This window comes from Molothrus aeneus, chromosome 19 (genome assembly GCF_037042795.1).
Source record: "Molothrus aeneus isolate 106 chromosome 19, BPBGC_Maene_1.0, whole genome shotgun sequence".
Classification (NCBI taxonomy): Eukaryota; Metazoa; Chordata; class Aves; order Passeriformes; family Icteridae; genus Molothrus; species Molothrus aeneus.
Genome location: NC_089664.1, coordinates 9483955 through 9591379, shown reverse-complemented (window position 1 = coordinate 9591379; position 107425 = coordinate 9483955). Strand labels below are relative to the sequence as shown.

General features: G+C 47.2%; 6 protein-coding genes and 1 long non-coding RNA gene across 8 annotated transcripts; 4 read left to right on the top strand and 3 right to left on the bottom strand.

Moving 5' to 3' along the window:
• Positions 1-1766: 1766 nt before the first annotated feature.
• On the top strand, positions 1767-16134 carry RAB14 (RAB14, member RAS oncogene family). The gene is made up of 8 exons (XM_066562725.1): positions 1767-1932; positions 8703-8761; positions 9618-9671; positions 11105-11282; positions 12310-12376; positions 13153-13240; positions 13536-13566; positions 14183-16134. The coding sequence occupies exons 2-8, from the start codon at positions 8710-8712 to the stop codon at positions 14358-14360; spliced, it is 648 nt and encodes a 215-aa protein (XP_066418822.1). The 5' UTR covers positions 1767-1932; positions 8703-8709; the 3' UTR covers positions 14361-16134.
• A 633-nt stretch (positions 16135-16767) lies between these two features.
• On the bottom strand, positions 16768-43911 carry CNTRL (centriolin). Its single transcript, XM_066562960.1, has 43 exons — positions 43750-43911; positions 42400-42661; positions 41949-42082; positions 41343-41473; positions 39895-40036; positions 39190-39376; positions 38900-39093; positions 37743-37790; positions 37095-37214; positions 36355-36580; positions 35800-35909; positions 35114-35308; positions 32627-32780; positions 31985-32205; positions 31190-31366; positions 30784-30918; positions 30544-30689; positions 29961-30141; positions 29311-29490; positions 28890-29069; positions 28269-28385; positions 27831-27975; positions 27224-27363; positions 26553-26736; positions 26021-26319; positions 25627-25835; positions 25301-25493; positions 24843-24973; positions 24565-24705; positions 24323-24449; positions 23989-24153; positions 23103-23262; positions 22882-22997; positions 22183-22400; positions 21655-21812; positions 21322-21395; positions 20834-21022; positions 20259-20484; positions 19876-20081; positions 18825-19094; positions 18685-18747; positions 17827-18021; positions 16768-17622 (listed from the first exon to the last, which is right to left on the bottom strand). The coding sequence occupies exons 2-43, from the start codon at positions 42611-42613 to the stop codon at positions 17551-17553; spliced, it is 6873 nt and encodes a 2290-aa protein (XP_066419057.1). The 5' UTR covers positions 42614-42661; positions 43750-43911; the 3' UTR covers positions 16768-17550.
• Positions 43912-45575: 1664 nt separating this feature from the next.
• Positions 45576-65604, top strand: C5 (complement C5). Its single transcript, XM_066562956.1, has 41 exons — positions 45576-45640; positions 45894-46086; positions 46697-46859; positions 47174-47244; positions 47840-47931; positions 48557-48639; positions 48787-48877; positions 49193-49298; positions 49940-50066; positions 50288-50403; positions 50606-50806; positions 51001-51204; positions 51625-51834; positions 52015-52164; positions 52558-52687; positions 52976-53041; positions 53145-53342; positions 53854-53944; positions 54313-54389; positions 54967-55106; positions 55338-55559; positions 56059-56119; positions 56657-56746; positions 56966-57178; positions 57305-57380; positions 57757-57916; positions 58372-58467; positions 58754-58925; positions 60249-60454; positions 60839-60991; positions 61210-61272; positions 61518-61599; positions 62205-62256; positions 62611-62713; positions 62804-62878; positions 62975-63080; positions 63282-63368; positions 63725-63814; positions 64599-64682; positions 65079-65217; positions 65475-65604. The coding sequence occupies exons 1-41, from the start codon at positions 45576-45578 to the stop codon at positions 65602-65604; spliced, it is 5034 nt and encodes a 1677-aa protein (XP_066419053.1).
• A 9164-nt stretch (positions 65605-74768) lies between these two features.
• On the top strand, positions 74769-86826 carry TRAF1 (TNF receptor associated factor 1). 2 transcript variants are annotated; one of them, XM_066562856.1, is made up of 11 exons: positions 74769-75035; positions 76583-76802; positions 77429-77513; positions 79233-79331; positions 80267-80428; positions 82657-82728; positions 83309-83374; positions 83577-83981; positions 84454-84631; positions 85187-85335; positions 86311-86826. In XM_066562856.1, exons 2-11 carry the CDS (start codon positions 76594-76596, stop codon positions 86524-86526), a joined length of 1641 nt encoding a protein of 546 aa, XP_066418953.1. In that variant the 5' UTR covers positions 74769-75035; positions 76583-76593; the 3' UTR covers positions 86527-86826. The 2 variants fall into 2 exon arrangements, with proteins under 2 accessions (XP_066418953.1, XP_066418954.1); XM_066562857.1 differs by lacking the exon at positions 74769-75035 and having other exon boundaries at positions 76010-76802.
• A 694-nt stretch (positions 86827-87520) lies between these two features.
• On the bottom strand, positions 87521-90337 carry LOC136564701 (uncharacterized). Its single transcript, XR_010784744.1, has 2 exons — positions 88518-90337; positions 87521-88079 (listed from the first exon to the last, which is right to left on the bottom strand). It is a non-coding gene; the product is annotated as an uncharacterized lncRNA (long non-coding RNA).
• A 74-nt stretch (positions 90338-90411) lies between these two features.
• On the top strand, positions 90412-97917 carry PHF19 (PHD finger protein 19). Its single transcript, XM_066562952.1, has 15 exons — positions 90412-90499; positions 91612-91797; positions 92072-92153; positions 92248-92343; positions 92432-92532; positions 92645-92793; positions 93185-93280; positions 93513-93581; positions 93879-93999; positions 94401-94468; positions 94776-94946; positions 95044-95125; positions 95340-95425; positions 95528-95623; positions 95916-97917. The coding sequence occupies exons 2-15, from the start codon at positions 91621-91623 to the stop codon at positions 96253-96255; spliced, it is 1734 nt and encodes a 577-aa protein (XP_066419049.1). The 5' UTR covers positions 90412-90499; positions 91612-91620; the 3' UTR covers positions 96256-97917.
• A 739-nt stretch (positions 97918-98656) lies between these two features.
• On the bottom strand, positions 98657-106846 carry LOC136564721 (protein CutA homolog). Its single transcript, XM_066562953.1, has 6 exons — positions 106761-106846; positions 104259-104407; positions 101556-101615; positions 100244-100289; positions 99768-99817; positions 98657-99325 (listed from the first exon to the last, which is right to left on the bottom strand). Exons 1-6 carry the CDS (start codon positions 106839-106841, stop codon positions 99223-99225), a joined length of 489 nt encoding a protein of 162 aa, XP_066419050.1. The 5' UTR covers positions 106842-106846; the 3' UTR covers positions 98657-99222.
• Between the last annotated feature and the right edge of the window lie 579 nt (positions 106847-107425).

Here is a 107425-nt window from a genome sequence, read left to right as displayed (position 1 = left end):
CTGAGCCACCACAGCGATTTTCCGAGCTGTGGAGTAATCCTGAGGTGTCTCCATGGGCACTGCAGGGGAAGTGCCACGCTGTGAGTGTGACTGGAGAGCTGCAGGCGGTGAGCCCGAGGAGCCTGTGCCTGCCTGGGGGAAAGGCTGCTTGGAATTCCCCTGGACTAGAAGCTGCAGCTCCCAGCAGCCACTGCCCCCCTGAGCAGGCTGTGCACTCCCTGCCCTGCCCATGGAGAGCAGCAATAATTACCTGCCACCAGTTCCACCTTGGGGAACAGGGAGGCTCACCCTGCCTGCCCGGCTCGACCAACACCGAACCATAGACAGAGAAGTCCTCAAGGTATTTTCGTGTGTGATATTTGAACAATTCTGAATTTTAAAACCTCTCATTACAGTGTCTGTGTTAATAGAATAATATTTGGGGCAGTACTAGGGAAGTGTATTTTTTTCAAGTCAGTAAACCAGACTGCAACTGTGTCACAACAGTCAGGTCATTTTCCGTTTCAAGACTCCCTCTCGTGGAAACCATTCTCACTGGTTTGTTTTGACCTATTTTCCTAGTAAAAGTCACTCCATATAAGGTTTTGCAAAACTTGAAAAGGATTCTGTTGTAGTGTTGTCTGTTTTAAAGTCAGAACTCTGACAGTAACTGACAGGAGTCCTACATCTGGACTACATTGCCAGCAGATTTTGTATTTTTCTATTGAATTTTTGAATCTCTTCTTTTTATCACGCAGAGCTTTATTTATTTCGTGTGTAGATAAAGGGGAAAAGAATTCTAATTGTTTTTCACCAATGCTTTTCACTCTCTGAGGTTTCTGCCCAGGTAACAGGGAGTGTTATCTACCATGCAGCTTCTCCCTGAGTAATAATTAGGGGGTGGCTGATTCATGGAAAGCAGAGGATTCCCTGGGTGTTGCTCAGCTAAGGCAATGGAATTAGTAATGTCACAGTAATGGAGATGGAAAATGCCCATTCTGGAAAATACTTCCACAGAAATGTTATGGCAGAGGGGAAGCTGAAATTTGAATCTTGGACACTGACACACAGCAGAATCTGATGCTTTCCATAATGTGTAGGACTGAAATAAAATCATTATTGGGGGAATTTATTGATACACTTTTACATCTCCTGAAGCACCGATTTATTTTTTGAATCCCGTGAGCTCTGAGATTTGGGCAGTAAGTTGTGGTTGTAGGTCTTTAGGATCGCATGCCACAAGTGTTTACAAAGCCGATATAAAATATTCAAAGCCCAAATGAACACCTTCGAGCATTTCACGGGACACACCGGATGATGATCCTGGAGACACACGGGGGTCTCTGGAGCCCCTCAGAGGTGCCGGACGCCGCTACAGCCCCGTACCTGCGCCGTGCCGGGCTGCTCCCGTTCGCACCGTGTCCCGGCGAGCCGGGGCTTCCGGGTGGGTCACTGTAGGCTTCCGTGCCATTTTCCGGGAGAACAGCGCGGAAATCCGGGATTTTCCGCGGTGCCCGAGTTCGCGCTCCGCCCTGAGGCGCCGCCGCCGCTCCTCCGCCTGAGGGCGCGCTCGCTCCCGCCCGGCCCCGCCCCGCGCGCGGCCCCGCCCCGGCCCCGCCGCGCGCGCGCGCTCCCGCCGCGCCCGGCCCCGCCCTGCCCCGCCCCTCGCGCCGGCAGGGTGGGCGGGGCCTCGCCGGGCAGCGGCCGTCGTGATTGGCTACGCCGCGGCGCCCTCGAGCCCACTCTTTGTGCGGCCCCGGCGCCCGTCGAGAGTGGGAGGGGAAACCCCGTGTGAGGGGCGCCGCCATCTTGGCTGCGGGGGTGATGGGGGCGCAGCGGAGCCGCGTCTGAGGCAGCGGAGCGAGCCCGGACCGAGCCGAGCCACACAGCCCGCGGGGCACCGGGCACCGCCCGCACAGCCGCGCTGCACAGCTCCCTGAGCCCCGAGCACAGGTACGGCGGGCCGCCAGCGCCGCCCCCCCAGCCGGGCCTGCAGCGCCAGGCCCCGGGCCGGGGCTCCGCCGGGCCGGGCGGAGCGGGGCGGGTCCCGGGCGGCCGCGCTCCGGCCCGGTGCCGCCCCGAGCCGCGGCCCGGCGGGCCCGCAGGACGCCGTGCGGCCCCCGGGCGCTGCGGGCGGGCCCGGGGCCGGCAGGGAGGGGAAGGGGCGGCCGGGCCAGCGGGGGGAGGCTGCGGGCAGGACTAGGCCGCTGTGCTCTGTGTCACCGCCGCCTCCCTCTGCTCCTCGGCACTGCACAGTCGGCAACGCCACCGGCCAACACCCGGCCACAGGCGATATTTTTATGTGTGTGTTTCTGTATCTCCCCCTTACGAGCTGTTGCAGTTGCACGTAGGGTGTGTATGTGTATATTGTACCGTATATGTGGCCGATGTGCAGCGTTATCTCTGCTTTTGTTATATTGACCTGTGCCGTCATGAACTTTGACAGAAAAATTACTTTGAGGGTTGAGGGAAAAGCCACTTCCTATTTGAGAAAGCAGCGAAAGTATTCTAGACTGGGTTTTTTTGTCAAAGCTTATTTAGGCTAAACAGAGTGAAATTATTTTATTTCTCCTAATTGTTCATTGCCTGTTTGCAGCACACTAAAAATCTACAACATCTGTTGGTAGCTTTGTGTTGAATTGGAGTTGTGCTGAATTATCCTTGCAGTAAAGCCAGGCAGAGGTGGGTGTCTGCACTGGAGTGGCTTTTGCTTTGAGACGGGGTAGATCTGTGTTGGGATGTTTTTCAGAGGTGACAGAGCCCCTTAGTGAACAGGATTCACTCAGGCTGGCTGTATCCTAACCCATATCAAACCCCAAGTCACCACATCTTTTACAGATGTTATCCTGTGGAATGGATTGCCTGGGATTGATTCCTGTCATGGTTTGGACTGAGGGGCCCTTGTGCTTGGGCAGTACTTGCTAAAGGGAAGAAAAAACCTTGGGGAATTTAATTACTAAATGTCACAATTTAATCTGGTTTATAAAGGAATTTGCTGGCTTCCTGTAGGGATTTGAAAATGTCGTAAGTCTGAGTGGAAGGAAGAAGTTCCTCTTTTCCATTTTGTGAGTAACAAAAAAATGAGGAGTTCTTATGAAGGGCAGCAGTTTGGAAACAAACCTGTTCTACTGGAGGCACTGGGAGGTAAAATGTAAATAATACTTTAAAATTACCTGCTCTCTCCTGGGCATCTAATGAAACCTGGTTAAGATTGATTCTCATTTTGCTGAATCTTCCTGAAACAGGAGGTAGATCTTAGTTAATATTTACCTAAAACGTCTGTGACTTGTGTTTCCCTAGGTGGGGACTCCAGAGTGTTCTGATTTGTTGGAATGACAGAAAACACCTCTGGTTTTGTATGTTCTCTCCCAAACTTGGCTGGTATCTCTGGACCTTGGTTCTCCTGCTGTGAACAGACACACAACAGGTTGGAGTGTTCTGTAGGAAGAGGAGAGCAGGAGAAGTGAGGAGATACAGGTGGCTCAAGGGTGGCTGAGGGCAGGGCCATGGCAGGAGGTGCTGGAGCTGATGAGGACAGATAGGCAGTGGTTAGTTCAGCTCTGCTCCTGGGGTGTGGTTAGGGAGAATTGAGGTGTGCACATATAAATGCAGGAAGTTTAGGAAGCAAAATGGAGTAACTTGATGAGGCAGGATGTGAAACCAGTAGAAGGACAACCAGGACAAGGTGGGTGTGACTGGAGAGCTGGTGAGGAAAGTCAGAAAGTGAAGGTGGTGGTGTCTTATGTAGCTTTGATTTAAAAACAAAAATGAAGTTCTCCTGGAGGAAGGAGAAGTGAAGGCCTTTAGAAGAACCTCCTAGGCCTCAGGCTGGGTGAAGGTGTTTGGCATGATTAGGGAACATACCAAATGCATTTCTTCAAGAACAGCCTGAAAAGGGCTCTGCAGGGCTGCAGTCTGAGCCCCAGAGCCTGCAGGCCTCCTGTGCTGTCAGGAAAGAGTAACCAGAGGTGGGAACAGTAAGGAAATGCAAAGTGATCCTGGGAAGCAGCTCCCAGAGGCTGCTGGTGAACAGAGATCACCTCAGCCCGATTTCCTGTCTTGTGCTGATTGGATGCTTTGGTGAAATCCAAAGGGGGAAGCAGGGGAGGGTGACTCTGGAGGAGCTGAGGGGTGAGTAAGGAGCTGGCCAGCAACAAGTGATGGTGTCACACAGGTGTGAAGGTTGCAGCAGGCTCTGAGGCTCCTCAGGGACCAGGCTCAGCAGGGCTTTGTAAAGCCAAGCCTGCAAAAATGAATAAATAAGCAGAGCAGGGTGGCTGCAGAGCATCATCTTAAAGAGGACTGAGATGTTGATGTGGTTCAGGAAGACTTGAATGTCCTTGGTGTGTGAAAGCCAGAGAACCACAGTGGAATTTAATTGTAGCAGACCTCATAGCTTGCTGTGGCCAACAGACCTGTGGGAATTCAGTGCTTGGGTGAATGAATGGATAGCAGAACTGTTGTTACCGGCAGTGTGCTGTGATCTGACAGGTGACCATAGCTGAAGCACTCTGACTGTGTCTAGCAGCCTGCTGAAGTGAGGTACCAGTTGAACCACATTGTTCTGTGCTTGACAAAAGCCCTTATCAGGGGAAAAGTGCAATTACGAAATGACACAATTCTACCCCTCTCCAGCTCCTCCTCCTTATCAATCTTACTGTTGTCTGTTAATTAACATCCAAGGAATCTGCAGCTTCAACTGTGAGAACTTTTCCTGCTGCACATCCTTGGAGAATGATGCACAGGACACCTGGCTGCCCAGATGGACCACAAATACCTTTAGCTTCAGAGTAACTGCCCAGTGCTTCCCTGGCTGCACGGTGCTGTGCTTTGCAGGGAGTCAGTAATAGCTGGGCAGTGCTGACTTTGAAGGTGGTGGTTTTCTCCCCAGCTCTCATCCCTGCACATGGACCATCCATCAGCTGATGGTGTGAACCACAGCAGTGTCTAATAAACCTCTGCATGCAGGTTCTGGTCTCTTTCCACAACACACCTGCTTCTTTTTGAGCATAAAGATACTACATTTCTTAATGCAAATGCTACCCAGTGAAGAGTTAAAGCTGTGTCCTTGAGCTGGAAGGAGCTGCACAGGTCTCACAAAGGCTGGTATGAATCTGATATTTGCAGTTATGTTACTGTGATAAAGAATGTTACTGCAATGTGCCCAGAACAATCTTATCTCAGGAAGTACAGATGTAGCTGATACTTGAAATAAGGCTTGGGTGAGATTTCTAAGTATCTGTGTGGTGCTTGTTGATTAGAGGAGGAGATGTAGATGTACTGGTGTCTCATTAAAGTCATCTTTAATGTTATTAAAAAAAAAAAAGCCTCTAAGAAGAAGTTGATATATGGGAAATGGATTTGGTGACACTGCTCACTGCAAAATTTCCAGTCATAATGTAAAACAGAAATGAATTGTACAGGCTTTGAAATGAGCATAAATCTGTGCTTAGTGAGATCCTCTGGCCAGTGGCCATCCTGCACTAAAGCTCTGGGCTCCAGGGCAGCCTTACCTGGAGGAGGGAGCCAACTCTGAGCTGGCAGCCTGGCCCAGAAGCTCCCAGGCTGAACTTGTGCTTTCTGTTAACAGTAAACTCACGGCTGGTTAACTTTGATGTCCCAGTGCCAGCGTGGCCGAGGCTGAGCTGTGGGTATTTACGTGCAGCTTTCTCAGCCCTGCAGTTCTTGCTCTCCCAAGAGGAAAGAAAGCCCCATCCCCCCGATGGAATTACTGAGATTCACGTGTCTGGAGCAGAGAGGGTGGAGGCAGAACTCCAGTTCCTGCAGATGGGTGATGCCTCTCCAGGCATCAGCCCCTTGCATTGCCATGCAGCTGATGGTTCAGAATGCACTGACCCCTCTCGTGCCCTGTTCTTGTCTGGACTTCCTTCTTTCGTCTGCAGTAAATGCTGAGGTGGTCAGTTTGCCAAGGCTGAATTCTCAGCAGGGTTTCTGTGTTTAGTTGGTTGCAGTTTTTGTTTTCTCCTTCAGCACAGAGTCCTTGTGGAATATCACTTCTATTCCAAGATCTGAGTACAGTTTGAATTCCTGCTAATCCTTATTGGAATTTGAGTGTTTAAAAATTTGTTATTTGGTTGTTTTAGTATTGCTTGGGTTTTTACTTGATTTTTTATTTAAAGGAATCATCTGTTCTCCAGAAAATATTCCTGACCTTTACTAATGGTTTGGAGTATTTCGGAATCTTTTCTGTAATGTGACCCTTGGAATAAATGTAATACCAGTAGTTTTTTGTATTGAAATATCATAGTTAAGACTTTTTTACTTAGAGGGCGTAATGAAAATGATCATATCTCAGCAAGCAGAAACAGCCTGACAAACAGAGCTGGATATTTAGCAATGAAGATCTAGGTGAGACTCACTTCAAATTCAGTTTATGACAGAGACTGCACAGAGTTCCCCATTTGTCCATGCTCTAAAAAAAAGTCCCCCTCACTTTCCAGACTTGGATTGCAGGATGCATTTCCCTCCTGGCTGGAACAGCAGAGCAGTTCAACATTGTTTACCACACGGTGATATCCTCAAGTCATGTGCTCAGAAACATGAAACTTCCCTGTGTTTGGAGTACTTGGCACTCCTTGGCCTCCTGCTCTTGGGAAGAGGAGAGGGCATGCAGGCTTCTGCAGATTTCCTGGCCACACAGGTGCTTGGTCCCCTGTCTTGGAGCTCCTGGTGCTGGCTGGTTGGGGTGGGGTTGTTAACAGCATCAGTCACTGGATATTTCCATCCTCAGAATGCACAGGAGATTTTGGTGCATAGTGGTGCTCTTGGTGTCTCGGGGCTGTAACACGCAGCTGGTCTTTGTGGAAAACAGGGCAGTTCCTGCTCTCCTCCTAAAGTACTTGCATGTATAAATCAGTCTGTTCAAGCTTTCTTTTACACTTCCAGTTACCTCAAGGAGCCCCAGTTTGGCCCTGGAGCTGAGCTGTGAGGGTGGTGCTCCTGCCCTGCCCAGAAGGAGGTGGCAGGTGAAGGGTCCTGCAGGAACGTGGGCTTTGTGTGCCCAGGTTACTGTGCTGGGACATGCTGGAGAAGAAAGAGAGCATAATGTGTGAAGATGTTCAGGAAACTTGAAGGACTGGATGTTTCCACAGTGACACATTCCTTTGGAACTCAATATGGAGCAGTGACTTGTCTTTATTTACTGCTGTTGAAAATAACCATTCACGTGTTGAAGCTGGTACTGTAATTCTGGAATCTCCCAGGAAATAAAGCAATAAAGCTGCTGGCTTGCTTGCTGAATTAGTGTCCAAAATTGTCAGTTTATTTCCTATCTTGGAATAAACTTGGTTCAGTAGAACAGTGTGTGTCTCTGTTGGGTTCAGCAGAGGTGCTTTGTGTTCTGCCTGGGACAGCAGGACCCAGGAGTGTTTCCATCTCTGAGCCAGGCGTGGAGGGACACGAGGAGCACTGCCTGGCACTCAGCAAACCCTCTGAGCTCACTGGGAGTTGTTCCCCTCCCAGGTCCAGATAAGCATGTTTGCCTCAAATCTCAGTGCTGGGAAGCAGAGGCTGCTGGCTGTGCTGGGAATGAGATTTGTTCATCTTTCTAACGGCTGCAGTTCACTGAGAGGGATTAATTGTGGTGCAGGGAACAGTGCTTTGCTTTTGAGCAAGTCCCAGGCCTGGAAGCTTTCCTCTGTATTTCTTTCCAGTATTGGTTTCATTTGTCATGTGAATGACACATGACCTAATGAAAATCTTTCTAGGCTCCAGCAGTGCTCCTTGTAAGGAGTACCATGTGTTTGTAATGACTGGCTATCTGCCCTGCAGGAGCAGCAAGGGAAGTGCTGAATTCCTGCTAGAAATTTTCCACTTGCTTAACTGATCAGTGGATCCGGTTTAACCTGAAGCCTGGGACCAAAGCAGGCATTTCCCATCTTTAATGTTACCTGGCAACATCTGGCCCTTACAGATGTGTAATCCTGGCTAACTGATGTGTTAGTTAGCAAGTCAGCTTTTACTCCTTGCAGATTTAACCAGCCAAGGCCAGCTCTAATTCCCTCGACATTTAGGAAAATTCTGGAATGTTAGAAGGATTTTGACTGCCTTTGAAAAAAGAGAAATGGCTCAGCAGCCTCGCTGTAGCACTGCTGTGCTGACAAAGCCACAGAGATGTTAACCAACTTCCTGAACATCTGATTTGTGGCTTACAGCACTTTTCTGACATGGACAAGCAGCACCTCAGGCCCAGTTAAGGCTACTACAGCATTCTTTGAAATCTTAGCTGTTTGCTGCAAGCTCACTGCTTCCTTTGTTCTGTTGCAAGTCTCAAAAGTGTGAGGTAACAGTTCCAACTTGCTGGTTTTGTTAAATCTCTCCAGGTTTTGTGCTGGAGTCAGATTTTATTTTGGGTTGATCTATCAGCTCTTTGGTGGGTGAGTGCTGGTCTGGCAGTGAGTGTGCAGAGCAAGCAGGGACTGAGCTTTTCAGCAGCCTGAAGTCCTGGATAAAATTGATCATCTGTGTTTCTACTGGGAGGCCTTGCTGACAGGGACTCAGAGCAAACAGTGTGGGAACTTTGCTGGCTGTGCCAGTGATTCAGTGACACTGGGGAGCTGCACAGATTGGAACTGTGAATGGAAGGGTGGTTGGGAGAGAGAGGAAGAGGAAGGGTTTTTTGTTTGTATGAACTGAACTGGATTATTTGGGTTGCCTTGAGGGAACAAGTATCAATTCTGACACGTTCTCTTTTTTTATTTTAGTGCCACAATGGCAACTGCACCTTACAACTATTCCTACATCTTTAAGTACATCATTATTGGTGAGTACCAGTGGGCTCACACCTGTGGATGCTCTGTGTGGGTCCATGAGAAGCCTGGGGCTGTGCCAGGCTGCTTTCAGCCCTCAGTCCCCACAGGTCACCACACTTCTCTACAGCTTCAGCATTTATTGCAGCATTTTGCACCATTAATCTCAAAGGTTTTAGAATTTATGTTGAAGGCATGAGTGCTGATTGGAAACCGTTGCATGAGGCTCATAAACCTCTGCCAGGCTGTATTGTTGTGTTTAAATGTTGCTTTTAGCTGCAGCTTCCTTGGCTGCTTAGTCAGGGACTCTTAGGGATTGCATTTATTGCTGTCCTGGAAGAACTGGTCCTGCTGTTAATTGTTTAATTGTTAATGACGTTGTGTAGGTGTAAATGATCTGCAGGTTTAAGTCAGGCTGCTTGACAGCCCCAGCCTCTGGAAGAGTTGGTTCTTAAGAGATCTTGCTGTGTCTCACTCTTGGCATTGTGCAAGAGGATCAGTGGAAATAAAGCAATTTCTTGAGGTGTTCTGGATGGTTGTCAGTATTTTGATGTTCTTACCACAGTAAGACAGGAGCAAACACCAAGTATATTTTACATTTCAGTTTCTTCAGCTGTACTTTTATAACCTTGTGAAATGCAATTGTAAAATCAGTAATACAAATTAACCATTTCTTGAGTGATCTGCTCCTGCTTGTGAGCTGTATCTGCAGCCAAAGCTTTAGTGGCAAGTTGATAAATTCAAGGCTATAGCCAGGGATAGAACACTGCCCATCTGACCTGAGAAATGAATGTCTCTGTACCATTTGTTATGTGGGAGGAAGAAAATGTGCTTGTTGCAACAATGATTTAACTATTCTTTCTCTAACAGGGGACATGGGTGTAGGAAAGTCCTGTTTGCTTCATCAATTCACAGAAAAGAAGTGTGAGTATTTCAGTTCATGATATTTATTCTGACTGGCATTTTCATCCCTTTTCCCTGCCTGTTTCCATCATGCATGAGCTCAGTTTGGTCTCTCTTACTCTCTGTGAGTTTGGATTGTACTGGGTCACATTTCTGGTTTGACTTCAGCAGATGCAGAAACAAATACTGATGTAATTATGGCAAAACCTGCTCCAGCCAATCCTGCCTGTGAGGAGTGGGAGGACTGGATCTGATTTTACAGCTTTTCTGTGGATTTTGATATGGACAAAGAGAAATTTAGTCTGAGCTTTGCATGTTTTCAATATTGGTGCAGCTTGATCACAAGCAGTTCAGTTTTTAGTGCTGTTAAGGAGTTCAAAAGGAAAAAAAAGAAATCATTTTCCTTAGAGTCCTGGTTTGCAATCTTAAGCTGCCCTGCAGGACACTGGGCCTGCCCTGGGTGGTGGTGTTGAGGGCTTGCTGCAGTCTCTCTCAGCTGAAACATTTTCTCTTGTTTTATCATCACCGATGAGGAATCAGGTTCAGTTCCTGCTGGTGTGTGTTGCACTGGGCTCTGCAGCAGCTGTTACCTCACCAGTGAGTAAGGCTGGAGCTATTTCTCAGTGCAGGCATCACCATGTGCTGCTTGAGATGAGGTAACAAGTGGGTAGGAGCTGCAGTTTAAATATTTGTTTTCCACTAGAAACAGGAACTTCTGACTGTTGTTTTTAATGAAAATGCACTATCAGGCAGTTATTTAAAAGCCATTTTGCACATGCTCAAATTGTCCATGAGGAGAAAGTTCTGTCAGCACCAAGCCAAAGCAGTACAACCAAAGTGATGTGCCAAACACCTCTGCTGTGAGACTGCCCCTAACTCTAGGTGGCCTCAGTAGGTCCTGATCCTGTCTGTATTTTCTTGATCTTCCTCAAATATGAGCTTATTAACATGAATTTATCATAACTAGAGAGTTGCCTTTTTGGATTTGATTTGGTGTGTTTGTAGCTGCTTATGAAACTGGCATTTTCTTGGACAGTCATCCTATTGCCCTGTCTGAACCAACTTGGGTGTTTGTTTTGGAAAACGTGACAGACTTTTAAACTGTATCTTTCTTGGTAATTCCCTAAACTTTATCTTTTCCTACTGCATTAAAATAGTTAACCTTCTGCAAGGATAGACTGGGAGTCAGCTGACTTGGTACCTTCTGATATGTATGGCCAAAGAGCAGCAGAGAAGGCAAGGAATTTTATAACTGTTCTTAAAACTAACAGCAGCTCAGGAAATGGAGCATTTTGTTTTTGGTTAAGTGATGCAGTTTGGGAACTGTAGCAGTAAAAATGCTTTTTTAGAGACTGAAAATCTAGTAAAGATAACGGAAAACTCGTGGTAGTCATATTTTTGCAGCAAGGAAACCTTGTCCTAGATCTGATCTTTGCTCTTCTTTTTCATGGCAGTTATGGCAGACTGTCCCCACACAATTGGTGTTGAATTTGGCACAAGAATAATTGAAGTTAGTGGCCAAAAAATTAAACTACAGATTTGGGATACAGCAGGACAAGAGAGATTCAGGGCTGTCACACGAAGCTACTACAGAGGAGCAGCAGGAGCTCTCATGGTCTACGACATCACCAGGTAAGGGCAGCAGAGCTCTGGCTGTGCTGCTGAGGGTGGGATGCACAGCCCTGTAGGGTCTGTCTGTCTGTCTGTCTGTCCCTTGGCTCGGAGGCTCTGTGTGTGTGTCTGGATGTGCAGCATCCTGCCTGCCACACCTTACCTAAACACCCCAGTGGTTAAAAGCTGCAGATGAGGCACAGGGAGTGATGTGAGCGCCTTTTCTTGGGAAATCTCGCTGCTGCTGAGCCTGGGCAGTTTGCATTTCAGGCTGTGACTGCCTGTGTGTTGAAGTTGTTTTAAAGAACTGGCTCTGCCCTGGAATGTGCTGCTCAGCAGGTGGATGTTGCTGCTGTGGAGGCACCGGCAGTGCAGGGCTGTCCCCAGCAGAGCCGCAGCGAACGCGCGGAGCTGCCCGTGGTGTGTGGGGACAGAGCCTGGCCTCAGCCTGACCTGAGCCTCCTCCCCAGCACCTGCACTGCACAGCAGCCACCCTGCCCTGCCTTCCTCTAGAGCTGACAGCTAAAGGTGCTGCTCAAACAATAATGCATCACATGCAACATGAAGTACTTTTGCTTTCACACATCTTTCATCTTCCTCTGGGGCTGTTCTTGATGTTCTTCAGGCACCTCTTTGTTTTTTCCTGCATATGTAGGTGTATTTTCTGTTTGTGTAAATCTTGAGTAAAACATGACTTTCTGCAGTTTGTTACTGAAGTGCTGTTCTGCTGCACTGTGTTCTGTAAGAGTATTTGACAGGAAACCTTTAACATGTTCTGTTGGAAACAGCACCAGCCTTGTCTGTGTGCAGAGCTGTGTGCTAGCAGTGGGAACTGGTCTGGCTTTCCACTGGCAGTGTAAGAGCTGCTCCAAGGGTTTAAAGTTGACTTGAATTTGTGGTCTGAGTCCACACTGCTGCTGTTTTGTCTGTCTTGAGGTGGGGAGAAGAGCAGGGATGATGGATGTTGCTGTGTTTGGATGCTGACTGTGCTGTTGGCACTTAAATATTTTATAAAAGGCTAAAAGTGTCCTCTCTTGATTCTTTGCAGAAGAAGTACATATAATCACTTAAGCAGCTGGCTGACAGATGCAAGGAACCTCACCAATCCAAATACTGTAAGTTAGACTTCATTTAGCTTAAAAGCAAGATTGCTTCTCCCTGAGCAGGTGGTGGGAGGCTCAGACCCAAGCACTGCAGTGGTCTCTGCACGAGCTGCCTGTGCTTTCTGCACTGCTCCTGTCCCCATGTGCAGAGTGCAGTGATTCACTTCCCTGCTGCAGCACAAGGGCTTCCTCTGAAAGTCTTCTTGTGCCACTCACCTTTCAGGGTCTGTTTGAAGCAGTTGGAGGCAAAATTGGGATGAAATCTGGACCAGCCTTGATTGTGTTACTCCTCCTTGCTTTGTGTCAGTAATGAGGTGAATGCTGTCCTTAGGCTGGAATGTAAATTGGATCTCCAGCAAAAGCTGACCAGGTTTTGGAGGAAGATCCTTCTGGGTCTCTCTGCCCATAGCACAGAGCTGTTGTTCTTCAGCCTGTTCCTGAATGCCTCTAAAATACTTAGCACCAAACTGATGAGAAAACTCTAAAGATTCTGTCTGGTGGTTAAATACAGCAAGTGGCTCAAGGTGCAGCTCTCATGAGTAAAGAGCAGCTTTTTAGGACCTCATCTCATGAGAACACCCTAAAGCCTTGGAAAGTGGCAGCTGGAGATGCTGTTCCTGCTTTCCCAGAGTGGGGAATGCTGGAGCAGAGTTCTCCTGAAGGCTTCTGTAGATAATCTGCTCTGCCTATTTCCCGTTGGGTTTTTAAAAAGTCTCATTAATAATGAAAGTGGCAGTGAAAAGGCTCCTAAGCTTTTTCCCAGACTAACTTTTTCTCTCCTGACCCAGGTGATAATCCTCATAGGAAACAAAGCAGACCTGGAAGCACAGAGGGATGTTACATATGAAGAAGCCAAACAATTTGCTGAAGAAAATGGTGTGTTTTTTTCTCTGGTACTTTCCTACAAGATAGTGATGTTAAAGTGAATCCTCAGCATTGGTAGCTGCAAGCTTACACTTCCAGAGTGATGGAGTTGTATGTACAAACTCCTGCTGTGCCTCAGGCAGTCTGGTGACTGTGTAGTTCTAGAAGTCAGCTTGTGTTGATGCCTTAACGTAGTCACAAAAGCTAAAATAGTGTCTTGCATGTAAGGGGAAGGTCGCTGTGTGTCTGACTTGGGGCTCTCTGAGGTGTGCTGTGCACTGACTGTTCAACCTCTGTCTCTGAACAGGTTTATTGTTCCTTGAAGCAAGTGCAAAAACGTAAGTGACTTCTGGCTGTGATGATGTTCAGATTGGTCTGTTTGTTGTGGCTTGAAAGTAACTTGGAACTGAGAGCTCTGGCTGCATTTCAGGCAAAGACTGGTTGAATTCAAATGAACTGATTTGGGTTTCAGGCCTTATTTGAGTGTGGAATGTGTTCAGTGTGTAAAGGGTTCCTTGCCCTGGCTCTTCAGAGCTGCAGCTTTGGTCTGTAGGCAATGACCAGCCCCTCCATTTACTGAAGAATTGCTGAGCCATGCTTGGGGCTGGCTGTGTCACTGGGGATCCCCACGGCCACCAGGGAATGTGGCTCCCACTGGCACCTGCCAGAACAGAACTTGGTAACAGAAAGAGGTTCTGATTCATGGTGTAAGGCTCCCTTGGCTTTAAGCCTCTGTCAGAACTGCCCTGTGCACGTGGCTTGATGCCTTGGCTTATTTTTGCTCCTCAGTTCTTTGGCACAAATTTTACACAGCCTGACAGGGCTGTCATGGCCAGGGAGGGCCTGCCCTGTGCCAGGGCTGGGCTGTTGGGCTGAGGAGGAGGGCACAGTGCCTGCCCAGCTCCCTCTGGGAGCAGCACTGCAGCCCCAGTAACTCCTGCCGCTCTCTTGCAGTGGAGAGAACGTGGAGGACGCGTTCCTGGAGGCTGCCAAGAAAATCTACCAGAACATCCAGGACGGAAGCCTGGACCTGAACGCGGCCGAGTCGGGCGTACAGCACAAACCGTCAGCCCCGCAGGGGGGGCGGCTAACGAGCGAACCCCAGCCCCAGAGAGAAGGCTGTGGCTGCTAGTGACCCCTCCGTGGCTCCTCCTGACCCCTCACCTCTGGCTCTAGGGAGTGGTGCTTTTGACCGCTTCCCCATCTTCTGTACATCTTACTGGGTTTAATTAAAACTCCGAGACAAGTTTAACACAGTACTAAACTGCTAAACAACTTTAGATGTAATCAGGTTATCAAAGGCAAGTAGAGTAATAAAACCTCTCCTGCATGGTAAATCTAGAAGTTTTTTTTTCCTTGATTGTCCTTGTGATAGTGTCACCGATACATAATTTAAACTGAGCACTGATGCTGGACTCCTGATTTTACACTTTTGCAGGGCTTTGTCTTGTATGGTTTATTTTATGGTTCTTTGGCCTTTCTTCCCCACCTCTAACTGTTCGAGCTGTCAGTAGTAAAGGATAAGTTTTTGCTGTGAAATGACTTCTGATGGTAGCGAGGGGCTCTGTAATGATGTGCTTTTGTTGAAAGAATTCCCTGTGGGATGTGCTGGGGTCGGGGTGGCGCAGGGAAGCGATCTGTTCATTCTTGTGCTCAATAGCTTTACGTCATTCTTTTGCCACTTTTATCCTTTACCTTTGTTAACAGAACGTAAATATGTATAAAATTTGAAGGAACTGAGCTAACAGTTAAATACATCCTGTGTATATGATTTTAATGAAGAAAATGATGCCTGGCATTAGAGCAGTGTGTAAGAACCCCCCGTTTGTACAGTCTGAGCTCTCTGCGCCCCCGTGGCAGCACAGCCCAGCTGGGGCTGCAGCTGCTGGGTGTCACTTGCGGGGTCCCCACGGTGCTGGGGACACAGACATTAACACTAGTGGGGTGTGGCTCTCATTCTGCACTGTGCAATGCTCCCCTCTGCACTCAGCAGTGCTCTCTGCCTGCTTCTCTTTGGCATTCTCGGGCTTCAGCCGTGGCCGGGCTCTCGCACACCTCCCGCTTTTGTACCTGTAACTTTGGGACTGGGCAGAGGCTGAACTGGACAGTTGGAACAACATGTGCTCTCTAGGGATTTTTAACTACTCTTGTATTTTTTAACAGTGCTGTGTGAGGGGTTTTTTTTAAGGGTTTTGCTTCAAGCTTTCAAGTACATCCTTCCTGGGGTGCCACGGCCTGGCCTGTGTGTGAGGGGGTGTCACGTGGTGACCCTGCCTGCGGGGGTGTTGCTGCACTCATGTGGGGTTTTACTGTGGCTCCTTGTGCAGCTTCACTTGGAAAACAGCACAAGGTTTTAAAATGGAAGGGGGTAGGTGCTTAACCACAATCCTGTGTCCCACTTCAGGCTTACTGCAGCGTTTCAAATACAAAGTAGTCTGAAAATCCCTCTCTAGACACTAAAACTCTACAATGTTCAGACTTGTAAGTAACAAGTGGTACCAGAGTATTGTACAGTCAATGTTAAATAAAAGCCAAAACTGGAATGTGCAGACAATAGGATTTGGGTAACTCGTGTGCTGTCCCTTTGTTTGTCTGGTTAGTCCTTTTTTAACTCCTGTTCCTCAGTAGATGGGTATGTTCAAGATCTCCAGCTCCTGCATCCTGCTTAACCCAAGGCTGCACCAGGGTTTGCCCAGGGACCACGACCTGCTGCTGATGTGAAGTCAGTGTTGTAATGACTACAGCTTGTTGAGGTGCAATACCTGTACTCCCAGAGTAAGTTACAGTAGGTCTCATTGTTTCTGTCACAGAAAGGATCTGTTTGGACTGCTGTACTCCTCATTTGATGTAACAATGCTATTAATCTAAATATTTGTAAATAAAGTACCTGTATCTAGATAAACCTCCCTGCTGTGTGTTACTTGCTCTGGACCTCTGTGCTGAGGGTGGGACCTGAGGGGAGAGAGCTCCTTGGAGTGCTGGGAGTTGTGCTCAGCCTTCACCCTGGGCCTTTCTTGTTCAAATGTCAGAGGGTTTCCCAGAGGAATCTGCCAGTGGCTTCCAGAGCTGCTCTCGAAGACAAGCAGGGCTGGGTGTGTTTGTTCCCAGTGAACTTTGACAATGGCTGCATAGAAAAATGTTATCTTTAAAGAGGATGAGAAAGGGCAAGACTGAGACTGATGCCAAAGCCCATCCCTGGGGAAGGGTGGGGAGGGCCGGGACAATCCCTGCACAGCCACTGGCTGTTGGCCTGTGCCTTGTCCTGCTGCCTGAAGGATTTACAAAGTGGCTTTTCCTCTGCTCAGTAGGGAGTTGATTGTAATTTTGTTAAGAAGCCATTGTCTGTATCCACCTGGTTCAGACAAGTGATGCAGCCAAGCCTGGGGAGAGGAAGAGGACAAGGACAGAGATGCCAGTGTTGGACACGTTCCTGCAAGGAGGAGCCCCAGCACTCGGAGCACTGTCACTGGCCAGGGCTGTGCCAGCATCAGTGTCCTGGAGAACAGCTTTAAGGAAAAGAATCTGCAAGCACCCCCAGATAAAAGCATCAATCACAAAAGTTTATTTTAGGGAAGTATCCAAAATAATTGTATTTTAAACCTCCGTGCATTTGGCAACAGATAGACCTTGGAACAAAGTTTCTTTAAAGTGGAAACTGGCCACTAGTTGGACACTTAAATAGGAGGTTGGTTTGGACATGTTTAAATACACATTTAATTTTTTTTTTAAAAAACAACTTTTATATAAAAACCTGTTGTCAATTGTACAAAACCTTCACAGTAGAGGCCTTGCAGCAGCTGTTTGTGAGTGGTGGCAAAGACCTTTTCAGACAAGGCTCACCCAGTGAGGTAGGAGAATTCTTCAGAGATGGCACCTGAGGGCTCCTCTCCAAGCTGTGGATGTGCTTTGGGCTTTGCTTTTAAAGTGAAGCCACTTTTCAAGTAACCTTTGTACCTTAAACCGTTACAAAAGAACATTTTTGTACCAGGCTGGGGTGGAACCAGCTGTCCCCGAGATTCAGCCACGGGGCTGAACAGTAGAACCAGGAAAGTTCCTGAAAGACCAGGGATGGCAACAATTTATGCAGCAGTAACTCCATGTCCCAGGAGAGCTCCCAGCAGCTCTCACCCAGACTCTTCTGCACAACACACAAACCTAAAGCAGAACCAAACCTAAACCTAAACCAGCCCCAGGAATGCTGTCCCTGGGAAGGGACAGTGTGGGCTGTGAAGCCACAGCTGCCCCACGGCCCCTCAGCCTTCCAGCCACTCGTGTCTCTGGCAGGTTGGAACTGGCCTGAAGCCACATCTCACCTCTGGCCTTCACCGAGAGATCCCCTGGGAGCTGGAACGCAGCACCGGCGATCCCAACGCGCTTCCCGGGCTGCGGGGGACCTGGAAAAACCCCAAAGCACCGTGAGGAAAGCTCAGCCTTTCCAAAGGCATCAGCTACTGCCAGAGCAGGGGTAGGGGGAGATCACCACCTTCAGAAACCCCTGCCCAGCCTAGCAGAGAGGCAGCACAGGGCTGTAACAGCTCCCAGCGAGACAAGAACCATTAAACCCCCAGATGAGAATCCTGGTCCCAGCAGAACCCTACCTGAGCTTTTGTCACGCTGTGAAGGGATCCCAGGCTGGGGCTGCTGGCCAGGAAGGAGGAGTCTGAGGCCATGCTGTTGACCAGCTCATCCAGCACCTGCAGCTGGCGCTGGAGGCTGTGCAGGCTCCCGGCCGTCTGCCGCTTGCCCTGCAGCAGCACCTCGGCCTGCTTGGCCATGCAGCGCCGCAGCTGCGCCTGCAACACACGGCACGGTCACAGGGGCTGGGCACACAGGATGGGCACACGGGCTGGGCACACGGGCTGGGCACACCAGGGTGGGCACACCAGGGTGGGCACACGGCACCGTCACAGGGGCTGGGCACACGGGCTGGGCACACCAGGGTGGGCACACGGCACGGTCACAGGGGCTGGGCACACCAGGGTGGGCACACCAGGGTGGGCACACCAGGGTGGGCACACCAGGGTGGGCACAAAACGCATTGGCAGCACTGTGTAAAGTCAGCCCTGAAGGCTGGAAGGTGCAGTCTCACAGCACAAGCAGGGGGCAGTGGGTTTGGGAGTTATTTTTAAATAAGCTCCATTTTGATGGCTGTGTTCTAACAGAGCCTGGACCTTAAGGTGATCAGGGTGGTGCTGAGCTCCTCTGTCCCGTTGCTGATACACCACAGGATGATAGAAATGAGAGAATCTTGTTGGGGTACTCCAACATCCAATTAAGTGCCAATTAAAGTTACTTATCTTGCTACAGCCAGGCTTTTACTGCTCCCACCCAAGGCTCCTCTCTCTGGTCATTACAGAGTGGATTTGCCCGAGCTGGAGGAGGATCCCCACTCCCCCAGGTTGTTCAGATCATGTTTGGAAGGGGCCCAAGGGATGTGAGGGGCACAGATGTGGCACCTTGAGCCTGTCCTCATGCTGCTGCAGCTTCTCCCGGCGTGCCTCTCCCCGCCACTGCTCATCCTTGGGGGAAAAAAAGCACATTCAGCCAGAGGGACCAACAGAGCACCAGGAGCAGCCACTTGCCCAAAGCATTTTACCAGTAAGAAGAATCTGGAAATGTTGAACTTTTCTTCCAAGGAGAGGAGCTGTCTGTCAGCAGCAGTGAAGGGAGCAGGCTCTGAGTTATCACACTCACACTGCAGGCTCCTCTTTCCTTCCAATGATGCTTCCAAATCTTCCAAGGGGTCTGGAGAAGATGAGCGTGAAGATTTAAACCCCGTCCTAATCTCATTTTCAACCTCCAGGTTAAGCAAGGTTGCTGCACTCTCCATTTCCCTTTGTCTCTCTTCCAGGTCTTGGGTTTTAACCTGCAGCACAAAACACTTGGGTTATACAAACACCAGTCTTTAACCTAAACCTGCCTCACACTCTGACCTTGCAGGGCCTTCCCAAAAGCTTTCCAATTGCCAACAACATTCTCTTCTGTTTTTAAAGGACTTCACAACAATTTCTAAAGGGTTTATTGAAGGACTAGAAGAAGTCAGGCAAGGTGAATCACTTTTTAATTTAAATTGAGTATCTAAAGAAGAAAAAGCTGGCCCAAGCTGGCACTGGCAAGTTGTTAAATGCCTGCTGAATCTGAACATTGCTAATATTTAGTGATTTGCATAAATGACAACTCTAGGTGTATTTTCAATCCTGAGTACAGGAGGGAGATTTAAAACCAACACAAAATGAGCTTGGCTGAAGCCATGAACCCTCAGCCCCCCTGGATGTGGCCCCCAGCTGTCCCTGGCTCTGGGAGTGGCTGCAGTCCCCCCTGACTGTGGGGGACAAGCTCAGCCATGGCCCTGGCACTCTGCAAGCTGCCCCCTCCCTGCTCCTGCTCCTAGGGAAGTGCAGGGAGATGCCTTTTACTGCAGCACCCACCACACAACAGGAGCTCAGAGACCCCTGACCCCTGTGAGGCAGGAACAGGAGTGACCTGGGTGTTGTGCAGCACTGGCAATGTCACAGAGGGGTTGCCTCAAGTCTGCTCAGGAAGTTGTTGCATTACTTTGTTCCTCCAATGACAAAATGGGTGTTCCATCATTCTGCTGTTTAAAACAACCCAAACCCCCAAACTTTCCCCACTCAGCAAGGACTTACTTGCAGTTTGCTTTCAAGCTCCATCCTTTGCATTTTCTGTGTTTCTTTCAGATTCAAGATTTGTTTTTCTGCTTCTCGCCTCTCTGACACTATCTGACCTTGAAGTTGCTTTAGCTCAGACTTGGAGACCTCCAGTTCTTTCTGAAGACACTGTATTTCTCTGTCTTTTTGTTGCAACTGTAATTCTTTTTCTGAGAGCTGATGTTCTGTAAAGAACATTTAAAAAAAAAATCCTGATTAGCAAAACTTATCTTGGCCCACTACATACACAGCAGATATTTTCCAAACACCAAGAACCCAAACAAGATGAACAAAAATATTTGTTGTGCCATTAGCCTCAGCCCCCAGAGATGGTGGCAGTTCATTTGTGCAATGACTCTTACTGCTTTTTTTGATGGTTTCTTCAAGAGCTGCACACCGGGACTCCTCCTTTTCCAGCTTCCCCAGGTTCTCCTCTGCCAGCCTGACTTTAGCTATTGCCTGCTCCAGTTTCTTGTGCTGATCTGTTAGCTCCTTTTCCAACAGGATTTTCTGATCCTTCACTTTAGCTGCACATTCTTCCAGTTTTTTCCCTTCACGTTCTGAGTTTTGCTTGAGGCGATGAAGAACCTGCCAGAAACCCCCCACACTCTGAGCTTGAACCAGCACCAACTCAGGGAGAACAAAAACCACCACAAGAGACATGAGAGAAGTAAAACCAGCATAAATTGCAAAGAACTGCAGTCTAACAGTGCCTACTGACAAAAACTGTTTGTCAATTTTTCTTCCCTCTCTCATTTTCAGAACAGCTCCCTCAGTTTTCCTGTTGGGTCACCCTTTGCTGAAACTCCTCACCCAACCCGAGCTAATCTGGCCAAACCAATCTGTGCTTTTGTGATTATTTGTAAACTCACTCCTCAAACTTTTTGAATTATTTTTAAGGTCTGGAGGAAGTGAGGCAACTCAGGGCGCTCATTACCGCTTCCTGTTGGGCGAGTTCTGTTTCCTTCTCCTCAATCTTTTTCTGGAGCTGCTGCAGTTGGCTCTGCCTCCTCTTGTGCCTCTCCTGGCATTCCTTACGTTTCCTTAAATACTCTTGGATCTCTTCCTTCAGGGCTGCCTGCTCCCTGAGCAGCTCCTCCTGCTGCCTGGAGTTGTTTTCCAAATCCTGCAATGGAAAACAAAAGCACATGGCAGGAAGAGCTGGGAATAGGAACCAGCCCCAGGGTGAATCAAAAGGAGCCACCAGATAAAGAGCCAGGAGGTGCTGCTTGGTTGGTTGTTTTTAAATGATCTTCTCCCTAAGAAGGAATAAAGCCACTCCACACTCAGCAAGAAGAAGGCAATAAAGCAATCCCTGCTCTCAGCTCTGCAGGGCTCTGGTGTTCAGCTCTGCCCTCATGAACAGGTCAGGAGCAACAACAGACTCCCAGAGTGACCATAAGGATGGGTTTCACTAAGACCAACCTGTTCCACAAGGTGCAGCTGCTGCCTCGTGTCATTCAGTTCTGCTTTCAGTGTTTCCAGTTCTTCCTTTTTCCCTAGAAAAGTATTTGGTGACAAGAATTTTCAATCAGCAGTTTGAAATGCCAATACACAGAAATTCTCTCTTTTCATGAGCAAAGAGTAAGACAAACACAGTTTATGAAATGTCCATCTTTTCAACATGTTCAATTCTTTCTGCCTATGGACATGTGAGCATGCTGAATGTTTAATATCAGACAGTTCAGTTCAAGTGTGTCTTTGAACAGAATTTCTCTTCAAGTGTATCACTGCTTAAACCCCAAAACTGATCTTTACCTTGGAGATCCTCCTGGACAGCAACGATCTCTGCATTCAGTGATTTCTTCTGCTTGTTCAGTAGCTCCACCTCCTGCTGCAGGTTCTTAACATCCAATTCCACTTTTTCCATGTTGGACAGAGCAGTTCTGTTGCTGTCTTCAGCAGCAGTTAAGTCTCTGTAAAATGGGAATCACATTCTTGGTTAGTTGGAAATCCTTGGTGAGGACTTAAAAAATGTCAGTGAAACCCTTGAGCAGTCAGAGCAAGACAAATGGCCTGTTCCAAGATGCAACACTTTACTTTTTGTAATATTTCTCATGGCATTGCAGGATATAACAAATGCTGCTGATTCATCAGCTCCATTGCTGAATATTTTTTTAAATCTGCTGTAGAGAGGCTTCAAGCAAAAGCTCCACAGAACATAAGAAAATGCCTGCTCTGTATCACTGGGCACCTCAGAGTTAGAGCTGTATTTTTAATTACACCACACAGACATTCACACACTTCCCCACCCCTCCTGATCTCTGCAGAAATAAATGCCTGAACCTTTTGGTTTGTGACAATCTCTTCTCCAAACTCCTGGCGTCCTCCTCCAGCCTCTCCTTGTCCCTGCTCAGAGCCTCGATGCTGCTCTGCAGAGCCCTCAGGTGGGAGCTCAGCTGCTCCTTCTCCTCGCGGTCCCTCCTGAGGAGCTGCTCCTGCCAATCCACCTCCCCCTGCTGGCACTGCAACAACCTCTGAGCATTCTCCAGCTTTAACTTCTCCTGGGGAAAGGAAAAGAAAGGAAAACAGGCATGGTGAGCACCACATTTCTGTGGTCCAGAAGCAGAACAAGTACTGACATCCTTGGCTGCAGCCAGAGTGATTTGGGTGCATTCAATGGAGGAAGGTGACAATAAAATGGTTCCAAGTCCTTGGGGACCTTTTCAATGCCAGAGATCCCCCAGCTGAGTTAAACTCCTTCCACACTCATTGTTTGGAAGTGACAGGATCCAGATAAAAAGACTCTGAAATTCCTAAACCCAGCACCCATCATTCTACAGCCCCAGAAGAGCTTCTGTGCTCTCACATACACCAAAAAATCCCATTATTTTAAAGGGCCTAGGCAGATTTAAGACTTTTCTGTGATAAGCTGAAATCAGATTAGAAACTGATTGATTTAAAAGTGTCAGGACTCTGTTACCCAAGGCTTAAGGGAACCACAGATGTCCCAGTTCCTGCACCAGCCACAGAGGCATTTCTCACCTCTAGAACAGCCACCTGGGTCCTTTCCAGCTCATTGACCTTCTGCTCATGTTGGAGTTTCAAACCTTCCAGGTCATTCTTCTCAAGCTCCAGCATTTCCAGCACATGTTTCAGTTCTAGGGAGGTGAAATAAAGAGCAGTTATTGGATTAGGATGAGAACTAAAGAGCTCTGTGTGCTCCTTCCCAATCTGCACAAAACCCAGTAAATCCCAGGACACACCCATCTTGTGCTTGCTGATTTGACCAAGTACTGCTTGAAGATTTTCCTCCTCCTTTCTAATATCCTTCTTTAGGACCAAAAGCTGTGCTCTTCTCTCATTCATCTGCACATCCAGTTCATTCTTCTCAACACTAAGCTCTTCCAGAAGTACTTTTATTTCCTGTGAGAATGTATCAGTGTTACAAGGTTACAAGGAACACCATTCTTTGCAATTTAAAATTAATATTTTCTTTGAACTGAAGTTCTAAATATTTATAAAATAATTTAACAGTCTGTCATCAATATTGTGGTTTAACAAACAAAAAGTACAGAATATTTAAGTAAAGGTCTTGTTTGCTGATGATTTAGAGTAGTAACTCTGCAAAGATTTTGATCTCCAAATCTTACCACAACATTGTCATTCAAGTGAATAATAGGCCTTAAAACAAAACCAGACAAGAAGCTCTCACAAAAGAAAATAAACCACAAAATCTAATTAGCCCTGATACTTGGTTTTGATTTCAGCAGGGAAGTACAGAATCCTCTCTGTGCAAACGGGGATGGGGACAGACTGGGGCAGCTGTGCTGTGTTTTACACACACTGATCACACTGACTTCCTTCAACAGCTGCTCCCCAGCAACAGGAAGTCATTCACAGACTTATATTTAATGTAACTAAGCTGTGAGGGGACCAATTCTGTAAGAGTTACTGGAACTGGGGAATTCTTCTTTGTGCATCTGGACCAAGCTTTTAGTCACACAAACCCATAAAATTCCATGTTCTATTTCTCAGTGGGTCTGGGGAGGGCACAAAAAGCAAAACTGATTTTGTGGAAACCTCCTGGAATGTTTGTAGGACTTCAAGTCTTTTGCTACAACGATTTGAAAACTCATTTGGGAAACTTGCCCTTAATTGGAGAAGCTTTTCATGTGCTTCAGTCTCTCCATCTCGAAGAGCTTCCTTGAGGTCACCTTTCCTTTGGGAAATGCAGTCCTGGAGGCCATGGAGCTCTTCTGTTCTTTGAGTCACCTGCTGCTCCAGGAACAGGAGCTCTTGCTTCTGAGCAGAAATCTACAGTGGAGAAGTTTAACAGAAGAATCAGTGCAAGCTTTTGTTTTTGTGGCTAAACGTGAAAAAAACCCACACGAAAAAGTGCATCAGAGAGCCTGGGATCATAACTGTGAGACAAAGGTTAATTCTAACAAAATGGACAGCCCAGGGTTAATAGGCCAAGCCTCACCTGATCTTTCAATGTTTCCAGTTCAGTTTTCTTGCCCTGGACAAGGTTTTCTGCTTCTCTGATGATCTGGAGATGCTGGCCCTCGTTCCCTTCTGCAAGTCGGATGTCACCTTGGAGCTTCTGAAGGCTGAGAGTGAGGATTAAGGCAGGAGTCAGCAGAAGTGAGAATATCTTGGGCAGTGACTCACTGGAGGAGGACATGTTTAACTTCATACAGTCCATGGTAAATTGAAAGTCCTCACCTTTCAGTCAGCATTTCTATCTTCTGGTTTAATGACTGCAACTCAGAGTCTCTTGCAGCCACCATTTTGTTGATTTCCTTCAAAATACCTTCTTGTTCCCTCTTAAGCTGCTCCAAACTCCTCGTATCTGTCTGTAACAACCTAGAAGAGCATTTATGCCTTTTTATATTAACATTTTAACAGCTCTTCCTCTCCAAGAGCAGTGTCCTGATACTGGAAAGATCCCAGTCCTTGTCCTCACCCCGTGAGACGCAAACCCAGAGGAGCACCCAGGGTACCTGAGCTGCTGAGTTGCTTTCACAACTTTGGTGGCTGTTTCCTGAGCCCTCTGCTCCAGCTGCTCTGCCTCCATTTCAGTGCAGGACAAATGGTGTTTGGCACGATTGTACTTCTGCAGAGTCTTTTTAGTCTAGAGCAAAAATTGAAGATTGAGACAATACATTTCACCTCATGCTGCATTTGCTGTTTAAAGGTGAGCTCCTGGCTTGAATATTCCACCTCAGCCTTCTCCCTCTTTCTACCACGAACAACCTTTTCTCCTCTCTTGTCCAGAGCAGGAAACCTTCCTCCTCTTCAACAAGGACTGAACAAGTTCTTCTAGCACAGTTTATTTCCCAACTTACTTCCATATAGAAGCATTTTAAGAAGTTCCAGGTTACCCATGTGAAAATAAACTGCCTAGACAAACAAAACCACACTCAAATCCTTCTGCCCTCAGGGCTTTGCCTTCCCTCACCTTGCCCCGGGTGCTCTCCAGTTCCACCTGAGCCTCTGTGAGGAGCCTGTTGGCCTCTCTGAGCTCGGCCCGGCGCTTCAGGAGCGTTTTCTCTGCACACTCAATCTCCTCTGCAACCTCTTCCTGCTGCTGGAGGGACTTCTCCAGCTGCAGCTCTGCAAGGAGGCTGTCGGTGTAGCCATCAATAAAGTCCCTGAAAGGGTGGAATTAAATACAACATGGAATTAAAATACAAAGATGCCAAAGATCTGGGAGCCTGTTGAAGTTCTAGACTTGGGAAAAGGATGAGGTATTTGCACAGGCTGCCTTTCAGTGCCCGTTCCCACCTGTGGGTGCTCCGTTTCTGAGCTGCCTGGCGCAGATTTGCCACTTCACCTTCCAGCTCTGCCCTCTCCTGCTCCAGTTCTTCAACATTTCCATGCAATCTTTCCACCTCCCTTCTGTATTTATGCTCAGCTGCCTCTGAGCATTTCTCTTTGTATTTCTGAGACTTTAAATAGCACACAGTGTCTTCCAGCCTTGAGACTTCACTCTCCTGCACACAGAGAACAGAACAGCACAATCAGGATCCATTTTCCAGCTGAGGCCTCCTGACACCCAGGAGCAGCTCCAGCTGGCAAAGGCTGCAACCAGATCCAGGCCCTTCCTAGCAGGGAGCTTTTCCTAGAATACATTTGTCAGTCAGCTCCCAAGGGTCCCAGCTGCAGCTCTGGCTCTTACCAGGTCCTGATGCTCAGGCACGTTGCAGAGGAGCACTCCCAGGGGAATGAGGGGCATGGTGAAGTTTGGAGGCAGGGGGCCACAAAGTGCCTGGGATCCCAGAGGAGCTGGGCCATGGGTGGTGGGGCCAGGAGCTGCTGGAGCTGCAGGAGGGGGGCCAGAAACCCCCACACCCTGAGGGGCAGGGGCCCCATCTGGAAGGGCTGTGTAAATAACTGTGCCCGGGGGTGGCACAAAGGGAGAGCCTTCAGGGACAGGAGATCCTGCATTCCCTTCACCATCTTCTTTTGCTCTTATTTCTTTAAAAGAGATAAAACCAAACATGTTACTTTTAATAACTTTTCCAGTAGAGATAGTCTTCAAATGCACATTGTAAATTCTATGTAATTTACAAAAATGTTGCTTAAACAAAATTACTCAACAGTAATAAATATTTATATTCAGAAAAAAAAAACAAACAAAAACCAACTCTCTGTGAACTCTAAGCAAGCCCATCTTTAGTCTGCCCCTAAACATTCTGAGACTGACTTACCTTTGCCAGAATTTGCTTTGTACAACCTATTTCTGACTGGTGAGTAAACCCAACACCCTTGGCTGGGCAAGTCCTCCCTCCCACAGGGCGTGTCCTGAGCATCCCCTCTCCTGGCTGGGGATGTGCCAGAGCACCCCAAACACACCCCAGAGTCTTTGGTGCTCTGGGAAGCAGGAGTTGAAGCCTAAAGAAAAAATACAGCATGTGTTAATCTAGAAATGATAAATCATGGCAAATAAAGGAGTTGTTGTAAACATTCTAATGATTTTTCAGAACAGGTTACACTTACTCTGCTGTCTCTCAGTTCTAAGCATGATGCTGCTTTAGAAGCACTGAATATATTTTAACAGTATTGGTTTTAAATGCAGACAAATATTCTCGTGGAAGAAATGTTTGTCTGCAACATCTCCTTTTATCCCTTACCTAAATGGATTTTCAGCAGTGCCCCCTGAACAGTTCTCTCACCATGGGATGGACCTGGGCTCCCATCAGCACAGTAAAGGCCTTTACCAGGGAACATTTGTGTGTGTTTTATTTCAGTATTTCTCCTACATGCCAGCCAATGTGTGTTGTTAAATTTTCCCCAAACCTACTAAATTTATAATGCACTTTCCCCCACCAAAGGGCTTTCCACAAGGAAAACAACCCACAGCAGGGTTTTTAGTCCTGACCTGTGATGAGGGCAGGTAGCACCAGTATCTCCCTCTTTTCAGGGGCTCTGCTGTACTGGGGCTGTGAGCATTCTGCTGCAAGAGCACATTTCTGAGGGCTGCAATTTCATCCTGTAAGGTTTCAATTTCATCTTTGTTACCTGCAAATTAAGCACAATTTTAGAGTCAGCCAAGGCAAGTAGTTAAATAAATACTGCATTCAACTTTTCTCTCAATGTTATCCAGTTCAACTGGAACTATATTTTTAAAAAAATGATTGCTGAGGGAAACAAACTAAATGTGATCTATAATGACAGGCATACACAGGGGGTTTGGTGGTTTAAGATTGTGGAAATACAAGCTCAGATCCAGGTAAGTGCTGCTCATTTTCCTTACACAGAGCTCTGCCAACGTCCTGAGCAGTTTAAATGGAATACTCAGCACAATCAGTGTTTCCTAAAGAGCTGTAAAAAGTGCAAACTAATGAACATTGACACATATCCTGTATAAACCTGTACAGAGGGTTATTCTCAACACTATTCTCCAGATTCAAACAGTGAGAAATGGGGAATGACAATCTTTTGTATCCCTGTCTGTCTGCAAGAAATGGAGAGAAAAGAGAAATTACCTGTCCCAATATTATCCAACAACCATTTCAAACGGTCAATCTCTGCTTTTTGCTGTTCCACAGCCTCACTTAATTTATTAATTTCAAACTTCTGAGTGTCTGATGCAACAGTTTTCTCACCAGCTTTCTCCATTTCCTGCAGAAGCTATTGGAAATAGAAGTTTAAATCACAAAAAGCTCCCACTCAATGCCACAAAGCTGCTCTTCCCATGCCCTCATATGAGGGATGCTTGGGTGAACAGGTGATGGATGGTTTTCCTAAAACTCAGCTGCTCCAGGCAGTGAAGTTTTCACTTTGTTCCAGGGCAGGTGTCAGGGGAGGGAAGAACACTGATTTGGGACAACTTGAGGGGAAAAGGGCAGGGCAAGAACCTCTAAACATGACATTTCCAGAAACTCACTGGTGTTTTATCATACAACACAGAGCAAACAACCTACTTGCTCTTCCTTCTCCTTCAGGAGTCGTTGTAGCAATTCTCTTTCTGCTTCTGCTTTGGCAAGAGCCTGGGAAGCACGAGCTGCCTCAGCACAGAACTCCTGGGCTTCCTCAAGCTCCTGAAATGGAGATTTTCATTTGAGCTGTAGTTTGCAGGAACGTTTCTCAAGCTTGAGCTGTGCCATTGTGAAAAGTTAACCATTGAGAAGCTGACTGCTCTGCAACTCCAGACACATGTAAAATACTGTTTCTCCTTCAGCTTCACAGTATTGGTACAGAGGAGATGTTATTACGTAGCCAAAAGTGCTCCCCAGTTTGAAAAGGAGTTTCTAGTCCTTTCTTTTGTTTTTCTGGCTTACAGAACAATGAATTATCTCTTGTTTGCCTTTCAGTCAATAAGAGATGAATGATCTTCCCCCTCCCTTTCCCTCCCACAGCAGGAACCTGTCCATACCCACATTTCCTCCCTCATCTCTGCGCCTCAAACTCTGCCCAAAGCAAGAGCTCCTGTGCAGCTCAGAACAATTTAGAAGAAAGCTCTGAAGCTCATTTGAAGGACACCAGCCCTGCTCCCACTGCAATGGCATTAACAAGCAATTAATTAACTGCCCATGCTGCCTGACCTCAGCTCTCTCCCGGCGGATCCTGAGCACAGTTCCCTGCAGAGCCTGGAGCTGCTTTGCAGCGATGGAGAGCTCGGTGGCTGCCAGCCTGTCTGAGGTGACCACTGCTCTCTGCAGCTCCTTCAGCTCCTTATCCAGACTCAGCACTTGCACCTGTGCCCTGGCATCTTCTCTTTTTCTCTGAAAGCAGAGAAATAGACTTTTACAATGTACCTTCATCCTCCCCCCTACCTCGTTTCATATTATTTAGAAAAAAATCTAAAGTGAGGACAAGTAAAATTTAAGGAAAGTCAAGACGTTATATTTAACATTTGTGTTCCTATATGTGTTGTTTTAGCTTAAAAAGCAAAAATCCACAAGTTTTTGTTTCTCTTTCCTGAGCAATCAAACAGTGCACAGACCTGCCCTCACCCATTCTTACCCTTTTCTCTAAATCCTCCAGCTGAGCAAGAATGGCCTCCTTTTCTTCATCTGCCTCCTGGAGCTGCTGATCAGTCAGGCCCTGAATCTCTTCCATGCTCTTTATTTTTTCATGTAAACGTTGAATTTCATTCTCTAACTGATGCACCTTGTTCTTATTTTGCCTGTTTTCAGCTTTAACCTGTAAGTAAAGGTTAGAGTAAGTGGCCACACATTTTTTTCCAATCAAAAGCCACTCTGTTTTAATTATTTAATTAAATTTCTGGGAAATGCAGTTACCAGCATACTTTGCATCAAAACAGAAAGGAAAAGTAACTACTGTGCCACTGTAACTGTAATATTTTAAGACTGCCTCAGTTATTTTATTACAGGTATGTATAATGATCTTTCAAGAAGATTCAGAGCTGTATTTTTCTAGTGGTCATTAAAGTCTTTGTTGCCTCTGAGACAGATCATTGACTAAATTCCAATTCACCAAACAATCAGGTAAAAATCAGGAAGATATTAATGAAAAATCAAATCAGACTCCACTGTTACACAAAGGACAGAGCACAGCAAAGCTTCATTGAGTGAAACTTGATCCTTCAGCTGCAGGTTACATTTTTTAGACCAAGCTGAAATTGTCTCACTCTTGTGTTGTTTGATACATGCCTGTCTGTATTTCTCCTGTATTTCTTCCAGTTTCTCCTGCTGGGATATCACTTCTTCCTGCAACTGCCTCTGTCCAGCCCATGCTTTCTCTTTTTCCTTCTGTGCATCAGCAAGGATGTCATTGAATTCCTTCTGCAGACTTGCAAGGTTTTTCCCTAAAATATCAGCTGAATTTGGACACCTGAAAGGTTCCAAGACAGAAAACAGTGATTTTAAGCTGTGATCCCAGGTACTGAAATCATGACTAACAAATAGTGCAAGTTTGAGAGATGCTGTGTAATTCATGCAGGTGAGGTTGGAAAAGCCCTCTGAGTTCAGCAAATCCAACCACTCCCCCAGCACTGCCAAGGCCACCACTAACCCCTGTCCCCAAGTGCCACATCTGAATATTTTTTAAATCCCTCCAGTGCTGGTGCCTCCACCACTGCCCTGGGCAGCCTGTTCCAATGTCTGGCAAGACTTGCAGTGAGGAAAATTTCCCAGATATTCAATCTGAACCTTCTCTGGCACAACCTGGGGCATTTCCTCTTGTCCTGCTCCTTTCACATGCCCAAATCTCACACTGTACTTTTATTTCACTCACTTCATCTCTCCTGCTCCTGTCTGTAGCCTTTTCCTGAGTTCATTTACACAAGCCATGACATCCTCAGGATGAATTAAGTTACCAACTGCATGGTTTAGTTGATTCTGGAGATCTTTAAGCTGTTGTTTTAGGAAATTATTGTCTCCCTAAAAATAGACCAAAAAAAAAAAATCACACAAATTAAGCAAACAAATCCACAAGTGATAAAAGCTAGGATTTTAAATACACCAAAAACTTCACCTGCAATTGCTTGAACTGTAAATGCAACTTGTAATTTTGCTGTTCCTTTTCTTCTGCCAGTTGTGCTTTGGTCTGAGCATTCTCTAACAGTTGTCTTTCCTTTTCAAGTTCATCCTGCAGGGCTGACAGCTCCATCTACAAAACCACAAAACCTCCACATTAATATCCCCACTCCCAACCCCAACCTGTCACCCAAACACACAACAGATGCATTTCTTAAAACAGTAACAACATGACAACACCTCAAAAAGATCCAACAAAACAACCCCAAGCAAACCATCTGCACCTTGCTTCAAAGCAAAGTTCTAAATCCCAGCAAACTGCCTACACCAGCAGTTTGTGATTTGGCTTTGGAGGTGAGGTGTCCTGGGCTAACAACTCTGGCAGACTAAAGCTCTGCTCTTACCTGGCTAAGTTGTTTCAGTCTTTCAAGTTCTTCTTTTTGCTGCTTGGCTTCAGCCTCTCTCTCTCTTAATTGAGCTTCCAGCTCAGCCTTGTGGGTGCTGACCTTCTCCTGAGCACCTTGCAGGGACTCATTTATCTCCCTCTGCTCCTGGAGCAAACTCTCCAGCATTGCAATTTCCTGGAATTTAATACCCATTTTAGAAGGATGCACATGGGAGAGCCAAAATTTAAGAGTATTTGCCTCCCTTCCCTTTAACTCAGGAACTGCATTAAAACTGGAAGGGGGGTGGCACTTCTACCTGCAAGGTCAGGCCAGTGGTGCCACTGACTGTCCAAAATCCACTCCCAGGTTAGAAAGGGGGAGCTGGAAGTGAAACAGAGCTGTCCCAGGAGCTCAGGCTCACACAACACTCATCAGGATGCCAGACAGCTCTGGGTCATTGGCTGACAGGACAGACCCCAGCTGCTGACACACACCCTAACCCCTGGCCAGGGTCAGAGGGTTCACTGACATCCCCACAGAGTCACTGCAAATCCATTGCAGTGATGTCTGCAAGGTGAAACCTGCACTTTGAGCCATGTCTCACAAAGCACAGCTTTACTGCATGTCTCTTACCACTGGCTTTAAAGGCCAGATTCTATTCTTGAGGTGTGTGGGCATCTCATCATGTTACCATATCAGAAATTATTTAGTCCAAGGAATTGTGCTCTCCTAGTCCCAGTCTGATCACCAGCTTATTTTTCTCCAGTTTATTCTTAGATATCTAAACTTGGGAAAAGAGGTATTAAGCCTTACTTTTCTCATATTTTCTGCATCCATGGCAACCACTTCCAGGTTGTTTTTATCCTCCTCCAGACCTGCCAATCTTCCCAGCAAAGATTCTTTTTCCTTCTGCAACTTCTTACACTCCTCATTGGCCTGTTTTGCCTGATGCTTCACACTCTGCAGGTATTCCTGTAGGCCAGTGATAATACTTTCCAAATCCCTTTTCAGTGCTTCATTTGTTGCTATTTGACCTGCAGGAATGCAAAATGAATTGGAGGTAGTTAAGAAGCCACATTTATTTACCAAGCAAACCAAACTGCCTTCCTTCATCATTTCAAATGTTTGCCACTGGAGTAAGTGAAAACAAGTACCTGGAACTCAAGGAGAAAAGATTGGTTTTAAGGTTAGGATTCCCAATATTACTGTGTTAAGCTGACCACTGGAAGAGTTAAAAGGAATTGCAGCTCTTTGTGCATTCCTGCCCCTCTTTCCCAAGCAGGTAGAAGCGAGGTGAGCACACACAGTTTCCTTCACATCATTTAAGAATAGTTTTTTAGCCCTTTCGTACCTATTCTGTATTTCATTTGAGCAAAGATAAACAAATCAATCCTCAATTCAATTATCATGTTGCCCTAAGTAAAGAAATACCTCGAGACAAAAATTAAAGTTTACCATCAGTGAGCTGCTGCTCCAAATCCTTGATTTCCTCAGTCTCCTTGGCAATCCTGGAGAGCATCTCATCCAGGCGAGTCTCCAGCTGCTGGCAGTGTTTGTTCATTATATCCAGGTGCTGCTCTTTACTTGCTTTTTGAGCTTTCATGTGAGCCTGTCAAGTAACAGAAAGGTAAAGCAGGGCACCAGCACAGATTTAAAACATCAAATTGGGATTTTGTCCCAGTTCTGCAGTGTCCCACTACCAGCAAGAAAAGCCACAAGCTCAGCATACACCGTGGTGCTTTGGGGTTTGTTACTTGCTGGAATTTTCCCTCAGTCCTGCCCCACAAAGGACCCCAGATAAGCAGCAATCTGTGACTACCAGCATTGTCTGCAGGCTCCCCCCTGCCCAGGCTGAATAAAGCCTGCATTTATAAATTAGTACTCATGGCTACTATCTTTCTTCCTGCCTTTATATTTTGTTCTACCACTTCCTCTCTCAGTCAAGAACAAACATGATTTCTCCCAGAACCTTTAATCCTGTCATCCTGCATTGCCCTCACAGCAGATGATGCATTAGAACATGTCAGGTCAGCACTTGAATGAAAATACTCTGAATAAACAGCAAGTTGGGTCAACTTTACAGTTACTAAGTAAATATTCCTATGTAAATCTTATTTTATTAAAATATTTCTGACCAATACATCACACAGCTCACACAGACTCTGGCAAGGACTTCATGCATTTACATGAATTAACTGATTGCTTCAGCTGTTTACAAAAACTTGGTTATCAACAGAATAAAGTGTTATTTCTTACCAGTGTGAAATTGCTCAGAAACAACTCAAATGTCAGAAACTTGGAAAAATACAGAATTATACTGTCATGATTAACTGCATGTTTTTCTTATTGCTCAAAAAATAAATCAAGCTAACAGCAGAAAATTTAAATATGAGTTCTCAGAAAAAAGAACACTTACAAAGTTGCTTCCATAACAAAAGTAAATGGGTAAAACCAAAGCTTTTTGTATTTTTAATGGATTAAACCGGAAGTTAACTTAAACATCCATATCAGCACAGTTCAGCTTATCACCTTGCTAAACACAAACTGCCCTGCAGCCTTCAAAACCGAAATTTCAACAAGTAAAACTCGAGCCGCTGCCACTCAGCCATCTTGCTGCAGCTGCCGAATGGCACCAAAAATGCAGTTTTTAAAAAGAAACAAAAAGCCACAGGTCCCCGGCCACTTACAGCTTTGCCTTTGTCTTTTCTTCCTGAGACAGCACTTGCAGAACGCCCCACCCCTGAGCGGGAATTCATTTGAATAAAGCACCGGGAGCTTCGGCACGGCCGGGAACTGAGCGGAGTCTCCGCGGGGCCGGGGCGGGGGCCGGGGCCGGAGCCGGAGCCGCCGCCGCCGCCCGGGCTCCGCTCCCGTTCCCGGTCCCAGCCCCGTTCCCGCCCGTCCCGCACGGCGTTTCCTGTGTTGTGATTCGAACCGAGGGGCGGCCGCGGGAAGGGCCGGGCCCGTTCCTGCCCGGGCTCCGCTCCTGTCCCCGAGCCCCGCTCCTGCCCCTGGACCCGGCCATTCCCCCGGGCCCCGCTCCTGCCCCCGATCCCCGCTCCTGTCCCCGGGCCCCGCTCCTGCCCCCGATCCCCGCTCCTGCCCCCGGGCCCCGCTCCTGCCCCCGGGCCCCGCTCCTGCCCCCGGACCCGGCCATTTCCCCGGGAGGCTTCCCAGAACGCGCTCGGCCCTTCTGCCACCCAAGAGCCGAAGAAATTAAGTTTAAAATACGAAAGGAGCATTTTAAACAAGTGTTTGCGTGCCTCTGCTGAAAACGGAGCCAAGAATAAAAATACTTTCATTTCTCACTTAAAAGCACCCAGCTGGCTTGAAAAACTTTCGTTTAGAGATACAAGCTTTTAAAAAACACTATTAAAGATAATTCTGTTTCATTTTAGTTTCATTTCTAGAAGTGTTTGCAGTAGCTGAGCACAGGTGTAACTCAGAAAAAGCCCTGCATCCCTGCTGGTCATAAAGTTAGGTGGGAGCCCGGGCTGTCCTTGGCACCCCAGCCCCTGGAGCTGTGACCTCTGGGCCTTGCTGATTCCCTCAGGACTGGAGGTGACAGCAGAGAAAGGCTGGATAAGCACTGCCACACACAGATCTTTAAAAACCTTTAAGGCCAGACTCCACAGAAAGATGCAGGAAGGATTTCTTACACAGAAATTGTCTGCAAGGCTCTGCCCAGTGTGTTTGTGCAAAACAAAGATTGAGTTCTTACTGTGCTCTACAGCATCTGCTGGGAATATGAGTTGTTCAAGTGTTTTACCAAAGCTGCTTGGTTTGGTGGGATTTTTTAACTTTCAAATCATAAGGTAATGACTTTGATAAACAGCAAAAGAATATAACTCATTAAAAAGGCACATGTGAATGGGCACCTGCTAAAGCTGCCTTTAGTCCATTGCACAGAATATAACAACTTCAGATTCTGGTTTTACTTACATGCCTTGGATCCTCAGGATTTACAGAACCAAGAGAACTCTGCAAATCTTCAAGCTCTTTTTGATTTTTCCCTATTTCTCTTTTCTGTTTCTCTATTTGTTTTTCCAGTTCTAAGGTTTCCTTGCGTAGCTCCTGCAGAATTTGTAACTTTTCACTCAGTTTCTGTTCAATTGCTTCCTTGCTGGCCTGGGAGAGCTGGAGACAGCATTAGGATGTTGAGTGGTTGGAAACAGAGAGATGATCAGGAATATATTTAACATTTAAATAAAGACAATCCTGGTCACTGATTTTCAGGCAAATTTAAAAATTAAAAATAGGAACAATTGATGACAGTTGAAGAAGTGGAAGATGCTGTTTTAGTTTAATGGTGATAAATTAATTCTTGCTGCCAATTCTGTAGCCACATTGCTTATCAGCTGCACAACTCAACCTACACAGCAGGTTCTTCCAAAGGATTTGGGGAAGGCAGCAATAAATCAGCAGCAACATGGAACAGATGCCATTAACTGCATACAGCTCCAACAGCTGATTTATGAACAAGCTCTCTAAAACCTGGAAGATTTTTCTGATGCTTGACACATGGATTTATGTCTGTACAGTGGCCTCTTTATAAGAATGGGGAGAAAAAGTTGTATTTTCTTACACTGCTTCAAACTCCTTCCCTTGCTCTTTGTGGAAAAACTTACTTTCTTCTGAGCCAGAGCATCCTCCAGTTGTTGCAGTTCCTCTGTTACTTTCAGCACTTGTTGCTCTGCGTCTCCAATTTCACTTTGCAGTTCTTCTAATCTTCTTTGTGCTGCAGACGAAAGAAACCCAACATAAAACCCACAAAATACATGATAATATTATAATATTATGTATAACACTGACACACAGCTGTGTATGAATACATTAATCAGGACAGCATTGACACCCTGATAATCACACCTAACACATTCTGCTTTCTCAGAAAAGAAGTCCAAAGTTTGTTTAACAAGTACAACACAATTAAATTCATGCAGCAAACCTCCCTAGAAGTGTGTTTTCAATAACATGTAATGCTCTCATCCTGAGTTATCTTAAAATAACAGCAGTAAGAAACTGCAGTACCAAAAATACATCAAGTCCAGTGTTTAAAATCCCAGCACTCCCAGCCTTTGACACACTGTTTCTATTCTGATGTCAAGCATGTAACCACTGGAATAAACCACACTGCTACACATGTTTTTATCGTCATTTAATTAAAAAAAAAAAAGTTCTACCTGAATTAATCTTTTCTTCCTTATCCTGCAGTATTTTATCGAGACTTTGGAGATGCAATTCCAGCTGGGGTTTCCTACAGGAGTCATCTTCCCCCTGCTGCACTTTCCCAAGCTGCAGCTGCTGAGCTTGGTCAGAGATGAAGCCTTCCCTTATGAACATATTTCTTTTGTACCTGGCCTTGCCAATGTAGGGACTTTCACCAGGTACATTATCAAGTTCAACCTCCTGAAATGCAAGAAGCAGAGTCTTTATCTCAGAACTATGGCTGCAGCCAACTCCTAGCATACATTTAGCTCTCTTATCAAGCATAAAAAGGAAAACCAATTTGAAATTAGAAGAATAAGAAGAAAAGAGATTATACTTAACATTTTTGGCCTTGAACATTGTTATTTTAGAACGGAGTTAAAACCAAACAAACCCAACTGAGGTGTGCCCAGTTTGTTGCAGATGTCTGGAGGAACTTTTCCTTAGTATATTAAATTTACTTAGGTTATATTTGGTACATTACATTGTTGCACCTAAGTTTAGTCAGACATAACTTAATTGTAGTCTATGACTACTGATCTTTACTTTTCTTATGGATTTCATTCTGGCATTTTTGTTTGCAGGTATGACAAAGGTTGGGCCTTTAATAAAGCAGTATCTATTAGATTATAGGAAAACTAGTAAGGTTTTTATTTTCCAAGTTGAAGAATAAGGGAAACAGCAATAAAAAGATGCACAACTTAAAAATTATTACCTCTGAGGGCAAATAATTCAAGGGCTCAAATTTGACATCGATCTTGTAAAAGGCCAGCTCCTGCTCCAGCTCATACTGCTTCTGGCAAGCCCGGGTCAGCTCCACTGTCTTCTGCTTCAGCTAAAGAACCACAAACCCAGTGAGATCATCCCCTGGAATTCACTCAGCCCTGGCACACACAGTGCAGCTCCACAGAGAGCAGGGCACGGCCCCTAACGTGGGAACAAAGCTCACAGCACAGCTCAGGATCAAGGATATCACAAAGGGCAATTTTACAATGGTGACTAAGAGGAGACAAAAGCCCCACAGTTAATAGAATACAAATGATCACATGAAAGGCCTTTTAAATTTATGTACATCAAAGTGACAAGTTTATTTTTAAATGTAATTTAGGATAAAACAATAATTTGGGTATGATCCTTCAGCAAAATCTAGGCCAAAATAAGAAATATATTTGCTGCTACTAGTGAGCATGAGGGCTATTAACACTAATGATCTGTTAAAAAACCAAAATATCTCAATTGTCAAGAGTACAAAGTCTATGTATTTTATTTTAGCTTAACCATGTGCTAGATTGCTTTTGAGGTTATTTTTAAGTAAAGGTCCATCATGTGATTTCTTTTTAAATCAACTTTTCACACTGAATACCTGAAGGAGAACATGCAGCACAATTCCAATAGAGAGTGGAAAGCAGAACTAATGGAGGAAAAGAAATAGAACAGGGAAGGCTTAAAGAAAGATTTCAAAACCTGATAAATGTCATGCAAAAAATTAACTCTGTTTCAGAGAAAAGGGGGAAAAATAGCAAGAAAATTGTATTCCAAACCAGTGAATATAAAATCTCACTAGGATACTTCATAATAATGTTGCTACTTCAGGGAACGTGCAAATACATCCTAGAAATAAAACCAACCATGCAACCCAGGGGCACAGTGGGGCTACCTTGAGTGAGGAACAAAGGCTCTGCAGGAAAGGGACTGTGACAAACCCAGACACCAGCTAAAGGGAGACAGAAGTGAGCCAAGTTTGTCATCCAAAGGAGAAGAGTGGGTTCAAGCTGCAAAGCATTTGCTGCTAAATCTCCTTATACTGCAAACTTCATTTTAGAAGCAGACTGCTGGTGAGTGTGTGTGTGCTCAGAGAAACAGCTGTGGAAGTACCAGGTATGAGAGTCTGAAGGATACAGTTTTAGAGGACAAGTCTAACAGGATAAAATCCAAATATTAAGTTCCCATCAGGTCATTCAGAACCCAGCACTCTCTGTCAGTAGGACTTTGCCTGCATTTTATGGCCACCAATGGAAGAGACTCTAACACAAGACTTCAGGATGATGTGAATGAAATGGAGTTAAACTGGTGAGCATTACCCAAAATAATAATCAAGGGCTATTACTGACATACAACTTGTGGGCACATCTTGTTTTTTGTGAAAATAGCAATTTCCTTCCTTATTGCAGCAGCACCTCAGAGTCTGACCAGAATATATTCTCAATATTCCTGAACATCTGAATATGTTCAGGATATTCAGAACATCAGCAATTCAGCAGCTTAACCTTTCACCAACAAACAAAATTTTAAACAGAAATACATAAAAAATTACTAGAAACAAAGAAGTTACTACAAATCACAGGAGTGATATTGACTGCTGCTTCCATATACTCAACTTTTTCCACAAAAAGAATATTGAAGGGCAATAATCACTTTCTAAAGAGTTGGAAGTCTCTCAGTTTTAAAATGAAACCTTCAGTCACTTGAACTCCCACATTGACATTCTGAAGATTTCCTTAGTGCCAGGGATTATCTTACCAGCTCATTTTTGGTGCCCAAGTCCCTCTGTAGCTCATCAAAGCTTTGTCTCTGTTGCACAGCCTTTTCCTTTAGTGACTTGTTGAGCTCATCTTGATGCTGAAGTTGCTCAAGCACTTTGGTCTGGTTAAGTTTCACGCTCTCCATCTCCTTTTTTGTGTTTTCCAACTCTTTTTCTAATTTTTCTATCTCTTCTGAAAAACAATATCAGAGAAACATTCCAATAGAAAAATCTTTTCCTTCTCAACTTAAATTCTGTCTCATTCACTTTAGATTTCACAGATTATTACCCAAATTAAACCTCTCCAGAGCTTCCTGCCTGTCATGGTTTGTCACTGGCTGTCCATCCAGGTTTTCCAGTGCCCTCAGGTGGAATATGGTGTACAAGCAGTAGTGAGGCAGACTTGCAACTGGGTTTCCAGCAAGGAACAGAGAGGTCAGATCTTGCAGAGGCTTTAGTTTAGCTATATCGTGGAGCTAAATAAAATAGAGAAACAAAGCAATGATTAGGCATCCTTCTGAGAAGAATTAAACCCCAGGAGTGAATTTCTGATTATGTAGAATGTTTTATGATACATGTATTCAAAGACTTATTTTAACCTTTATACTAAAGAATAATCTCTAAAAACCTACCAAAAGACACAATATTATAACTAAAGCCACTTCTTAAAATCAAATTATTTCCTCTATAAAAAATGCCACTGCAAAGAGTGTAAATGCAATCAAGCTTTATCTTGGAAATATCAAGATACTAAAGCCTGTGGATGAATAACCCCCAAAAAAGTCAGGCCTTCCCAAACAACATAACACAGGTTTGTATCTTCACCACCTGCACAAGAGGAGTTTCTCTGATCAATAACTTTATGAGGCTCCCAACTGCTGCATTTCCCAGCAGACTGTGTGGAAAGACACCCAGCAATGACCCAGAGGAAGTCAATCAGTGTAAACCCCCAGCTCAGGCTGAGCAGTGCCTGTTTCTAACCAGGATCACTTACTGAGGACACTTGGTTCTGTTTCAAATCCAGGCTGCGCAGGGATCTCAGTTTCCTCCCTACCCACACAGGAATGTGCTCAATCTCATTCCCTGCCAGGTTCAGCCTCTGTAGGTTCTGCAAATGTTCTATGCCTTCAATTTTGCTGAAAATGAGAAGGAGAATGGAATTTGTCATGAATCACAGCAAATTTGAAGTGAAACTGAGGCAATATGGATAAACTACAACAAAATCTGTCACAATGAATTAACCAAGAGATCAGCAAAGCCATTATTTAGTGCCATGGACAATTGAAATAAAATGACACCAGCTTACTTACAAGTACTAAATTAAGACCAAAAATCATAGCACAATTTTCTGCCATTGTCTCAAACTCATTACTTTTGCATGTCTTCATTTCAATATTAACAATATTTTAATGTGTGCTAACTCCATTTTAATAGGCAAAATTTGCTCTTTCTCTCATGAGAACATAATGGCACAAAGATGAATCAAAATACAGTTGTTTTGTGGGGTTTTTTTCCCCCCATAAAAAGGAAGGACCATCTGTAAACTGACAGCATGAAGAGCTACATTTTTAGTGTTTTCACTAAAACTATTGAGGAAACCATGCTAGGTTGTAGTTTACTTGAGCATGAACATAAAGTAAACCATGAGTATTATAAGAAAGTACAGCAGGATGTGCTCCTGTGACTGTGCTGGTTTTTGGGTACATATGAGCTGTAAATAACCAAAGTGTGAAAACAGAGCAGGAGCTAAAAGCTACTTTGCCCTTTTCAATTCCTGTTGAGAGAGGAAGTTGTGTGAATGCAATGTGTAGAAATGAACTCTGGGGTTTTACTCACTTCCCATTGTAAATGTCTCTGCTGAAATGGCAGCCTCCCTGCTGCAAAGGCAGTTCCACAATAGTAAAAATCATAATTCATTGACAGGAAAATTAAAAGTGATGAAGAGTTTTGCTACTGCATGAACCATTACCCTTCAATGCTTTAAACAAGACACCAGGCTCTCAAAAGAGTTCAAAGGCAATTTAGGGAATTTATGGCCTGCCTGATCAAGCCCATTCAGTTTCCTCTCCTAAAAGAAAAACTTATTATATTACCTGTAATAATAACCAGTAAAAGTTTAATTAATTTTTAACGCACTTAATTGGGTTATTGCTCTTCATACCACTCTCTGTTGTGGTATCTGGAAACTTGCACTTCTGGCTTGGTTTCCAAGGAAAACAAATTAAACCCCAGCCATGTACACTGACAGCACTTCCCAGAACTATTCATGCTTCCAATACCTCAGAGCTTGAGCTCTTTACAGAGACCTCAAAGCCTCTTAGTCTTGACATAGAGCTGGGAAACTCACCTCAAGTGTTCACTCTTGTGAGAGAAATCAAGCAGGAAAGGAAAATCAGCTTTACAGACCCTGGGCTCCCCAAAGCCTGGGCTGGCTCCTCTCACCTGATTCTGTTGTTGGACAAGTTGAGCTCACGCAGCTTCAGCAGTTTATCCAACTTCTCAATCTTCTCTATTTGGTTGTTACTAAGGTTTAGCACTTCTAGTTTGTAGCACTTTTCCAAATTTTCTATGTACTAAAGAACAGGAAATCCCTTAGCATAGGGTTTGGGTTTTTTCAAAAGAGAAAAGCAGCTTTCTATTAATCAAAAATACCAAATACTCTAATATTTTATTAATCACAGTTCATTGTGGTATTCTATAACCCCCCTTTAGGTACAGTCTTCTACAGTTTTGGAAAGCTGGATTTTAAATTTACAGTGGCCTAGTTTTCATCTACATCAAAAGCAACATGTTATTAAAAAAAAATCCCGAACCAACCAAATCCAGAACCTAAAAATTCCATGAACTAATCTGTTTTAAGCATCATTCTAATGAGCCAATTCTTTTTCTTTTGCTCAAGTCTCAACTGCCTTTTTTTCAACAGAAGCTGATTGCAGAACTAGGCTAACAGAATTAGATTGCGCTATTTACATCCACTTAAAAATAAGCCTAATAAATGCTAATTATTCAGAACTTAGTTTAATTTCCAGTTTTTTTCCAAACACTTACCTTAAATTTCTTGTTCCCATCCTTTGGGGAAGAAAGATTCAGTGAGCTTATACAAGCCAGATTTTGCTGTTTTGACAGACCCTTTATAAGGGGCTCAGTTATGTACCTAACCCCTGGGCTAACACCACGTTCACCTGAAATTAAACAGAAAGGATTAATGATTTTTATATTTGCTATTTTCTTTCCACTGAATACTGGAAAAACATTGAAAATTATCCCCCCCCAGAAGCATTTACAGGAAGGAGTAAAAGTCTCATTATTCTCCCCAGCTTTCATTACTCCCACTTCCACATTTGTGTTAAAAATAAAATAAAATAAAATAAAATAAAAAAAAGATAAATCAAATCAAAATTTTCAGGCTTCTTTCCAACAGATCATACATCTTTAATCACACTGGCTTTTAATGCTTGTGGTATGTGCTTGGATAGCAGTATTATTGACTATACAATACCTTTCTGAAATTTAAAAGCAGCTCCAACATTTTCTGCTGGAATCTCCCACTGTTGGGCTCTCTGCTCCATGCTTTTGGCAGCTGCTGGAGGGGTCTGTTGGCCAAGACGTGGACGTGTGGCACCAGAAGTGACAGGTGACATTGGCTGAGGTATCAGGGATCCTGGTGCTTGTGGTTTTCTACCTGGAACTTTCCTTACAGAGCCTTTCTTCATTGTTCATTGCCAGAAATGCTGGGTATCACATGGCAATACCTGGAAGAACTGAAACAAGTATCAGTCTGTGTAGAAAGCTAAATCTCAAAGGTTTGCATGACAACAAAGGTGCCGCAGAAGCTGCCAAAAAACACATCTCCAATGGGTGCCAGCTTCCAGTTTTCCTGGCCTTGGGAAGAATTTTACCTTTATACTCCCACCCTTCTACAGCACAGCCCCAGGGACTGATGGAGCAGCTCTGTGTGTGCAGCTCATCTTCCTCCTGTCCTGCAGGCTGTGCTTTACACAAAGCCTGCCAGCTCTGGAGATTCTCTCAGCTCAGGCTAACAGAGCTGGCAGGGACACAAACAGAGGATTGGATCCCAACTGATCCCAAAGCTTGAAATCACCCACTTTGCAGTAAGAACAAATGCAAGCAGAAAAAGGCAACCAAGATTAAAAAAAAAATAGGATCAGTCCAGCACTGGCATTCCCAGAGTTTTCCTTTCAGCAAACAAACTATCCTGTGACTGCCTGGGAAATTCCAGAGAATGTTAACAGAAACCTCCCTCAGGGATGAACACATTTCCGCAGGGATAAGGGCAGGAAAAGTCATGTAATCCGTGTGACAGAGTCCTTGTAGCAACCATCTCCAAGGGACAGAGCTTTACTAACACCTCCACCCACTGAACAAGGAGCACATTTTAAGACATTCTTTAAGACAAAAAAGGTCTTCTGTGAGGGGAACTTGGAGCTTTGTGAGTGATGACACTGTGCCTTAAGAATATGTTCTTCATTGTCATGGATTTTTTTTCCTCCGAAATTGGAAAGGAAATGAGGACAAGGGAAGGTGGGGCAAGAAAAAGGGCCACTGTTTTCTATCCATTATTTAGAAACACAATTCACAGAGGATCAGGACAGTGAGACTGGAAGGCGCCGGAGAGGGAAGAAGATGCTGGCGCGCTACCGCAAAGCCACATTGGGGCGTTCCTCGTGTTCCAAGGAGCGCAGTTCGTGGTTTCACCGCTGCTTCCTGAGGACAGGGCTGTGCCTTCGCAGTGACAGCCCCGGGGATCGGGGCCCCGCGTTCTCCCGGCCCCCATCCCCTCCCGGTCAGCGGCCGCGGGCCGGCCCCCTCAGGCCTCCGCTGTGATTACCTGCGTTGACATGGTAACGCCGGCTCACCGCTCACCGCCGCGGCACGGCCGGACAGGGCGGCCTCGCAGCACTCCCGAAGGATGGCACCGGTTCTCCAGGCAGCTCTCCGCCGCCTCCTTCCCCTCGGCAAGCGATCGCCGCCCGCACCGCCGAACCCGGGTGCTGCGGCTCCTTTAAGGGCGTTCCCTGAGGGGCCGCCCCGCCGCCATTTTGTCCGGTTCGGCGATAGCGGCGGGTGCGGCTGAGGGGCGGAGCCTCGCCAAGCCCCGCCCCTTCGCCCCTTCCCGCCGCTTAGGCCCCGCCCCCGCCTCGCCATTTCCCGCCGCGTCCCCTCAAGGGGAGCCCTCAGGGATTTGCGGTAAATAAAGCTCAAATCACTGTACGATGTATAAACAAGAAACCCAAATCATTGTATAAGTGTATAAACAATAAACCCAAATCATTGTATAAACAATGCAACCTTGAGGGGTGTTGGTTTATTTCAAACCCGAGCCGCTGTATCAACAATAAAACCTACTCTGCTGATAGGTGTTTTATCCTTATCTGTACCCTGTGTGTGTGTCAAGTTAGCATCTCACTCAAAATTGCATATAAATGGACTTTTTGGAAATACGGAGTTTATTTACAGTTATAAACTCTGCATGTCCGGTCTAAATCACAGTCATTTTCACAGAGGCGTGTAAATAAATCTCTTTTAACACTTGGACTGTGTTAGTTCAGCATCTGTGTAAGTGTGAAATGCAGGGCTGAAAAAACAGTAGGTTGTGTCTCTGAAAAATGTAGAGAAGAAGCAGAATCAGATTTAAAAAATACTATTTCAGGTTACTGTTAAGAATTTTAAAGCATTTCTCACTGTCCTTCACTATTTGCCTTTTCATTTACATACCACCCCATTGCTATTTAATAATGCATATGTTGGCCGCTCATTTCAATAACGTTAAGCATCCTACATTTTATTAGCTTTTATTCAATTATTGCTTCTCTTCTAGTTCCTTGCATTTGGTGAGAAGCTGACCTTTCTGTAATTTCACTTTTTATTGATCAGAAACAGTTTTGTAAATGCTTTTCCCGTAAAGGTTGACCACAATATTTGTTTAAACTTCAGCATTCTTGCACAACTTTATTTAACTTTACCTAAACCCATTTTTCGAGGTGCTATCCTAGATGCCAGGCCTGCAAAAGTTTTGTCATCAATGGTTGTGGGGATTTTTTTGCAAATTTATTCAATTTTTTTTTGCAAAATGCTGTTTAAAATGGTGCATGTTAATATATTGTGCCCTAATATTTCCATATTGCAGGTTTTATTTGTAATGGAAGTGGTCAGAAAGTTGGCATAATCTAGAATACAAATGGCTAAAAGAAATTTGTGAGGGAAAAGTTATTTCGAAACAACAAAAAATAATGCTGGTCCAAACACATCCACACATTGTTTGATATAACTCAAATGTTTTTTTGCTTCAGACACAAATTTGAACTCACTTAAATTATAAAAAAAAAATTACTAAGGACAAACTGAATCCATCTTTTTGTTTGTTGGGGTTTTTCTACCTCTGAAAATTATTTTATTGTGCAGTTATCAGAAGGGAAGTGAGGACTGACACAGGATTGCTGTGGACACACTGAAAATTGAAATCCTAAATTTAAAAAATTGCTAAGTTTGGCAGTTCTGGCTTCCTCAGGGAGTGGCAATGATGTTTTAGTAAAGAATGATCTGCCATTAATTATTAACTGTGGGTGAAATGTGTTGGCATTTTTGCTCAGCCACAGCAGAGGCTGTTTAACCCACCCTCATTAACATCTATGGTTTGCTCTTGTCCCAGACACAATGGCTATTTTAATATATTTTATTGTTTTGCTATTTTCTGGAACGACTTTTAGCCAAGAGAAAACGTAAGTAAAAGCAAATACAGAATTTACCGGAAATGTTACTTGATTGTTGTCCTCTATTTTGGGTAAATAAATCCAGAATTTAAGTAGAGCCAATACAAAGGGCACTATCCAAATAGGATTTTAATTAGTGTCTTACAATAACCTGATTATCCTGTTTGCTTTAACACTCTGCATGTAACTGAATTCTGAAAGGGAAGTAAGAAATCTGAAAAATTAGAAAGAAATCTATTATTGTTTTATATTCTGTGTACAGATATGTCCTTACAGCACCAAAGATCATCCGAGCTGGGGCCTCTGAGAAAATTGTAGTTCAAGCTTTTGGTTACCAGGAGGAATTTCCAGTCAGCGTTGCCCTGAAAAGCTTCCCAGATAAGCTCGTTGTGTATTCGTCTGCTTGGATCTCCTTAAACCCAGCCAACAAATTCCAAGATGCTGTAACTCTAACAGTAAGGAATTCAGACCTTTCTTGCACTCTTTTTATTATCACATTTAGGCTTAAAAAAAGATGAAGTTTCAGTAAGTTTTCAGGTGTTTAAACTGGGGAGGAAGGGCTAATGCCCCGATTTTTGGTCTGAAATTGAAATTACGCTGAATAAAATCAGTGGAACAACACTGAGGTTAAACATAGAATCAAACCATTTTAGAAACATTGCATAGCTTTAAAAATAGAGAGAATCAAATCAAAGTACCAACCACAGCAGCAGCTTTGTTGTGGCCAGGATTCATCATGTGCATAAATGGAAATCTGATAATTTCTACTATTGTGACCTCATTGCTTGGCTTTGAACTTTGCTGGTTTAGTTCTGGGCATAAATAAAATGCAAAATTTCCAAATATCTGTAGCTTAATACTCCAAACATTCCTCTACCGTATAGAGGTAGAAGAAGCAAGAAGCAAGAATAAATCCATGTGAATATTGATATTTTTATTTAATGATACTCAACCACAGGGTGGTAATTACTTTTCAGATACTCTTTGCATCAAAAAATCCTGTAGGACAAAATACATGAAAAATACTTTAATAGTCTTCAAAAACCTTTATTTCATCTCCCCCAGGTACAACCAGCAGATTTGCCAAGAACAGATACTTCAGACAAGTATTTGTATTTGGAAGCTGTTTCTCCACATTTTACAAGATTTAAAAAAATTCCTGTTTCCTATGAGAATGGGTTTCTTTTTATTCATACAGACAAACCAGTTTATACTCCTGATCAGTCAGGTAAATTGCTTATTTCTCATGGCAGGTATTTAATTTTAAAACTCTGCTGACTCTGTCAAGGAATTAGGATTTAATTGTTCCTTAAGCTCTTGGTTGTGTTGCATTGCCATCAGCTGATATTGAATTTTTTTATCAGCAGAACAATACTTCTAATTATTTGATCATACTGGAAAAGTTAGTCACTTCTCCCTGCTCTCCTCACCCTAAATTACTAATTTGTGGCACAAAGAGTGAAAGATATTCCTGGGAGTTTGTTAAAGATATCAGTAAATTGTTTGGTTGTTTTGATTTTGAGATTGCTGTAATTCTTACAGTGAAAGTCAGAGTTTACTCTCTGGATGAAGAACTGCAGCCAGCTTACAGGGAGACTGTCCTGACTTTTGTGGTGAGTTGTAATTGAATTTAGTATTAATATTTTGTACCTCCAATAACAAATAAAGGTAGGTAGGTAGATGGGAAATCAGTATTGCAGTCAATGTTTAATAAAACTCTTAGATGTTTTTGCAGGTAGCCAGACATCTTTTAAAAGATTTAAAATTGATTTTGCTAGGTTGGATAGAGGTTTTTAAATCCCAGATCTGAAGTTGTTCCAGAATAGAAAAAAAAATTATCTTTAATATCTGGACAAAGGATTGTTAAGGGAACTTTAATAATGTATGGGGTTTAAACTGTTTGTTTCATTTAAGATATGAAAAATAATCTGTATCTACCATATTTTTCAGCCTTTAACAATTGGCTTGTTATTACTGTAATTTTTTAGCTATTTTAAGCATGGCTTTTACTTGGTGAAACTAGAGTAAAGTATTTTATCAGAATGTCAGTCTGAGTTTTTCTACAAATATTTATGTTTTTCTGCTTTGAAGCTCTTAAGAAAAATATGTTATGGCCAGGCTGCCTCTGAAATCCCCTCTGAAGGATGAAGATTCCCCTTTTAATAGAACAATCTGTAACTGCTCATTCTGTCCTCTTATCATTTCAAGGATCCTGAAGGAGTAGAAGTGGATATTCTGGAAGAAAAAGATTTTACTGGAATAGTTTCTTTTCCTGACTTCAAGATCCCTCCTAATCCTAAGTAGATTTATTTAATTTTTTTTTTTGTGAATTATTAACATTATAATGCCTTTTTATAGTGGCTGTCATAGAGTGGTTTTGCATGGAGAGCATGACTTGAAACTTGGAGATTTCTAACATTTCACATAGGGTGGAATCATGATATAAACAGGGACCTTATGGCAGAGTGTTCTCCTTAAAGAGCAGAGAGTGGCAGGTTTTTCATGCTCAATTAAAAAAGAACATTAATGACAATTAGAGCTTTCTACTGTAGAGATATAAACAGTGAGAAAGACCTGGGGATTTCATATTTCATATGTGTTTCATACAAATCACCAGCATTTTCCCAGGAACAGCAGCATTTAAAAAAAAATCTGTTCAGTTCTCCTTTTAGTCTTGAGAGGGTGCTGAAGCATTGCTGAGATGGCAGAAGGATGCTAGCAGGGGCTTGAGAAACTGGTTTATAACTGATTTTAGTGCTTTCAAGTAAGTGTCAAATAATTAGTGATGTGTCAAAGAGGATCTGCTCAAAGCAGGCCCTGAACACCTCAAAAAATCTGGTGCAGAATTTTCCTCTCATAGAAATTATTACCATCATTATCATTAATTTTCATCTTCAAAACTGTTTGATTGTTGATATTTCATAGATACGGAATTTGGAAGATTAAAGCCAAGTACAAGAAGGATTTTATGACCTCAGCTATGGCAAAATTTGAAGTTAAGGAATATGGTAAGGGGTGCTCATACTGTGAACCTGCATTTTTAGTGTTTTCAAGAACTCAAACCCCTTGGAATGGTCATGATTCTTCAGTGGCTCAGCACCTGTGGCTTCATGGGTAAAACACCCCCAGTGACCTTTTTTCCACTCAATTTGCAGCAATGCCAAGCTTTTCCATCACCATCGAGCCAGAGAGTAACTTCATTAGTTCTGATAAATTTGAGAACTTCAGGATTGTTGTGAAAGCCAGGTGAGGAAATTTGCCTTGGAATCCTGAATATTTTGTGTCTCCTCTTCTTTGACCTGAGGAATGATTCTCTGAGTCCAGACTTTTCCTCTTTGCTTTCCTCGAGGAGCTCTTTCATCAAAATCATTTCTGCTGTGTAAGAAATCTAAGAGACCTTTCTTAAAATTCTCTCAAAGTGATTGTTTTTCAACAGAAGTCTTTAAAATACAGACATTTGTTTTCCATCTCTTGCCTAGGCAATTACTCTTCTTCAAAAAGAAATGCTTTGTTGCAGCCATTAAAGTGATCTTAAAAGCATTTATATTGTTTTATTCTCAGCTATTTTTCCAACAAAAAGCTTCCCAGTGCTGATGTTTTTCTTCGTTATGGAATAATTGAAGAAAGTGAGAAAAGAATGATGCCTCAGGCAATGCGTGTAACGAGGGTAAGAAGCAGCAAATCAAATTTGTGTAGAATTCACATGCATAACTCAGGACTGATCCAATCCCACTGAAGTTTTTCCATTAAATTTGGTGAGAATAGGGCCTCAAGTTGTAATTTTCATCCACAGCTCCCCAGTGTGGACTTTTCCTGTATAAGGCTGTCATCAGGGGCAGAGAAAGGCACTTGGAAATGAAATTCAGAGGCAGCATCTGAGACAATGGCATTTCAATCTGCTGCAATTACTCTCCTGGCCAAACTGTGTGATTAAAATGGATATGAGATAACTTCAATGCTATCTATTACACAAGAACTGAAATCAAATGGAGACAAGCAGATCAAAATGATACTGATTTATTCTGGGGAGTCTGTTCTACACTAATTGTCTCCTTCCCTCATTTAGTGAAGATATCTCTGTGTTATCCCCACCTCTTGCTGAGCCTCCAAACAAACTTTGCAATATGTGCCATTGGTTGATTAATTTAAAATAATTTTGGGGAATAAAGAATTCTTTATTTTAACATCTCCACTCTTTGATTTCCTCTGAAAATAGACAGTGAACAGAAACACACTGAATCTACATATGGTCTAGGTATTATTTCTAAATTATTGACTATAAAGTGATAATTTCTATTTCATTTCCAGATTGAAAATGGAGTTGCTAGGGTCAATTTTAACAGTAAGAGAGCAGCAAGTTCTATAGGCTTTGACAGTCTGGAAGCACTGGATGGCTCATATTTATATATTGTGGCATCAGTGTTGGAGTCTAGGGGTAAGTTGCTCTTTAACTGAAATTTTTCTTAACACTTCTGCAAATGTGAACAGAACTAGAAAAGAAAATTGCAAGGCTGACTTTCATAATATCAGACTTTCTTTAGTACTCAGTTCTTCTTCCGAAAGCTTGTAAGGAAGAGCAGCCTGTTCTCACTGTAGCAATGGTTAAGGATTAAACTTATTTTCAGCTATTGTTCCATGGGTGCTGTGTTTTGTCAGGTGGCCTCAGTGAAGAGGTGGAGTTCACTGGAGTCAAGTTTGCTGTCTCTCCTTACAAGCTGAGTTTGATTGCCACTCCTCTCTTTGTGAAGCCTGGACTTCCCTTCTTCATCAAGGTCAGTTCCCAGGAGCAGGGGGCTGCACATTGAACAAAGCCCCATCATGCACAAGCCTTGTCATTTTCTCTCTGTATGGCTGATGAACACACTTTCATTTCTGTTGGCTTGTACATCTTCTGACTCCCTGTTGTAGAAGCAGCTGAGCAGCTTGGAAGACTCTTCCTGAAAATTGTCACCATTTCTTTGTCCTGATGAACAGGTGCAGGTGAAAGACCCCATGGATGACTTTGTTGGGAATGTCCCTGTAACCATCACTGCCAAATCCTTAAATGATCAAATGGCTGAGACTCAGTTGATATCAGAGGATTCAGAATCTGGGAGAAGAAAAACAAGCACCAGTGATGGAACTGCTTTGTTTGTTGTTAATATCCCACCAAACAGCAGAATGTTGGAGTTTCAAGTGAGTTAAATTGTTCCATTAAATTATTTCTTCAAGGGTGCAATTATTTCTTTGAGGATAAGGTCTTGAGCTGGCTTCTCTTTTATTAATCCCTCTGAACAACATATTGCAGCATGATTTTAGTATTGTCATTGCTTGTTTGCTTAGGTATCATTCTGTACTCAGACTATTCAGACATTTCATTATCTTTCCAGGTAAAAACTGCAGATCCACGTCTTTCAGATGAAAACCAAGCAAGTAAAAGTTATGAAGCAAGAGCTTATTCATCCCTGAGTCAGAGTTATCTCTATATTGACTGGGCTTCAAACCACAAAACCCTGGAAGTGGGGGATGTAATAAATATTAATGTATATCCACAAAGTCACTACATTGATAAAATATATCACTACAGCTATTTGGTGAGTAACAGATGTTTCTGCATAAAATACTGAATTGTAATTTAATATGGATGGTCATGGATGAAAAACCTCAGCAGTCAAGAACTATCCTCAGCATAGAATATGTGCAGCTCAGGCAACTGCTTCCTTTCAGATACAATCTGTCAGCTTTATAGGAAAAAATAACAGTCTCATGTTTAAATTTTATATTTGTATGGTCTATTTTTTTAAAAATTCTTATCTGACATTGACTGCGATTGAGGACAAGTAGAACTGGTCTCAAAAGCTATTTCAGAAGGTGAAAGTAGATGAAGGACAAGAAGTGCAGAGACAGCACTTCTTTTTAGTGGAAAATAGAAATTCAAATAATTACTACATGTGAAAAATAGACTGAATATAAAGTTTGACTTTTTTATTCTCCATCATTCTTTTAAACTATAGATCACATCAAAAGGGAAGACAGTGAGCTTTGGAACTCAGGAGAGAATGAAGGATTTGCAATATGACCATCTAACTTTACGGATAACCCAAGAGATGGTTCCTTCTGCACGCCTCATTGTTTACTACATAGTCATGGGAGAAGGAGCTGCAGAGTTAGTGGCTGATTCAGTTTGGCTGAATGTGGAACAGAAATGTGGGAATAGCCTTGATGTGAGTAGCAAAATAGGCACTGAAATTTGTGGGTGTGCATTCCTTTTATGGTCAGATTTTATCTTGGACTTACACAAGTTCTTTAACACTAAAATGATTCTAGTAAGTGTCTGCCATTAGCTGGATTGATTTCAGAACAATGTGCTTTCAAAATTACCAGTCTTTGTTTTCAATTTATAGATTAAGCTGCAGTCAAGCAAAGAGACACTGAAACCAGCAGATGTTGTATCACTCGCCATAGAAACCCAGCCCAATACCTTTGTTGCTTTGTCATCTATTGACAAGGCAATATATGGAGTCACAGGAAGAAGGAAGAAGGCAATGGAAAAGGTGAGGTAGCAGCCAAAAAAGAAAATCCAGTTGCTCTTTGTTTCATTTCACATGCAATAACTGATACGTGTCATGCACTCAGCCAGCCTGAAAATGGGCAGCAGAGCAGTTCAAGGCTGAGTGAATGTTGTTTGTTTAAATCTACAGTTCAAAATTATTAAAAGAACCAGTTTACAATCTTTTGAATTCCAGTAGACATAAATTGTGGTTTTAAAAGCAGATCTGAAGTTTCTCATCAGAACTCCACAGACCTGGCCAAAAATAGGTTGCAGCAGAGAGCTCCTTGCTGAAGGAGCCATGGAGAGGATGATGATCTCCTCTGTTTCACAAAGAGCCTTCCCAGGCCGTGTTCTGGAGACATCCTGGTAGCATGGCCCGTGTGTTTCTCCTCAGATCATGCTGCAGCTGGAGAAGAGTGACCTTGGCTGTGGGGCTGGGGGAGGACAGAACAACATTGCTGTGTTCAGGATGGCTGGGCTCACCTTCCTCACTAATGCAAACGCTGATGACTCCGAGGAAGCAGGTACATCCCTGTGGTCCAGGCATGGAACTGTGCATTTTCTGAAATGTTCCATTGGCATTCTCAGTTATTATCTTGGAACTCACAGGGGTGCATACACTGATGGTTTTTAAGGGGGGAAAGCATCTTGTGGAACAGTTACTGTAATCAAAATTAAAATACCTCTATGTAATTAAAACAGCAAACATAAAAAAGTTTCATTCATTTGGAATGTGATCTTGTGGAATTAAGAGGACAATTCTACAACAAGAAAAGTTCATGTTGTGTGTACTTTTTTATTTTTCTGGACAGGTGAACCTTGCAATGAAGTGTTAAGATCCAAACGATCTGACTTCAGGGAAAAGATACTCAAAGAAGGTGTTACAAATATTTCTATGTATATCATTATTTTAAAAAATCACATCCATTTGGAAATAAAAACTTCATCTCAAGGAAGCTAATTGTTTTATTTTTATTTCAGTGGCCAAATACCGAGACCGAGAATCCCAGACGTGCTGCAAGGCTGGAATAAGAGCTTATCCAGTCTCTTATACCTGCAGGGAGAGAGCTGAGAAGATTAAGAGCCAGAAATGCTTTTCTGCATTCATAGATTGCTGTGAATTTGCCAACAAGCTGCGGCTGGAAGAGCCAAACAAGCTCCTGATATTGGCCAGAATGCGTGAGTATGAGAGCTCTGGGTGTCCTGCTCCAGCAGAACAGGGGATGGAGAGGTGATGGAATCTATAAACCCCTCCCTGGTACCTGGCAGGGTTGTTCCAGACAGAATTTGACCACTCTCCCCAAGTTTTAGTTAAATACCCTTGAGGAGGGCAGGAGAGCAGTTCTTTATTGTATTCAGCTCTCTGTTCTGTTCACCCACATTTAGAACAAGCAGAACAGCAATCAGAGACTATTTGAGAGTAAACATCAATGCCAAATTTGAATCCTTTGCCCAGGCCAGAGACAACCACTGGATAACACCTCAGGAAAGATCTGTGGGAGGGTTAAATTCCTTGTCTTCCATTATCTCCCTATAATTGCTTGTTAACAAGGTGATCTGTCAGGATATTGGACAGGTATTCACATGTGTAAATATATGAGGTGGGATGAACAGATTTTTGACTGAGGGTATTTTGATACGTTTTTTCTTGTACCAGGGTTTTTTTACTTGATTTATTTATGTTCTTCAGATTTTGAGGCTTTCTTGGAACTGGATGAGGCACAAGTTCGTAGCTACTTCCCTGAAAGCTGGTTATGGGAAGTTCACCAAGTTTCTTCAAGGTACTGCTTTTCTCAAATCAACTTTATAGAAAGGAAGGGGTGAAACTGAGGTAAATTGGGTAACTTAGTTGTACCTGAGATGTATGCTGAAATTGAGTCTTATCCAAATAAGCTATTCCTGCCATGTTCCTCTCCATGTGCTGTGTGGTGCCCAGATTGTTGAGTCATTTTTCCTTTCACTTTGGACCTTGCTAAGTACCAGCTCCTGTGAAATCAGTTAAACCAAGTTTATTCAAACCAAAATCTAGAATTCCTGTGTTCTGGCTCAGAGCTTCCCTGAGTCTCTCCTATGGTGTTGCTGGTGATGAGTTGTGCTGTTAACAGACAGTGATTGGTAGTGGATAAATGTAAAACCACTTTTAACACAGGTCCAAGACTCTGTCTGTCACCTTGCCTGATTCACTGACCACCTGGGAAGTACAAGGTGTTGGCATTTCAAATAAAGGTAGGTCCTGCAACCCAGCTAGTTTGGAGCTAAAGGATCAGGAAGCTTTGTAGACTCTCTCAATGAGTTTGACACTCATGTTCTAAAATGTTCATTTTCTGGTTGATAGGGAAAGAAAACAAAAATATGTATTTTAGGGAAAGTAAATCACTTCATGTCATGTCAGTGTCAGGGGCTGGGAAAACAAAGCCTGTCTTGTGTGTGACAGGGGCTCATAGAGAGTAAGAAGAAGAAAAAATATTGAGTAACTCTTCCCTGGAAAACTTTACATTGTCTTGTTACCTGGAGCTCAGGTATTTGAAATTTTCCAAGAGATTTGGTAATCCAAGCAGAGAATTTCTTTGGGAAGAAGAAACTCGAAGAACCTGGATGAGGTTCAGGTCAGCTGGGGTGTGAGGAGTTGTGAGAGCAGCTTGGATGAGGAAGCAAAAACCTGGGAACTTTTAAAAAGCTTGGACTGCTCAAAGTACACACTGAAAAATCATAAATCATCACTAAAGTATGTCAAGACCTTTTCAAACTTGTTTGTCACAAGGGTGGATGAGACACTCTGCTTTCATGTTTTTAATTCTCTCAGGTATTTGTGTTGCTGCACCTTTGGAAATCCAAGTTGTGAAGGATATTTTCCTGAGCATTCATGTTCCTTATTCCGTGGTACGAGGGGAGCAAATTGAGTTAAAAGGATCTGTTTATAACCATAAAGCCTCTGCAATTAAGGTAATTTGTGTTAATGAGTCCTGCAGAAGGATTGAAATAATAAACTAAAAAAGCATTTTTCCTGGGAGTATTCAAGATAAACAACAGATCCTTGGATGGGATTTCTTCAGTCCTTAAGGCAGAAACAGAGAAGTAGCATTACGGTAACAGAATGCTCAGTACAGGATTTGATATTTCTCTGCTATCGTACCTGCCATGGAAATGAAACATTCAAATCTCTCCACCTTTCAGTACTGTGTTAAAATAGCAGCTGGAAATGGAGTCTGTACCTTTGGAGATTCTGCAAGTGCAGGCTCGAGGATGCAGAGCTGTAAATGGAAGAATCTGGATGCTGGCTCTTCCTCAGCAGTCACATTCCGGATCCTCCCGCTGGAATTGGGTCTTCACACTGTCAACTTCACATTGCTGAGCCCCAGGAACAGTGAAATTGTAGTTAAAACTTTACGTGTCGTGGTAAGGGAAAAAATCTCCATGTTTTTAAAGCGTTTTTGAATTTCAATTAGGGTTCAATTGAGTCAATATAGAATTTTTGCTTTATTTTAATATCACACAATGTTCTTGAATTCACTGAGGCGTGTGCAGTGGAAAAAGGAATGGCTGAGTATTTGAGCACACTCATTTTTAAACCTTGATTATAAGAACTGAAAGATTACATGTATAAAAAAATAGATTAGACTTTGTAAGCAAGGGAGAATATTTGATTCTTAGTTGTTTGGTTTGGATTTTCACTGAAACACGATCTTTTCCTTTCCTAAGGTTTAACTTTAATCTTGTGTTAAATTTTCTCAAGAATTGTGTGAGCTAGAACACTAAAATTCATGTGTACAACATTTATGTCAAACTACAGAAAAAGAAGGCAAATATACTGTGGGTTTAACCTGTTGTTTCAGCTGATATATTTGATTAAACAAAAATGTTTCATTTTCTACCTCTTTCCTCATCATGATCCCAGCCAGAAGGCGTTAAGAAAGAAGTCCATGCAGGTTTCACTTTGGATCCACAGGGTGTTTATGGTAAGAAAATTGATGAAGTGTCTTTGTGTTACTTTTTCCTGGTCTTGATTCTTGATAATCAAGTTTTTCATAATGTGAAAAACTTGGAGTTTCTCCTTCCTGAGATATTGTAAATATGTCCTTTCCCAAGGATTTCCTGCTTTGGCTTAAGGGAACTTGGATTAATTTCTTAAAGGAATCTTTAGATATATCTTTTAGTGTGATATGATTGTAAGCTTTCCTCAGCTTTATTAATGGGAATAGAATATGTTCCTATTTAACCAAAGAAACCACAAAGTTTAGGTCCAGATCAGATTTTTTTTGGTAACAAAAGAAAGATGAAGAGTTTTCACCTGTTCCTTTTCAAAGCTTGATGTTGTTTGCCTGTGCATTTGGGAATATTTCTGCTTTTCAAGTTTTGGTGTTTTGGTTGCTGAATTCTCAGTTGTAACCTTCAATCTGTCAATTACAGCTGAATCATCTGTTGATTTAGATTGTGCAGTATTTTATATATATATATATATATATATATATATATATATATATCTTCAATTTCAGGTTTAATCAAGAGACGAGAAGAATTTCGATACAAAGTCCCACTAAATCTGGTCCCTAAAACACAAATTGACAGAAGTGTCAGTGTAAAAGGTAAATAGAAACTTTTCATGCACTGCATATGTACCTTTCCTCCTATTTTGGATTAAATTCATCTGATTTATTCTTTTTCTTTTGAGACAAGGCTTTGCAAGTCCCCTTTAGTGTAGAAATTCAAACACTTCCCAAAGAATGGTTGCTCACAGATTCTGCCCTTGGATTCGCTTTCACGACCCGTTGTTTCAATCAGTTTTGGGGCTTTTCCTTGCACAGGACACCTTCTGGGTGAAGTGATTGGCACGGTGCTGAGCCCCAGAGGGCTGCAGATGCTGAGCAGCCTGCCCAGGGGCAGTGCAGAGGCTGAGCTGATGAGCATTGCCCCCGTGTTCTACGTGTTCCGCTACCTGGAGGAGTCGGACAATTGGCATCTACTGGGCCCTGAGACCCTGAGCGCCAGGACCCAGATGAGGAGGAGGATGAAAGAAGGTAGAAAAATCTGCTGCTTCTCTTGCTGCAGGGTTGTAGAGGTCCTTTGCTGAGTGAGAAGGGTGGTACATCTGAGGGAGCAAACATGATTCTCATAACTTCCCTTGTGCCTGATGTATCCCTCAGGAATTGTGAGCATCTCGTCCTTCAGGAATGCTGACTGCTCCTACAGCATGTGGAAGAATGGGCAAGCTAGCACATGGTGAGCTGAAAGGGGTTTGGGCTGGAAAAAGCCTAATTTCATATTTTCAGTAAGCACCAGACAAGAGTGCGGTGGTAGATTTAAGCAGTGCTTACAACTCTGAGTAATATCTTTTGATTTGTTGGTTTCACTTGCCAAACCTTTTCTTTGTGTCCATAATTCACACCACAACAACCAAGATGGCTTTGGGATGGAATGAGTTCATACCCTGAAACATGGGAATTGATCCTGGTTTAAAATTATTTCAGTACTTACTGCCCATTTGTTAAGTTAAATTTAAAATTAACCTTCATTATCCCTTTGAAGTAAATTTGTGTGTGCTCTCTGCAGTACCTGCCAATCTAAACAAGCAGCGTCTCTTTGCTTCCCTTGGCAGGCTGACAGCTTTTGCTTTAAGGATCCTTGGACAAGTGAATCAATACATTAATCTTGATAAAATGTCTGTTTGTGATTCCCTTCTGTGGCTGATTGACAACTGTCAGATGTCAGATGGGTCATTCCATGAATTTTCAGACTACCAACCAGTGAAACTGCAGGTATGAAACCCAAACCTTTTCTGTGCTTAGGCAGTAGAAGCTGAAGGCACCAGGAGATAAAGTGTTTCGTATTTTAGGTTATATTTCATCAAAACACTCATTCAAGACAACTTTTCTCTTTATTCTAAATTCATTTAAAGCCCAGCACATTCTTGCAGACCTTTTTGTTTTCCCACAAAAAGCAGCTGCTTGCCACTTCTTAATAATCAGAAAAAGAATGTTTAGGTTCATTTCATAATCTAATAGTCCTGGCCCATGAATAACTTCATATATTTTGGTTTCTTTTTTACAAATGAGCTGTTACCTTCCAAAGAGTCAATGTATTTTCAGGTTTAACTAAGCTGATAGTTTTTACAGGAATTTCTATTTGTTTCCACAACTTAACACTGAGAAGTTCTATTATTTAAATGAACTTTTACTTATATTTCCTTATTTTTATTATTTGGTTTTTGTAGGGTACATTACCTCAACAAGCTAAAGAAAAATCTTTGTATCTCACAGCATTTTCTATTATTGGAATTGACAAGTCAATGAAAATATGTCCCACTCAGGTAAACATTGTTTTTATTTCTGCCAGCTGGTGTGCTCTGCGCTTCTAATTTCTTCCCTTTTCTTTAACTTTTTTTTAAAAAAGTCAGGAGTTTTTTTCAGTTTCACAGATTTCTTTGCTTTGTTAGTCTTTGTCTTTCAAAGCCAGCAAAAGAACGACAAGGAATTTCAGGATTCATTATAAGCTATTGTAGAAGACATTCTCTATCTGTATAGTCCTGACAGAGAAGCTGTGTTTCTGTAGGGTCAGTGTGATGGCTGTGAGCTGTAAGCTGTCTGTGTTTTCAGAAAATCCACGATGCCAGGAGCAGAGCAGGGGATTATTTGGCGCAGAACGTGCAGCAGGCCCAGAGCCCCTTCACCACGGCCATCACCGCCTACGCGCTGGCCCTGCTGGACCCCAACCACGGCACAGCTCGGGAAGCCTTCTCTGCCCTGAGGAGAGAGGCCTTTGTCATAGGTACTGAATCCATTCTGCCCCAGAGAGGCCTTTGTCATAGGTACTGAATCCATTCTGCCCCAGAGAGGCCTTTGTCATAGGTACTGAATCCATTCTGTACTAGAGAGGCCTTTGGCATAGGTACTGAATCCATTCTGCCCTGAGGAGAGAGGCCTTTGGCACAGGTACTGAATCCATTCTGTACTAGAGAGGCCTTTGGCACAGGTACTGAATCCATTCTGCCCTGAGGAGAGAGGCCTTTGGCACAGCTACTGAATCCATTCTGTACTAGAGAGGCCTTTGGCACAGGTACTGAATCCATTCTGACCTCCACAGGCCTTTGGCACAGGTACTGAATCCATTCTGCACTAGAGAGGCCTTTGGCACAGGTACTGAATCCATTCTGCCCCAGAGAGGCCTTTGGCACAGGTACTGAACCCATTCTGTACTAGAGAGGCCTTTGGCATAGGTACTGAACCCATTCTGCCCTGAGGAGAGAGGCCTTTGGCACAGCTACTGAATCCATTCTGCACTAGAGAGGCCTTTGTCACAGGTACTGAATCCATTCTGCCCCAGAGAGGCCTTTGTCATAGGTACTGAACCCATTCTGCCCCAGAGAGGCCTTTGGCACAGCTACTGAATCCATTCTGTACTAGAGAGGCCTTTGGCACAGGTACTGAATCCATTCTGCCCCAGAGAGGCCTTTGGCACAGGTACTGAATCCATTCTGCCCCAGAGAGGCCTTTGTCATAGGTACTGAATCCATTCTGCCCCAGAGAGGCCTTTGGCACAGGTACTGAACCCATTCTGCCCCAGAGAGGTCTTTGGCACAGGTACTGAATCCATTCTGCCCTGAGGAGAGAGGCCTTTGGCACAGGTACTGAATCCATTCTGCCCCAGAGAGGCCTTTGGCACAGGTACTGAACCCATTCTGCCCCAGAGAGGTCTTTGGCACAGGTACTGAATCCATTCTGCCCTGAGGAGAGAGGCCTTTGGCACAGGTACTGAATCCATTCTGCCCTGAGGAGAGAGGCCTTTGGCACAGGTACTGAATCCATTCTGACCTGCAGAGGCCTTTGGCACAGGTACTGCTCCATCCCCACTGCCCTGCAGAGAGATTGTCACAGGTACTGCTCCATCCCCACTGCTCCTGGCCAGTCCTGTCCCCATCTGTACTCAGCACTTTGCAAACATCAGAGTTTTAGTGTAGGAGAGTTGGGTTTCCATGCCTGGTAGGTGCAGAGTGAGCTTCTGCCCATCCCTGGCCCTGGGTGGGCAGTGCCTCACCTGGTGTTGCAGAGCTGCTGCTGGGCTTGCACCTGAACCCTCTTTGTCCTCCTGCAGGTGACCCCCCCATCTACAGGTTTTGGAAAGATGCTTTCAAAGCACAAGAGCAGCCAAGCCCCAGCTCTGTCACTGCACAAATGGTTGAAACCACAGCCTATGCCTTGCTCACTACTTTGCTGAGAGGGGATGGAGGCTATGCCAAGCCCATCATCAAATGGCTCTCTGAAGAACAGAGATATGGGGGAGGATTTTATTCAACTCAGGTGTGCTTTTACATATTTTGTCCTCATTCTTCAAGTACCAAAATCTGAAACATTTTTTTTTCCATCCCTGGACATTCCAGGCCAGGTTGGATGGTGCTTGGAGCAACTTGGTCTGGTGGAAGGTGCCCCTGGAATGAGAGGGGTTTAAGTTCCCTTCCAACCCAAACAATTCCATGATTCTGTGATAGCAACATTTGAAGAGGATAATTCAATTAAATGACCATACTGCCAACATCAGAGTCCTGTGTATGGGATTAGTATCAAGTGGCTCCATTGCCATGATATTCTTGGTCTCTGGGAAATCTGACTTCTCTTTATTAAAATAAACTGAAATTTTATAAATAGAATCTCTGGAGTTAATTCTTTATGCTTGGTTTCTGACAGGACACTATTAATGCCCTCGAGGCCCTGACTGAATATTCCCTTCTTGTCAAACGGCTGCGTTTGGACATGGATGTTAAAGTGTCCTACAAAAATGGTGGAGCCCTAACCCTATTTAAACTGACAGAAGACAATTTCGTGGGAAAAACTATGACAGTGAGTGAATAATATTGCTTTAAAAATGGAAACCAGAATGCTTAGCATCTTGGTAAATTTAATATATTTGAATATTCATTTAAATTTAATATTTCTGCAGAATCTGTTATGGATTTGAAATATAAGCAAGACAAGCAGATCAGCTGACCTGAATTGTTGCTAATTGTTGCTAATCTTTATTATTAATGTGCAACTTTTGTTCCTCACCAATTCTTTAGGTACCTTTGCAGGATGATCTCTATGTAAGCACTGGCAGCAGCACTGGCATAGCTACAGTAAATGTAAGTATGCAAGCAGGTTTTTGAATGGAATTTCTCTTTTCTTAAAATGCTGTGGTTTTGCTCAAGAACTCCCCATTTCTTTCTATGCTGATAATTTATTGGCTCTGCATTGCTGGTATTTTTATATTACCAATAAACCAGACTTGTTTCTATTCTTCCCAGTGTGAGTTTTTACAGTTTTATGCCAGTTTTGAGGATTGTTTAATGCTGCTTCTGTTTTGTCTGATTTATTTGTGTGTGTGCAGGTGAGGACAGTGTATAACACCATTGGTACTTCTGAAGAGTCCTGTAACTTTGAACTGAAGATTGTTCCCAAGAGAGATGATGGTAAAGGGTTAATATAATTTTAAATGTTGCTACTCAGGTCAGCGCAAGGGAGGGAGGGGAAAAAATCCTGGATTTTTATGAGTGTGTTTTTGTTAAGAAAGAAATAAATTCTGCCACTTTCTAAATGCAAAACTGGAAAAGAAATAGCTAATAGCTTATTGAGCCCTGTTTAAAATGATTGCCTTTTTGTGAATAGAATTAATATTTACTTTATTTCTGTTGGGTTCATTTTAGTCATTTATGGAAGAGTTTTTACAGGTGGGGGAGTGAGAAAAAAGAAATATCATGGGGAGTGGGAGAGGTTACAGTGAGTTCTACAAAGTACTGAGAGTTCTAGTCCAGTTATAACAGGGGACAGAACCAAATTCTGAGTTTAAACAATATAAACACACGATAAACTACATTAAACCTTAAAGCTGTCATTTCACCTGAATTACCAAGGAGGTAAATGTCATTTGTTTGTGGCTAGATAATGATTTCCTATAAAAATAGCCACCAAAACAATGTAAAGAATTACCTTCCAACTGTGAAAATGCTTTGTGAGAGTTTTGGGCTACTGCTTCTGGAGAGTTCTGAAATTCTTTGGCTCCACTTGCCACGAACAGGTCGCATAAAGAGAGAGGGGGAACCCCTGGGGCGCCTGGAGGCCTGTGCAAAGTGAGTGAGTGAGGGGTTTTATTAATAATTCCGTCAGCTCTCCTGATCTTTTCTTTCTGTTTCCTCACTGTTATGTACATGTGTAAACAGAATTAGGGCCAGGGGTCGTGATCTCTGTGGGGAGGAGTGTTCAGGTTATATTTGGGCTCTCCTGGAACATGAGCATTAAAAGCTTCTTCATGCATGGTATTGGCAGAAATCTGAATGGATTCTGCTGGACTGTTTTGCTTCATTATGAGTTTACTGGGGCCTAAATGTTGACAGAGTTTTCCTCAGTTTTTTCTGGGATCACATTCAAATAGGTCTGTTTAATTGCAGTTATAATTAACTAACACTGGCTCTAATCTAATTCAGGTACAGGCCCAGTGCCAGGGAGCCCCGCTCGGGCTCTGCTCATGCTGTGATGGACATAGGGCTGGTCAGTGGAGTGGAGGCCAATCCAGAGGATTTATCTACTGCAAGTATTCAAGAATGGTTCTTCCCTTACTGCCTTTATATGACAGAGCTGCAATATTTACTGTTCTTTATCTTTTTCTGTGCCCTGCAGCTTGCAAGTGGAGTTGATCAGCTGATAGCAGATTATGAGATAAAAGATGGGCATGTTATCCTGCAGATAGACTCTGTATGTTACCCCTTCCCTGACTGTAAGCACTGCTTTTACTCTTTGGAATCATTTGGCCTCCTTTAGAGCTCCTTAATTCACGTGTCTCTCAAACAGGTGCCAGCTCACAAGTTCCTGTGTGTTGGCTTCAGGATCAGTGAGCTTTTCCGGGTTGGAATGATGAACCCTGCCACCTTCACTGTGTATGAGTATCATGCTCCAGGTATGTGTTCCAGCTCCTCACATCCTTGTTTGCCTTTCAGCTCTGTACTCTTCCCAAAGAATTACACTTTCCCAGCTTTAACAGATTTTTTACTCCATTTTATTTGAAGCTCGTGTGACTTTTGCCTCGCCAAGTTTCAGTGTTGACATCTTAGACATTGATTTTCTACATGTATTTTTTATTTCTTTCTGGATCTTCTAGACAAAAGATGCACCATACTTTATAACCCCTATGGAGATGAAAAACTGGTGAGATTATGTGAAGGAGATGAATGCAAATGCATGGAAGGTAAGCTTTATTTGAAGATGCTTTTTTCATTTTACTTTGTGGGAAAATGCAGTGTAGTGCTTTGAACAAAGCCACACTGAACATAAGGGAAAAGTCCCCATAACAACACAGCTGTTTCCCCTCCAAATTTTACATTAAAAAGAAATTTAAAGCTGTGTGCAGTGTGATCATGGAAGTCTGACTGGATTAACTCTGGTGTTCGAGGTGTATTTTAAATATTCACTGTTCCAGCATGCAATCCCATACTTACAGTGTTGCTCAGTTAACTTTCCCATGCAGGATGATGGAAATGTATGTTTTCTTTGGGGACATGTGCTGGCATTCTCTTACCTCTGCCTTTCCCTTTCTCCTCGTAGCTGAGTGTGGTACAGTCCAGGAGAGACTCGGGGGGTCGGTGACTGCTGAGAGCAGGAGAGAGGCTGCCTGCCAGGGGGACACTGCTTATGGTAAGGGGGCTCCCACTGCCTTTTCCCTGCTCTCAGATGGCTGAGACTGGGGGCTCCCACTGCCTCTTCCCTGCTCTCAGATGGCTGAGACTGGGGGCTCCCACTGCCTCTTCCCTGCTCTCAGATGGCTGCTTGCTCTGGCTGCTGCTGCTGCACAGCATCTTGTTCACATTACAGCTGTAGTGCTTGGAAATTCGGTGTGGCTGCCAGTGGCATAGAGTGATGTAGAGAAAGGTGAGCTCTGCCCACAGCTTCCCTCAGATCTGGTGTTGATGATTTTCAGGATTTGGTGGTTTTTACGAAGGTTGAGGGCCATTGGTTGTTTCTGTATGTGGATCTGAGGATGATGAGGATGGATAAGGCAAATGATCCTAAGCAGGCTTTGATTAGGCTGGGATGGAGGGTGGTGACAGTTTTGGTTGCTGTTAGTTGTAGGTTGGCCAGTCCTTCTGGGCCCACTGCCTCTTTCCCTGCTCTCAGATGGCTCTTTGCTCTGGCTGCTGCTGCTGCACAGCATCTTGTTCAAATTACAGCTGTAGTGCTTAGAAATTCAGAGTGGCTGCCAGTGGCATAGAGTGATGTAGAGAAAGGTGAGCTCTGCCCACAGCTTCCCTCAGATCTGGTGTGGGTGGCACTTCCCAGTGCTTTCTGTCCCTGTAACCATTGCATTCCCAGAAATCAGGCTTGTAAAAAAACAAAATTCTCCCTCTGAGCACCTCTGAGACACTCAGGATGCATGGCAGGAGCAAGGAATAACCAGGTTCTGCTTTGTGTCTTTCTGCAGTTTATAAAGTGAACATCTTATCTCGCAGTGAGGAGGGGTTTTTTGTGAAGTATTCTGCAAATCTTCTGGACCTCTACAAAAGGGGTGAGTTCCATGTTTCTGCTCCTGGGAGAAAGGAGTTGGAATGCTCTTGGGCACTCACTGTCTTACCTGTTGGGCCTGTGGAACTGAAGCTGATGTTCACCCCTTTGTCCTCTGAGTTTAAGCATCCCATATTTCCTTAACATTATTGTAATATTAATTTTTTTTTTATGTGCACAAGGCTTATTTACCATTCAGATTTAACTGAAAAATCTTTTACAAGAGACATGTTTTATATAATTAAATTTTCCTGTTATAGAACAGTGGCAAAGAGATCCCCTGGCTGTGCAGTACTGTAGAACATTTTAGTGTTTTCTATCTAATATATGAATTACTGGAAATTCTTTCTGTGTAACTGTCCACTTCTTGATTTTTTTTTTTGGTTGTTTTTATTTTCAGGGCAAGCTTTTGCTCAAAAAAGTAATGAAATAACCTTTGTTAAAAAGAAGACTTGCACAGAAGTTGAATTGAACCCAGGAGAGCAGTATTTGATCATGGGAAAAGAAGCCCTAAAGATAACCATTGGTTACAGTTTCAAGTAAGTCATTTACCACCAGGATATGCTGAGATTTAATCTTAAAGTGTTTGTATGTAATAATTCTGGTGAGGTACAGAATTGATTTACTTTTGAAAGTATTCAACCAGCAGCCACACAATGTGGTGTCAGGTGTGCACACTTCAAGAAGCAGGATTGTGAACACAGAGCCAGCACTTCCATATTGTATTTTTTTTTCTGTTTGACATTTTCCTTCCCAAATCTTAGCAGCAAATGATAATTTTCTGTTGTCTGCTTAGATTCCAGTACCCCTTGGACTCCAGCACTTGGATTGAGTGGTGGCCTTCAAATACAGCCTGTCCATCCTGTCAGGAGTTTCTGAACACAATGGAGGATTTTGCTGAAGATCTCCTCATCAGGGGCTGTTAAATCACTTGGAGAAGTTTTTAAATTAAAAATCCAGATCAAATCCCATTGAAAAGAAGAAAAATCCTCACCTATTTATTAATTCTTTTTGACTGAACACTCATTAATAGTTTCCATGAAAAATTATCTTAGCATGCACTTTATAGCAATATTATTGCAGCAAAGTAATGCTCAAATATGATTTTTATGCTTGGATGAGAGAATAACACAGAATGGTGCAAAGACATTTGAAGTCAAAAGAGTTGGATTGACTGCAAAAACAAACATGAACAGCACTGTCCTGTCACTAAACCCAAGTCTTATCAGAACATAAATATGTGCAGCCACTTTGTAAGCTCTCTGTGAAAGAAACTTCATTCCTTAGCTTTTCCTTTTGTACTCTTTTTTTGAATCCCTGCATTTCTATTCCTGACAGTAACTGATGCTGGTTTTATGCTCTGCTTTCTTGTTAAAAAAAACAAACAAAAAACCAAAATTCTTCAATTATATGTGTGCCTTTATTATTTGTGTTTTAAGACACAGTCAAATGAATCAACATCTCCTGTAACTTAGGTGGATTAAAACAAAAGTTACTTTGCATTTGATGAGTGAATTTGACAGTTAAAACTCTTGCCTTGCCTCCAGGAAAGTGGAGGATGAAAGGCCAATTTTCCTGCTCACAGCTCCTGGCACAAATCACCTTGGTTCCCAGTAAAAAGAGAATTTGATACAAAGTACAGTTGCACACGTTTTTATTTGTATTGAGGAGATGCCCAAAAGCAGCACGTCCAAGAACTTTAAAATTACTGTTTTCCCTCTCTCTTAGGAATAGCTCAGTCCAGGACATTTAAGATGTGGAAAGAAGATATTCAGAGATGATGCAATTTTTAATTTTGGCTCTGTGAGTATTTGACTTTTTTTTTTATCCTCCAAACTTTCTAAGAAGCACAAGAAGCTCACACTGTGTCCAGTAATAGCTGGATATAAACTCAAACTGCAGGGAGCTGTACATGGAAATGCTCAGTGGGGCTGTCTAGACAGGCCACCTGTAAACATTTCTGCTTCTGAACTGGTGGCTGTGTATTGTCAGTCCTAATTTTCTCTTTAAATGACAGGAGCATGTCTTGTTTTCACAGGTGACTTGTGGCATTTCTCTATTGATTTTTTGTGAGCCAGACTGCAAAAAAGGCTCCTGGAGGCCAGTTATTTAAAAATGACACATAGAAATGCTACTCCTAAATATCAAATTGCAGTTACTAGTTAAAAAAAATCTTTAATTTTATTTGTTATCTCTGTTTCTATTCAGAATTAACTATCCAGTATATCACTGGGATCAGCAATATACTTCAAATGCATGTATTTAAATTTGTACAGATAATTAGCCACGTGTAGGATGGAGGTGTGCACAGATCCCAGTGTCAGGAAGAATTCCCTTCCCCACGTGGCATGGCTTGACTTCCACAGCAAAACCACGTGGGGGAAAGGTATATCTGTGTCTCCATCTGCTTCCACATGCAAAGGATGTTGGCAGATTTGTGCAGCACAAGAGAAGATGGAAGTGACATGGGAGTGATTTTAGAGCTCAGTGCCAGCCTTGGTGCCTCATGGTCAGAGAGTTCTGAGGCACCAAACAGCCCCCAGGATTAATCCCAGCAAACATGGAAATTCTTGGAATAATCACTGCTTAGGTGACTCATCTGTATTATGAAATGGAAATTATTTCAAAGCACATTCTGTCCTTCCAAGCTTGCTGTGGATTCTGGACACCAGAGCTTTTCTCTCTGAATTGTACACAGTGTTTTTCTGTTCCTTGCTTGTTTGTGTCTGTGATGTGCAAGTCTCCAAATGTTCCAGCCTTTGAATCCCCAGCCAAGAGCTGCAGTGCTTCCAGAAAAACTCCAATTTCCCTGTGCCACTGCTGCAGTGCTCCCAGAGGCCAGGCAGTGCCAGGTGCCTGCTCTGCCTCCCTGCTGGTGAAGTGGCCCCAGAACTGAGTGCTCCTGCCCACGTTTATCCCCACTTTTCCAAAAAAAAAAAAAGGATGGCTGACCTTGCCTGCACAGATCATCTCAAAGCAGGACTCTCTAAGGGCAATTAAATAACTTTGGGCATTATACTTCTATTCCTTTTCCATATATTTCCCTTTGAATAAGGAAACTCAGCAGATGCCATCAAATGTGATTCTCCCTGGGTACTCTTGGCAGGCCTGAGTTGGTTGAATTCCAGAATTACAACAAATCTAAGGGTTTAATACTGTGTTATCCTTTAGCTCTTTTAAAAATACCTATTTCTGTACATTTCCATTTGTATTTTACTGGTTTTTAGACAGCTAAGCATCACAAAATGAACTCATTTCTCTTTTCATTGCAACCAGAAATTAATCTCAATGACCCAAGCTGGTGAGTGACTTGAATAGCCCAAATTCCAGCCTGTTATGCACAGTGACATGTGAAACTCACACTTTGCTCTGGGCTGAAAGCTGCTGGGCTGTGCCAAAGAGCTGTGACTAATTTAGGGAGAGAGCCAAAGGGTGCCTTTCTCTGGCCATTGTTCCCCAAGCAGGGAAGAAGTGATTTTGTGTGCAGAATCCTTCAGGACATGCCACAAGCCCTAGGTACTCTTACTCAGGCAAGTGCTCTGCCAAAAATGGTGTGGAATTAGGAATACCTGGCAATTTTAGAGGAGGAATGGTAAATGCCTATTGCAGGTTAGTGTCATTACTAGTATTACTAATATTATTACTGTTAATATTACTTCTGAATAGCTCCATAGTGACTGCCACAATTCTCTCCTGGCTGACCCCAACACATTTATTAAATACTAGGAGGAAGAGAAAAATGCTCCCATGAGCTAGGAGGGTGCAAGCCCAATTTAGCACACAATTTTTATTTTGTTATGATGCTCCACTCTCATCTGAATTTATTTGGAATGGGAGAAATGTTCACTTCATCACAGTGAGTTTGTTCAGTGCATCTGAGCAATGCAAAGCCAGAACATCACACCCAAATTCTTTTCTGTATTTGCACAGCAGTGTGGATGTTCAGTGTGGGGACAGTCCCTCTTTTGAGTACACAGGTAGAGCAACACAAAATCCTTGAATAAAATCCTTGGTAAGGTTCCTTTCCAGTTCAAAACTCTTTTAATAAACAGTATCAAACCCCCATTTCCACAGAGGAGGAGCTGTGCAATCAGCTGGCAGGGGTCTGTAGGTCCATTTACAGAAGGGGTGTCAGGAGATGAGGGAACACAGGGTAAGGAAATCCATCTTTTCTTTTGAGTGGAGATTATTTTGTAATTTTAAAAAAATCACTGTCTGGGAGCTGCCAATTTGGTGTCCATCCATGGTGGGTTGTCTCACTTGACCCTGCCTACAGAGGCCTATTTTCAGCCTGTGTAAATGTTAATGTTTAGACATGTCTCCCAGAAAAATGTGTTCTTAATCTCCTGCTGAATTCTTACATCAGAACACACAGAAGTTTAGCATGGCTGTCAGTTATTTTCCAGTAAAACACCCACCTTAGAGCAGTTACATATGCTTTCAATTTTTAGGAGATTTAATGATGTTTTCATCTCTAATTAGGAGAAATATCTGGGCTTGGCTCTTTCATTCTCCTGGGAAGCAAGAGTTTGCTTTTGCCAATTCCTGGATCATTACAGAATTCCAGTCCTTGTGTTAAATTTTGCTTTTCAAGTTCTGAATGAACTTGGAATTTGGATACATGTTTAAGCAGCAACCGATTTCCTGGAAAATACTAAACTGGATTAAACACCACAACTCTCATAAAAAGAACATTCAAGTGTAGAAAACAATAGCAGAGAGATCCTGAGTAAAAATTGCTCTATTCAGCCCTTTCTTTTCTATCCCAGGAAATATTTGTTACACACAGGGGGTTATTTATAAACTGGTTATATTTACCCACATTCAGAGCTAGAAGTCACGAAATGCAGATTATTCCTAAGGTGCCGTGGCTCAGACTATAATTCCTTTGTTTATTTGCTACTTGACAGCTAAAAGGGGCAATTTCTTTTACAGACAAAGTAAACAAAAAGTTATATTAGACACACTTTAAATCAGCTGAGATATTAAACCCCCAAAATTGGGATTTACAGTGGAAAATCTATTTTCTCTTCAGGGCAGCAGCCCCATTGGTGCCAGTTTAAAGGACTCCAGAGCACACAGAGGTTCAGAGCTGGGTTTAGTGCTCTGAGGCTGGTTCCAGGGAGCCCTGATATGGACAATTCCCAATATTGAATTGTCTAATTTGGCTTTACAGCAGCACATTGTTACCACTGGCAGTTCCCTGCAGTTTGTACCATGAGGAGCACATCCTCAGCTAGAACAAATCAGTGGCATTGAAATTATTTTGGAAGGAGCTACACTTGATATCTACATCTACAGATAGAGGATTTCTTCCATTGCAGCACAAAAAAGCCAGTGGGAAAATTGCTTTCCAAAGAGGAAAGATGTCAGGAGCACCTCACCCATCCCCACTGAAGGATGCACTGTGCCAGTTTGTACCTGCTGAAAGGTGAATTGCAAAATACAGACATCAGCTGAGGTGTTGGTGACAGGCTGGGCCTCAGTGGCAGCTGTGACTGAAATTGCTCCTTTGCTGCATGGCTGATTAGCCAGGTTTCCTTCATTACTTATAAAAAGCAATATGCCATAAAAATGTCATTTTCACTGCTTAAATCATAAAGTTTTCCATTAAAACCTTCTGCCATAAGGTCCTAGAGGATATTCATCCCCAGGCTCTGACAGGGAGGTAGGAATGGGTGTTCATTTCCAGCAGCAGTGAATTCCAACAGTTTGAAGTCACCAATCTGTGTAATATTAAAGGGTGGGCTTTTTTCTAAGCTTCTGTTTTGGTCAGGAGTCTCAAAAACAAGGTAGGATCAAAAGCTTCCTATGGAACCATGAGGGATCAACTTAATCCTTGACATAATTTAGCAGGATTCCATGGATTTATACCAGAAACTGGGGGGTGTACCTAAACCTACATGAGCTCCTGCCCTGTGTCCCTGCTGATCCTGCCAATCCCCATGCCCAGGGCTGAACTGGGATTAGTCCCAGCCCAGCAACACTTCCCAGGGCCTTGAAACAAGATATTCATGATAAGAAAAGCTCTTGGATGTGACTTTAGAGAACCAGATTTAGGAAATGCTGCATTTCCTTCCAGTCCATGTCTTGCCCCAAGGAGCCCCAAACTTTGCTTGTGCAACCTCAGCACAATTCCTGCTGCCCTCCAAAGCCAGGCTTTGGCTGTTTTGGTTTCTCCCAGGCTTTCCCTGAGCCTGGGCAGCTGGGGACATTCACTGTGTGCCTCCTCCTCTGGCTTTGGGGTTCCAACACCCAGTTTGTGATTCAGATGTTGGACGTGGAGATACAAGTTCTGTTTCCTTGGCTGGATTCCAAGGACACTGCTGGAAACATGTCTGGGATTTTGGGCTTTTGGGTCCCATCCCTGGCACAGCTGCCAAGAGGTCTGGCCTCAGGAGAAGGCTCTTTTTATTCAGGAGTTAAGCACTTACCTGTTTTCCCTATTCAGAATATAGGCCTGTCACTCTTTTACCTGCTTTCCCCACTTCCAGCTGTAATTTTTCATTCAGGCTCCTCCTATGCTTAAAATTCATTTTCCCTTCTCCTTGAGAATCCTCCTTAAAACATCTTGGTTTGTGAACACTCAGGAGTTTTCCTTCTTGCTGGAGCAGTGTTTTGCTGAGGGCTTTGTTTTCCCTTTACAAGGCGGAGAAAGAGAATTTTGTTTTCCCCTTGTGAAACCTCAGATAACACTTGGAGCTTCTGTGCTCCCTAGGTGTGTTGCCCATAAAATACAGGTACAGATAGACATGTCAGTGGTGGTGTGGAAATTGCTCAGGATTATGAATCACACTGAAAAATACCATTGGAAAGCTGAGCCTGATGCTGTTAGTCACTCTGCAATAGCAGAGGGAATTATGGGCTCAGTGGAGGAGAGATGCAAGTTAGTGCAGAGTCAGTCTCTTTCTGCTTCTGACATGTGGAAAACATCTTCAAACATCTTTATTTTTCACTGCTATTAGCAAAATGAGCAACTTCTGAAAGGGTTAAAGGAGTTTTGCCATAACCTTCACTTTCCCCTCAGTTCTTGTCATTTATGAGAATTAATGAAGATATTAAATAAATCTGATGTTTCCTTTTTCTGTTTCCACTAATTAGTCCCAGTCAATCAATAGAATATCCACACTTTCCCAGCTGGTTTAGAATCAAAAGATATCTGAAACTGAACTTGTTTTTTCATGTCACATCCAGACTTTGGAAGAGTGTTCTGGCAGCCTTCCCCGTGGGCACAGCTCCCGTTCCCAGAGTTCTCTCCAAGGCATTAAGAATGGAAAGAAGCAGCTCAGAATTTTCCAGTTTAGCTCAGGCTTTCTGTACATTAAGAGAAACAGAAGCACAACCACAAGTACAGCAGAACCCTTCATGTGGCCAGGGAGCTGAGCCTCAGCTGGGGAAACTGGCACAAAGTGCTCCATGCTGGGCTCACACACTGCAGCCCACGCTTGTCCTGCTCTGGGGGACAGAGACTGGGGCACGAGGCCACCAGGGAGCTTCTCCACATGAGCAAGATCTGCCTGGTGGCCTAAACTCAGGGGCAGCCTCAGAAACCTCTCAGTGAGTTACTCTGAAATGCTCTGGCTTGTAGGAAACCATCAAGGCTACTGTGATAGAGAGAAACACTTTTCATTTTCTCTCTGCTCTTCAGGGTGATTCCTTGGCTTGGTTTGTGGAAAATGCTTAATGAGTGATTGAAATAAGCAACACACATCAATATATACATAAATTAAGTGTCTATTTTTGGGTGCTTTTCTGCTGTCAAATGCTGGAGAGGTGTTCCAGAGCATCTATTCTTTGGAGGAAAAAATTCCTATGATAATTCTGTCTTGCAGAGAATATGATCTGGGAAAAATCCTGAGGCAGAGCAGGGATGAGGAAATTAAAATTGATTCCTGATGTCTCTTTGAGAGTTACAGTCCAGATTTATGGAACCTAGTGGGAAACTTCCCTGCTCTTGTAATGAGGGCTGGGCTGGTCCTTGGGGTATCACCGTAACAAAGCAGAGCTACAACTGGTAGTAGGCACAGACAGATAAAACTGAAACATGTAAAAAGATTTAATTAGAGACAGGAGGTTGAATTGTGGCAAAGCTGTTGAGTTCACCGAGGATAACAATAATCAGATTTAATGATTCTTCTTTTTCTAATCTTGAATTGGTGGAACGTCCCAGACACTGTGTTCCATTCAGAAAATAAGTAATAGTGTGGAAGTTACAGACTCCTTCACATCAGAGCTCTGACCTGGCAGAAATCTTGACTTGAAGCACTGAGCTCCAGTTCCTAGAAGTACTGAATCTCATGGGCACTGGATTTGCTTTTACTAGCAATTTTTCCTTCCTGTGTTTTACTAATTTTTCAGGTTTTTCTAGAACATGTGCACATTTCCAGCTAATTTATACTAATTGAAAATCATGTTTTCAATCAAAGGAGACATCCCTATCTTAAACATCTCTCTGAAATGCAATTCTCCTTTTGACTACAGCCTTTAAAACCTGGAGCATCTGAGCCTAAATTCCATTTTCAATGTCCTAGGAAATTTGTAGAATTAAAAGTCTCAACACCTTGGCTTGTTTTAAAAAGGTGATATTAAATATAGGAATATATTCCCTTATGCACTTTTTCCCTAGGGTATAAAATGGTCATTCCCCCTAAATAGTAACACAGTGCCCTGCAATGCTGAGCACTGCTGGAATGGCTCTACAGTAAAACTAAGCTTCAAATTTTAATCTCTCTCTGAGCCACATCCTGTTTTCAGTTAACTGATCTCATATGGGGGAAATTTACCACAGGAAATCTCTCTAGTTTGGAAAGTACCAAAACCTTATCTTTAGTTTCTTTGTGTAATTCAGCACCTTTGGAGACAGGGGTGCAGCAGAATCACAGAAACTTTCAAAAAGTCTCAAAGCCAGAGGAAAGGAGTGAGGTAAGGGCACAGGGAAGAGGTGGAGCTGCCACTTCATCCCTGAACCTGACCCTGTGGTCATTCTAAAATTAACATCTTACACCTCTTTGTACCCCCAAAGTTGGAAAAACCACATCCAGAAATCTTTCAGTTTCTGAAAGAGGTTTTAACTCACATCCTGGCAGAAACCGCCTGGGCCAAATTAACTTAGGATGAATTTTAACAACCCAAACAAGGGCAAATGTGTCAGGCCAAGGCCTCACTGGGGCTGTGTCACACTTTCCTCTTAGCTTTGAGTTAACACCCAGCCCTGATGATCTGAACTGCAGATCTCCATCAGATCAGCCCAGAGAGGAGGGAAGTGGAGCTGAGGTGTCTGTTGTGTCTGTCTGTGCACACCCAGCAGGGGAAGGTGCCAGACTCAGGCAAACGCTGTGTGAGGAATCCCTCAGCAGCCACACACCCACAGAAGCTGCGCTGGTGCCTCCTGCCAGGGCTGCCAGGGCAGCGGTGCACAGCCAGCCAAGCACCCAGGGAAACACCTCTGCTTTTCATTGTCGGTGCTCAGCAGGGCCTCACCCCCGGGGATATTCCCCACAAGGAAGGGTGAACAGATTTGCATGTACAACTCTTTTTCTGACTGAATCCTCTGTCAGAACTAGAGAGGGTGGCAGGCCGTGTCAGGGCTGAAGAGAATCTCCTGCTGATAATGAAACTTTGCTTTGTAGAAGCTCCCCTGCACTCTAAGAAGGCTTTGCAGCCATTGCTGAGCTCCTGTGTTTCCCTGCTGTGCCATCCCGGGCTGCGTTGGCGGCTGAGCCCCAGCGGGGCTGCCCCGCCGAGGTTTCCCGGAGGCTCCGGCGGCTCGGGGCTCCCGCACCGGGCAGGGGCTGCCCCGAGCAGCCGGGGCCGTACGGGGATGTCGGGCTCGGGGCGGGCAGGGCTGTCAGGGCACCATGGCACACCCGGCACGGCTGCGCTTGCAGGAACCGGCCGCCACATTCTCCATTTCGGCGGCCCGGGGGAATTCGCCCGGCGGGGCCTTTGCCCGCGCAGTTCCCGTGCCCGCGGCCGGGACGGCGCCGCTGCCCCGAGCAGGGGAAGCTCCGCTCCCGCCGGCCCCGGGGCGCGGCTCGGGCTCCCCGCTCCTCCCGGCCGGAGCGAGGCAGCATCGCCGACAGCCGGCCCAGCCCCCGGCCGCGGCCCCGGTACCGCAGTGAGAGCCCGGTACCCGCGGTGAGAGCCCGGTACCCGCGATGAGAGCCCGGTACCCGCGGTGAGCGCCCCGGTACCCACGGTGAGAGCCCCGGTACCCGCGGTGAGCGGCCCCCGGTATCCCCGGTGAGCGGCCCAGTACCCGCGGTGAGCGCCCCGGTACCCGCGGTGAGCGCCCCGGTACCCGCGGTGAGAGCCCCGGTACCCGCGGTGAGCGCCTGCCAGGGCCCGGCGGGCTCAGGTACGGGAGAGGCGGGGATGCGGGGAGAGATGGAGGGGAGCGGGAGGGATGGAGGGATGGAGAGGAGCGGGAGGGATGGAGAGGAGCGGGAGGGATGGAGAGCACCGGGAGGGATGGAGGGGAGCGGGAGGGATGGAGAGGAGCAGGAGGGGTGGAGAGCACCGGGAGGGATGGAGGGGAGCGGGAGGGATGGAGAGCACCGGGAGGGGTGGAGAGCACCGGGAGGGAGAGCACCGGGAGGGATGGAGAGCACCGGGAGGGAGAGCACCGGGAGGGATGGAGAGCACCGGGAGGGATGGAGAGCACCGGGAGGGATGGAGGGGAGCGGGCCCCGCTGCGGGGAACCGCCCGCGGCCCCCGGACACACGGGCCCGGTGCCCGAACCGCGCCCCGAGAGCGCCCGGAGGGCAGCGGGGGCTGGCCGGGGCTCCTGGCCGCTCTCGGCCCCAGAGCCGGGGTGGGCTCCGTGCCGGGGCCGCGCTCCGCGGGCCGGGGGAGCCGTGAGCGCCCCGTCCCCCCGGCACCCGCTGGAACCCCTTCGGTTCCATGGCGTTTGTGCTGCCGGCTCTAACTCAGGGCTCTGGCAGGCCGGGCAGCCCCTGCGGTCACTGCCGAGCTCCCGCTCCGATGCTGCAGAGGGAATTGGCCGAGCCACGCCATGGAAAACGCTGCTGGCTCCCAGACAGAGCCTCCAGCCCGGGCTGTGCCCTGCCCATCACGGCGGTCGCACCGCCAGCCCGGCCTGCCCACGGCAGCCTGCAGTCATTTATTTTCAGATTTCTCAGTCAGCGTGACTGCGGGTAATACTGAAACAGGTTATGGTGCATCAGTGCTGTCATGGTGGGAAAAAAAAAGCCTTAATGAAGGGGTTATTATAATCAAACTGCACCGGTTCCCTGCGTGAAAACCTTCCTTGGACTTTCCAAAAAACACCAGAATCAATTTTGGCTGCATTTCCAAAAATATCCCACGGCACAGCAAACCAAACCGAACTGAATGTGCACAACACCTTGGCACATGTGGCTCCAGGTGGGCCTGGCCAGAGCACAGCATCAAGGGCTTGTGGCCTTGGGATTTCCTTTGTCATTTCACCACAAGTCTTATGACTTCGGGAAAGTCACTGTCAACACACCAGCTGCTCAGTTCCTGTGTGCATGAAGTGAAATCACGAATTTTGAGAATTGATGTGGTTGGGGATTTACTGTGCAGAAACAATCCTGTGCGATGAGGACTGATGGGACTGTAGCTCATCTTTCTATAAGCTAAAAACTCTTGAAAGAAAACCCCAACCCACCCTTTTTAGGACACTTTTAGGTCTATTTTTGTGTTGTGTTTGAGGGAAATTTTAAAGGTGCACAGTAATTTCCTGCTGGTGGCAGGTCAAACCCCACAGTGACATTTGGTCGCGCCTGTCACTGCAGACCCAGCCGAGCGCAGCGAGGTGACTGCTCAGCCCTGGGGCTGCTCGGGGGCTCTGCTGCATCCTCCCACATCCCAGTGAGTGTGTGCTGTGTTGGAACACCTGGATTTTCTCTCCTCTCGGCCAGAGCTCGCTGAGATGGCTGAGAGCAGCCCCAGGAGCCTGCAGGACCCCCCCAGCTCTGCCCCCGATGAGAACGAGTTCCCCTTTGGATACCCCACCAGCATCTGTGAGGACGTGCCTGGGCAGAAGTTCCTGTGCAGCAACTGCCACAACATCCTGAAGAAAGCCCTGCAGACACTGTGTGGGCACAGGTACTGCTCTGCCTGCCTCACCTGGATCGTCAGGTAAGTGCTGGGCTGTGCCCAGGGGCTCCCTGGCCTGCTGGCATTCCCTGCTGCCGGAATCTCCATGGGGGCTGCAGGATATTCCCTGCCTCCTCCTTGTTCTGCCATGGGAGTCTCTGAGGCCTGATGGAGTTTTTCTGTCTGTGATAAAATCATTCTGATTTAACCTCGAAGGCTTCCTTGGCACTTCACAGCCCTTTGATAAAGGATGCTATGGGGTTTTGGTGAATATAATGTCATATATATCTGTATCTGTCTGGCCAACATGGGCATTTTCTGTGTTTTAAAAGACTTCAGTTTTCACATTCTCTTTCCTACTTGGAGCTTTTGAATCATTCATGGGATAAATAGCTTTACATCTTTATTCCTATTTATGGTTCAGGCTGCCCTTATTTTCCTGCAATACAGATAAGATTAATGGGCATAGTCCTGATCTTGAACAACAGAAGAGCAAAACTTTTTTGACACCAGTGTTTTTTCAAGAATTGGCCTTTAGTGAACAAGGACTATGGATTCTGAGTGGAAATCACAATTTTCATGGGTTTATTTGTGGCAGTGCCTATACAGAGACCTCCTAAACTGCAGTGCACCGTGGGATTGGTATTTTTTTTTTTTTCTTTTACCAGAAACAATAAAAATGCAATTTGCCAGAAATGTAAAGAGGAAGATCCCAACACTTTAGGTGAGGAAAGCCTATTGGCAGAAGACAGGGTAAGTTGTAGTTCACAGATCATTAATTTATCAATAACCATTCTCTGTAGTCATCATTGGACTGGAGTTCAGAAGGGAATAATATAAAATGCAATAGCAGCTGATAGTTACACATTTTAACTTAAGCTTTAATAACTTGGATTTCCCAGAGTTTTTGATTTTAAAAAGTGTAATGGCAGCCTCAGGACTTTCCAAATCCAGGTTCTGCAATGTAAAATCCCAAAACCTTCCATATGATTAACTTTTTATTGTCTCAAAGTAAGTGGTGCTTTCCTACTTGTAATAATGTGTCTTAACTGTTACTTATTATCCCCAGGAAGTATTTTAATGGATTTTCCAACCTCATGGTTTCTTGTACCCTTCAAACATGAAGCCGAACATAATAATTGATACAAACTATGCCCTGGCCAATGTTTCATCTGTAATTTAATGGTGCAGATCTCTTCTTGTGTGATTTTCCTGGCAAATTGCTGTGTTGTTCTGTATCCCAAATGCAAAGTGGGCCCTAAGGCCCAGTCCCAGCCTGTCCTTTCCCCTCCTCTCTGATTACACGCAGGGATATCAACAGACACATAATTTGTCTACATTTTTGGGGGGAAATGAAAACAAACAGGCAGCTAACAGTGGCATAAAAGCCAAAGTTTAGAAAGCAGCAAAATAATGGATCTGCTGCTGATGCTGAACTTGGTGATATCCCAGAAAAAAACCCCAACTAATTCTCCGTTCTGGAATGAATTTCCCAATGACAGATTTCCTGCACAAATGGGTGCAGCTGAGCCCTTCTGAACTTTGCCTGTCAGTTTGGGGTTTCTCTGCTGTGGGGTTCTCCCCATGTGCCGGGAGTTTCTGCAGGTGCGGTTTGGGAACTGACCCCACCCGGGGCTGCAGATCATTCCCCACAGATGCTGGGTGGATTTTCAGGAGCATTGAGATGTGTTTGTAAATACTTTCCTGCCTCTATTTGTAAAGCTTTCCCCTCCCAGTCCTTGCTCTGTGTTATTCCGTGTGGAATCTGCATTTCTCTGCACTGTGTTTACCTGCAGACCACCCAAAAATGCCTTTAACTGTGGCAGGGCTTCTTCCCGCGCCAGGATCCCTATTTCAGTGCGAGGTGTAATGTTAAAGCGAGCAGTACTTCATCATTACATAACAATTGTACAATTCCTCGTGTTAGAATAACACAGTAATCTCTGTAGTGCAAAGAGCAAACCTCTCTCCCATCTGGTTCAGGTTTTTTTAGCACTCGGTGCCTGCTAAATGGAAGCAGCCCAGATCTGAGCAGTGCTCTCGGTGCAGAGACTCCCAAGTGCTCGCTGCAGCACGTTTAGGAGGTGTTAATGACCCCGATAATGAAATGCATTCATTAAGGGACCCCACAGGCAGGGTCCTGTCGGCACATGGCTGCATGTGAAATATTTCAGGCTCCTGTGAAAAGAAATGCAAAATAAAAGCTGTAGTTGGGTTTATTTTCGGTGAATTAATATCGTGTCAAATAAATTATTTTTGAGTGCTAAGAAATAAATTATTTCATAATTATTTGGGCTTCTACTACACTAAGATTAACTGGGCAGGTTGCAGAGTCTTATGCAATACAGTAATTTTTTTTAAAAATTAAAGATTTATCAAGGTGTGGATTTCTACCACCCTGTTCCTATTCCAAGGATGCATCCAAAAGTGCTTTCTGACCAATGTTTTTTTATTACTTTGTTTTCTTTCCAGGCTTTTGGTGATGCTGCCATTAATAAAGAGATTTCTGAGCTCAGAGTCCACTGTATGACCCCTGGATGCAGCTGGTCTGGTATCATGAAAGATTTTGAAGTATGTTCAAAGAGAGTTTATTCAGATGAATATGGGGTGGGGACAGAGAGGCAATGAAACCAGGGTATCAGCAGACACAAATTAATGCAATTAATTAGAATCAGTGTCAGTATTGTGATTTATACCAGTGTTTTTGTCTAAAAAAGTGCCATTAATCTATGGAGATTAATGTGCCATTAATCTATCCCTGCCCATGGCAGGGGGTTGGGACTGGCTGATTTTTAAGGTTTCTTCCAACCCAAATCATTCTGTGCTTCTGTGATTGACTTTAGTGGGGCTTTGGCCAAATCCAGAACATTCTGAATGAAACTCACATTGCACAAACTTAAATCAGCTTGATATTTTATCCAGTGGTTCCTTGTTATTTAAATGCAAGGCTGCTACAAGCAGGTGGTGACAGGGTAGTTCAGTCTCCAGGACACTGTTCAGGCAATGTCCTTGGCATGTTTTATTGGAGAAATAATTCCCTCCTCTGTCAATGTATTGATTGTATTCATCATTCTTTTCAGACTGATCTCAAATGCCTCAGTTAAAATGTTTATTTAAATGGGCAAGATTTGGCAAATCTGAGTAATGAATACAAGGGAGAGAGCTGGGACCAGGATCATGTTGTTTTTAAGCAAAAGCCCTAAGGGGCTTTTTAAGGGAGACCTCATGTTTGAATTCACCAAATGTAGTTTGCTTTTGGTTTTGGTTTTGAGATTTTTTCAAAATTAATAATTAACAAAAAAAAAAAGCCCCAGTAAAGCTGGTGAATTTTTCACCAGTAATCTCAGTAACTTTGTGGGGTGGGACTTTACCCAAGCTTAGAAGAAATGCAGATCAGAGCCCTGGGCTGCCAGAACAGAGACTATTTATAGATAAATGTGAATATCTATTTATAGATAAATGTGAATGAGCACTTCACAGGTTGCTTTATAACTTTGTACTTCCAGGAGCATCAGAGTTTATGTGAATATGCTTTGATCCCCTGTCACACTGGCTGTGGGCACGTGGTGATGAGGAGGAAGCTGGCAGATCACTTGGAAAATGGATGTGTCAATAATGTGACAGTGTGTCAGCAGTGCCAGTGCAGCCTGGCCAGCTCTGAGTGCCAGGTGAGAACATTTCTCTCTCAAATAAAGGCTTTTTATTGATGCTTTCAATGATCTGTGGTGCCGTTTTCCCATCCTGATTTCGTTGCACCCAGGGAATATTTAATTTTCCTGGGTTTGATCATTTTCCCACTCAAGCTTTGGGGGGAAATGGATGTGATAATGTGCTGGGGATGTGACAAAGGGCCCTGGTGCTCCCCTGGCTTTGGGCAGCCCAGGTTTCAGCTCCTGCCTCAAAATGAGTCCTGGTGTGAGGCAAGAGAAAACCAGAAAAGCACAGACAGCAGCAGGAGGGGATCTTGAAAGTGGCTGAAGTTTGTTCAGACTAAAACTACCCACAAATGTGTAGGGCAGGATTCTGTCAGATATTATTTCTATTAGATCTGACCAGGTGCAAATCTCCAAATTATCAGCAGTGTCCACAGACCAGGAAGATCTCACCCTGAATCTGCCACAAATATCTCAGTGCCCATTCAAACATATCTGCTTTGTATTTTTTTATGTTATTTGCTCAAAACAATGAATATTGTTCCCTCCAAATGATTTCAAGAGGATAATTGCCAGCCTTGCAGTTGGGCACGGTGATTAAAGACCCACAGGAGAGGAGGGTGTGAATATTTCAGAGATGTAAATAGTTCTGAGTGTCCAAAGTGTCACAAATTGGTGCTTTTCAAACACTGAGCTGAGAGCTTTGTAAGGAAAATGAGTCCTCCTGGGGTAGGAATGGGCTGCTCTGCTAAAATCTGCTCCTTGGGCAGTCCTGGCTGCTGAGAATTTTAAACTTTCTGTGCTGAAGGCCACAGACCCACAAGAAAATTCTGTATTTGACCTCAGGCCGTGGAGAAGGCTTCCAAAATGGATTGATAGCACTGGGATTCCAGGTGTGGAGTTGGATTAAAGTGTGGGATATCTCAGGGCGGGAAACAAGCGCCTTCAATCCCGACAGAGGAACAAGTGCCTTCTGCCTCAACAGAGGTAGAAAAAAGAAGCCAAACCAGCATTGCTCATCCTTTAGTGACCTGCAGAGAGAGGAGAACCCAGAGCCAGGCTCATCCTGCCGGTGCTAAACCCAAATCTGAGAGCACCAGGAGGTGGCAACAGGGATTGCTGCCAGCCCTGCTGGGCTGGGGCTGCAGGGGAGCCTGAGCCCAGAGCTCCTTTCCTCCCACTCAGCCACCACCTCTTTGATATTTTGGTTGGGAAACCTTGGTAACCGAGCCGGGGGTTGGCCTTGAGGTGAGGCTTTTTCTCGGCCTCCTTTAGTCCGTGTAGAATTCATTATCTGCTTTAATGAACTGGCACCGGGTTCAGCATTGTGATTATTTGTGGGTATTCTATGTGCCCACAACCCTCTGGGAGAAAATAGTCAATTTTGGGTGCTGCTCTTGCTCTCTTCATTTTATTCATTCAGTTTAAGGTCTGGTGATTTTTTTGTATTGCTCTAGTTTTAAATAAACTTCTCTCCTCTGAAGGAGAGTCCCTCTCCCCCTCAAGAAATTGGTGAGCTGGAGGAGTAAAAGAGCAGAAGAAATGAGTAAGATCACTGGCAAGATAAAAAGTGTTAAAAAATGAGTTAGAGAGTGAGAAAACCCCGTGGCTGCATTTCTGAGAACTGAAAGGGAAACCTCAGAACTGGTGTGCAGGGGAGCTTGTGAGGATGAAAGCCACCCCCTGTGCAGAGTGAGGGGAAAGCTGGCAGTTGCTGTGTGAAATACAGATATTACAGAGCCAGGGGCAGGGATCACTTCACCCTTCCTGCAGGCAGAAAAGGCAGGAAGCTCCTGCGAGTGTGGTGCGTTTTCTGTAGCACATCACGAGGGAGAATTTGGATTCCAGCCTTCAAAGTGCTCATGGCAGGATGCAAGAAGGGTCTGCACATTGAGCAAAGTGTGTGGAGTCAATGCAGGAAGAGTTTATATCTGAGTTATATTTGAATTTGAATTTATATTAGAGTTTCCTGTGCTGTAACCTGTTTATGTTCATATATATATATATATATATATATATATGTATATATTTGAATTTCCTGTTCTGCTGGTCATTGTTGCTTCCTGTTCTGTAACCCCCTGCTTGTCACTGCACGTATGTGAGTGCACATTTTTGTGTGTGTGCACATAACTTGAACCTGGCAACACCTGCACATTGCCAATCTTGCATCCAATATCCCAGGGTGACCTTTAATTCAATAATTAAATAACGTACTGATTTTTTTTTCCTTGTTTTAATGACAGGAGCATTCATGTGAAGGCAGTTTATGCAAGGAACAAAAACCTGTGCAAACAGAAACATCATCAAAGGAAAAGGTGGGTGAAAGATAAAGGAGTGCAATGCAGCTTTATTTCAATTAATAAAATTATCTCTTGTTCATTTAGATTAAATAAACACCTGAGAACACCTTCAGATCCAGCAGTTGTTTCTGGCTGCTCTTTACATCCCAGCAAACCCTGCTGACTGCCTTCCCTCCCCTGCTCCCACAATTACCTTCAATAATTATCCTCCCAATTAACCTTGTAAAATGGGCAAATATTTGTTTCCTCTCATAGCTTGAGTGAGAGCCACCTGACCAGGAGGTGCTTTCAGCATTGCCAGCATCTTTGTCAGGAATTGGCTGCTCCCTGTGCTCATTAAATTGTGTTCTGTCATTCTGAGGTCTGGGAGATGGGCACCTCACTGCCAGGCTGTGTGCAGGACACTTGCTCTCACCACACTCTGAATTGATTTACCATCCATTTCCAAAGCAGCTTGGGCACTGGAAGCTGTGGAATTACCTTGATTTGAATTAATCTGAGCTATAGCTGCTGCGTTTGTGGCTTTTGTAGGGAAATAAAAGAATTCCCTTCAATTGGTTTTGATTATTTCCTCTGCTTTTTTTTTTCCCAACAGAGCCACTCTACATCCTCAGCCAGCAAGGATGGCTGTTGTTTTTCTGAAGTTGGCTGTGCATTTAGGGTGAGTGAAACAGATCCCTTCAGGATGCTCCAAACCCTAGTTTGGACATTCCCTTCAGGGAGGTGTCTCTCAAAACAGAATCAGCACTTCTGCTGCCAGGTGATGGAGCTGCACCTGCACCCTGCAGTTTTCCATCTCCCAAGGTGCTGAAGGGAGGCTGGGGTGGCCATGGAGGGGACAGTGACAGCTTTGTCTCTTCCAGGGAAGCAAAGAGAAGATCCAGGAGCACGAAAAATCCGCGGTGGGAGCCCACATGCTGCTCCTGCTGCAGCACATGAGGCACCTGCAGGGATCCCTGTGCCCCAAGGGCTTCTCCCCACGGCTAGAGCTGAGCTTGAAAAGTGCAGGGAAAAGCACCTGTGAGCTGCAGATGCCAGCAGAGCCAGAGCTGGACTGTTTCCCTGCTTCCTCTGTCCCTGGGGATGAGTCTGTCCTGCAGCAGCTCGTGAGGGAGAAGGTGGTTTCTGAGCTGGAAAATAAGCTGCACGTGTTTGAGAACATTGTGGCAGTGCTCAACAAGGAGGTGGAGAGCTCTAATTTGGAAATCCTGGCCTTCAGGAGACAGAGTGAGCTGGACCAGAACATAATACGGGGCCTTGAGCTGAAGGTAAAAATGACAGCAGGGATTGTCTGGGTGCTTGTTCTGTACACAACAAATGCTGGCACACATCAGGGGAGCTGGGCTAGGGACCAGAACAGGAGTCTGAGCTGTGGAGGGCTCAGTTCTGGACACATATTCCAGGATCCTTTTGTTGTTTGATCCATTTTCAAACGTGGATCTCTAATATTTGTTCTCTAAATCCACGTTTAGGTAGTGAGATAGTCCTGAGAGTGTTGAGTGTTAGTTTGCCTGATCAGACTGTGAGCAGGCAGCAGAGCTGTTTAATTGCCTGATCCTCTCACAGCAACATTTTGCCTGGAGGCCCAAACAACATCTCTGGGTATGTTTTGACATATTGCTGTCACTTAGAAAGGAATCAAAGCAGAGCTCCCAGAACATGAGGACTCCAGAAGGATGCAGCCACCCCTGCAGCACAGCCTGGAGCAGGGGGAGGCTGAGGACTGGATTTTTCTCCCAGATTGCAGAGCTGCACCAGTGCCTGATGCAGAAGGATGCAGGCCTGAGCAGCCTGCACAAGAGCCTGCTGTTCTCTGAGCAAGCCTCCTACGATGGCATCTTCCTCTGGAAAATCACTGAGGTGGGCAGGAAGCTCCAGGACTCTGTGACTGGCAGGACAGTCAGTTTGTACTCCCCAGGTAAAGCACAGGATGGAGATGTGCGTTCACAAACCCCAACCCTTCTGAATCCCCCCCCGCCCATTTCTCCAAAACTCTGCTCCTTTCTGCTCGTGCCACAGCTCCTTAAGCCAAGCTGCTGTTTGTGCAGAGATCTGTAATCCAGGGCATGGGATGTGCTTTTCCAGAGGGCTGTGCTTTAGTCTGGGCTCTCATCCTGCCCTTGGTCCCCAGCACAGCTGCCTGCAGTGGCTCCATCCCTCCCAGCCCTCAGCTGGTGCCTGCTGGCACCACGTGGCTGCAGCTCCTTCCCACGTGGGAAGTAACTGGATTAGGTAAATTACACTTGTGTGGCTAATAAAGGTCATTTTCACCAAGGTTTGAGGCACGAAAAGGATTCCAACCACTAGGTTTTCATTGCTTGTAATCTCCAGGGGGTGCTGATTTGTCTGTTCCCCTTTCTGTGAGAGCAAACCACGTCTGTCACACATTGCCTTTTCCCATATGCCAGAACACACATTATGCCTTATTTTCCCCCCCAAAACAGCTTTACTAATGAAGAGTTCTGATTTTCAGCTTTCTACACTGCAAAGTATGGCTACAAGGTGTGTCTGAGGGTGTACCTGAACGGGGATGGGACAGGGAAAGGAACCCACATGTCCCTGTTCTTCGTTGTCATGAAAGGAGATTACGACGCTTTGCTCCCGTGGCCCTTCAGGCACAAGGTAAGAAGGGAAACCTTTCCACATCTGATCCCAGCCAAAGGTGACTCTTTCCCTGGAGTTTTGTGGAAGCTGAGTGCTTTTCCACATCCCTTTCCAAAGGTGAGGAGCTGCCCTGCAGCCCTGGGTAGTGATTTGTCTCTGACTGGAGTCCCTTGCAGGGAAAGCTGCTCCTGCTGATATTCCAGACTTTGCCAGGCAGGATTTTCACCACCAGAACGTGGTGTTTGGAATATTCCAAACACCTAATTTGGTGCCTGAAGGCATCACAAGGGTGAGGTGAGAGTCCCACTTACAGAGGTGCCACAGATGTCTGATGTGATCCTGGGCTGATTTTTCCCCTAAGTGTGATCTGATAATGGCAACAATGGTTAGGAAAGCAGTGAAACCATGGCAGGGCCTGACCTGTGCTCTGGCACTTGCCTTTGTGGGGTAATAATTCTGTAAACCTTTCCTATAAATAGTTTTACTGCCAGCTAACCGCCAAAAAAATAGAAATCAAAGTTCACAATCCTCACTGTATTAAAAGATTGTAACAGATCTTTCATATTTCAAGCTATAGAACAGTGAGTAAATAAAAGGGGTAATGAGGTGGGGATATTTAGGCTGTATCCTTTACATATTTGTGCATGGGCAGCTGAGCTGTTTCTTCTGATTCCAAAGCACAAAAACAGAATAAATGCAATGACTGTAACCAAACCCAGGGGCTGTTCAAGTTGTCAGGAGAGAGACACTTTGGACTGTGCAGTTCTCTACCAAGGAATAATTCCTTACTTGATTAATTTAATTTCATTTTATGGGTAGCAAAGTTTTAAAAACTTCATCTGGGAGTTCACATGAACCGACCTTGCAGGTTGGAAACCTTTGTTACAGTTTGTATTTAACTATCAATGGAGCATCCAGCTGCTTTTGCAGCACTTCTGTCCCTGGTTTGTTTTCCACCCCAGGAACTCCTCACTGCCACATTCTGTTTTTCAGGTGACGTTTATGCTGCTTGACCAAAACAACAGGGAGCACGTAATCGATGCCTTTCGCCCGGACCTGACTTCTGCTTCCTTCCAGAGGCCAGTGAATGAGATGAATGTGGCCAGTGGCTGCCCCCTGTTCCTGCCCCTGGCCAAGCTGCAGTCCCCCAAACACGCCTACGTGAGGGAGGACACACTTTTCCTCAAGTGCATCATAGAGACAAATTAGCAGCTCCTGAAGCGTGGCTGGCCTTTAAAATAATTAGCTGTGATAAAACATCGCATTTCAAAACCACCCACCCCATAAACAAATGTTTATCAAAGTTTGTTTGGGACGGAACTGGATATTCCGTGTATTTTCCTCTATTCCACCTTTCAAATGTTCTTTCAGGGGTAGAGTACTGGAGTAATTTACCTAAACAGATTATGCTTTTCCTCTCTGTATCACTTTGACAAGTGCTGTATTTATTACAATCATTGATATTTTTCTTATGATTTTATTTATTTCCTAAATAAAACTCACTAACTTAAGAAAGGCTTGGTGTTTTATTTCACTGTCAGATAGGAAATTGAGCAGCTTGGAGATGTTACAGAAACAGCTGAGCTGTGCTACACTTTTCCTTCCTTGCTGTTTCCTTTCCTTCTTTCTGGGGAAAGGGAGATCCTTTTGGAAATGCCCAGAACATCTCTCTCTATTTCCCTCAAACCTGCCTGGCTGGGAGAGCACTTCCAGGCTCTTCAACAGAGCCCACAGAGAGAGCTCAGTTTGAAAAAAAGACGGATATGGATCAAATCCATGCTAAATAAACAAACAGACACGAAACCCGATGCCCAGAGCTCCTCCTTTCAAAGGCACAGCCGGCAGAGAGCAGCCGGACCTCAGCCTGATCTGCTCTGACTGAGAGCACCCCAGGCTCTCTCCCGAGGGCATTTCCAGCCCTGGAGGGGCTCCAGGAGCCCGGGCTGCCCTGCGAGGCTCGGCCGGAGCCGGAGGAATCCGCGGTTCCCCTTCCCAGGCTCGGGGCTCCGCTCCCAGCCCGGCCCTTCCCGATTTTCCTCTCCCAGACCCTCAGCAGCAGAAGCGTCTCGATGAGGAAGCGGCCGGCGCTGAAAGGAGCTGGAATCGGGGCCGTCTCAAGAGTTCTCTGATCCAGCAAATCGTTTCTGTGTGATTTTGTCTGGATCAAAAAAAAACGAGGCAGAAAAATCACGGAGACTTTGAGGGAGTTAAATCAGCAGCATTTATTCTGTGTTTAATGGCCAGGTTGGCAAAGAGTCAAAATGCTCCTACAGCTAAGATGGTCTGAAACAGTCAAGGACAAGGTTTGGAGGGATTTAAAAAAATTTTTTTAATGGACTAATAAAGCTAAAAAAAACCACCAGGCAATTTTTTTGGCTTATAAGCCCTTGTTCAGCCCAGAGAAAGAACTCCAACCTTGCACATGATGGCTTGAACTGGTTGTGTTGGTCACTCAGGTGGCTCCAGTGGGGTTGGGACCCTCGGAACAGAGGGAAGAGGGGAATGACCAACTTGTGGGAGCCACTCCTATTGCCAGGGATGTCCCGTGGAACCGGCTGCTCCTCCGGCTGGAAGCGGCCCCTGGGAGCCGCTCTGGGTCGCCCATCCTGGGAGCCCCCGGGGCCAGCGAGAGCCGCTCCCGCAGATCCGATCCCCGCGCCAGGCCTGGAGCTCCCGGGAGCTCCGTGTTTGGGTTTCCATTCAATATTCCTCGGCTTCGGTCTCCAAGGCTACACGCCAACATCCAACCCCTCCTCCAACTCCTGTTTTCAAAGAAAGAAAAACACTGTGAAAAGAGGCTGCAGCGATTTCTGGGCAGTTTTCAAAGCAGAGGCAGCGCTGGGAGCTGCTCGCCCCGCTCTCCCCGCAGGCTCTGCTCCAGCCCGGGCCGAGATTCCCGGGTGCTCCATCCCCGTGAAAGAGGGAAAGCACCTCCCCTCGGCAAGGGCAGGGTGTGGGGGAGCGAGCAAAAGGTTTTAAGGAAAAAAAATATGGGAGTTTGGAGTAGTTATCTACACGGGGCTTCATTCAAATCCTTCTGCAAAAGCTGGGTTTTTTGGGAATTCCATAGCCCTGCCCTGCAGCTGGGCTGGCCCCACTCGCTGGCCGAGGAGGGTGTGGGGCTGCCGCCCTCAGGTTTGGCCGCTTTTGGGGCTCTCGTTCATTTCTGTTCCCGTGCTCACAGAATAATCTGCTTTTACCGGCCGCGTGCTCCTGCCCTGCCCCATCGTGGACAGCGGGGCAGCCTCGGGTGCCGAACCAGTGTCCAGCTGCTGCAGCTGCTGTGACAGCCCCAGCACCTGCCAGGGACCGCCATCCCGCAGTGCCACAGAAATGGGATACCAGGGCATAGCCGGGTGGGTGTGCAGAGGAGGAAGAGGAGGATGAAGAGAAGGAAAGAGGAGAAAGAAAGATGAGGAGGAAGAGGAGAAGAAGGGCAGCACCCAGTAGCTCACTGCAGCTCACTGCAGGCTTGCTGGATGCTGTGACAGAAGCACCTGCAAAGAAACCAGAGTTAAATGTTCTTTACGTTGCTGTAATTATGTTACTAGAAAATAGAGAATACATCTCAAATTCTGGGTGGTTTTTTTTTCCACTTTTGTTGGAGACTTTTGTCCCAACGCGATGTTCCCGTGCTCTCTCTCCGTGTGGAAGGGTTTCAGTCAGGTTCTCCCTGCGTTCACCCCCGGCGAGCTCGATCCAGCTCTGATTTCCGTGTCACTCCATCCGCATTCCTGCGGCGAGCGCCCAGCACGCTGCGAACATCGCCCGCGGGGCCGGGAGGAGGGAGCTGCTCCTCCGGTGCCCCCGGGACAGGCTGCGACAGGAACGCTGGCCCGGGAGCGCAGCAGTCCCGGGCATTCCGGGCAAAGGCAGCAGCCGCGGGGCACGGAGCGAGGAGCGGGGCTCCTCCGAGGGCTGTGGGTTATTTTAGACCCGAGGTGACTCACACCGATCCCGGTGTGACTCACGGGGAGCTGGGGCCCGGGGCTGCTCAGGGTCACGGCACACTTGGCACACGCGGCTTTTCTCACGCAGCCCCGCACAGGGAGCAGCGGGGCGGCCGTGCCCGACCCGCGGCTCGGGGAGTCGCCTTTCCCGACCCCTCCGCAGGTGCAGCACTCTGACACCAGAGTTTTATGGAAAAGTTTGATCAAATAAATGAGTCCCGAGTGCCGAGTGCCGAAAGGGAGGCTCAGCCCGGGCCGTGCCGCTCTCCCCTGGCGCTCGAGCTTTGTGACACGTCTGAGCCCCAGCTCCCGGGGCCGCATCCATCACGGGCAGGAAAAGCCGAACGGGCTCTGCTTGGCTCAGACCCCGCACTGGGAATCGGCTCTCCTATGGCCCGAGCAGCCTGGAAAACATTGCTTTTCCAGCATCGCTTTCCAACAAACACCGAATCCTACAGATTTCTTCTTGGCACCGACCGAAGCATTTTTACAGCGACTGATTTTTCTCTGTGAGATTCAGAGAAAGGCTGAAAGGCTGCTCCCGTTTCCAGGAATCCCGGCGAGCACAGGTCGTTCCCTCTCGGGGCAATGCTGCGCAGGCACTGCCCGCATCCCACCCCCTGCCCGCCCCCGGCCCCGGGGCACCGGGGGAAGCCCTTCCCCGGCCGCAGCCACGGCTCGAGGGGACAGGCGGGGACGTCCCGCGTGTGGCAGAGGGTGACGGTGCCTCTCCAGGGGCGGTGGGTGCGTGGCCGACCCTGGGTGCCCCGTCCCGGCCCCGGCGATGCCGCCTGCGCTCTCCGGAGCACCGGGATGTGCGGAGCCGGGGTGCGCCCTGCCGGCCCGGCCCGCTCGGTTCCTATCGATGCCAGTCCATGCCGATCGGTCGGTGCCAGTCCGGTCGCTGCCGGTCCGTGTCACGCCAGTGGGTCGGTGCCAGTCCGGTCCGGTTCGGTCCGTGCCGTGCCGGTCGGTGCCGCTGTGTGCCGTGCCGTGCCGGTCGGTGCCGTGTGGTGCCGGTGGGTGCCGCGGGGATGCGCTGCGCTGCGGTGGGACCGGACCCGTGGGAGGCGGCGGGGGCGGCCCCGCTAATTGCATAACCGGGACGTCAATGCCGGCGGGAGCGCGGGGGAAGCGCGGGAAGATGGCGCCCCGCGCCCGGCCCCCGCCGCGCCCCGCAGCGCCCCGGGCCCGCGGCCCCAGCGCCCGCTGAGCGCGCCGGGGGCACCGCGGTAAGGGCGGCACCGGCCCCGCCGCGGGCACCGCGCGGGACGGGCGGGACGGGCGGGACGGGCGGGCGGAGGCGCCGCGGCCGCCTTTGAATGAGCCAATGGCGGCGGGGCCGCGGCCGCCGCTCGGGGCTGCCCGCGGCCACCCCCGGCAGGTGCCACCGGGGCGCGGGGGATCCGGCCGGACGGTGCCGCCGCTCGGTACCGGAGCGGCGTGGGCGCTGCCGCACGTGTCCGCGGGGCCGGGGGGAGAGCGGCGGGAGCCCCGGGAGGGCAGCGGCGGGGGCGGAGGGAAGCGCGGGGCTCTGCGGGAGCCCCGGGGGCGCGGAGCGGAGCCGCGGCCGCGCTCGGACGCGCTCCCACGCGGGGACCCGGCGGTGTCGCGGCCGGGGAGCGCCGGGCTCTGCCGGGAGCGAGATCGCTCTGCCCGTCCCGGGGCTCCCGGCGAGCGGGAGAGTCCTCACGGATGGCAGGGCCGGGCAGGGCGGGCTCGTGTCGCGATCCGCGGCGCCGGGACACGCGTGGTGCCGTGAGGCCACACGTGTGGCCGTGACGGGAGCGCCAAGGGGAGAAAAGTCCCTTTCAAGTCGTTTCCGTGGTGTCCTTGGGGATCGCAGCTCTGCTCTGGGTGGTTTCTCTGCCTCCTGCACCCCAAACCTCGTGGCGGTGACATTTGGCCGCCTGGGTTCGCTCGCTGTGGGTGGTGCTGGCACATCCCTGCTCCCGCAGCAGTCCCGCTGGTTTGGGAGCCCGCAAAACTGCGCGGAAATCGTGATTTTAAAATCACAGTACATTTAAAGCTTTTATTCCTTATGTGCCCCATCCCAAAAGGAAACCACGCGGACGCGTCTCGCTGCTGTAGGAGCCTGTTGGGGGTTAAATCCCTCTCGTTCACCAGCAGCAAAGATTTTGGCTGCTCCCTGGATTTCGCGGAAAGGAACGGTCTCAGCGGCTCTGCTTTGCAGCGTCCTGAGCCCCTGCTGGTGGGGCTGAGCCGCCTCCGGCCTCGGTCCTGCCAGGCAGAACGCTCGGGGATGCTGCGCCCGGCCGATGCCGTGCCGGGAGGGCGGGTGACAGCGTGTGACAGCGTGTGACAGCGTGTGTGTCCCCCGCAGGCTGTGCCGATGGAGGGCACGGAGCTGAGCCCGCTGATCCGGGATGTGTACCCGGCCGCCGGCCGTGTCCCGCAGGCAGCGCGGAGGGGCAGCGGCTGCCCGGAGCTGATGGTGCGGCTGAGCGAGGGGCAGTACGTGCTGTGCCGCTGGACAGACGGGCTCTACTACCTCGGCAAGATCAAGAGGGTAACGTGGGCACCCCCGGGCAACGGGAGAACCCGAAGAGGCGCCGGTGCCAGCGGAGCCGGTGCCGTTCCCCGGCTCAGCTCGTGGTTCAGGGGGTGCTGGCCTGGGCTGCAGTGTGTCCTTGGGCGTTTTGGGTTTGCATCCTGCCCCGGGGTGTCGCACCCCAAACCCTAGTGCCCGCAGCCCCGAGGGACGGGATCAGGCACCAGGGAAAGCAGGGAAGTGCTGGGAATGGGAGCTGACCCACAACCGTTGTTCTGCTCTCCTCTGGCAGGTGAGCGGCTCCAAGCAGAGCTGCCTGGTCACGTTCGAGGATAACTCCAAGTACTGGGTCCTCTGGAAGGACATCCAGCATGGTGAGTGTTGCCCCAGCCCCCCTTTCCCGCTGCGGGACCCTGCCCGGCAGCGCGGGGACGCGGCTGTGCCACCGCTGCCACCCTGCTCCCACAGCCGGCGTCCCCGGGGAGGAGCCCAAGTGCAGCATCTGCCTGGGGAAGAAGTCGGGCCCCAGGAACGAAATCCTCATCTGCGGGAAGTGCGGGCTGGGTGAGTGCGGGTGTCCCCCCACCCCGGGCCCTGCCGTGCCCGCCCCGGGCGAGCCCAGCCCCGCGGGCTGATGCCGGCCCCTCCGCAGGTTACCACCAGCAGTGCCACATCCCGGTGGCGAGCGGCGGCGAGGGCCCGCTGGGGACGCCGTGGTTCTGCCGCCGCTGCATTTTCGCGCTGGCCGTGCGGGTGAGTGCGGCTGCCCCGCGCTCCCGGCTCCGTGCGCGGCCCCTGCCCCGCACAGGGGACAGGACGGGGTCCCGGGGCGGCCCTGCTGACCCCAGCCCTGCCTCTCCCGCAGAAAGGGGGTGCCCTGAAGAAAGGAGCCATTGCCAGGACGCTGCAAGCCGTGAAGATGGTGCTGTCCTACAACCCCGAGCTGCTGGAGTGGGACTCCCCACACCGCACCAACCAGCAGCAGTGCTACTGCTACTGCGGGGGGCCCGGAGAGTAAGGGCAGCCTGAGTGTCACCAATGGCTCTGTGGGGACAGCAAGGGCAGCCTGAGTGTCACCATTGGTTTGTGGGGACAGCAAGAGCAGCCTGAGTGTCACCATTGCCTTTGTGGGGACAGCAAGGGCAGCCTCTGTGTCACCAATGGCTTTGTGAGGAAAGGAAGATGGGGTCAGGGTGGGGATGTTTGATCCCAGGCTCGCAGGGCACTGCCCTGGGGCCAGCAGCTCTGCTCCCCATGCTGCCTCTGCCCTCTGGGTCTCTGTTTGCACAGAAACACGAGTTAGGGACACGCTTTTTCCCCCCGGCTGGGGGTCTGTGTCTGGGAGGGGACTGGGGCAGTGGCTGCCACACGCTGCCCTCACTGTCACCGTTCTGTCCCTGCCCAGGTGGTACCTGAAGATGCTGCAGTGCCACCGCTGCCGGCAGTGGTTCCACGAGGCCTGCACCCAGTGCCTCAGCGACCCCATGATGTTTGGGGACAGGTATGGCCCTGCTGGGTATGGCTGGGGTGGCTCCAGGGGGGACCCACGGGCACACCCCAGCTTTGTGTCCCTGACACATCTGACACTGCCATGGATCAGGTGGCCCTGTCCCACAGAGCCCCACTCCCCCTGGCCTTGCTGTCACCATTGGCCCTGTCCCAGCTGTCCCATCCCTGGGCCCTGCATGGCTGTGGATGTTCCTCACCCCCAGCCTGTCCCTGGTGTTTTGCAGGTTCTATGTGTTCTTCTGCTCTGTGTGCAACCAGGGACCAGAGTACATCAAGCGCCTGCCCCTGAGATGGTGAGAAATGGGCTCTGCCTCCTCTGGGATGTGCCCTGGTGGCCCTGGGACACTGGGCTGGCTGATCCCTGCAGTGCTCAGCTGCCAGCCGTGTCCCACCTCTCCCCAAAGCTCAGGGGATGCTGTCATGGCTGTGGTGTCTGCTGTGATGCACCTCTGGGCTGGGCTGCTTCCCCTGTGAGATGTGGGAAGGTTCCAGTGGTGGTTTGGGAGGATCTGGGAGCTGTAGTGGCACTGGCAGAATGGGGCATGGTGGTGGCACCAGGGCTGCTGACCCTGTGCCCCTCTTTGCCGCAGGGTGGACATCGTCCATCTCGCCCTCTACAACCTGGGCGTGCAGAGCAAGAAGAAATACTTTGACTTCGAGGAAATCTTGGCCTTTGTGAACCACCACTGGGACCCTCTGCAGCTTGGGAAGGTACAAACACACCTTGGGTTGGGCTGGAGAGCAGCCATGGGAGTGAGAAATGTCACCCCAGCTTGTGCAGCACTCAGCACGACAGCTCCTGCTCCAGAGGAGTTTCCTAATCCCCTTCCTCTGCGCTGGGATTTTCCTCGGTGGAGTGCCAGACCTGACACCTTTCCCGGTGGGAGCTAGAGCTGGGGGAAGCACTCACACCACAAAACCTGTCCTGGGGCAGGACGGGGCCCTCCCCGAGGGTGGCACTGCCAGACCCGGGTGGCTCCGGCCGCTCCCTCCGCCCCTCCCTCGCTGCCCGGCCTCGGGCAGGAGCCGAAAGCGGAGTTCGGGTTCCCCCGTCTGTTTGGATTTTGCATGAGCAAGGCGGGCACTGAGCCCTGCGTGCCCCTGTCCCGCAGCTCACGGGCACCCCGGTCTCGGAGCGCGGCCCCCACCTCCTGAACGCCCTCAACAGCTACAAGAGCAGGTGAGAGCCGGGCGGGATGGGCAGGGGGGATGCGGGATGGGCAGGGAGGATGCGGGATGGATGCGGGATGGATGCGGGATGGCTCAGGATGGATGCGGGATGGCTCAGGATGGATGCGGGATGGGCAGGGGGGATGCGGGATGGGCAGGGAGGATGCGGGATGGGCAGGGAGGATGCGGGATGGGCAGGGAGGATGCGGGATGGCTCAAGATGGATGCGGGATGGCTCAGGATGGATGCGGGATGCTCCCGTGCCAGCCCCGCTGAGGGCTGAGGGCTCTGCTCCCTCCCCTCCCGTCCGCGCCCAGGTTTCTGTGCGGGAAGGAGATCAAAAAGAAGAAATGCATCTTCCGCCTGCGGATCCGCGTCCCCCCGAACCCCCCCAGCAAGGTGCTGCCGGAGAAAGCCCCCGGCGAGGGCGAGAGCGGCTCCTGCGAGCTGAAGAAGAGGGGGAAAAGCAAATACGCCCATAAGGACAGGTGAGCGGCCCAGCTGGCCCCGCGGCAGCATCAGCAGCAGCCCCCAGCCCCTGCCCCTGCCCGAGCCCCCCTCACTCACGGCCTGTCCCGTTCGCAGCCTCCTGCCGCGGCAGCTCCAGCAGCAGAAGCGAGCGCGGCGCAAGAGGGCCAAGTTCCTGCTGGAGGATGCCATTCCCAGCGTGAGTGCTTCGCCCCCTCCTCTCCGCCCAGCCCTGGGCTGCCCGCAGGTTTGAGAGCTCCTGTCCTCGCTTTGGGCAGTGTCTCAGCCCAGCCGCCTCCAGGGCAGCATTAACTCCCGCTCCTTTGGGTGGCCCCGGGCAGGGGGTGCCAGCCGCGGGGTGTGGGCAGCACCCCTGTGCCAGGCAGTGAGGACTGAGCTTGTTTTTGTGACAGAGCGACTTCACCTCGGCCTGGAGCACCAACCACCACCTGGCCAGCATCTTTGACTTCACGTTGGACGAGATCCAGAGCCTGAAAAGGTCTGTGCAGCCAGAGCAGGGCTGTGGGGGGCAGGGGCGCTGCTTGTGCCAGGCTGGGGGCGATTCTGCATCCCAGCCTGTCCCGTCCCACCCCATCCACAGTGCCAGCTCAGGACAGACGTTCCTATCAGATGTGGACTCCACAGATGCCACCAGCACCTCAGGCTCGGCCACCACGAGCCTCTCCTACGAGTCCAGGTGAGGACTGTGCCCCTTGGCCCCTTCTGGAGGAGTCCTGGTGGCATGGCCAGGGGGGTGAGGGCCTGTGTGTCCCCTCTTCATGTCCCACTCTGGGGAGCTTTCCCTGCCTGTGCCCCAAAACGGGCTGGGGGTGCCAGAGTGGCACTTGTGGGGGTGCAGGATCGGAGCCGTCAGTCCTTGCTGGGATCCCCCAAATGGGAGGGAGCTTTCCTGGCTCCCTCCAGAAGCCAGCCCGGGGGGACACATTCTGGGTGCCGCCCTCACCCCTGCCCTGTGCCCTCCCCGGCAGCCGCAGGACCGTGGGCAGCCGCAAGCGCAAGCTGGCAGTGCCCGCCTACGCCTCGGGGGCCAAGAGGAGAGGAGGGGGCGAGCGGGGCGGGCAGCGCCCCGAGGGCAGCGAGGCCCCGGCCGGCCCCGACCGCCCCGACGACGGCATCGACAGCCACACCTTCGAGAGCATCAGCGAGGACGACTCCTCGCTGTCCCACCTCAAGTCCTCCATCAGCAGCTACTTCGGGGCCGCGGGCCGGCTGGTGTGCGGGGAGAAGTACCAGGTGCTGGCGCGGCGGGTGACGCTGGAGGGCAAGGTGCAGTACCTGGTGGAGTGGGAAGGCACCACCCCGTACTGAGCCCCGCCACCCCCCGAACCTCTCCCGGAGCCAGAGCAGAGGAGATCGGGCTGCTGGGGAAGCCCGAGGCACAGGAGAGGCGCTGGTCCCTCCCCGCGGGTGGAGGCAGCGCCCAGGCCGGCAGGGCTGCCCAGGAGTGAAACCTGAAGCCCCGACACTCTGTTTTTTTTTAATGTTAACGATTTTTAGTTCCTTGGCTGTGTTTATGCAGAGCGTGGCCCAGCCGTGCCCTGCTGATGCTCACAGAGCACTGAGGGGTCCGGCCCTTCCAGAAGGGTCCCCCTGGCACAGCTGGAGCAGCTGCTCGGGGGGCACCCACCCCCTGCTCACACAGAGGGACCTCGGCCTGTGCCTGGCACAGCCTGACCGAGCAGCCTCGAGGGGCTCCTGCTGCCCAAACACCAACCCCTCCTCATCCTGGGCTCCCAGAGCTGCTCGTCCCTGTGCCCACGGGAAACTGGGGACAGCTCCCGGGCTTTTCCACCTCATCCTGAATCCATTCATTGAAGGAATGTGGTTTGCTTTATATGGGAGGAAAATGCCCCAAACCCAGCCCAGGTGTGGCTGCTGCAGCCATGGGCAGATGGGCTCTCACCCCACAGCCTGGACTGAGTGTGCTGCTGCACCAGCTTCATCTCCCTGCTCTGACAATCATGATCTTGGAAGAGATCATCCAAAAAAAATCCTCCTTTGCCTTAAAACCACCATGGGCACTGCACAGAGCGGAGCCCAAGGCCTTTGTTTCTACAGGAATCTTCACCGCAAATGTGCCAAACCAGCAGACAAACCAAAAAAGGCTGAGGAGGACAGGGGGGCAGGGGCTGGACTGGGGTCCCTGTGTCCATCCCTGTGGCCTCCTGGCTGTGCCTCTCTCGTAGTGCTGATGTTTGTGAGCGCTGGGCTTGATTTGTCTGCAGGAGAGAAGGAGCAGCCCCTCCTTTAAGAAAGCAATACTGCCAGCTTGGGCAGGAGCAGGGCAGTTGGCTTTTTGAAAAAGATTCCAGTATCAGATAGATATGTTAGATTTTTATCCTTTAGAGAGACAGAGAGATAATTTTAATGTCCTCCTCCTCTCTCCCCATCCCACTGTGGCTGTCCCAGGGGATGGAGGGTGGGCCATCCTGGGCTGGGGGGTCCTGTCCTACCTGTGCTTGTGGGATCTCCTCCAGAGCAGTGTCCCTGTCCCTTTGGGAGAGGGGCTGCCAGGTCCCCCCATCCCTGGCAGGGAGGGGTCCAGCAGCTGGAGAACTGCCTGTCCTGCCTTAGCTTTGTCCTTGAAGGATCACTTCAAATATTTCCCTTTCTTAGTGCCTATGGAGCCCTTCCAAGGGGCTGCCAAGAGCTGTGCCAGGGCTGAGCAGGGTTGTGCCAGTGGGATGTGCCAGTGGGAGCACCCACAGGACCTGGCCCTGGCTCCTCTCTGCTCCCTCTCTGTTCCCTCTCCTCCTCTCCTGGCTTCTTGCAGAGAATTGAATGTGGAGCCTTTAAAAGTATTTTTGTTGCAGAGTATATTTTGCATTCGCTGTAATAGAGATTATAACAACTCTGTGCACCTTCTGATTTCTGAGTTCAGGTTGCTGCTTGTAAGCACCTCTCGTTATACCCGAGTTGTAATTAATATGTCTGATGTACAATTAAAAAGGGAGGGTTTTTTCAAAGTCACTGGTTTTTTGTAGTGTGAGGATTATTGGGTTGGGGTGCCCAGGGCCCAGCACGGGCTGTGCTTCTGGGCTGTGTTCTGTGCCAGGTGAGGTGTGCAAGCCCAGGACAGGCCTTTCCTCCTGCCCAGGTAAGAAACTCCCGTTCATTCCCTTCCCAGTCACATAAATACCCCAAAAATGTCCCTTAAGTTATGTCCCAGAAACCACGAGCATGAGGATCCTTTTACAAAGCTCAGCTCAGGTGGGGTAGGGACACAGAGCCAGGGCAGTGCCATGGTCCTGCTGGCACCTGGGCTCCCCAGCCTGGCCCACCCAGCTCTCCCAGCTCCCTGGGACAGCGAGAGCTGAATCCTAATGGGCTTGGCTGGGCTTTGCTGGGCTTTGCTGGGCTTTGCTGGGGTTTGTTGGGGTTTCTCTGGGTTTCTCTGGGTTTTTCTGGGCTTTGCTGAGGTTTGCTGGGGTTTGCTGGAGTTTGCTGGAGTTTGCTGGAGTTTGCCGGGGTTTGCCGGGGTTTGCCGGGCTTTGCTGGACTTTGCTGGGTCTTTCTGGGTTTTTCTGGGCTTTTCTGGGTTTCTCTGGGCTTCTCTGGGCTTTGCTGGGCTTTGTTGTGTTGTTCTGTGTTTTTCTGGGCTTTGCTGGGCTTTGCCGGGGTTTGCTGGGCTTTGCTGGGTTTCTCTGGGCTTTGCTGGGCTTTGCTGGGCTTTGCTGGGCTTTGCTGGGGTTTGCTGGGGTTTGCTGAGGTTTTCTGGGGTTTGCTGGGCTTTGCTGGGCTTTGCTGGGGTTTGCTGGGGTTTGCTGAGGTTTGCTGGGTTTTTCTGGGTTTCTCTGGGCTTTGCTGGGTTTTTCTGGGTTTTGCTGGGCTTTGCTGGGCTTTGCAGCTTCCCCGGGCCCTGCAGGGCTGAGCCGCCGGGGGAGGGGAGTGCCCGGCCCGTCCTGCGGCCCCGGCCAGGGCACATCGGGCAGGATGCTGGGGGCCAGGCAGGGTCAGGGCTGGCTGTGGGCACACACGGCACTGCCAGGCCACGGCTCCCGGCTGGAATTCGCTGCTGACAGCCCGAGGCAGCCCCGAGTGTCCTGACAGGGGCATCTCCGCATCCTCACGCGCAGCTTTGGGTGCAGGCAGCTCTTCCCCAGCTCCTCCCGCGCCGGCTCCGCGCTGCCCAGCGCTCCCGGGGCACGCAGAGCAGCGGAGCTTTCCCAGTTCCCGAGCTCCCGTGTCACAGCAAACCCCAGAAGATAAAAGCTGCCTCGGCGCGGCTCCCCAGAAATGAGCCGCTCCCCAAAAACGAGCAGCACTTCGTGCCTCTCAGTGCCGTGGGACGCTCTCCTCCATCCACCGGAGGTAGGCAGGGTTCCCTTGGTCGATGGGCAGGCTGATGATCTCGGGGATTTCAAAGGGATGGATGGATCTAAAGTGGAAACAGGCGCGGAGGAGGAGCGCAGTCAGGAAGCCGCTCCAGCCCTGCCCGGCCCTCCCGCACTTCAAAGCCCCCGCGGTTCCTTTTTGCCACGTGGGAATTTCGCTCTGAGTTTGGGTTTACCGCAGACTGCCGGGGCCTGGCCCCAAGCTGAGAGTGCCCCCCGCCCGGGAGCTGCAGGAAATCCTGTCAGGGAATGATAGCCCTGCGAGGAGGAGAATCCCTCCTCGAATCCAGCCCAGCAGTTGATATTTCTGCTGCCTTTTCCTTTTTGCTGGTGCCATCTCTGGGGTTTTCTGGCTCGTGAGATACAGCAGGAGCACTTAACCCCTCCTGGGTGGGATGGGGCTCAAGGAATCCCCAAAGCTGGAGCAGGAGGTGACAGCCTACCTTGGATGGGACACCCAGTGCTCCCGTGGAGCCAGAGCCTCACCTGACGTAGTTGGACAATTCCCCTATTTTGGACGTCCTTGTTTTCACCAACTGTGGAGAGTAAAAAAAACAGAACAAACCCAAGGGGGATGTGAAGGGATGGAGGGGTCCTGGTGTGCAGCTCCACTGTGCCCACCCAGCACGGCCAAGGTGTGACAGGAGCTTTCCATGCACAGCCAGGGTGTGACAGGAGCTCCCCAGCACAGCCAGGGTGTGACAGGAGCTCTCCATACATGGCCAAGGTGTGACAGGAGCTGTCCATGCACGGCCAAGGTGTGACAGGAGCTCCCCAGCACAGCCAGGGTGTGACAGGAGCTCTCCACACATGGCCAAGGTGTGGTTTGCCCAGTGAGGTGTGCAAGGCCATGATCCCAAACCCAGTAGGTTGGTGCCACCCTCCCCAAACCTCCCTGCAGCCCCTTTCAGATGGGGCCTTTTGCAAGAGGGATTGTTGTGATGTAGGGAATGATCACTTACTAGCAGTATTTCAGTGGATTCTTCCAGTTCCCCTTTCCAGAAATACCTGGATTTAAAAGAAAAAAAGCTCTGCTGCAGCCATGCCAATGCTCAGGTTCCTTTCCCTGCTTGGCGCTTTTTGCACGAGGTCATTTCTTTACAAAGTGGCTCAAGAAGCATTGCTGGCCCCAAAACTGCTGAGCAGATTGAGTGAGCACCCCAGATTTATGCACAGGAGCCTCCTGCAGAGGATTTGCCCAGGGGGACTGGCAGGGCAGATTGGCTGGGCCTTGCCTGCAGGGAGGCTGAGCTTTCCTCCTCTCTTTCCCTGCAGGAGAGGAGCTGCACTTCTCATGAGTCAGATGTGACCTTTGAAAACATTTCCGCTGCCAGGAGCTGTCCTGATCTCATCTGCCTGCAGGGGAGGGCTCCGGGCAGGGCAGGATCCTGGAGCAGGATCCAGCTGGAGCTGCAGGAGCAGCTCTGCTCTGCCCCTCTGGGCTTGTAGGACATGATGGATCAGGGGAAGAAGGGAGTTACTGGGTTTGCTCTCAGGGTTTGTAGGAAGTGATGGATTAGGGGAAGAAGGGCATTGCTGGGTTTGCCCCTGTGGGTTTGTATAAAAGGATGGATTAGGGGAAGAAGGGAGTTACTGGATTTGCTCTCTGGGTTTGTAGGAAATTATGGATAAGGAGAAGAAGGGAGTTACTGGGTTTGCTCTCTGGGTTTGTAGGAAATGATGGATTAGGGGAAGAAGGGCGTTGCTGGGTTTGCCCTCAGGTGGGATATGGGTTTGCACTGTGGGATCCCCTCCTGAGGGAAGCTGGGGTGGGATCTGCTCCTCACTTCTGCCAGGGGGTTTCTAAGAGGAAAAGCTGTTTTGGGGCTTTGCTCTTGAGCCTCTCCAACAAGTGCAGTCCCTTTGCACGGACAGCTGAGGACACCTGCAGAGCAGGGCTGGGCCTGGTCCAAGGTCAAACCTGCTGTTCTTCCTGCCTGAAAAAGCTGCTGCATTTTGCAAAAGCCTTTTCTGCTCCCTGTTGGGCTGCTTTTTAGAGTCTCTACTAACAGGCACCACGTCCTCAGGACCACAAACCCTAAATTGCTGGATGTCTGTGTAGCCAAGTGCCCAATAAATGAACGAGCCCCAGGGGCACTCAGAGCATCTGCCCCCCTCAGTGAGCTCTGGGCACAGTGAGGCTCATCCCCACCATCTGCAACAACAAACACACCCAGCAGCCCTTGGGAACCCAGGCCTGTGTCCATGCCCTCCTTCCCTCCCTCCCTCCCTGCAGGTTTGCTGCTCCCTCGGGGAATGCCCAGCACTACTCACAGGGCCGAGCTCTTGGGCAGGATGCTCACACAGGCAGCCAGCCTCTTATCCATGATGGCCCTGGGGGACACAGGAGGGCACTCAGTGCCAGCCCAGCCCACAGCTCACCCCCAGCCTCGGGGACATTCCCTTGTCAGCTTTGACACTGGAGACACTGAATTTTGGGTTACTTATTACCCTGGGAAAACAAAGGTGAACTTTGGCTGGAGATAGTCCAGATCAGGCCCTCCTGGGAGGGCTCTGGGACCCTCCCTGTGCTCAGGAGGGACTTTGGGGGTTGCTCCTGGCCTGGAGGACCCTGCCCAGTGCCAGCCCCTCTGGCTGTGGGGTCACCAGGGCAGGGGCTGAAATGTGGGACCATAAAAACCCAGCCTGGGTTTGTCTGCCCCTGTCCAACTGTGCCCCTTCCTCCCAGAGCAGCCTAAATGTGCATCTTAAATTAAAAACATCAAGGCTTTTCAACCCAAAATATCCTAGAAAGCTGAAGGCCAGACAGATTCCCTCCCTTGGGCTGCCTCCATGAGTTGAGGGCTGGTTTGTTATTGCAGAGCTGCTCAGGAAGAAGTGACCCCTCAGAGATTACAGAGCACTGAAGCAATCTCAGGGAGGAGTTTTAGAAGCAAGGGGGCAAATGTTGTGTTTGGTGACCAGAGCAGAGTCTGGCCCTTCTCACAGAGGTGGCAGCTGCCCCTCCAGGCAGGGCACCAGTGACCCCCCCCTTGGTTTGCTTCAGCACTGGTTTGGGGGGACCATGGCTGGGGAGAGGAGCACCCCAGGAGGCTCAGGGCTGTTTGCTCCCACCATGTGCAGGCAGTTCCAGGCATTCAATGCTCCTGGAGCATCTTGAGTTAATCTTTAGAGCAACAAAGTGCAGCAGCACGAGCAGAGCCACCCCTGCTGTGCCTGTCATGTCACACATGGCACAAATCAGTCTGGATTTGCTGCCTGCAACTTGCAGTTCCTTTAGCACAGGAACCTTTTGGTTTCAGTGCTCTGTCCCAATAAATCGAGATCCTGAGAGCCTGAACTTGATCCCAGCAGGCTGAGCAGCAACAAGAGGCCACCAGGGGAACAGAGAACATTGTGAGAAGCTGAATGTGATCTGTGGAAAATGTCTGCATAATACATGATAGCTTTGGGTTGGGTACTTAATTGTGTGTTTCTTTGCCCTGAAGTGAGACAGATGAAATATTAATAAGCAGAAAAGCAAAGAAAATGATAAACACGAATCTAAGGCAGCAGTGGGGGCTGGCGGGGTGCTGGGCAAGTTGGGTGAGGTGCAGTGGCCAAGGGGCTCAGCTCCTCCCAGCACAGGCAAGAAGGTCTTGAGATGCTGAATTCTACCTGCAGCTCTTCTGCTTTCCCAAAGCCTGAACCCTTTTTTGTGGGGTGGAAAATTTCCTTGCAGACTGATCCATCTGAGTGAGGGCTCCACTGAGCAGTGCAAAGGAAGAACAAACACAGGAAAAGGAGTGGGGGTAAATGAGTGTAGAAGCCCTGTGTCATCCCCTGCAATCAGGGCTCAGTGCTCCCGGTTCCAGAACAAAGGAATAATTACTCCACCAGTAAAACCACAACCAAAGTACACATATCTCAGCACGGGGGAGTGATTTATCTCCTCTCCCTTCCCTGCAAGATGAGGAACAAAGAGGGGAAAGCATTTGCAAAGCTGTTCAGATGAGGCATTTTCAGGAACTGAGGCTCTTTTCACCAGGTACAGTTGCTCCTTTTTTTTATAGGAGACATCGAGCAGAGCAGACATAATTCTATTTGAATTTCTCAACACAGTTGCAGTATTTAAGGTGACACAAACTCCCTTTCAGTAGCCTGTCAGTTCCTGAGCATGTCTGGGAGCCCTTTGCTGAGATGGAGGGGTTTTGGCAGCAGCAGGAAAACAGCACAGGAGGTGTTGCAGGAAACTTCATGGTCCATCATAAACACTTCCCCAGGCAACACGGGTTCAGTTCTTTGAACAGACCATCCATTGAGGCAGGGACTGACAGATGTGTGAAAAGAACTCTGCATGCAAAATATCACCCTAAGTGTCTCATATATTAAAAAAGAAGAAGGGAAAAAATGGAGGAAAAGCCCTCATTCCCTGAAGTTTGCCTGGTGAGCAGAGTGGTGCCTCAGAAGTGTTTGTTGTTTTTCCTTTATTTTCATGTCAGAGCATTGTGCTTGGTCTCTCTCTATAAATATCCCCCCTGGCATTTTGTTGTCTAGAGAGGAATAAAGACTGTGGCAGACCAGAGAACATCAGGTTGGAGCTTAATCCATCTGAGAACCCAGAAATTCAGGGCCATGAAAACGGGTCTCAAAGATGCAAGGCAGTGACATGCACGGAGAATTGCTTGCTGTTACCATGGCATTGACTCCAGAGGCAAATGTCAGCTTTCCTTGGGACAGAGCAGCTCTTGGCAAGGGCTTGTGGTGCGCTCAGTGGAAAGGAGCATGGATGGGGTGAATCCCAGAATGGTTTGGGTTGGGAGGGACCCTAAATCTTATGTCACTGCCACGGTCAGGACACCTTCCTCTATCCCAGTTTGCTCCCATCCCAATGTCCACCCTGGCCTCCAACCCTGCCAGGGATGGGGCAGCCCCAGCTGCTCTGGGCACCCTGAATTGCCAAGGCCAGAGGGACGAGGAGAAATTCAGCTCCGTTGCAGCCCCTGCAGCAGCCAGGCAGGGGCGGCGTGGCCGTACCTGGCGATGTCCCTGGCGATGTGCTCGTTGAGGCAGGTGACAAAAACCACCGAGTGCGTCCCTGGGACGTAGCTGCCCGTGACAGCCGAGTGCAGCTGCAGAGCCAGGCCCCGGAGCAGGGGGTGCAGGAGCACCAGCAGAGCCAGCACCTCGGAGAGAACACCAGGGGTGGTGGGAGGTGAAATATTGCACTTGGGAAAACAGCATTCGCATCGTCTGGGGCTGGAGGGACATTCCTCAGCACCGCAGGAACCGGTTAAATTGAATTAACTAATTAATTAGTTGAATTAATTCAGTTTAACCGGTTAAATTGGGTTAAGGTGAGGGTGCACAGGTGAGTGCATCAAGGTGAGTGCTCCTAGGGGGATATAAATGGAGTGCTGCTGGAAGAGTCTGAGGGCTAAAAATACAGTTGAAAGTAGCTGCACTGGAGTAATTTGCCTCAAAAGGCAACCTCTGGCATTGTGCTGAGCGTTTACCAGGGCTCTGAGGTTAAAGGAGCTCTGTGTGACTGGGGAGAAAATGCAGAATTCAGCAAGTGTGGGGGTGCCCCTCCTAGAGAGCCAATCTCATGCTCGGGGCAGGAGAGGGGCACTTTTGAGGCTGTATCAGCCCAGGCTTCGACTGTGGGAGGTCGCCCCCAGACTTGTGGGGGTTCCAGACTCCACCACCCAACCACAGCAGCCAGGACTGGTTTTCTGCAGGAGAATAAGGAGGTAAGACGTGGAATGGGGAGGTTAATCTGGAGTGCTGAGGAGCAGCTGAAGGATGGTGCCACTCTGGGCTGCAGCAGTGCCTTCCTTTTGTCTTTTGTTTTGTTTTTGACATAAACAGCATCTGGCCCTGGTTCAGCTGCAGTGATTTAAAAAAATGCTAAGAATATATTCCTTTTCCCCCCTTATTTCCACTCTCCTTTTTCCTCTGATAAACCTGCCATTACAGCACTAATGTAGAAATCTCTCCTTTTATTTTTTTCTTTTTTTTTTTTAATTGAATTAAAAATCTCTCTTGTCACCACAAAGCCAGGAGCTCGTTCCTATTTGGAAAATGACTGATTGCTGTATTGCTTGTCTCCTCTTTCCCAATCCATTTGAGAAAATATTCTTTATTACCACAAGACTTCTCATCATAATTTTTAGAGCTCCTTCTGTGCTCCTTTTTTCCCACTAAGCCATTTAACAAATATTATACAACAAATCCCAGAAGCTACTCGGTGAGTTACAAACCAAACAGAGATGTGCTGGTGTACCTATTTTTCCAGATTAAAATGTAATCATGCTCCTTGCTCGGGGAAAAAAAACAAACATCCAACCTGTTCAGCCTGATGATCATTAATCTTCTTGTAAGATGTATGTGCATGTGATGAGGAAATCCCCAGGATCATTTGTGATTGAATATTAGTACAAACATGAACTCTAAGGTGGTTTTTTTTCTGGTGTTTCCCCCCCTTTTTTTTTATGAAAAGGAAGATTTTCCACCCCTTTTTTTCCAGAATAATTGTATTTGCTAAGGATGGTGCAAAAAGGAGTGAAACATCAGGATTCCTGGCCGATAAACCAATTAAACTCATGATTGCCAATATACTGAAGTGAAAAAACTGAAAACACCCCTGTGAGGATTTTTAAGAAGTTCACTGAAAAGCACAAAATGCCAGTTTAGTGCAGAGAGACTCAGATTTCTGTAACACTTCTTCTGGCTTTGGCGAGCTATAAACTGCTTTAGGTTTAGAATCACCCTGCCAGAACTTTTTGCCTAGTTTTGATGAGCTTCCATTAAAAATCCCCGACTGAACACAACTTGTGGCAACGCTGAGTGTAAAAAACCTGAACGTTTGCTTTTCTCCCAGCAGATACAGGGAGTCCCCCCCCCCTCCTGCACGATGGCCTTGGGAGAGCTTTGCTAACAGAGGCACAGACAGATATTGCCATGGTTGCTTGGCGTGGGTTGGTGTCTGTTGTGCTCCTCAGGGAGTGTCCCATGTCCTGCATCCCCATCCCAGAACCATGTCCATCCTCAATCCACCCCTGTGTCCATCCCAGCCCTATGTCCATTCCATTCCTCCGTCCATCCCATCGCCGTGTCTGTCCATCCCCGTGTCCATCCCCGTGTCCATCCCCGTGTCCATCCCCGTGCCCGTCCATCCCCGTGCCCGTCCATCCCCGTGCCCGTCCATCCCTCCATCCCCGTGTCCATCCATACCCATGTTCGTCTATCTGTCCATCCCCGTGTCCGTCCATCCCCATGTCCGTCTATCCATCCGTCCATCCCCGTGTCCATCCATCCCCATGTCCGTCTATCCGTCCGTCCATCCCCATGTCCCTCCCCATGTCCATCCATCCGTCCATCCCCGTGTCCATCCATCCCTATGTCCCTCCCCATGTCCATCCGTCCGTCCATCCCCGTGTCCATCCATCCCCATGTCCCTCCCCATGTCCATCCCCGTGTCCGTCCATCCCCACGTCCCTCCCCGTGTCTGTCCGTCCGTCCGTCCCCCGCACTCACCAGCAGCGCGGTGCCGCGGCCGGGCCGGGGCCAGCCCTGTGCGGCGGGGGGCAGCGGGCAGCGCTGCCTCGGCCCCTCCATGCCCGCCGGCCCCTCCACCCGCTGTGCCCGAGCCGGGAGCGCCGCCGGACAGCGCCACCGGCTCCTCCTCCTCCTCCTCCTGTCCTTCCTCCCGGCCGGGGCCCGCCCGCTGCGGGCCAGGACAGCGCCGTGTCCCCTCCTGCCACCGCCGCCTCTGCACCTGCCGGCCTGGGGGGACAAATATGGGGGCTCGGCACCCCAAAGTGGGCACAGACCCCTGAGCTGGTGCCAAAGTTTCCAGGCTGTCCCTCCAGTGCCAGCCCCGGAGCCCTCCCAGCGCCGTCCCGGTGCTCTGAGACGCGCTGACCCCATTTATCGCCTTTGCTTCCATTTCCCCGTCTATAAAATTGTTATTTCCTCAGATTTCATCTGTTTGGGGCTCTCTGGACAGAAACCGCCGGGCAGGGGATGAGTCCCGGCGGTGTTTGTACCCAAAATCTCCTGGGGGCAGAGCCGAGCGCCGTTTGTCCCACGCTGTAACTTTATTGTCCCCCGTGTAACTTTTTACTGTCGCCCTGTCTGTCCCAAAGATCTCTCACAGTTCCCTCCTCGCCAGCCCGCAGGACCCGCCCGTCTGTCACAGA

Coding starts and splice junctions, on each gene's coding strand:
- PHF19 (XM_066562952.1), top strand. CDS start 91,621: ATGGAGGGCACGGAGCTGAGCCCGCTGATCCGGGATGTGTACCCGGCC. Junction 92,794..93,184: donor TACTGCGGGGGGCCCGGAGA/GTAAGGGCAGCC, acceptor GTCCCTGCCCAG/GTGGTACCTGAAGATGCTGC. Junction 94,469..94,775: donor CTCAACAGCTACAAGAGCAG/GTGAGAGCCGGG, acceptor GTCCGCGCCCAG/GTTTCTGTGCGGGAAGGAGA.
- C5 (XM_066562956.1), top strand. CDS start 45,576: ATGGCTATTTTAATATATTTTATTGTTTTGCTATTTTCTGGAACGACT. Junction 53,945..54,312: donor GTTCACCAAGTTTCTTCAAG/GTACTGCTTTTC, acceptor CTTTTAACACAG/GTCCAAGACTCTGTCTGTCA. Junction 61,273..61,517: donor CTGGCATAGCTACAGTAAAT/GTAAGTATGCAA, acceptor GTGTGTGTGCAG/GTGAGGACAGTGTATAACAC.
- RAB14 (XM_066562725.1), top strand. CDS start 8,710: ATGGCAACTGCACCTTACAACTATTCCTACATCTTTAAGTACATCATT. Junction 8,762..9,617: donor CTTTAAGTACATCATTATTG/GTGAGTACCAGT, acceptor TTTCTCTAACAG/GGGACATGGGTGTAGGAAAG. Junction 11,283..12,309: donor ATGGTCTACGACATCACCAG/GTAAGGGCAGCA, acceptor GATTCTTTGCAG/AAGAAGTACATATAATCACT.
- TRAF1 (XM_066562856.1), top strand. CDS start 76,594: ATGGCTGAGAGCAGCCCCAGGAGCCTGCAGGACCCCCCCAGCTCTGCC. Junction 77,514..79,232: donor GCCTATTGGCAGAAGACAGG/GTAAGTTGTAGT, acceptor TTTTCTTTCCAG/GCTTTTGGTGATGCTGCCAT. Junction 84,632..85,186: donor AGTCAGTTTGTACTCCCCAG/GTAAAGCACAGG, acceptor TCTGATTTTCAG/CTTTCTACACTGCAAAGTAT.
- CNTRL (XM_066562960.1), bottom strand. CDS start 42,613: ATGAAGAAAGGCTCTGTAAGGAAAGTTCCAGGTAGAAAACCACAAGCA. Junction 32,206..32,626: donor GGAGCAGCAGCTCACTGATG/GTAAACTTTAAT, acceptor GCATTCCTGCAG/GTCAAATAGCAACAAATGAA. Junction 21,023..21,321: donor AGCTGCACCTTGTGGAACAG/GTTGGTCTTAGT, acceptor TTTCCATTGCAG/GATTTGGAAAACAACTCCAG.
- LOC136564721 (XM_066562953.1), bottom strand. CDS start 106,841: ATGGAGGGGCCGAGGCAGCGCTGCCCGCTGCCCCCCGCCGCACAGGGC. Junction 100,290..101,555: donor CTGCCCAAGAGCTCGGCCCT/GTGAGTAGTGCT, acceptor TTTTAAATCCAG/GTATTTCTGGAAAGGGGAAC. Junction 99,326..99,767: donor GAATTGTCCAACTACGTCAG/GTGAGGCTCTGG, acceptor TTTCCACTTTAG/ATCCATCCATCCCTTTGAAA.